A 111,996-nucleotide genomic window follows, 5' to 3' on the forward strand; every position below is an offset into this window, starting at 1 on the left:
GGGAGATGTTGGCGTCGCAGCGATGCGCGGACCGAGCATCCCTCCTCCCCTCGCGGCCTTTTCACCCCGGGGCTGCTCACCTGAGGCCCCCTCCGGGTCCGCGGCCTCCGGGTACAAAACGACCAGCAAGCACACTTCCTTCCAAGTGCGGGGTGGCCGACTCAGGTGTATTTACCCGCTTAGCCACCCGGTGCCAGGGGGCCCGTTGAAGTCACGTATTTGTAGGCAGTGACGGATGATGCCCGCCATAAAGGGGGGGAAAGAGAGATGAAAAAGTGATGTTATAGACATCTTTGGGTGATAGGGTTACCGTTTCCGTGCTCTTCTTTTCTGCTTTTCTGTAAACCTCTCCAAACATGTATCAGAAGCATGCATTTATTTTTATTTTTTTTATATTTTACTTTATTTTATTTTATTTTTTGGGATTTTGGAAGGAAATTGAGGGAGAGCGAAGAAGGAAACGATAATGAATTCCAGGGAAAGAACGAACTTTTCTAAAAGTTGACAAGCTTGAGTTTTTTTTTTTTTTTTTTAAATTTTAATCTGCCCAAGAGCATCTCCATGCACCTTATAGCAAACGCCTAAGGGTTTTATGACTCTTCGTGTAAGGTGTTTTTACACAAAGGACAGTGACTCACAAGGAGCTAGAATTAGATTAAGAATAATAGTCGAAAGAGAGTGGAGGAAGCATTGTTTCAATTGATACGTGTGGCGCCTGGTAACTCTGAAAAGAGGTGAGATTTGATTTTTTTCATGGCTTTTCTGACTAGATATGTTAGGCTCGAAAATAAGATTAATAGATAAGATATGCAAGGAGCCGGCTTCCTGCTTCTCCCTCCTCCTGTGTCTCTGCCTTTCCCTCTGCCTCTCTCTGTGTCTTTCATGAATAAATAACAAATGTTTAAAAATGAGTAAAGAGGAGCACCTGGTTGGCTCAGTGGTTGAGCATCTGCCTTTGGTTCAGGGCATGATCCCAGGTCTGGGGATGGAAACCTGCTTCCAGCTCCTGGCAGGGAGCCTGCTTCTCCCTCTGCCTCCGTCTCTGCCTCTTTCCGTGTGTCCCTCATGAAAAAATAAATAAAATCTTAAAAAAATGAATTAAGAATCTTTATTGTTTGTCCTCATCTGAAATTGTGCAAAAATGAAGGAGCATGACGTTTTATAGCACCTTACCTATCTCCCAGCAACCATCTCAGGAACATCACAGAAGCAAAGGCCTTGAGAATAGGTTGGTAAGGGAAAGAAAAAGTGTTTTCTTCTACCCTTCTAAAGTTTATTGGCCCTGGTGAATTAAATTTGCAAAAGACAGATTAAAAAGAGAAAACAAATAAAAAAAAACAGATTAACACAAAAGCACTCATGCACATGGAAGTACTTAATGATGAACGTGGGCTTATTACATCTTAACAAAATAATAATCAATCTGTAGAGGAGTGACAAGGCAAAGGAAAAGGACTGAGTTTCAAGAGCAGCAAGTTATGGAAAGGTAAATATATGGGAAACTAATGGAAGATAAGGGCCACTTAAGTTCCATATGTAGATTCCTCTGGTGCCAGCTGTGGGCTGATAGATATCTAGAGTTGTCTCTGGTAACTAACTTTTTTAAAAAAAGATTTTATTTTATTTATTTATTTAGAGAGTGAGGGCGTGAGCAGAGGGAAAGGGAGAAAGAGAGAGAATCTCAAGCAGATTCCATGCTGAGCTTTGAGCCAGACGTGGGGCTTGATCCCATGACCCTGAGATCATGACCTGAACTGAAGTCAAAAGTCAGAGGCTACAGGACTGAGCCACCCAGGCGCCCTCTGGCAATTAGCTCCCTATCCTTTCTGGTAGAGAGGGGGAGGAAGGGCGCCTTTACCAATTTATGTTCTGCTTTTGGGCAAATGGCGGGGAGAGCAGAGAGCTTTTCTTATATCTGCTGCGCCTAATTGCCTTCAGCTCAAAATACAGCCAGTTGACCCTGGAACAACTGTGGTGTTAGGGGCAGTGATCTCCCCACTGCCACTCAGTGGAACATCCATGTATAACCTTTCAATTCCCCAAAACCTAACTACCAATAGCCTACTGTTGATTAGAAGACTTACCCATATAACATCAATGGTTGATTAGCACATATTTTATATGTTGTATATGTTATATACTGTATTTAAAGAGAAGAGGAAATATCGAGAAAGTCATAAGGAAGAGAAAATCCATTTACAGTACTGTTTTTAATTTTTAGCAGTTTCAAATATTTTATTTTTATTTTTTATTTTTATTTTTTTTAATAATTATTCCTTTTTAAAAAAATTTTTTAAAATTTATTTATGATAGTCACACACAGAGAGAGAGAGAGGGGCAGAGACACAGGCAGAGAGAGAAGCAGGCTCCATGCACTGGGAGCCCGACGTGGGATTCGATCCCGGGTCTCCAGGATCGCGCCCTGGGCCAAAGGCAGGCACCAAACCACTGCGTCACCCAGGGATCCCTCAAATATTTTATTTTTAAGTTTTTATTTAAATCCCAATTAGTTAACATACAGTGTAATATTAGTTTCGGATGCACCATACAGTGATTCAACACTTCCATACATCACCGGGTGCTCATCAGGACAAGTGCCCTCCTTAACCCCCATCGCCTATTTCCTTAACCCCCATCACCTATTTCACCCATCCCCCTCCAACCTCCCCTCTGGTAACCACTGATTTGTTCTGTTTCTTGGCTTCTCTCTCTCTCTCTTTCTCTTTTTTCCCCTTTATCCGTTTATTTTGTTTCTTAAATTTCACATTATCAGTGCTGTTCTTATTGATAAAAATTCATGTGTAAATGGACTTGCCCGGTTCAAACCTGTGTCACAATGATAATCCTTATGCCAAAGTGGTATATTTTGGTGGGGCAAATTCTGCTACCCTTCAGGTTCTACTACTGCCCTCAAAACAGATGGTGAAGGAAAGTATTACTAAATATGGAAATGTATTTTAAATGATTATAGAAAGATAGGGACATATGGTCACCCCAAATACAAGCACATTATTTTTATTTCTAAATAGCTACAATAAATTAGGTAACTGTGGAGTTTGTTGAATGTCTTTTGGTGAGTGTTAGACTTAAAATATGTATATTTTTAGAAATAATTCATGTTATTAGGGAAAATCTACTCAGAGACCAGTGTTGTTAATATTTTAGCAGCTTCTTCCAGTCTTTTAAAATGCAGTTCAAGATCACACACACACACACACACACACACACACACACACACATATATATTTAGAATACAAAAGCATATTTTCTTTTAATACACATGCTTTGCTCACATATAGATTATATATAAGAAATAAAAGAAAATGGGAAAACATAAAGAAAAGACAAAATTCTCCATATATGTATGTATATTTCACACTCATGGTCATATCCATAAATAAAATAGAGCCATTTGGATGAGGTGAAAATGGACTTTGACATGGACTTCAGGAATATGGGCTTGAGTTGGCCACAGTGTGACCTTGGGTGAGATACTCAACTTCTCAGATTCAGTTTCCAAATCTGAAAGTTCTCACGGAGGTGACCACTGAATGATCTGTGCGAGAAGCAGAAGACCTTATATATGCAAAGTGTATAGTATAGTGCCCGACACACAATGCCTCTATTCTTTTTTTTCCTGAACCCTAACTCATTCTGTCTGAAGTTCAAAGTTTTCTCCACTAGATGGTGATGATAGAAAAATAAAGTGAATCTACCTTCCCAACTTTTCTAACCAAATTTAAACTTTCTTTTAAAATCAGCAAAATACAAATAAATTTAAACCGTATTATAAGGTTGCAGGAAATGAGACCCATTGTGAAGTAATAAAATCTAGGCTTAAATTTTCTCTTTAAATAAGCCATTGATTAATTGTTTTCACCTGGCCTTGGCAGTTTATTTTGAGCAATTTAACCATCTTCTATGTCCTCCTTCTCCAGAGTCAGTATGGGAATGATGTATTCAGTGGGTGGCTCAAATAAGCCCTCTATTCAGTAGCCACAAGTATTACTGCCTCCAGGTATCATCTTTCCTGCTCATGTTCATACCGAAGGTATGTTGGATATTTTGAGTCCAGTTAATCTCATCATGAAACATCCCTGACGTCTTTAGTCACCATCCTAGAAGCCCTATGATTATCTGTTCTCCTTCCTGCTTTGTGATTACTCTCCTTTATTTTTTTTTAAGATTTTATGTATTTATTCATGAGAGATACACACAGAGAGAAAGAGAGGCAGAGACACAGGCAGGGGGAGAAGCAGGCTCCACGCAGGGAGCCCGACGTGGGACTCAATCCCGGGGGATCATAACCTGAGCCAAAGGCAGATGCTCAACCACTGAGCCACCTAGGCATCCCATGATTCCTCTCCATTAACCTAATCTCATGTTCCTTTCTTTCCTGACATCCCCCCTAAATCTTCTGGAATCTATGCCACATTTTTAAACTAAGTTTATTCTCCTAAATTGTATACCTTTTCTTAATATTATGATAAGGTCTTTTGTTCTATTTTCCTACTGGTCTTATAGCTATAAAAGAAATACATTGATTTTTTTATTGATTTATTTCATCTTTGGCTCTTTTGAACACTTTTATTAGTTTTAAGTAGTTTTCTATTGATATGATAAGTAGTTTTCTAGTTCCTGATACAGAGCTTCAAAAACCCTCGGAATCTCCTGAGTGACAGGAGAGTTTTTATTATGCCAATTAGTTTGCCTCTGAGGGGTTCTTACATAGCTTCAGAAAGGTGGCTGGTCACCAGAAAGGCCACCCACATGATTAGAACTTGAGAATAACCTGGGGGGTGAGAGGGACATTGGAGATTGAGTTCAATCACATGGCTAGTGAGCTAATCAATGATGCCTATATAATGGAATTCCAGTAAAAACCCTGGACACCAAAGCCCAGTTGAGCTTCTTGGTTGGTGAACATGTTGATGGGCCAAGAGAGTAATGAGCCCTATCTCCACAGGAGAGGGCATGGAAGCTCTGCATCTGGTACCCTCCCAGACCTGGCTTTATGTGTATCCCTTACTAAAAAATTGTAATCATATGTAGAGTGCTTTCAATGAGTTACGTGATTTGTTTAGTGAATTATGAAAGCTTAGGGGGTCATGAGAACCCCTAGATTTGTATCTAGTTAGGCAGAGTGCGGCTGGCTCCTCAGGCTGGAGGATGGTGTGGGGCAGTCTTGTGGAGGATTTTCCCCTTAGCTTCTGCTACCTGGTTAGTTGCTGTCAGAATTGAACTGAATTACAGGACATCGAGTTGGTGTCAGAACAATACTCTTGCCTACTCCTTTGCAATACATTACTATTACTTTGTTTTCTTTTTGACTTGCATTAGCCAGTATAAGGTATTATTAAATTATTGGAGAAAGCAAGTCTCTTAATCTTCTAAAGTGAAATTTGAACTGGTATAGATAAAATTCTAATTCAATCCCCAATTAAAAAAAAACCTTCTATTAAAATAGGAGAAAGATGCCTCCTTAAGATATTTCTTTTTTTTTTTTTTGCCACAGATTAGCATGTTATGTTTAAAGGTAAAAATACTAAAGATATTCATCACATTTTCCCACATATACATCTTGCTTCCTCACCATAGAATTCCCTTCTAGCCTTTTGCTATGTCCGGGTTACTGGTTACTCTTCAGTTTGAATAAGTCCCATTACCTGCCCTGACCAGGCTGCTTTGGTGTCTTTTGCTATATGCTCTGGTGCATTTTGACACTTATCTATTCCTTATAATGGACACATTATAGGATCATAGTTGCACATTTACATGTCTATTTGCACTCTGCCTCTACTTCCATTATAGGCTAGAGTTTTTCACCTTGCATGCTCAGGACCAGGCCCCACGCCTGACATGTCGTGGACATTAGGAATGTGGTTGCATGGAATCCACGAATAAAAGCAATCAGGCAGGCTTAAAGTACAGACTTAACTCTTCTAAGGTTCACATTTGGAGCATTATGTTTCTTCTGTAAAAGTCATCTGAGTTTGAAGGTATGGAAAGGTTTGGTGAAGACTCTCTGCTGACATGGAGATGTTTAGACAACATCCCATGAAGAAAGAAGATACTTTTTTTTTTTTCCCTTCAGGTGAGAATAAGATGGTCACTTAGAGCAAAGGAGAATTACCACTGGGAAGAAAGACTGGGCTGCTTTTGGGAGACATGGATTTTTCACTGAAGATGGCAGAGAATGTGGAGGGTATGCCATGACATCTGGTTTCTTTCTTGCTAATCAAACTGCATTTGAAACCTTATGGTGAGAGGGCTGAAGACCAGAGGATGAACAGACTGTGAGAAACTGGATGTTCTGGCCATTAATGGTGCTGCTGTGGGAGCTAGAAAACCAGCAGCACTGTATTGGAGCAGGGGCCAGATTCCCCAGCTCTGCTGCAGCCCCCGAGGATGGACTGCTCGAGGAGCACGTATGGACAGCACCCACCCCACAGACTTTGGTGTTGGCACCATGGACTTCATGAGCAGTGCCCATAGCCAGGCTTTTTCAAGGAGGCTCTTGAGCATCGCCCTTTACTACATGCAGAGCCCTACAGGCGCAACGTGATGACTACAGCCAACAGAAGAGTTTGTAACGCATTTCAGCAACTCTCTGAGGAATTTCCAGAAATAAGTAGGGGATACACTGGGAGCTGCTAAATGGCTGGTTGGAAGAGTGAGGCTTTGCAAAGGAGAATCTCAGAGACTTTTCATAAGTCTTGGAAGACAAGAAGCAATTGGTATTCTTATGCATTGCTCGTGAGAGTATGAAATGATACAACATTTTGGAAAATCAGTTGGCAATTTTCTTAAAAAGTGAAACACACCCTTGCCACATAACCCAGCGATTCCACTCCTAAGGAATTTACCCAAGAGAATTAAAAAACATGTCTACAACGCATCCATGAAATGACTTGCATGCAAATGGTTATAACAGATATATTCATAATAGCCCCAAACTGGAAACACCCCAAAAGCCCATCAACGGGTGAATGGAAAAACAAATTTTGGTTTAGTCATGCAATGTGATTCTACTTCGTAAAAAATAAACTGCCAATACATACAGGAAGATAAATAAATCTCAGGAACATGATGTTGAATGAAAGAAACCAGATACAAAAGAATATCTGTGGTATGATTCCAATTAAATTCTAGCCTGGGCAAAGCTCATCTCTAGTGATAGAAATCACATAGGTGGCTCTCTGGGGCAGAAGGATGGGCATTATTGATGGTGACAGAGCATTAGGGATTTGGGGGGATAGTGATAGCAATATGGTGTTTATTGATTGAGGAGATGGTTACACAGTTATGTATATTTATAAAACATCACACTATACCCTTAAAATGAGTGAGGTTTATTAATGCAAATTTTATATGAACAATGTTGATTTTTAAAAATACAGTGAGATCCTATTTCATACCCATGCATATGATATTCAGATGACTGACAGTACCAAGTGTCGGTGAGGACGTAGAGCAACTGGAGCTCTCATATGTTGCTCTTACAATGCTGGTGGAAGCGTGAATGGTACAGACACTTTGAAAAATTTCTTGGTTTCTTATAAAATTAAACACACCTACCCTATGACCTAGCACTTGTACTCCTGAGAGTTCACCCAAAAGAGATGAAAATATGTCTACAAAAAAATTCGTAGAAGAATGTTTATAGAAGCTTTGTTCTTAGCAGCAAAAAACCCCAAAGCAAACCAAACCAAAAAGACACCTGGAAACAATGTAAATCAGTAGGTGAAGGGATAAACAAACTGGTGTATTTGCACAATGAAATACTACTTCGTAATGGGACAGAATGAGCTGCTGATATATGCAACAACATACAAGATTTTCATGAATATTACGTTGAGTGAAAGAAGCCAGAGACAGAACAGCACAGACTATGGTTTAATTAATAGGAAGTTCAAGAAAAGGTAAGCGCAGGAACATTATAGTGTTAGAAACTAGAAGGATGGGTGCACCTGGGCGGCTTAGTCGGTTCAGCATCTGATTCTGGATTTCTGCTCTGGTCATGATCTCAGGATTGTGAGATCAAGCACTACATCCAGCTCCACTTGGGATTCTCTCTCCCTCTCCCTCTGCCCCGTCACATCTAAAATAAAAAACTAAATCTTAAAAAAAAAAAAAGAAAATACTTGCATTTAATTTATTTTTAAATTCAATTAATTAGCATATAATGTGTTATTGGTTTCAGAGGTAGAGGTCAGCGACTCACCATTCCTATATAACACCCAGTTCTCATTATCATCTGCCCCCCCTTAATGTCCATCATCCAGGTATCCCCTCCCCACACCCCCTATTCCTTCCAGCAACGCTCTATGTGTTTCCTATGATTAAGAGTCTCTATGGTTTTTCTCCCTTTCTGATTTCATCTTGTTTTATTTTTTCCTGTCTTCCCCTATGATCCTCTGTTTTGTTTCTTAAATTCCATAGATGAGTGAGATGACATGATAATTGTGTTTCTCTGATTGACTTTAAAAAAAGGTAGTAGAAGGATGGTTGTCTCTGGGGTAGTTGACTGAAAGGAGGCATAATGGAAATGTTCTATATTCTGATTGTGATGCTGATTAATTGGGTATACACATTTCTCAAAACCCACAGAACTGTATAGTACTTTAATTTTTAAGAGGTTTTATTTATTTATTTGACAGAGAGAGAGAGAGAGAGAGAGAGCACACAAGCAGGGAGAGCAGCAAGCAGAGGGAGATGGAGAAGCAGGCAGGGGGCAGGATGCGGAGCTCCATCCCAGGACCCTGAGATCAGACGCTTAACAGACTGAACCACTCAGGCGCCCCCCATAGAACTGTTTAGTGTTTTAGATCTGTGCATTTCACTATAAGCAAATTTTATCTTCATTAAAAAAATTAGTGTGAGGGGCTTCCATTTTCAATAATGGCAGCTAGGAAATTCAGATCAACATCCCTACTGAAAACAACTAAACATGCTGAGTAAAATATTAAAAAAACTTTTTTAAGGTATCAAAGGCCTGATAAAATAGTAAGGCAAAACTTCAAGGAGAATTGAAATCCAGAGACAGGAGGGACCTGAATACAAAATTTCTCTTGCCCTGAGGGCTTTGGGCAATTCTTCCAAGTGTAGGCTTGGATCTTGGTGACTTCACGGGGTGAGGATGACCGTAGTCAAGCTTGAGGTCTCCCCACGCTGAGGGGCTACTACATCTTCCTCCATTAAGCTGGTACCCCGCAAAGGGCAATACTCTGATGGTGAGAGTGAACCAGAAGTAAATCCAACCCCACTACTCCTGTGAGACCGTGGGGAAGGTTGCCTTGGCGCTGAGCAAGACAGGGGAGACAATAATGTTACAAGTGACTATCTCTGAGCACTGTGCCTGTAGGCTCAGCCGTGTGTGATTTTCCATCTGGCTTTGCAGTTTCTCGAGTTGAGCCTCAAACTGAAAACTTATTAGGTCCTAAATTTCTGAGAAGTGCTCCCAGGGCTTGGCAGAGGGACAGGGAGACCTTCTCTAGAGAAAGAAACACATTTTGGATAACCTATGAGTCAAAGAAGATGTCAGAATGGAAATAAGAACACATTTTGACCTTAATGACACACGAATATTTCATTTCAAAACCTGAGAGATGTGCCCACAACAATACAGCTAAGTTTGTAGTCTTAAATGCATATATTATAACAGAAATACACCTGAAAAGACTTTTTTTTAAGAGAAAGTGTGGGCTAACGTTACTCAAGAATCACAGATGGAAAAATCTTAAAACTAAAATATTAACAAATCTCATTTAGTAATACATGAAAAGATAGTAGGGAATAACCAAGTTGAGTTATTCCAGAAATGCAAGGTTGATTTTACACTAGAAGATCCAATAATGTAATCAGTCATATTAATGGATTAAAGGAGAAAACCATGCAATCATCTCAAAAGACACACAAAAATAAAAGCACTCAATAAAATTTAACCTCCATTCATGATTTAAAAGCTCTTAGAAAACTAGGAGTCAAAGGGAATTCTCTTAATATGATAATGAGAATCCATGAAAAGTTTAGAGCAAATATTAATCTTCATGGTGAAATGGTAAAACATTTCCTTTTGAAATCAGGAACAGGAGCAGGATGTCTGTGAGCATGGTGTCACAGCTATGTTGACGGTTCATGCACAGCACTGATGTTACATGGTTTTTGAATGAGATTGGCCTTCTCCCTGTTTCCAGTCCCTAAAGCCCTTTATTTTTTTCCTCTGACTTTATTCACTACTGTCGAGCACAGTATTTAGATTATTAAAAAATTATTTTAAAATAATTAAAATTAATTAATTAATAGTAATAAGATGCACTAGAAAACTACATAGCAATAAGAAAAATGATAGTAAACTTAAAAAATGAGCAAAGTAATATGTGCTTAATAAAAGGCAAAGACAAAATGGTATATGAAAATGTTCTTGATCCTTCCATAGACAGAATAATGCAATATAAATTAAAAAAATGATATATTATTGTACATCCACTAGATCAGCAAAAAAATAAAATATTGTTAAAGATATGGAGCAATGGGAACATTCTTACAGTGCTGGCAGGAGTCTATGTTGGTGTATATGTTGAAAATATACATCTTGCATATACAATAATATCCATACAAGTCCAAACTGAAAATAGCCAGAATGTTTGTCAATAGTAAGGTGCCTGCATAAATTTTATAATATTTATAGAATGAAATACTGCACAACAATGAAAAATGACAAAGACAGCTATCAGTAATATGATGAATCAAAGACAACTTTAACTGAAAAAAAGATACAAAATAAAGCAAATGGTGTAAGTACATTTACACACAAATCTAAAACTGGCAAAACAAAACTGTATATTTGGTGTGTACATATAAATGGTAAAACTACAAATAAAAGAAATTATTATAAAAATTCAATTTAGTGGTTAATTCAATGGGGAGGACAAAGGAATGGGATTTGGGGGCACTAGCAATATTTTAGTGGCTTTATGAGTGTTTACTATTATTTCTTAGCTGTGCATACAGTTGTATGTCCTTTCCAAATGTGTATATTCCAATGAAAGAAAGATATATTTTAAGTTAACATGACTTCATTTTTCAGCCATAGGCTAGTGAGGCCCAGCATACAATAACAGCAAGTGACCTTGCACTATGGTTAAGAAAATTGAGATACTTTTTCCTCCTTAGCTTTTAAGCTTTAAGTTTTTCAAACAATATCTTTTATTTTTTATGAGATTTAGTAATACTAGCAATAATATTACCAATGATAACCAAAAAGACTAATATTTATCAAGTCCCTTTGATGCATCAACCATTTTTATTTCATTTCTTATACCTAAATGACCCTGTAAGTAAATGTAAATCATTTAACAGATGAAAAAAGCCTGGGCTCAGGAAAATGGAGCAACTTCCCTGACATCACGTAGCAAATAAATCTCAAACACAAGCCTAAGCTATTTCCAAAGCCTGTGTTTTACCCACTAAGGTTGTCTCCTTATTATGGCACTTATTATTGTAATGGATTTTTTTTTCAGATTATGAAGAAAATATGCGTTTTAGAAAAGTTGGTAATTCTTGAAAAGCACAAACCGTAATCCCCATCCCTACTCTAGAGTTAACCATTGTTAATCTTTGATATAGTCGCCCTATCCATTCTCCTGTGTATCTATGTGTATTACCATTCATCTATATATTTATACAGTATCTTTTTAAAGTCAAAATTGGAATCTTATTGCATATACTGTTTCCTCCTAACTGACTCATTCATCTTTTCTTGGGTTGTTAAACATTCTTCTACATGGGACTTCATAGAAGCCGAATATTCTTTCTTAGGGAAGTACCATAACTATTCAACCAGCTTATACTTAGGTTCTCTTTCAGGGTTTTAAATATAATAAATAATGTCATCATGGATGACTTCAAAGATAATATTTTGTGTACAACTCTATTTCAGGAGTGGGGGTGGGAGGCAAAAATTCTTAAGAATGTACTTGTGGGTCAAAGGGTGTGACTGAATTGCCTTCCAGAAAGATTAGAACAATTTATATTTATATTTTCAAAACAATTTATATACTTATATTCCAACCAGAAGTATATGAGAGTGTCCATCCCCCTCTGCCCACCCAGGCTTCATTTACACTGAGAATGTTTCTATATAATGCCACTTTATCATTTTGCCAGCTGCTGTGGTCCTTTCGCACCAAAAACAATTCAAATGAAAAATTCAACGATTTTGAGCATATAGCATAAAACCTAAGAACCTATTGTGAACCATTATATAACAGCCAAATTTATTTTCTAGCTTAAAATACAACTTTTACCTTTAATAGGAAATAACACATCCCTAAAAGTAGGTGAAGTTTTCACCCCACTCGCCATCAGCCACTAATACCCTCTCTACTGCAGTATTTTTCCCTATGGAAAATTTCTCTCCTGAACCTTACCCTCTTGGAAAGAGCAGGCCAACATTTGGTCAGAAGAGCATGACTTGGGCTTTGCACTTCTGTAATTTCATGCCTTGTTACTGTCATAAGCTTCTTCTAGCTCCTGAAATTCACTTCTAATTTGGAAGGTAGAAAAGCATTCCCAAGAATGTAAACACAAATATACCCTTCCTCCAATTCCAAAAACTAAGAAAATGATGATTCATGCTGCAGAATGGAATTTTTAGAAATTGGGCATGAACACTTTTAGACTTTCCTCCATTGTTTAGAACAGGTAGTCACATAGAAGCATGAATTTTACCTTGTAGCAAGCATTCTATTGTGTGTGTGTGTGTTTTTTTAATTTTACCATTAAATAATGGGAGGGAGATATGTATCTGGAAAGGGGGAAGAGGAAGAAAGAATCCTATGGTGGTGGGTTGGAATTAGAAATATGCAAATATGAACTCCTGATTTTTAAAAAAATTGTATTTCCTAGCTCTGTCCATGAAGGAACTAGAAGCCGTGACACCCCAGTAACAAAGAACCCTCTATGGCCCTTGTCTTAATTTCTAAATACTATTCTTCTCTGAAAGGAACCAGGGCTCCTTTCAGAAATGGCAGATTCTAGAAATAGGGCTGGAAAGGTACAATGTGTGTTTTGAACATCTTGTTATGCCAGAAGGTAGGAAGTACTCAAAAAATAATGGTGGCATGTCAAAAGTACACAGGTGGGTGCTCAGAAGTGCTCCTATGGACCAAATCTGGAGCAACTTGAATATCAACATGAATAATACAGGGAATGTATATTCATTTTAAAAAATTCACTAGTTCATGATGATACCTAAAAAGCAAAGGGGACCAGGATGGGGATGGGGAGCTCTTCTCTTAGAGATAAATACCATTTAGTAAACGTAGAAGAAATGATAGAATTAGAACATCACCTTTCAAGAATTGCTGTGATAAGAGTTGATTCGGGCAAAATCAGATACTAAAATCGTAGATTGTCGGGGAACGGGGTATCCATAAATTCTCAGAGCTGCTTATTCATTCCAAGGAGAAAAGGGGTAGCATTACATTGGAGAAAGATGGCAGATGCCACTTAGATCACCAAATGTCACGACTGATCACACGTGACATGCTACAAGCTACATGTACCGCCTCTTGGGTTGTTCTGAAAGGCAAACATCACTTCCATGGTTTTCATGCCCAAGTTTGCCCAGTTCCACACATGAAGAAACAAAGAGGCAATTCAAGTTGAGAGATATTTTGTGAAGAAATAGATCTGGAGTCTCCAACAATATTAATGTCATGAAGTGTTAAAAAAAAAAAAAAGACTGGGTGATTGTTCCCTGAATATATAAAAGAATATTTAAAAAGACACGCCAAGACGTGCTGTGTGATTTGTGATTGCATCCTGTTATGTGAGAAAGTGTCTTTATTTCCAGGAGACGTACGCTAACGTATTTAGGGATAAAGTTTCATGAGGTCTGTAACTTACTGTCAGAGAACAGAGATAGTAAACACAGAAAACACTAGCAGTTGGTGAATCTGCGTAAAGGGTATATGGATATTCATTGTTCTATATGTTTTCATTTTCTATGGGTTTTAAGTTTTAAGAAAAAAGTCAGAGGAGGGGCACCTGGGTGGCTCAGGCAACTGAGAGTGGGACTCTTGGTTTCGGCTCAGGTCAGGATCCCAGGGTCTTGAGATCAAGCCCCATGCAGGCTCTGCACTCAGCTGGGAGTCTGCTTGGGATTCTCTCTCTCTTCCTCTGCTCCTTCCCCCTTCCCTGACTCACATGCACAGGCTCTCTTTAAAATAAGTTTAAAAATTAAAAAAAAAAAAAGAAGTCAGAGGAAAGGAAAACTATTTAACAAAAATTATATGAAAGTCACATGAGCTTTGGAAATTTATTCACAAATAGTATTTACGTAGCAGTCTTTGTTTCTATTGAATATTCCCTGGATTGTTTAATCCACAGGACGTTACTCAGTGACATGCATTTACAGTTTATAAGAAAGTGAAAAAGGGTAGAGTTAGATGAGCAAGTTGTGAAATCATTACAGACATAATGAACTAAGACATTATTTAATATTTCTGAAGGAGATTGACTTTTAAATGGTCCCATCTACGTTTTTGTCTAGTGTTTTTTAAGCTCCCCTGTTTTTTTATTTTCATTTTTTTTATTGCACAGAATTTAGCTACTTACTCATTATCACTTGGAAATATTAAGGGCCTAATGTAAATACGTCTGGATGTTCTGTAGCATTATTATTTTCCTTGCTCTAAGAATCCAATCTCTGAGTAGAAAGTGAGATAGATTTCAGTTTTAAGTTGCCATTAATTTTTCTGTTAATAACAAAATCATGCATTACATGGTGTTCATACTAGAAGAGTGACAGTCTTGACTTTTCGCCACTCACTGTTCCCTACTCCTTTTCGTTGGCCCCAGGTGACCCAACAAGTCTGGGTATAATTTATATCTCTTTGGATCCCAGTCTTGGTCACCTGGAAAAACTGGCCGTAAATGTTCAGTAGTGCTTTGTTCTTTTGTTTTCTTTTAACAAGTTTACTTTTTGTTTGTCATATTATTAGGTTTTCTTTTTTTCTTAATTACCTTATTGAAGTATAATTTACACATGAAATTCACCCACTCTAAGTATATATACTCCAACAGTGTTTTAGGAAACCTAATGAGTCGCACAATTATCACCACAGAACAGTTTTTTAATTTCTATCACCCAATACAATTTTTAAAAATTTCAAAAATTTTATTTTTATTTAAGAAATTTTAACTTTAAATTCAATTAGCCAACATACAGTGCATCACTGGTTTCATATGTAGTGTTCAGTAATTTATCAGTTATGTATAACACCCAGGGCTCACCACGTCACCTGCCCTGCTTGATGCTCATCACCCAATTACCACATCCTCCTACCCCCCCAATAAGATTTTATTTATAGTTACTCCTGTTTCTGCTTTCAGCCCCAGGCAACCACTAATCTATTTTTTGTGTCTATAGATTTGCCTTTTCTGGACATTTCAAACAAATGGAACTATATGGTATGTGATCTTTATTTCTGGCTTTTTTCGCTTAGCACAATGTTTTCGTTTATCCAAATTGTACCAGGGACCAGTATTCCATTCCTTGTTATTATTGAGCAGTATTCCATTTGAACGGATGTATCACATTATCTCTTTCTTTTTGCCTAACAGAGATGGATATTTTGGTTGTTGCCAATTTTTGGCTACTGTGAATAATGCTGCTATGAACATCCATGCACAAAGCTCTGAGAGTTCATGTTTTCATTTCTCTTGGGTAGATACCTAGAAAAAAAATGTTAGATCACATGGGAAGTAATTTTTTAGGAAACTGTCAAACTGTTTTCCAAAACATCTCTACCATTTTACATTCCCACCAACATGTATGGTGAGGGATCCAGTCACTCCACATTCTTCCCATCAGTAACTCTTGTCTTTTAATTGTAGTTCTTCTAGTGGGCATAAAAGGCTATTTAATAGTGATTTTATTTCATTTTTAAAAAATTTTCTTTATTTATTTGACAGAGAGAGCACAAGCAGGGGGAGTGGCAGAGGGAGAGGGAGAAGCAGTTCTCCCCATTGAGCAGGGAGCCCAGTGTAGGACTAGATCCCAGGACCCTGGGATCACAACCTGAGCCCAAGGCAGATGCTTAACCAACTAGGCCACCCAGGTGTCCCTTCATTGTGATTGTAATTTGCATCCCCCTAGTGACTGATGTTGAACATTTTTTCTTGTGTTCTGTAACCATTTATTTATATATCTTCTTTCATGAGATGTCTTTCAAATCTGTTGTCCATTTTAAAAATTGGATTATTATCATATTGGGGATTTGTAAGAGTTGATTGTATATTCAGGATACAAATTCTTTTACCAAATGTGTGATTTCACAGTATTTTCCTTAGGTCTGTAGTTTGTCTTTTCATTTTCCTACACTGTCTTTTGAGGAGCAGATTTTGAATTTCAGTGAAGTGCAATTTATCAGTTTTTGCTTTTATGACTCATTCTCAGTGGTGGATTTTGAAAGGAAGAAAATTCAATAGTTATATGGATAACAGGGATGTCTTTCATTTGCATTTTGATTTTTGTGAAGATTTTTCCACTTTTATGTGTAAATGCTCAAGAGGCCATGTTGTTCTGGAAACATTCAGAATCCTATGTACAAATAGAAATTATAAGCACTATCCAGCCTGATTTGAATGCCAATCAGCACACAGTCATTGGCAAAGCATGGTTTACATGGCTTTTTTTTTTTTTGACAGTACAGTCTCTTGCTAGTTAATAAAAATGTCCCTTGAAAGAATTACAGTTCCCATGGCTCCATGGAATGTGGTTTTTCTGAGTTTGGTATTTTTTTATTAGGGTTTATAGTTCCAAAATATGAGGGATATCCAGGAAAAGTGTCACTGAGTCTGTTCATAGCCTCACTGTGAACTTCTCCAAGCATATGAGCATCTTTAAGACATTCCAATTATTTTATGGGTGTGGACTTAAGATGTTGAGGCGAGGCAGATAGATCATAATAGGCATGCATATGTTACCTGTTTTTTTTTGTTTTGTTTTGTTTTTTGATGATCAAATACTATACCAGGCTGCTTGTCCTCTGTGCTATCAGAAGTTGGAAATAGTGTGACATAGCAGAACTGGACACTGATTCTAATTTTAGAAGACAAGCAGCATGGATTGTTGAATCAATTTTTCTTTCTTATGATAGACACAATTAAAAGGCTTCTCTCTAGTAATTAATCAACAAATATCTATCAAATACATATTGCACATGGAACTATCTATATGTGATGACTTCCAAATTTATATCTCCAATCTGGACTTCTTCCCCAAAGTCTAGATTTCCATTTCACAATCTATTCAACTTGGATGTCCAATAGGCCTGCCAAAAACTGAGCTTCTGATTTTTCCCCACAAAAATTACCTCCCCCCACCCCTATATCCTTCTCCATCTTAGTTAATGTCAACTCTGTCCTTCAAATGCTCAGGAAAAAGCTGGAAAGTCATCCTTGTCTACCATCATCCTTTCACACCCCAGATCCAATCCATCACAAATTCTGGTGGCTCTAAATGGAATATGAAATGCTAGATGAGATTCTGACACAGAAAAGGGGAAAACTGACAAACTCTGAATGAAGCATGGAGTTTAGCATCAGCATTGGTTCATTAATTGTGATAGATGTTGGATGTTAACAATAGGGGAAACTGGGTATAGGGCATAAGGAAACTGCCTGTGCTCTTTTCACCTTTCCTGTAGATCTCAAACTATTCTAAAATAAAACAATTTGTTAAGGAAAAAAAAAAAAAGGAAAGGAGCAGATCTTGCTGCTTTCTAGTTCATTGGCACCTGTGGCTGGTTTCCACCCCCCTGAGGGGATGGAAGATCTGATCCTGTTGTTTGGATGGTCTGGATGGAAGTCATGGTCAAATCAGCAGAAGGCTATGCATGTTGTTTTCTTTGGGCAGGAGATTGGTCATTTCATCAGCTTATCACTTTTTTTTTCACAATTTAATTACTCCAAGCAAAATTGATAACCTCAAATCCGTTCTCTCTTTTTATAACAATTTTGTTAAATAATTTATCTTTAACAAATACCTAATTTTGTGTAGTTACTCTTCCTAAAGAGCCAAGCTCTCTAATCCTAGAAAAACACCTATAAATTTTCCTTTTTAAAGATTTTGCCATAATTCTTTATATGTTACTCAAAATGGAAATGTATTTTTATATTATATGGAACACATCGATCTGAATTAAGAATAAAAACTGTTTTTCTTTTGGCAAATAAAATAAATCTAGAGGCTGGTGTTGGCGGGGGGGAGGACAGGCATCAGCTAAGGAGCCAAAGAGGTGAAATTTCCAGGTCTCGAAGAATCGGGAGATTGTCTGTTACTAGCTCAGGCAGTTGAGGTTTGATGCCACTTTGTTAGGAGTCACGGATACACTCCTGTTAGGATCGTGTAGGTGGGTTATTTGCACTGGATTCTCCTTTCTTGACTTGTGACAGGCAACCAGGGGAAAACCACGGTGTTGTTTGTAAGGAGAGTTTACGAAAATTCATTCCTGTTTTTTGCAACTCCGCGGACGCTTGAGCCTTCGACCTTTCCTAGAGCTAGAAACTGTTGGAGATATTGCAGATAATTTTAAAGACTGAGAAAATGAAACCTTGCTAAGTGTTTTCCAAAGATCTGTCATATTCTAGATGTGTGTGTCCTAAGTGTCACATGGACAAACAAAGGTGGCTGTGGGATTCCCACACCCAGAATCCTCTTGGCTGGGAGTGACACTTAAATCATCACGAGTCTAAAAGGGGCAGGAGAACAAGGCATCTGATCGCCAAAGGCAAATGCTGCTCGGTAATTCTGAGAGCATTACCACACTGAGGAGAAGAAAAGGTGAAGGTGATATTTCATCCACTGTTCCCAGTACATCCTCTCCTTACCTGACCTCTGAAATGGAGCCATTGGCCTTGAAAAGCCTGGCGTCTAAAATTAATATTCTTCTCCATCTGACTAAGAAGGCAACAGCTGAGCAACATGAGATCAAGGATGATATTAGTTTAAACAGGGGCTCAAAGTGGCATTTGAGAGAGAGGATACTTCCTTTCGGAGTGGACACTTGTCTTTTCAGAAGAATTATACCGGCGGAGAGTAAAGACCTTTCCCAGAGAATTGTGTGGTCATTTTGAACTCTGCAAAACTTCCCTTATCTGCTGGAAATTACACTCTGCACCTGAAGTGGTCCAAACCCTAGGATGTCCTCCTATACGTGGTAATTATTTAAAAAAATTGTTATGACCTCTCACATCTCCTGTTTCTGTGCTGCCTTAAATAACAGGTTGTACCAAACTCCAGGTAGAGTTTAACAGTTTTATCATACCTTGGACCTGTTTTCTTTTTAACGTGTTAATTCTTTCATGAGATGTTGCAAAGTTATCATACCTTGGACCTGTTTTCTTTTTAACGTGTTAATTCTTACGTGGCTTCCTGCTCCAGCGTGAGTACCATCTGCAATTAGGAACTATCTACAAGTCATAGTTGGCTTTGGAAATAGCCTGCACCTGTCTCTTTATTTTAATAACGATTTTTTTTCAGGGCGCTTTGAAGAGATGCCAGTATTGATCTGTAAGGTATTGTAGAGAACTCTGGTTGGTACTACGTGCATTTCAGCGTGTTTGACGTAAGGTCTTTGTAAGGCTAAGAAGGATTTTGCAGAGCACTGGATTCTTAATAATTTGGAACCCAAGGTATATATGAGTTTTGCTATGTGAGTTGAGAGAATGAAAACTGAAGTTTTGTGGAGAGAATCGCAGATGGTTTTAAATTTGGGCAAAAGCTGAAAGGCAATTTTCAGAAAACCTCCAGCAGGGGGCCTCTGCAATCAGCTGTGGGAACCCTCGGCCGACTCCAATCCCTGTCTCTCCCCCAAGCCCCCACACCATCAGGTGTGTGGACACGTACTTACTTACGTGGCGATCTCTAGGATGGGAGCAGTATTATGCGTATTTCTTAATCTGTCATGAAAGTATTTCAAGGAAAGCACCACAATTTGAACTCCTTGATACCTAGCAGGTAATGACATTGCAAAGAAAGCTATCTGGGCATCTTATCTGTGCGAGGTGGCAGTGAGGAAATTTCTTTTTAAAAATAAACACCGAACATTTCTGGTGTAGGCAGAGAAGGGCTCTGGAAATGGGCCATCTGGTGCAGATCACGCCCCAGAGGAGGACAAAATTCCCCAGGGGGAAGCACGAGAGACCCCCTCATACAGGCACAAGCCCTTCCCACCGGGGATGGGAGGAGCAAAATCTGCAATCCCAATTAACCCCAATGAAATTTTGTTTTCTATATTTAAATTGGCCACTTGATCTAAATCTTACCTTATGCAACGAGGGCGACAGTCACCCAGTGAAGCTGGAGGTGGACTTTTACTGTTTGCTTCTGTAGGAAAAGGTGGGGGAAATAATCCTTTTTTTCTTTCAAAGTTCTGGCATTTGAAACTTGATCTTAACAATAGCATTTCTCTTCCCAATTTTGGATCTTCTCTCCAGGTCCAAATTTTCACTGGTCATTTTCTTCAAAAGTCAAGTATGTGAATGAGGGATGAGAACTTTGTTTCCTTTTTTTTTTTTTTTTTTTTTACAGTCAAGAGGAAGGCACGCTCAAAGCTCATGATTGCGTCTTAATTTACAAATCAGAGACGGAGGGAGATGAAAACCACACTCCAGACAGTAACTTAATTGGACTTACCACCAGGATGTTAAAAGTGAAGAGGCTGGAAGAAATGAACACATGTTACAACAGCAACAAACTGGAGAAAATGGCCTTTTTCCACTGCATGGAAAAGGTTGAGAAAGTGAAATGTTTTCTGGAAGAAAATTCTAGCGAACAGGATTCAAGATCCGGAAAGAATGAGGTAACTAGGGGCTAATTTGGTCTTGTGAAAATTATCAGTTCTACTTTATCTATTCTTACATGAATCAGTGAATGTAGCCCCTTAGCGGACTCGTCAAAGTCTATTTTTGTCACTTGTGTGAGGAATTAAGGAACGTGTCTTACAGATAAGACATTTTTCATTGTGTTTCACTGAGGATTACGTGTTGTAGACTATACAAGTGAGTTTGGTAAGAAATTGAGAGGCCTTTGAATATGCATCTCTACCAGCAGCCTGCTCCTCACTGTGGTTAGCGGCTTAGGCGTTATGAGAGGGAACTTCCAGAGACACACATTTCTTGAGAAGGATCATTCAAAAGGATGGATTTGGGTGTAAAACTCAGAGAAGCACTATCAGGGGTACAGTCGCTCTGCAGAAGAAGCTTCTAATTTCCTCAAGACTTGGAGCTCCTCATAGTGTAGGTGACATAGCTGTTGACCGTGACGGTCAGATAGGGGATCCCTTATGTCTGGATCCTCATCCGTGCGCCACGAGGCCCTGAGCCTGATTCTGGCTCCTTGATCTTTGGCAAATTACTAAGCTCAGCCAAGAGGCGGCCTCATCAGAATAATGGGACGATGGCCGTTGAGGAAGTTAGGCGTGATAATGTATATAAAGGACTTAGCACAGATCTGTCACCATGGTAAGCGTTCGAGAAATGTCATCCAGCCATGGTCTCCCCTCCTCTCTTGACTTTGTCAATTCCCACTCTTGGGTCCAGGGAAGCGCAGCTCCCGGCCCAGGGTTGGCCCCGCAGCCCTTATTCCAGCACATGCGACTGTTTCGAATGTCTGTCACCTTTCTCTAGACAGTGCTCTCCAGGGTCAATGCCTTGAATCCCTCGTCCTTGGATCTCAGTTGCTGTCCTGGTAGCTGGTGCAGAGGGGGTTCCCCCAAAGGTCTGTGGAACGGACAGAGCCGTACAAGTGAATTCTGCATCCTGGCTGCAGGCGAGGAATGAGTATTTTAAAAGATCAGAGCCAGTGAGTCTTCTCAGGCGGGATGGGGAAACGTCTCTCTTTGCCCGACCACTGTTCTGGAAAGCACAGCTTGGAGAGGAAGGGCATTTCTAACGGTGCCAGGCCGATGCCCCTGGGCCGCTGAGCATCCAGGGCCAAAGAGTCTCTGCAGTGTCAGGGAGTATGGAGTGATAGAACATGCCAGAGAGAAGAGGGAGTTGGGATGAAACTTAGGTTTTTTGGGACCTCTACTTTCCCTCTGAGTTGATGTCTTGTCCAGGATACACCAGAAAGAAATTTCCACAGGCCAAACGGAAGTCACGTATGAAGGACTTCCTTCCTAGGGCTGTTATAATGCAAATGAATTAACAGAAGGATTCCTTTTTCTGTTCATTAATTTCTGTAGGACAGAGAAGACAACTTTGGATAACTTTGAAATAACCAGCTCCTGGTAATGGTTTATACGGGTTTGATGATTTTTCCAGTACTCTTTTTCTCTGGCTTCTGTGAGACAGTTTTTAAAAGTTTACTTATTCATTCATTTAATATTTTATAAAGATTGTATTTGTTTATCTATGAGGGACCCAGAGAGGGAGGCAGATACCCAGGCAGAGGGAGAAGCAGGCTCCCTGTAGGGAGCCCGATGCGGGACTCGATACCGGGACCCTGGGGTCACGCCCTGAGCAGCCGCTCAACCACTGAGCCCCCCAGGGGCCCCTGTGATAAACTTTTCAGAAGTAGGAATTGTCTTTGAAGAATGAGGTGGTGCTAAGCTGGAGCAGAAACATTTTAGGAAGAAGCGTTTTTGTGATAAACTGCTCCAGAATATTAGAAATCAAATGATTCGGAAATTCAATATCTTAGATACTTTTGAGGACAAGAATGTTGCTCCTCAGAAAGCCGGAGAGAACATCCTTCGGGCGTAGTCTGAGGTCCTGCAGGTCACGTGGGTCTCCTGGCCTCGCTCCTGTGGCCGCTGATGCGTGGAAGATGGAAGGGAGTGACTGGTAGCTCCGTGTGTCCCATTCAGCTTCTTCTTGGGAAATGGCCAAAGGCCCAGAAGTGTCAGCAATAAATTTCCCTGTCTCTGTCGCTTGCCCTCTGGAGGACGGATGGGACCCAAAGGGGAGACACGGAGCTGTTCTTTCTGTGGCTGCCAGGTGCTGGAGGGCCCAGCTGGCCGGGTCAGTGGGTGCCGGGGTAGGCCGCAGGCCTTGGCGGGGGAGAAGGGCATCCCAGCAGCGCGGGTGGCGGCAGGGACGCACACAGAGCTAGACGGTCGGGACGTGTCTCCGTCTTCTGCTGGGGCCACAGGGAGTCTGGACAATATTAGTCCTTTGTCTCCAGGGAAGCATATAAAAAAAATACTGGCCATGATGTGCCCTAAGTGGAGAAAACATATTCTCCTTTCTCCTCCTTTTATCCCTTCTCTCTTTGAGAAGATTGGCATCGCTGGTCAGGCTAGAAAGCTTCACTGTGGTGCCTGGGAAATAGTTTACTCTGCGTTTCAGATACTCTAGTGACGTGGAAGCTTTGTTTTGAAGCTTTGAAGAGTAATTTCTTTCTAGAAGAGTCTTTACCCCCTTGTCCAGGCTGGTAAAGCTCAGACTCTTTTCTTTTCACGTTCTTACCTGGGTTTTCCTATGTCACTCGTTTTTCTTCCGTTAGGTTAATTTTAGCTATCTTCTTTCTTTTCCTCTACTTTTTGTTGAATTTCTTAAATGCCACACATTCCACTTTTCTCCTCTGTTTTCGCTCACCTCATTTTTCTACTTCCCTTTTTATTCTGTTTCCTAATGACTTTTCTCATTTTATTATAGTCTAAAGGGTGTTCAAATCCCCTAAATCGTGTAGAGTTCTAAAGCTTTTTACAGATATGCCATAATAAAACGGCCTAAACCCACATATTATGATGTTGAAATAAACTAAAACACAAGAAAATTAATCTGCTACATACAAGTGATGAGCTTACTAAGTACTCATAAACGATCAATGACTCTCATAACTATAATTAGTATCATTTTTATATCATCAAATCCAGGTTTTCCTCTTTCTTTTTCTTTTTTTAAAGATTTTATTTATTTATTCACGACACAGAGAGAGAGAGAGAGGCAGAGACCCAGGCAGAGGGAGAATCAGGCTCCATGCAGGGAGCCTGACGTGGGACTCGATCCCGGGTCTCCAGGATCACGCCCTGGGCTGAAGGCGGCGCTAAACCACAGAGCCACCCAGGCTGCCCGTCTTCTTTCTTTTTAAAAAATATTTAATTTATTTATTCCTGAGAGACACACAGAGAGAGGCAGAGACACAGGCAGAGGGAGAAGCAGGCTCCCCAATGTGGGACTCGATCCTGGGACCTCGGGGTCACGACCTGAGCCGAAGGCAGATGCTCAATCACTGAGCCACCTGAGCATCCCCCAGGTTTTCTTCTTTAGTTAGTTCTCCATTACCTGTATAAATAGCCCCCTGCCACACTTCTCTTAGATACAATTTACTGTTTAATACACACACACACACACACACACACACGCACTTTATTTGTTTAATAAAAGACAAAAGGGCCAGACAAGTGAAGTTCTACTCTCCCATTTGGTTGTTTTCTCCCCCCCTTTGTCCCCCTTCACTGATTATACACATACCTACTTTTTAATACCCGACCTCCTTGTCCTTTGGCTTCCCCCCACCTCCCTGTAGGACCCTGGTACCTAACCCCCACCTGAAAGGCATGGTCCCAACCAGGGGGTAAGGTGGTGCTGTCGGGGGAGAAATAAGGGCGGCCCCGACAGAGGCAGAGGGTTGGAATGCCTGCTGCCAATGCTCCAGAGACCAAACAAAACAAAATATTTATCGGCAGGATGTGAATAGGATAGAGTGGGTTGGGGCAAAGCGCGGCTCTCCCTGTTTTGATGGCAGTTGGTGTGCCCGACGGCAGATGGCATTTCCTGACTGACCGCCGTGACGCCGCACATCAGGGGTGCTCCTAATGAGTTGCTTAGAGATCAAAATAACGTGGCGAGGGGGGCAGTTCTGCGATGTTTAAAGTTGCATTTCGCACCCCCCCTCCCCCCGTCTCCGCTCCTCGCCCATAGGGCAGGAAAGAGCTCCCTGGCAGCGGCCCCCCTCCGGGCAGATGCCCCTTTCTGTGGTGCTAATCGTCCTTGAACCGGGGACAAGCGCATCTGAGTTGGTGTCAGTTGTCACCAGCGAGTGTCCCTCTGGCCCTACACCTGTTTCGGATCCGTCACACAGGCCCTCGGAGTTTTCCTTTAAAGAGGCCGAGGATGTGTTGATCGTGGAGCTGGAAGCCCACATCGCAGGGGCGGGCATGTGCCAGGCCCTGTGCTGGGTCGGGGGGCGAGGGGCACGTCAGCCCAGCCTCTTGCACAGCCGCTCCTGGAGATCGCACTGGCTGGAGTGTATCAGGAGCACGTGCCCGGCCCTGTGCTAAGTGGGGGGGGGGGGGGGGGGGGGCAGCAAGGGGCACGTCAGCCCAGCCTCTTGCACAGCCGCTCCTGGAGATCACGCTGCCTGGAACATGTCAAGCATGTGCCAGGCCCTGTGCTGGGTCGGGGGGCGAGGGGCACGTCAGCCCAGCCTCTTCTCCAGCTGAGATCGCACTTGGCACTCAGAAGAAAAGGCACCTGGCCCGCAGGTAGCATGTGCCTCGCCTCGCCTCCCTTCCTGCGACGTGTGTGCCAGTGCGGATGGCCCGGAGGTCACAGGCAGGCCGCTGCCCCAGAGGACACGCAGGTAGTGACCTCGCTGTTAACTAGGACATCCTCTAGCTGCGCTAGTCCCCCTTGCACGCTCGGTGTCCAGCAGGGAGCGGTGCCTGCCAAGGGGAGGAAGGCGCGGCCTCTTAACCGGTGCCGACACTCCCCGCCGAGGAGCGGGTGGCCCGAGGGACATGTGGCACATCTCAACATTCCAAACACTTGCCCCAACCTTCGGGGAACCCAAAGCAGCCCCTCCTGGTGCATGCGAAAGGCGGCCGTCCACTTCTGTCCTGGGGGCTGAACAACGTCAGCCTCTTTCCAACCCCTTCCTGCGTATACGACCTAATTATGAAGATGAAATGACACAAAAGCAAAACTTCCACGCTCCCCCACCCCCATCACATCTATGGCAAAAGCAGAATCCGAGGAGGGGCCGCCTCCCCCGGGGAGCCCTCCTGCCTGTGCGCCCCTCCCCTGGAGCCCTTGGCGGCTCAGCCTTTCACGTGATGCCGCAGCTATTCCAGGAATGGAATTCGGTGGGGGCGATAGTACAATTCCAAAGGAAGAGAAATAATGCAGATTCTCGGGATTTTAGCCCTTCCCAAGAGAGGGTGTTCATGTCTGGGTGAACAGTTCTCCCCACGGATTTCATTCTTTTCTCAATTAGCATAAGATATGTTATTTTCAAGGCGGTATAAAACCTTCTGGAAGGTGCTACAGACACCAGCCTGAATCACGTGAAGGGGATTTACAGCCGTGTGCTGTGCTTCAGCTTTATTACCGTCTCCTCCCCTCCAGGGGCTTTTAGGCTTTTCTCCCCCTACTGGAGCCCCTCTCTTGAAATCTTAACACCACGGATATACCATGTACCTGTGTACATATTACAGGTGTATCTGTGCTTTATATATAAAAAGAATGCACTGTTTTCACTCCCCCCCCTAAAGAACTAATTTTACCTCCTTGGGCGGTGATATTACCCTTATTGAGAACGTGCGCATTTCTCTAGGGGAGCTGGGCAGCATATCCGTGTCCCCGTAGGCAGATGCCTGCTTTATGTTTACTCAACAAGAAACCACCAGCTCAGCAGCAGCATCCTGGTGGTGCTGGAGGACGGAGAGCTCCAGGCTTTCACAATGGCCCTGAGCCTTTCCCTGGGAACCTGACTCAGAAAGTTAAGTCCACGTTCACAGGAGTCGCCAGACCTTGGGGTGGTTTATTATCTGATCTATCTTAGTTGAGGACAAGGTAAAAGAGATGGGAGAAAGATGGATAGACAGGAACGGACTTTTTTTTTTTTAAAGTAAGATCATAAAACATTCTAATCTCTTTAGGTCTGACCTCATGTCACCATTAGGTTTGTGTTTTCAGACTTGGTCACTGTTGTCTGAGCATTACTCATTTTTGGCTGCTTAACCGATCTCCTAGGGGAAATGCCACTAGGGCTTTCATCTTCTATACGGAAAAGAATGAGTTATTCCCTCAAGCTCTCAGAACGTAGCCCTCTAGTGTTTCCCAGAGACAAGGTCAATAAGATATATGGGCTAATTGGGAGTGTTGTGGGTATGTATTTCAAAAAGTCTTTGCAACTTTTTAACTGTTAAGAAAACGTCTCTTAAGTTAGATTTTGTATCCTATTACTTTTTCCCCCCATTGTTGATGGTTATTTAGAAATGTGGACAATCTGTTGTCTTAGAAATTCCTGCAAGTGCAGAAGTTTTAGGAACTGGCTTTTATAGGAGCATCAGAGAGTCCTAATTGTCCTATTAATGTACTCTGTATCCATAGAACATAAAAATGTCATGTTTGTAATACAGGCATAGGGATATCCATGGAACATAAAACAACTGAAAGATTTTTCCCAATACATTGGGTATAAATGTATATAAAATGCTCTACTTGTCCATGTAAAGTTCTGGGTGTCCTAGATCAAACACACAGATAAGTCATATTGTTTGTGTCATTTCAGGTCCTCAGGGTAATTAAAGCTTTACAATATGTGCTATAATATGAGAAAAATATCTCATTTTCTCTAGAAGTTAAAGCAATATAGTAAAAAAACATATAAATACTGCAAATCAAGTCTGTTTTCCTAAGTAGGAAAATGCTTGGCATACTTGATAGCGAAACTCACCTACATTATAGTTGTAAAAAGCATATTGAGCTATCTGTGTTTCCCAGAGTTGTTCACATACCACCTTCATGGCTTTTGCTGTATCTGCATGCTGCTTTAACCTCTTTAACCTCTATCAATATTTTCACATATCAAGTCATTTAAAAATTTTTTGCAAAAGCAACAATAGAGTGAAATCATGGTTTTGATATGCTTATTATAGATTTTTCAAATGCACAGTAATACACACACATACATTTTAAAAATGTTTTATTCATTTACAACCTAAAATCGCCCCAAATCCCTAACACTGAGGTGATCCCACTTCAGTCTCTAGACACCTAGACTCAGGAAGCTCTTTCAGGCTTTTTGCCTGTGCCACTTGATACTTTCAACTCTATTTCTCATTTTCTGCTCACTGTGTACTGAGACTGGGGAAGCTGATGATAAGCAGACAGCAGTGGAGAGAAGAGAAATCCAAAGTCTTCCCTCTAGGTAGCAGATACGTGGAAAATTGATAGTAGGTAAAGTCTATGCAGCTCTTCTTACATGCCTGGATCCGTGTTCTCCACTTTGCTGCTCTTGAAGTCCCATCAGAAGGCAGAACTGAGACAAAAGCACATGTTTAGACCCTTTGTTTTTGGAACTGACTTCAGCAAATAGAAGTGGTGGCCTGAGGAGTGTGAAATAGAGAAGGAAAGAGACCCAGCACCTCACATTGCTAAGCTGACTACTGTCAGGTAGGATGGCCTCAGAGCTGTCCACCCCTAGGACTGGGGGGCAGATAACACTGATTCACTGGCTCATCCCCACTGGTCAAGAGCTGTCCTATTGGGGGACTGACCCCCTGGCACTTTCAGTTGCATGTAGGTGATCGCTGGTTCCCAAGGGTGTCCCACATGCTTGAACCTCATTTACACCTTTGACCTCAGGAAGAGTGTCCGATTTGCTAGTCCATTGATTATGTAGGGATGATATGTGCTCATTATACTGCACACACCTGCAGTATAATCCACGGCTCATGGCTTCATCCACTCAGGGGTTCTGATGAGCCCAGGTAATTGTGGCATTTCCATAATGAATGGGACACTAAAGACCTGTGCCCTAGGAAGGAGGCTGTGACTCAAAGATTAGGAACCTAGAAACATAGTTCTTAAGGGGCCTTTGGTGGTCAGCTCATTCCAATCCTTCTTTGAAGGGAGGACTCAAAGTCCAAGAGAGGTAAACTGGACTTGCCTAAGATTCATTACATGGAGGGACTGATCATTCCTAAGGTCAGAATTACCCTTCCAGCCCTGTTTTCCATATTGCTCTTTGCATGTTCTGTTTTATTAGCACCAGCCCTTTTGGGGGAGGGGGTGGGCAGCACTTTGCATGATTGCTGTTAAGGTTCCCTGTTGGCCATTTCCCAGCAGGCACAGCACAGCACAGCAGGTATCCCAGGTCGGCTCCACCCAGAGCAGGGCAGCTTTTCGGGTCCTGCAGGTCTGCCTCAAAGGATGGCTGGCCAACAACCAGGCCCACTGGCATCTTGCCGTGGCACCACCTCTTTCTAGGCAGGAGCATCCTGTCTTCTTAACTTTCCTGTGCCTCAGGCTCTCCCTTTATGAACAATTCCCCCAAGGCTTCAACTCCGGAGCGGAGCGGGAATCTGAGCTGCAAGGAGCCCAGTAAGAAGGCTCAGACTGTGACAGAGCAGGTTTAATGCTCCCGTCAGTGGCCAGGTGGCAGAAAATTCTAAAGCAAGGCAACCACTAGGCTGGAATGAAGGGTGTGTGAGCCCAACCTCTGATTTGTCTATTAGACCTTTAGCTTCTAGTGTTGGCATCCCAAATGTAAGCAGTGGAAAAAAATGTAGATTTTTTTTTTCTGTTTTACTTTTTATATGGTTTGAGGCTTATCAGAACTAATTGGGGTGAGGGGTAAGTACAAAAATGAATTATAGAGACAAGATTTTAATTCATAACTGTATTTTCCTGTGTCCTTGAGAATGACTTTACCTTCTATGCAATATAAATGCTTTTATAATAGCATTTCCCCATATCCAGTCATTCAGTTCTTTTAAAAAAAGATTTATTTATTTATTTATTTATTTATTTATTTATTTATTTTAGAGAGGGAAAGTGCGAGCAGAAGGAGGGGCAAAGGGAAAGGGAGAGAGAGAGCCCTTAAGCAATCTCCCCACGGAGTGGGAAGCCCCATGCAGGGCTCTACCTCATGACCCCGAGTCATGACCTGAGCTGAAATCAAGTCGGATGCTGAACCGACGGAGCCCCCCAGGCACCCCAGCCATACGATTCTACGTTGGGTTTTGCTCTATGGAGTGTGAAGGGATACCCGTGGAGTTTTTAAGCTGCAGAGTTCTGAGGAAGCATAATAATCGACCTCTGCGAGCATTGTTCTATCACTCTAGTCCAGAGCATCTGTCATTCTAGGGTCCCACTTGTAGCTTGGACATCTTTGTCTCTAGCATATATTTGGTCTAGAGGATGGTTTCTGATTCTGAAAGGGGTTTTGAGCTCCCTTGGACACTGGAGGATAAGAGGGGAGGAACTAGCGGGAGCTGAATATTTTATTTGGAGCTTCTAAGTCTTCTAGAATCTGCTGGAGGCCTTTGCACTCATATCCCTTCAGTTCTCCAGAAAGTATCACAAGTGTGGCCTCAGAAAGTGCTCATCACCCATCCCAGCTGAAACCTTAAGGAAGGTCCCAGCAGCCCTGGGTGTTTTCCCAAACTGCCGGAGGAAGAGAAGCAAGGGGATGGAACAGGCAAGGGGAACGCTTGATGAACCTTCCCTGTTCAGCACTGTCTTTCATTGGAACATCAGCCACTAGGCCAGCAGTTCTTAAAGTGAAATCCTTGGAACCCCTAGGGGAACCCTAAGACTCTTTCAGAGGTCTGCAAGTCCAAAACTATTTTCATAGTAATTCAAATTCTTGGCCTTTCCACTGCATTGACATTTGCACTGATGATAAACAGGCAACGGTGGGCGAAACTGCTAGCACCTCAGCACAAAATAAGGCATTATTGTGTCCTGGTAATCATTGCATTTTTCACCAGCAGACAGTTGAAACTTTTGTTCTGCTTTTTTTTTTTTAAGATTTTATTTATTTATTCATGAGAGACACACAGAGAGAGGCAGAGACATAGGCAGAGGGAGAAGCAGGCTCCATGCAGGCAGCCTGATGTGGGACACGATCCCGGGTCCCCAGGATCACGCCCTGGGCCAAAGGTGGCGCTAAACCACTGAGCCCCCCCCCACCCACCCCCCCCTGCGCTGCCCTGTTCCGTTTTGTTTTTAAAAGAGCCAGTCTTCCTTAAAAAAATGTACTTGATGAAACAGGAATGTAAATGTATTTGATCAGCTTGTATCAAAGTTATTTAGATAGTTGTGCTTACGTTCTATATTAATCTACTCAATAAAGAATTACTGAGTTTCTATTGCAGGAGGACACTGGGACTGTCCCGTAGTTGTCGCAGACTACGACTCTGGTTTGGAGGGTAGATACTTGAAACCCAGGGACACAAGCAGTTTCACGCATTGATGTTCACCAATGTGTCGAAAAGAGGCAGAATCAGAAGAAACGTGATTCTTCATTTAAGGGTAAACACAGAATATGCATTTAGGTTGCAAACGGCTCTTTTCTGTTGAGTCTGAGCTCCACGTACTAGAGATGTTTAATGTTAGGATCTCCCTTTAGGCCACTTGGCAATCTGTAGTTATTTAGAAATTTAAAAAATGCATAATGACCTGTGTTAGGTCCCAATCTTCAAGAATAAGTATTAATATGTTAATATTAATTAATATTAATTAATATGACAACATAAGTAGGTTTCTACATTCTTAGGGCTGTGTTTGCATTTACCTGTTTAGGATTTAGGCTTTAACTTGGGTCTACTTATTTATTTATTTATTGAACAAGCCCGTGAGTGGCCCTCACTGTGTGCCAGACCCCGTTCTAAGCAATTTCCAAATAAGAACTCATTTAAACCTTGTAGGCAGCACCCTGATTGGGTCCACGGATAATAGTGACTGCTTAGTGGGCCCCACGCACCACGTTAAGAACTTTTCATACAGCATCTCAGTTAATCCTCAATGGTTCAAGGACTTTGTATAATTATTACCTCCATTTTATAGATGTGTAAACTGAGGTTTAATGACATCAGGTAGTTGCTCAGTTATAGTCGTATAACTAAAGGCCATGATATCTCTTCTGGGGTTAGCTTGCCCAATCACTTGAAAAAAGAGAATCACATTTATTTGAAGAAAATGGAGCTGGATTTTAATTTTTTTTGGATGAGACAGGAAATATTGGAAAGCAAATCATCCTTGATGAGTTTTCTAGGGACAGTCTTTTTTTTTTTTTTAAAGATTTTATTTATTTATTCATGAGAGACACACACAGAGAGAGGCAGAGACACAGGCAGAGGGAGATGCAGGCCCCATGCAGGGAGCCCAGTGCAGAACTGGATCCTGGGACTCCAGGATCACGCCCTGGGCTGAAGGCAGGCGCTAAACTGCTGAGCCACCCAGGGGTCCCCTCTAGGGACAGTGTGTATTCTCTCCACATTATCTGAAATATAATTTACATTCGGTGATTGTTTTGCTTGTTTTTCTATTGCTCTGTGCAAACCCAGCCAGAGTGGTTGGATAAAAAGTCGAGTTTCCTCTGCTCAACAGAGGCTGGCTCTTCTCTGGAAGTGCGATGCGACAGTGTCCTCTAGTGGGGAGAGCCTGCAAGCATCACTGCGGCAGTGCGGGGAGGTCACAGATCCTGCTCATTGTAGGAACCGTGTCTTGGGGCTGCAGTCCGGCATCTGCACGTGTAGGTCCATGCAACAGCAGAAGCCTGGAGAGAATATCCTGGAGCTAACGATCCTCTGCAACATATAGTAAGGCTGGAAAATGATAAGCTAAAGTAACTTCATTGTGATGATACAGCACACTGCACTGCACCCAAAATATATGTTAATTGGCTGTTAGGTTATTGATAAGGCTTCTGGTCAACAGTAGGCTATTGGTAACTAAGTTTTGGGGGAGCCAAAAGTCATACGTGGATTTTTGAGTGTGTCAGCGGCCCCGACCCCACGTTGTTCAAGGGTCAACTGTATCTGACGTGGAGAAGGATTTAGTAAGATGGGCTTGATAGAACATGAGAGAAGGGAGAGGGTGTTTATTTTGTTGGACACATATTATTCAATATGCCACAGGAGCCAGGCAATGTGTGGCTCAGTCGAACCTGGCACAGCTACAGCGGGCAAAGATTTACCAACTCTCAAATTATAGCAAGTACCACCAGGGTTATGACAAAAGAGGAAGGAGGCGCCACTGGTGTCCTGTCCAGCACCTTCATCTCTTGATATTTCGAATAGTGATGACTACCCCCGACTTGTCTAGCTGTTGGATGCCACCGGAGAAGCTGTGTTCCCTACCTCTCAATTCTCCGACCCTGTTCCCCGAGAACCATCCCTGGGGCCAAGCTCAGGGGGCCACACACAGTTGACCAACAGGGCTGTATCTCCCGGTGAAGTTACTGGGGGATGGAGGGAAGAATGGGAAGTCATCAGACATAATCCTTGACTCCGAAAGATAATGACCTCTAATTGAATCCTATTGGCCTATTTCCAATTATTCTACTTTAATCTCTGGGTTTGCATGATCATATCATCCTATGTGGGATGATTAATGCTATTCCCCAACATCAGATTGGAAATTCTCAATGCATGTTACAACATTAAAAGCTCTGAGAGGTCCCCCGTTAACACAGCACAGCCATTTCAACCAGGCCCATGGGATACATTCAGTAAATGAATGAAACATTATCTGAAACCTTATTAGCATTCTCATCTATCCTAAGAGCTTTCAAAATTCATCTGGCCACTGAACTCTTCTGTTTCCTGACTCGTATTCACATCTCAGGGTGCCATAGTATGTACCTTGGGGAATGCTGGTTTAGAGAGGATCCATTATTGACTCCGGTATCAAATAGACCCAAATTCAGATCCTCATGGGACCCCTTACCAGCTGTGTGACCTTAGTCATTTAACCTGAATGTCTGTCCCTGGTTCAGCATCATGGGTAGGAATGCCTACGTTGCAGAATAATTGAGAGGATTACGTTAGCTCATCCACCTGTTAGCAAGTAGCTTGGTGCCTGGCACATTCAATATCTGCTCCCACTTCTTTATGTTCACCATGCCTTCCCTCATTCTTCCTCCTCTTCTCTACCTTTAGAAATCCTTCCTGTCCTTCAAGGTCAGGTTCAAATCCCACCATAGTTGATTCTAATCTGACATCCCACCTCCTCCCCGCCCCCACCAAGCTTGCCTTGACTACATCATCCTTTACACCATTTAAATAACAGGTGTGTGGCAATTTTCGTGTCCTTTCTGGTAATAATTGTCTTATAGGTTGGGCCTTTGCTCCTAAAAAACTCGGGCTCCTTCCCTATGGGGATTATTCCCTAGATTTCTTCATTTCCTTCTTAGCAACTGGGTTATGCATGTCCATTTTCATTTGTGCTCTAGTTATCACCAACACATTTTAGGAACAATTTCATATTTTAAGCCTTAGATGTGAAGATAATTATTAATATATGTATGTCAAACATTTAAATGAAGTAGTGAGTAGAGTTCGACATAGAAGAATATTTGGAATGTTATTGGTGTTTGACATTTTCCCCGAAATTTCCGAGAGGATGTGCTTGAATGAAACTTTAATCATTTCGAGGCTGGCAGAGTCCATTTTGAGAGATCAGTGTGATCTGATATACTCCAGCATTCTTCATTTACCTCCGATCAGAGTGTCTGCAAAAAGAGAATACCAAGTTCTGGGTGCTCTCTGCCTCCTTCTGAAGAACAACGCAGTCTGCTTCCTCCTTCTTTCGAGTCAAAATCTGTCCACTCACTTGTACTCTGAAATGGCTCTAATAAAATTGAGTGAAAGTTGCTTATAATTATATCCAAAGGACATTGCATAGATTCTGAAGCCCCTTTTGGAGTTAATTATCCAATAAAAAGTAAGCCAATTTGAACACAGTTTTTATTTTTTTTTGTTGCTTTTATATAGTGTAATCCTTAATGGTTGCTGTTTACGTGCGATGAAGATGGTCATTTGCCAAAAACCAGAATCTTATTGTTCAAAGCGCCTGTGACTTGTCAGCATCTCCTGGGAACTTGTTAGAGATACAGACTCTTAGGTCCCACCCAGACCTACTAAAAAGGAATGTATTTTAATAAGGTCCCTGGATGATTCACATGCATATTGACGTCTGAGATGCACTAGAATATTCGTCATCTCCCACAATTGAAAAGTGAAGGGTTAACTAGTTTATAGCAAAAAATTTCTGAAAGAAAAATAAACATTTATTGTTGCCTTTATGAGTATATGCTTACCTAAGTAATATATATGTGTTTCACACGCATACACATGCATGTGTATTCAGGACATATACGTGTATGTGTGAATCCTCCAAGGGGTCTCTCCGGCTGCTTCTTGGGAACCAGGCAATATCCTTTCTTGAACATTTTATGAGAATATTTTCCTTGATAAAATAAATATGTCTAATAATAGTTCTTTCCATTAGATTTCCCAGGCAGACAAAATATGAAGCTTGCATTCTGGCCAGTGAGATTAGCTGGGTGAGAGAGCACGTGAAGTGCCAGGAATGGCCTGCTGCTTTCTCTGCGGAGGTCACTCTGGTCCTCTCAGAGACCGGCGTGGACATCAAGTTCCTTGCCCGTTCGGGAGGTTGTCGCCCTCTGATGGGACTCTGCGTCATGGAAATCCCTTGGTCTGTTCTCGTCGGCGAAGCAACAGGCAGTTTAATTGAAAGCCACATATGTGCTGAGTAAAGGACTCCTGTGAGAGTCTATCTGGCAACGGGTTCCTTCTGCAGGTGCTTTCTAGCACGTAGACGCGAGTCCTTGTGGTGTGGAGCAGCCGGACCCAGTGTGTTGCACCGTCGCTGGTTTTAGGGTGGCTGTCGGTTCAGAGGCTCTCAGGGTCACGTGGGAAGATCATTGGTGTCTGGAGTTAGTGGGTCCATCTGGCCTTTGCCACTCACGGTAGATGCGTGACCTTGACTCTGAGCACGTTATGTAACTCTCTGATGATTTGTTTATCTGGGATGAGAGGCGCTGTTCGAAGGCAGTAGTAGTTCCCAAACTGTCTCGAGGATGAGAATCACCTGGGGGCTTGGCGAACGTCCAGATCCCCATCCCCTGGGAAGCCCCAGAGGCTGTATCTCCATGAGGGGAGCTTGGGAATCTGTGTTCCTAATAACCCTCCGGGGGAATGATGAGAGGTGTGGTTAGCGCCGCTCTGGGGAAGTGCTCCCTTGCCTTCTTCTAACCCTAAACTTGTTCGTATCAGCAGGTGCCGGTTGGCAACTAAGAAGGTGATGTTGTGACTATAAAAAAACACTGAACTCCGGCCTCAGTACTCATCATCTCTACCTCTTACAGCTTAGTCTCGTGACCACTTGAGTTTCCTTCTCTACACAGGAAGGTGATAATAATACACACATATTAGATGATTTTTGTTCTGAGTCGATCTGCCTACCTGTCAGCTGATTCTATAGAGCTTCGTGGCCTTCCTAGTGTTTGTTTGGTCTCTGGGGATTATGAATTCATGGAAAATTGTGGGAAACTATAGTTTTTACATATATATTTCCATGTTCACCGTTAACTCTTCAATCTTTGTATCAGTTGCATCAAGACTAAGTAATGTTTTGCAGGATTAAAAATTTGATTCTCTCATACCCAGTGAGAGAAGAGAGAGGGCTGGCTTCTTCACAGTTGGGTAGAAGACCTAATAGGTAGTTAGGGTTGCAAAAGAGGATTCATCCGGAATGAAACCAACAGACCAAAAATAGTCTGAAAAGAAGATGTAATACAGGGACGCCTGGGTGGCTCAGTGGTTGAGCGTCTGCCTTTGGCTCAGGGTGTGACCCCGGGGTCCTGGGATCGAGTCCCACATTGGGCTCCTTGCAGGGAGCCTGCTTCTCCCTCCGCCTGTGTCTCTGCCTCTCTTTCTGTGTCTCTCATGACTTAATAAATAAAATCTTAAAAAAATGAAGATATAATACAAAGGTTTTAAGGAAGGATTGAGTTGAGAATCATTTTGCATGATGTGCAAGCAGGTAGGAGGGCCTGTCCCTGTCTAAATAATTATAATAAAGTAAGCCTTCCTTGAATGTATTTGAGACACTGAATGAAATCCAACTCCTGTGTTCTTAGCCCTAAACACATCCACAAATAGATTGAGAGAGCAGTTGAGGATAGAGGGTCAAGGAAGGTTGTAAATGAAAGAATGTTCGGGAGGAACAGCCAAGGTCAGGTGGAGTGAAGCCCAGACCTTCGGTGTGAGGTTACTCTATGTAGAAATGAAGCACCAGTGCAGTCCCTTTGGCCATTCTTGCAAAACCCTCTAAATTTTCAGTTTTATGGCATTAGCAATAAAGATTCCACTGACCTCCCAGAATGTTGATTCCACCCCGTCCTGAGACTCCAGCAGCTTTCAGGGTTCACTCCACATGGCCTGGCACAGAACGGCACTCCTAGGGTCACTGCGGAGCTGGCCAATAAACTCTGTCAAGACCAGGGTCCAGCTCAGATGGGTTCTGGCTGTGTGTGTGGGCCCAGGTGGGAATCACTGTCACCAGAAATGCAAGGAGTTGTACTGTTCTGCTCAGGCCAACTGGAAAAGATTTATGAAATGCTTTCTGAGTGCCCCAATACCTGCTAGGATATTCAGAGGAGGCCAAAGAAATGGGATTTACGGTGCCCATCGTGATTAGCTGATGGACTTATGTCAATTCCGATAGCTTGCTGAGTAGGTATTTGAAATATGGGGTTAATAATAGTGCTCTCATGCTGGCTGCCGTGCAGGATACGTACAGAATGTGTGTAAAACACTTAGCACTCCGCCTGATACACAGTGAACACTCCATAAATGGGAGCTCACATTAACATTATTGTTACTGTTACCCTAGAGGCTTATCATTTAGTCGAGGTTGAAATGTCTGATTATATGAATGAGGAAGCAAACGAGCTTGGGCAAATTCAAGCTTGGTCTTGGGGACTATGATTCTGCAAGCGCAGCCGGCAGGCCGGACCGGGCCGACCTCCTGCAGGACGGGCTTGCAGAGGAGCGTTTGGGGCTTTCTCTGCTCCCGCTTAGGTCTACGCAACCGGGGAGTCACCTGCAGGCCAGCGGTCAGATTGCCCGTCGACAGCCTGCCCACTGTGTAGGAGGGACCCGCCACGGCCATCCATCCTTATGACCCCTGTCTCCTTGCTGCTGCCTTCCCTTCTTTACCAAGCCCCTTAAAACTCGAACTCTGGAGCCGAATCGCCAAGTCCTTCTGGAATAAACGATAAACCAGATAAAACAGGCCTGTGACACTGGATTCACAGTTTAGTGTCGATTCATTTCGCCAGTGCTCCCTGGGCACCCCAGTCGGTGTGTGTCGGGTGGGTGGGGAGGGGTGTGGATGGAGCTGTGAGTAAGAGAAACCGTCTCCCCTCTGCCCCCTCAAGCTCACAGAGGAGTCAGGCCACCGAAGAGGGTGCTAGGGTTCGGAGAAGCACAGAGGCCGGGCGTCTCACTAACCTGGAGTAAGTCATCCACGCAGGCCTCTGGGAGCATGCGGAGCTCCAGGCTCCTCCGCAAGACGAGCAAGAAGGCAGGGCAGGGCAGTATACAGGAGGTGCTCAATAAAGGCGTGTCTCCTAAGTGAACTCAAGAAGGAGGCACAGCAGAGGGAGATGGAGCAGGGCCGAGCGCCCCTCCAGACCTGCCTACCCCAGGTCTGGAGAGAGGGGACCCTTGGAGTCGGCCCCGGTGTGGAGACACCGAAGGGCAGCCTGTTTCCATCCATTTGACAGGTCTGATTTCCTGCTAATATTCCTACCATTATTTTGTCACCCCTAAAAGTTAATTCTGGCAGTTTCAGGGCTCATTCCTGGGACTTCTTAGAAATGAAATTACACTTGGTGCCATTTCCCTTCCTTCTGAAATTACTATTGCTATATTTTTAGTATGTTTTAGGGGAGTAAAAAGCATTACTTACCTCTAGTTTTCCATATAACCACTTCTGATGACTACCCCTTTTAAATACTTTTTTTTTTTTTCCAGGCTATCCAGCCTGAATTAACTTTTCTTTAAGAAAAGGTCTTTCGTGGTTTATAAATTTTAATGCAAGATGCTAACTGCCAGGATATTTTTGGACCACAACCAGGGATTTAACCAGCCTCCCTTAACAGATGAAACGAGGCGAGCCTGTACTGCACCTGGACACAGTGGCTCTTTCATCGTTCACTTTCAAAGTCATGACACCTCCCGGTTTTAACCTCAGGACGTCAAGAATTTTCTTTTAAAACCTGTTTCCTGGAAATAGGTCTTTGCTGTGCTAGTGGATAATTTTTCACTTCATATTTTTTTAAGGTGCATAAATTCTATTTTTTTCCTCTTGCAAATAAAAAAAAAAATCCCCACCAGGGTATGGAGGGGCATAGTAAGAGTCTCCTCTGTATTAAATAGTACAGGCCATCCCTGTCCTGGATTTTTAAATATTTCATTAGCAACAAGGGATTCTTACACTGCCCTATTCATTCCCTGTTCCTCCTCAGACACTGGACTGATTATTTTGATTAAAAGTGCTGAGTAAGAGAATGTGGACTGAAAATTAGCCTCTTAAGCAAACGCCTGAGCCTTTAACCACGTGAGGACCTGCTCCTGTGGCTGTTTGGAGTTCTCGATTGAATGTTGCAATGAAGGAAAACTGGGTTTTTGAGACTTCTATCCACGTCTCCTCATCCTTTCTCCCTCTGTGCTGGGCAGTTCTCCTGGAACCGAGGGTCACTTCGAGCCAGGAGGGGACTTTTGTGCAACATTTTGAGAAGAGTTCCTTCTAGAACAGGTTTGCAGGGACGTTCTTCTGTGCGCGCTGCGGGCTGACGTTTTGGTCAGCCGACATCAGTTATGGGAGAGGAAAGAGGGGACACACCCCGGTTGCCTCCTAGAAGAGCAGCCACACACCCAATGTGGATGTGGACGTCTTGCTGGAGCGTAGCACTTGTTCTTGGTCTGCTCTTCGTTCATTCTGGTTTAGCTGCTAAGAGCTCATTCTTAAGAATGTTAACCATGCATTTGCGAAAGCCTCGTGTATTTCCTGGGGAGGCAGCGCTTTAGGGAGCAGGAAAGCTAGCATTTGCCAAATGTATCTCCATCTGGATGGAGGTAAAAAGCTGTCTTGAGCCCAGTGGTCCTGCTGGGAGAAATTGCTGGAGTAACCCTTCTGGGTTATGTAAATAAGAAAATCACAGAAACCACTGCCTCCAGGGTAGGTTCCAAAGGTTCCTTTGTAGTGTGTCAAAAACTCCCCTCCCAGTGGTCTTGGTGGGTGAATGCTGAAAAATGCCCCTGAGGAGGAGCCTCCTAGAAAGAAACAAAATGAGACCTTCGCTTTTCTCCCCAAAGTTATGAAAACACATCTGATGAACTGAAGTCTACAGTCTGGAAAGTATCCAGGGAGGCCTAAAGAGAAACTCCCCTTGGGGGCCGGGGGGGGCTGGCCCACTGCTGTAGGCAGGGGCTAGGGTAGGGTAGCCAAATAAAGTTCAAGACCCCCAGTGAAATTTGAAATTCAGATAAACAGCGCATCATTTTCTGTGAATGTTTATGTAATATATGAGACATACCCTAAAGTTACTCATTGCTTATCTGAAATTCAGATTTCTCTGCGCTTCCTGCAGTTTTATTTGCACCATAATTGGGTGTGGCCCTAAGTAAGGCTACACAGGACGCGGGGTGTGACTGTGGCAGTGAACCAAAGCCCTGGGCCCTCGGGACCCCAGGTGTGAATGCAGTTGGTGAATTGGAACAGAGGAGGGAGTGGGAGCACCCAGCACCCATGGTTCGACACAGGGACCAACAGTTGTCGTGCAGTGCCCTGAGACAGCCCAGTGGAGAGGCAGCAATAGAAGGTGGAGTTGCAGAAGCCGGAGCCCGTGGGCACTATGGACGAATGTTCTCCAGCTCTCCCTTGTTGGTGTTGGGTACGGATGGGTGGAGGAAGCCAGAGAGTCTGCTGACTGGGGGGGGGGGGGCGGGGGGGGCTTGACGAATTGATCTGAAGATCAAGAAATGTGATGTGAAGCCTGAGAAGGCTGCCAGTACAGAGGACTTCGGGTCACGGTGATAACCAGATCGGAGGAGAAAGCCCCCTCGGCCCCCAGCCTCAGCCTCCCCCCCCCACCCGGAGCCCCAGCCTGGCCAGGCATGATGGGAACGGGCCAGGCTAGTGGGGTTGGGGCAGTGAGGACAGTCACAGGTGGAAGGAAACGCGTTCTTGAGCAGGGCCCGGCCAGCACGTAGGTCAGACGGGAAGTGGCAAAAGGTAAGATGGAAAGGCAGGTGGGCCAAGGCACCTGCTACGAGAGCCTGACCCTCCCAGAGGCTGGGCATTATCACCCTCCTCTCTTTAAGCTCTTTCTTCAAACATCACATGAGTGGGTACATGAGAGAAGTGGCCCCTCCGAAGGGGTGAGGCACCAACCTCCCGTTGTGCAGGAAACAGCAAGTTTGCACTGTGCCAGCTGCGTCTTACCTGTGAAAAATACCTTCAAAGGAATAGTGAGAAGCAAAGGATGCTGCACCAGGATGGCCCCTGCTGTCTGACGCTTCCCTTACGGTGGGGGCTTTGCAGCGCCTGGGTCACCTTTACAAGTTGAGGTGCCAGCTCTGCTAATTACCACCCACGTGGCCTTGGAGTCAGTCGTTACTTCACTCTTCTGGGCCTTGGCTTGCTTGCATGTGGAATGGAAGAAAAATGAGCATTTACCGGGTTCAGGTGGCTTACATCAATCAGAGCGGTATTAGGCCGTTGTGAAATCCTTGGTAAAGCTCGCTAATAATAGGAATCATTATAAGATGCAGAAGACAAGAAAAGGTACAAACCAACCAGGTGACTTTTTTTTTTGTTTTTTTTGTTTTTTTTTTTAAATTTCTGAGCTCTGTTCCAGACCCATGAAATCAAAATTTCTGGTCTTTATGTTTAAGTACAACCCCTAGTGATTCTTAGGTATTCTAAACTTGGCAACATTGCCTTCTGTTTTCTATGGAAGAATGCCTGTCCTTGGGCAGCTTCCCACTCACCTATGGGGTAGGTTGTGTCCCTGAGACTCTGGAGGAGGAGGAGAGCTTTCTAGTGCCTTCCTGTCACCAGCTCTGGGGCAGCCTCTTCCCCTGGCATGCTCCTCACCCCTCTCAATTTTCATTTTACCCCCAAAGCCTTGTGGGTCTTTCCCTGTGTCTTGCTCCTACCTTGTGTCCAGACTCTTAGAGTAGTAGAATCCAAAGTTTTTGTGTCTGAGGCAGAACAGTGGATCTACTGTATTTTGTTTTAAAGGATTGTAGCAATTGATTTTGATTTAGCTGATGGAGCCAGTTCTTTAAGATTAATAAAGATTGCCAAGGAGACCAGAAACAGCCAATTCTCCCGGCCCTTGGGGTTCCACCCAACTGCATCTATACTCTCTGAAATTACACAGTGGACTTTACTAGGGCCACATTGTAGGTAACAGTATCTGACACATATTTATAATTCCAAAGTATTATATACCACAAAATTGGTCTTTCCTGCTGTAAGGTAATAATCCAGTTTTAAGATAATTTACGTAGAAATTTGTTTCAGCTTGAGTTATCATTTGGTTAATTATACAGTAAAGAAAAGCCACGGATGCGAGAGCTACTTTGGTCTGGGGTTCCTCTGGGCGACTCCTACTTTTCATGATGCTTTCTCATCTGTTATAATGGCCTTACAACTCTGGGCAGGGCTTTTGTGTCTTCTAAGTTGGAATGAGTAATTTTCTCAATGGCTAGGAGAGTGCACCAAGGATGGAATTTATTTAAGCAGACACCTAACACTGAGATCTGGTTTCACGAAAACCACTCACCTACAGTCTCCAAACACTTCAAACTATTTCCTGGCAAATGGCTATGGCTTTGTGTGCCCAGAGCTCCTTCCTTCCTCTCACCTCCTACAACTTCTCTGCTTTTTATTACATCTGTCTGTAACTTGAAACATGGTACCTTTTTTTTTTTTGGCAATTCTATAGTTGCAGAGTCTCAGCACCATTTTTGGACTTGAACAAGCATTATGCATTTCCTAAATACATTGGAGATGTGGATTATTTCTTAGCCTTTTAAAAAATGCTTTAATGCCCCTCAACTCCGTGAGACATCTGATAGTATGTACAACGGAAAAGGAGTGAGCCAAGAGAAAACAGCCCAATCAATGGCCCCTACTTGCTCCTTGGTAAACGCAGTGTCAGGGTCTTGGAGAGGAGACCAGGAACGCTGACCTTGGTATATAAGAATGGACCTTCCAAACACTGAGTTCATTCCATGTTGGAACATGATCATGAAGTCGTGAACTTGTAGAGCTGGACCACTATTTGTCAAGGAGGTTATAAATGGGGTTTGAATGAGACACATTCACATGCTTCACCAAACTGTAGGAGTCTTTGATTTTTTACTATATTAAAGCCTGACATGTGTTGAATTCTGATTTATATTCCCCTCGTATACACGAGGTTATTTTAAAAAGTGCTCTGCCGGTCAAGATTTAATTCAAAAGATGCTAACATTTTACTTAGCTACACAACATATTCTTACTTTTATTTTTTTTTAATTTTTATTTATTTATGATAGTCACACACACACACACACACACACAGAGGCAGAGACACAGGCAGAGGGAGAAGCAGGCTCCATGCACCGGGAGCCCGACGTGGGATTCGATCCCGGGCCTCCAGGATCACGTCCTGGGCCAAAGGCAGGCACTAAACCTCTGAGCCACCCAGGGATCCCCTATTCTTACTTTTATATATAGTTTTAGTAAGCTTGAGTTGTTTGTGTCGTGAATTTTAACTTAAAAAACTATGCTTCTTAATAGAATAAGAGGATTCTCCATGAGGATTTCCCTGTCAGTCTTAATCATCATCAAGATATAAACTGAATTTTCATTTGTGAGCTGCTATGCTACACATACAGTGCTTAGAAATTTGGACAGACCAGATTGTGTTCTCTGTGTTCACCCTATCATGATGAAATGGATTCCCTCAAGATCTCCAGTAAATAATGAACTGTGGAGCAGGTTCAAATGCCTTGGATTATTTAGCAACCGGCCATTAAGGCCTAAAGGACGAATTTCTGTAATGTGAGTTTACTTGACAAAAGAAAACAAAGCTTTTTTCTTTTCTCCATGATTTCTGTTATGGCTCTCAGTGACCCTTCTCACTTCCATTTCTTAGCACAGGGTGACTAAGACCTTTAGATGCCTTTCTGCTTGGTTTCTTCTCAGCTGGTTCAAAGTCAGAGCACCCTTTCACAGCTCCTGTAGATCTGAACCCCTGGGATTCCTGTTGTTTTCTCTTAACAAACCCCTAACCCAGAGCAAACCCCCCTGGACCCTCAGGAGCAGGAACATCAGAATGATGATGACCGAGCAGCCACAGGAATGTCCTTTACGTGTCTCGTTCTCCAGCCCAGGTGCTAGATGAGAAGGAGAAACATCATTCTTGGCTATAAGGGGATAAAAAGGGGGACAAGGTAATCTTTAAAATCAGAGAGCCGGTGTAAAGAATATCAGAAACAGTCAAAATAACTTTGTGTAGAAGAGCCCAGAAATAGCCAGGCTCCCCTGAGAGCTAACAACCTAATGAAAGGTGTCTGTCTAGCCAGATCTGCCTGGAGCCAGAGTTGCCCACAGCCCAACCACTTCCACCTGAGCCCTTCGTGAGGATACAAAACTTTATGAGGTGTTTTGACTAAGCCATGAATGAAGAGGAAATATGGAGAAGTGATTTTAAATGAAAGAACAAATGCAGACCCTAGGGTGTCAGTGAGAAAGAAAACCTTAAGATAGCCTAGTGTGAGGGCAGTAACCCAGTGTTATTGAGAGATCTTTGCATCTTTTGTACTTTCAAATATTTGAATGCTGAATTTCTTGAGCAAATTTATTTCACTGCGAGCTTTAATTTTTTATTTATTTATGATAGTCATACAGAGAGAAAGAGAGAGAGGCAGAGACACAGGCAGAGGGAGAAGCAGGCTCCATGCGCCGGGAGCCCGACGTGGGACTCGATCCCGGGTCTCCAGGATCGCGCCCTGGGCCAAAGGCAGGCGCCAAACCGCTGCGCCACCCAGGGATCCCCACTGCGAGCTTTAAAATACACTCTTTTGGATGCTCCATGGGGAAGAGAAAGCTTACATTGAAAATCTGGTCATCTTAATAATTATCAGACATCCTGTAACTTATTTTTTTTAATTAGAGAAGTAACAGTATGAGAAGTTGGTGTATCATTGAAAAAATGTGAATTATTAAATGTAAAAGTGAATTATTAAGGTGATGTAACAGGGTCTTAGATTGTCATGCTTAAATTGCAACAGCTCACTCATAATTAAGATATATAAAGGATTTCTATATAAAATCTTTATATTTTTATATGATTTTTAAAATATTCATTATACAGTCACATAATGTAAAGAGTCATAAAGTTCTATAAAGTTTTTGGTGAGAAACAGCAGTCCCTACCCTTATACCTCATATCCCCCTCATCAGAGGTAAGCACGTTCATTCGTTTTAGTTGTTTTTTTTGTTATTTACCTTCATATGTCTAAATAACATGTATATGTTGTTTTTCCACTTCATATTTAGCCTTCTTTAATTGAATGCTGTGGAAAGAAAAAGTCTCTTTCATCTCCCACTTCCACCACACACATACACACACCACACACACACACACACACACACACACACACACACCTTTTATGTCCTGCCTACTCCCTTCAGTTTCCCAACATAATTATACTTTTTCATTAAATAAATTTTCAGTATTTCAATAATTATGATTTTGAAAATTCCATTCATAGCTGAGAGCAATGTAGAGCTTCATTGTGTATTTTCATTTCTTGCTCAACCTTTTGTTTTCTCCAGAGTTATTGGTTGCCTTGATTTTAAAAATTTGTCTATTCAAGAAAAGTTTGTCATGAATTCAGAACCAAACTATTAATTGTCTAAATCTTTTCTACAAAACTTCAGATATATTAGATATACTATCAATTTTATATTCTTGAAGGAATTTCTCCTGGAGACTTCTTTTTTTTTTAATTTTTATTTATTTATGATAGTCACAGAGAGAGAAAGAGAGAGGCAGAGACACAGGCAGAGGGAGAAGCAGGCTCCATGCACTGGGAGCCTGACGTGGGATTCGATCCCGGGTCTCCAGGATCGCGCCCTGGGCCAAAGGCAGGCGCCAAACCGCTGCGCCACCCAGGGTTCCTCTCCTGGAGACTTCTAATCAATCTGAACTTTATTTCATTCTACACTGGTTGCCCTCTAGGCCTGAAGCACAGTTGGTATCCTAGGATTTCTATTCCCCATCAGTGTAGAGAAACCCTGTCTCCTATATTGTGTATCCTCTGGTAAATATCCTTTGTTTCTCTTTCTTGTTCTACTACTTTGTTTAGATAGGACCCATCTTCTAGTAGCTTCCCTGAGAAGTGATGGAGGGATGTAATTTTTTGAGATCTTACGTGTCTGAAATGAGTATTTTACAAATGCACTTGGATAATGGTTTATCTAGTGTATAATTCTAGATTGGAAATAATTTCTTTTCAGGATTTGGAAGGCATCGTAACTTGTCTTCTAGCTTTCATGTTGCTTTGGAAAAGTCCAAATAAGTTCAGAATTTGGATCCTTTGTATGTGGCATATATTTTCCTCTCTAGCAGCTGTGAGAGACCCTTTATTTGTCCCTAAAATTTGGAAATTTCATAATGATAGAACTTGTACATGTATTTCATCCATTGTGCATGATAGTTGCAGGGATCTTACATCTTTCAAGCTGGGAAACTTTCTTGGACAATCTTATATTCCCTTGTTATGGAGCTCCTATTATTTGAATGATGGATCTTCTAGTGTAGTCTTCTAAATTTCTTATCTTTTCTCTTCATTTTTATTTTCTGTATCTGGTTTCTCTGCTTTCAATGAGACTTCTTTATTATGGAAGTTTTCTTTAAATTTTCTTATCTACTATTATAGCCTTAATTTCTAAGAACTCTTTTAAATTCTCTGTTTCTTTTTTCATGAATCTTGTTTCTGTTACATAGATTTAATATATTCTCTTATTTCCCTGAGGATAGTGATGAGTTTTTTTAAAAAGTTGTCTTTTCTCCACATAAGCTCTGTTTCCTCCAATTGCTTTGTTGCGTTAGTTTTAAATCTGTGTTTTTCACGTTAGGGTAGGGATCTGAAAATTTGTCTGTATATTAGAATCACCTAGGAAATCTGAAAAAAATTCCAAACTCTAGGCCACATGCCAGACCAAATTACACTACAATTTTCAGGAATAGGACTTATAGAACAGTATATTTGAAGGTTTCCAGGTGATGTTATGGGGTTTTGTGGACAATTTAAGTTACTTCTCAATGTTTTCCTTTGTCCTCTTAAAATTCAGCTCTCTTGCATATGCCCAATTGATTACCACTTATCCATCTGCCTCCAGCTTCCAAAATTCCATACTGTTATCTCCTTTCTTGTTTTCTTTTTTCACTGTGCGTTTGTGTTCTTGTCATTTCACCAACCCAATACTAATATTTTAATGGGGTTTAAAGAAGGAGCAGAGTGTGGAGTTCTTGTCATTTCACCAACCCAATACTAATATTTTAATGGGGTTTAAAGAAGGAGCAGAGTGTGGAGTTAGGAAAGAACACATTGAGGAGGTAAGTTCTGAACCGGAAAGGTCCTATCGATACATGTACAAATATTTCAGCTGCGATTTCACTTCACTTAAATTGTTCAAAAAAGGGCTACTAGCTCAAAAAACAACCCAAATTTTCATTAAATGTGAAAGCACTGGCATCATAGTCAGTTACACAGTAAAACCTCATGTAGTCAAATTTGCTAACATCTAATTAGTGATAATGGACTTGGTTAAAGTTCACCTTTGTTCTACTTGGCAGGAGAGGATTTGATTAAGAAAAATTACCTTTGTTCTACTTGGCAGAGAGGGATTTGATTAAAAAAATTATTGTAAACAAGACCGTAGATTAGCAACCTAGGTAAGAGAGAAAATATTCAAGGGTATTATTAGAACTTATATGTCAAAAGACAAACTAGTTCTTCTGATTACAAATGCTGCTTGTTGATGTGGATCTGATATGGCATGTACCTGAACTGTACTTTATTAGCTATTACTTTGTATTACAGAACTAAAAGAACTGGATGAAATTTGCACTTCTTTTTAAACAAATGTCATACTTTTTTTATAGACTTCTCAGGTACCTGAACTTGGAATTGTTAAGAACTTGCTCTAATGAAAATAACAGAAAGACAAACTGTGAAATATAACATGTCATTTATAATTAATAAATCACTAAACACAGGCAAGAAATTCAAGGGCTATAAAATGCCATGCATTTTCACAGTCAATTAATACTAAATTATTTGGCACATTCGATTCTGTAGCCGGGTAGGAAAAATTACTATATTTAATTGCTTTCAAATTCACAATTTTTCCTGTGAAACTGTGGCCTTCTTTTCACACTCTCAAGAACTATTATAAAAGTTGGGGAAATTGAGTCTCAGCCCTCCAGTTCACAGTAGTGTTGCTTGTTTTGTTTCTTCTTAATACTATCCATTAGCCTTTGCTTCCCATCCTCTATTTTTTTCTTTCCTTTCTTTCCTCCTTTCCTTCTGCTGAAAGGAAACTCCCTTCTTTTCCTTCCTTCCTTCCTTCCTTCCTTCCTTCCTTCCTTCCTTCCTTCCTTCCTCCATCATTCCTCACTGATAAACATTCAATGTGCTAATCTTTATGCATAAAATTGACTGGAGTGTTTTCTCCCATGTGAATGGATATGACTCAAGGATATATAACCCAAGATCTAGCTGCATTTCCTGCCCCTTGAAGAGTCTTCTTTGTGAAGAGTGCTGGCTTTCCCTAAGAAGCCCCAAGACTTTTGCTCAAAATTAGCTTCCCATTTTTCCCTAATCCTTGCTAGAATGATCTGTCTGCATTAGCAGTCCGAAGTGATGCCAGTGGAATGGTAGAAAGAGAATGCCATCATGAATCTAGAGAACTGGCCTTACAAAGTCATGTAAGGATCTAATGAGATTAGTGACTTTCAACCTTATTAATGGAAAAGAAAAAAGTTCAGAGACTCCCTTATACTAGCAGCTATACTTCTGTTATTTCCTGTTGAGAAAATACACGACTGAAAGCTATTTTTATTCAGCAATTCTTTCAAGCAAGTCTGAATCTTACTAACCACACTAGTATAAACAAACATTGGAACAACAGCCACACATTCAGTTCGTGCTATTATTTAGCCACGATATCACTTAGGAATTGTATGTAGCTTCTAGACAGAGAGTTCTAGCTATCATGGATTAAATATATAAAGACTTAGACCCTCATAATAATGAAGCCCAGAGGTGTTGGTTTATAGCCAAGGTTTCTGAAATTCTCTGGCCTTTTTTTCATGGTCCCAGGGTGTTGCTGGACCTCCTGCCACAACATCTGCTTTTCTTAAGCTTGAAGAAGGAAGGGCAATGGAAGGGCAAAAAAATTTTTTCTTGACAGCTTTTTATTCCTTTATGCGTATATCTCCATGGCTACCCCATTTGCAAAGGAGGTTGAAGACTGTAGCACATTATATAATAGCACAGGTGTCTGCTAGAAGGGAAGATGGGAGGAGGATGTTGGATCGCAATCTATGACACAGTCAGGCTAAAGACAATGCTGGGGCTGCATCTGGAATCTTGGGCAACAAGAGGTTCTCAGTGTATGGGATGGAGACCACAGGGTAAACGTCCAGGAAGTCTTCCATCTCCAACGCTCTCGACACTCTGAGGCTGACATCTTGGCATGCCGAGTTTAAGGCATTTCTCAGAGGAGGCAACAGATAGTGAAAAAAGCATGAATGTGGAATGAGAAGACGTGGATATGAACCCTAACTATTGGCCAGGAACTTGGGCAAATTGCTTAACTTTTCAGATTAAACTGCTCAATTCTTCCTCTACAAGAAGGAAATCAGAATGTTTTCCCAGAGGCTCCTTGTGAGGATTGACCAAGACTTAGCACGGTTTCAAACACGTAGGTGCCCACTCAACGTGACTTTGAGTCAAGGAGTGCAAGGTCATGGTCTAAACTCGGATTTGGAGGCATCCAGGGGAATGTGACGTGCTGGACTCTGCCCTGAATCCCACTTAAAGGTTGCTGAGGCAGGCGCGTCACGAGGCCGCATCCCAATACCAAACAGTGTGTCACAAATTACTTGACCCCAGAAGCAGGTGTCAATTGGATTGCAGAGGTGTGAGGCCTGTTCCATCCTGCATGTCTGTGCTCTGGAGGTCTGTGTAGGTATCTGCTTTATATTTCAGGATTTTCATTTTTTATACTAGTTCATTTATAGATGTTTGATCAGGTGTGAACTTCTACCAAGAAGACTATAAAAAAGCAATTTAACAAGTGAGTCTGAAATGCCATATGAAGGGTCAGACTTTACACAAATTACGTACTGGACTTTAAAAATGAACAAAGTTGCTCTTTCTTTTTCATTTCCTTGAGACGCTCCTGGAAGGAAAGTTCAGGAGTTCGCACTGGGCTGCTGTTTCGGGCTGCTGTCCAGGCAGCCACATCTCCCTGCCCTTTCTCACACTGTTCTCGCTCCCTGAAATGTCCTTTCCTTTCTGTTCCCTGGCAAAAACCTACTCATCTTTTAGGGCCTGGCCCAAGAGCATCTGCACTTCAAGGCCTCTGATAGCCCAAGACCCAGGCAGAAGAAAGCCCTCTTTGCCCTGTGCTGGTATATTCCCTGTCTTACGTGTTTCCCATAATAACATTAGGAGTTCACTGAGCGCTTCCTAAGTGCCCGGCATTGTCCAAGTGCTTTACATATGTTCATTCATTTAATGCTCATAAAAACTTGATGAGGTAGGAACTATCATCCTATTGCAGAGGAAAATTGAGGCACAGAAAGTTTAAGTACCTTGCCCCAAATCACCCAGCTAGAAAATAGCCAACTCAGAATTTGAACCCAGGTTTTTAAACAATTGCAGCACATCCGTGATGATTGTTTAATAACGTACTTACCAATTTCCCTTACTAGATTATAGGGAATTTTCTGTCAGGGGCTTTGTCTGACATTTTATCTTGAATGAATGAATGTATATATACACATATTAGCCTAGGGTAGCAAATGCAAATTGTACAGTAAACTCTAAAGTGACAGAGATTACTATGTGGCCCAAATTCAAGCTTCTCTCTCCACAGTAAGCACTGTGAATCATTTCTTGTGATCTCTTTTAGAAGATTTTTTTTCTTTTAGAAGATTTTTAGCACATATCAGCATATATATAAAGGCTTTGCAAGATTTATCCCAATAGGATTCACACTTAAACACATTCTGTTCCTTGCTAGTATGTACAACCTATTTTCAGCTTAAAAAAGCAAAACAAAACAAAACCAAAGAAGAGATGATTCATGATATTTTGATTATGATGCCTTGAAGACTCCATTGACTTAGTGTCCATAAAAATCGCTGTCACTTAAAATAGTTGATCATAGCACAAATCCAATTTTTAAAATGTTCTAACCATGTGGTAGTAACCTCAAATCCTTTGGGGAAGAGGAAAAGAAATAAGGAAAGAGCTTAACCAATGCACTTATCAACAGTGCACACTCAGAATCTTTCATTTTTCTTATTCTTCTGCATTTACCAAGAAGTATTTACTGGAGTGTTTTTTATTTTTATTTTTTATTTTTTAATTTTTATTTATTTTTTATTTATTTATGATAGTCACACACACACACAGAGAGAGAGAGAGAGAGAGAGAGAGAGAGAGAGGCAGAGGGAGAAGCAGGCTCCATGCACCAGGAGCCCGACGTGGGATTCGATTCCGGGTCTCCAGGATCGCGCCCTGGGCCAAAGGCAGGCGCCAAACCGCTGCGCCACCCAGGGATCCCCTATTTTTATTTTTTTTTAAGAAAAAGAGCTGGGGAATGGAGAGCTTTGAGCACAGTGTGAAGGTTCTAAAATTCATGGTGGCAGCAATCTTGGGAGCCTGGGTGGTGGGTGTGTATAACAAACCATGGGCACGCATGGGCTCCTGCCTAGAACAGAAAAGGTTCCATAAATCTTGGATTTTCCAAAGAACTTTCGTTTCCCACACGCTCTGAAGTTTCCAAAAAAACTTTCGTTTCTTCTACTGTGCAAACATTTCATCTCCTTCTCTGGCAGGGAAAACACTTTTATTTTCCATATGGTGCAAATATGTACCTTTTTCAGAAATGGACAGAGAACAAGAATTTCTGTAAGGGTGAACCAGAGAAGAACAACATATTTATTTGTGATTTTGATTCTCACCTATGGACTGGACCCTCAAAGAGGGACTAGCTCCTTCTTGAAAGTCAGCAGGAAGCTTTGACCCAGATGCCCTTTAGGGATGCACTCCTTTTCCCCTTAGCAGAGAAAAATCTCCTGTGCCCAGGCCTTTAATGTAGCCAGGAAACCTTAACATGGCCCTTTTCTCTGTCCACAATTGTCAGCTTAGCCTACTTTCTCTCCAGAAAGTTCCCAAATAGCAAAATATGTATTAGCTTTCATGACTTAAAAAAATTATGGTAAAATATGACATAAAATAGAGCATCTTAACTATCTTTAAGTATACAGCTCTGTGACTTCTAAGTGCATTCACACTGTTGTACAACCATCACCATCATCCATCTCCAGAACTTTTTCATCTTTGTACCCATTGCACACTAACTCCCCCTTCCCTCCTCCTCCTGTCCCTGGTAACCACCCTTCTGTTTTCTGTTTCTATGAATTTGACTCTTCTAGGTATCTTGTGTATATGGAATCATACACTCTTTGTCCTTTAGTGATGGGCTTATTTCACTGAGCATCTTTTCAGGGTTCATGGGTATTGTGACCTGTGTCAGAACTTCCTTCCTTTTTAAGGCTGCATGTATGTACTACATTTTGTTTATCTATTCATCTGTCAGTGGATCCTTGAATTCTACCTTTTGGCTATTATGAATATGCTGTGAACATGAATATATAAATATCTTTTTTAGTCTTTGCTTTTAATTATTTTGGTATATACCCAGAAATGGAATTGCTTATGTTTATTTTTTGAGAACCTGCTATATTATTTTCTACAGTAGCTATACCATTTTACATTCCCACCAACAATGCCCAAGCATTCCAATTTCTCCGCATCCACCCCAACACTGTCTTTTGTATTTTTTTGTTTGTTTGTTTTTGTTCTTGTTTTTGATAGTAGCCATCCTGAGGGGTGGTATCTTATGGTAGTTTTGGCTTTTATTACTTTTCACTCAAAAAAAAATATCATTCTTCATTCTTGGTTCAGGTGGGAGTAGCCATGACTTATTTGTGTTTTGAAGAGGAATAAAAAACGCAAAGTTCTCTACTGAATAGTAGCTCAGGGCACATTAGCCAGCCTATCCTTGGGTCTAAATATGGAACACGACCTTTAAATGGTACTGGCTGGGAAACTCTGCACCACCTGGCTGTGCTGGTCCTTAGTGACCTCCTCAGGGGATTCCTGACAGTTAGAGCTTGTCCTGACTCTTGGGGTGGGGAACTCCCCTTCTCTAACATAATACCAGTGGCAGCTTTGTGCTCTTATGTAAAAGGGAGAGTGTTCTTCCAAGTGTCAGGGTCATGCATGGACACTCCTTCTATGTCAGCAGTGGTGACAGTCTAGATGTAGAGACAACACAGAAACTTCTCCTCTGGCAGCAGAGAGAGGATTCGGAGCTAACACTGTGCAGACACTTGAAACTGCTTGTTTGAGTTCGTGCTTTTGTTGCTTTTCTTTTTCCAAAAACACTTGTAATGGTATCTTAGCCTCTCAGTAATCTTTGGATCCAGTAATCTAGTAGAAAGTAAGCCCATTTGGCAGAGAAAAACATGGTCTTTGAGATATTAAATGCCTTCCTCAGGAGGACGCAGTTGGTAAGCAGAAATAGGATTATAACCCAGCACCCTGGCTGTAGACAAATAATCAATTTTGATGGCCATGATCCCACCTAGGAGCTAACATCTCATGGATTAGAGTAGCCTGCTTTCTTTGGGGCTTTTTATGACTTGAAGCAAGGTACTCTGCTGAGCAGTGGCAGACAGCTTGTATCGGGTCCTTTCGGCGTATAGTCTTGGTGTTCAAGGAGGAGGAGTCTGACTCCCCGCAGACAGGCATACCTCAGGGAGCCCTCCTTCACCTCAGTGGGTATCACTTCGTACTCGTGAAACCCATAGAAATTTGGTTTGGCTAATTCTATTTTAACTTAGAATTTAGAAACCACTGCTTATGACTTTCATGATCATTAATATCAACTTCTCAAAATATGAATGTCAGACTAATGAATATCCTAGGTTTTTGTTGTTACTCCACTTAGCACAAGTCAGAAATTGCTTGAAATTGTATATCACTGATGATGTTCTTTGAATAATTGGTGGCTTCCCACTGGATTTTAAATGGCCTGAAGCAGACACACAGGCCTGGGCAGAGCTCATCAGGCTATTTGCAAATATGCAAGCCACTGCATAAACGGTCCATCCTCTGGAATTTGCTAACTCGAGACCTACGTGTCAGAGAGAGCACATGGGTACTTATGAACACAGCAGGTGAACACCATTGATAGACAAAAGGGAACCAGCTGAGACTTATGGCTTCTCTCCACAGAGGTTATTCATCAGCTCAGGTGGCCCCTAATGAACATGAGCCCCAGAACATGATGAAGCTGTTGTTACTGAAAGGGTAGTATCAGCGGCTCGAGGGTTTTAGATTACGGTGAGTATTAGTGGGAACGTGATGATGGTTTCTTTAAATAAACCAGTTAACAGCAGTCCCTCTTCTGCTTTAAAACAAAAGATGAGAAAAACTTACTTCAAGTGGTGGACTCTGATACGTATTCTGATACGTATTCCCCTGCATCACTTATAACTTTTATTTTTATTATTTGTATTGGTACAGAAGCACCTTTTGTCGAGGGTACTATGATTGGAGGGAAGAGAGTTACTGTGAGAAACAAGTATCACTTGTATCTTGCTCTCGAGTGAAATCTTCAGAGCCCACGTTAAAATTACATACTTAAAATATACCTTATTTTTTTAACCAAATATACCCAACTTTAAGCATTACTGAAAAATGCTTTCAATTAGTGGATAATGTGACTTCCTGAATGCTTGTCTCAGATGCCACTTCAAACCATCCTTGCGCCTCATAGTGTCTCAGATAATACCACGTGTTGAAGCTTACTCATGCACAATCATGTTCATCCCACAGGGCTGACGCCCCATAGAATAACTCATGCGGAACAACCAGAAGATTTTCTTGTGTCAACTAAAACACTTTTTTGATACCAAAAAGGGACTCTCCTACTCCTTGTATCTCATCTGTACTGAGCCACTTGCAAGAGAACTTAGTGAAAGATGGAAGTGACTGGTAGTTGAGGATATTTAGTACAGAGTCTCATCTGGGAGTGAAGGTGGGGTTTTGCTAACATATGCAAACACTAACAAAAATCTGTAGCTCGCATTCATCAGAAACATGTCATGCTAAACTCATCCCTTTTTCTCCTGGGCTGGCGGATGTGGGAATGCCGCGATTTAGATTAACTTCTGCAACTGGGTTTCTTGCCGTGTCTCGTGGGAAATTCAGAGGCATGTAAAATGGATAACAGAAGAGCTGGCTGCAGTTGCAGGTAGTTAAATAACAATACTCAATGTGTGTTAGTGAACGGATCGGTAGGAACCAAGAGCCGCGGTCTTCAGCATGGGTGCTGCAGCGGCGTGCGGGGAGGATGACGCTTGCTAGTCCAGACTCGTGTGCAGGGTTGTGTGCAGGGCTGGGCAGAGTGCAGCAAACTGGCCACAAGTCCAGCTTATCTGCCCCACACAAGAAAACACACCTGGAGATGAGTTAGTGCAAGATGCAGTATTATGAAAATAAACGTACCGCTCAGATTTGGGAAATAAAAGGCTTGCAGATTTCCATACCTTGGACATTATTAGGAACAAATTATTTGTGATACCAGCTGTGATACTCTGGTACTCTAAAATACTCAGCCCTTTGTCCCTTGATCTCATCCTGTTCAACATTTTAAACACCAACTTTAAAAAATGCTGACAAGTGTGCTTTGAATATCCTAAGGAACTACTGGCTTGGGAGAGAGAGATGCTAACCACCGAAGCTGAAAGTAGCCGGCAGGCGTGAGGCATCATTTGGCACTGGGATTGGCTTTCATGCCAGAAAACCTATAGATGAAGAAGCTTTAAACCAATACTTAAAAGTTCATTCTTAAGAATGTACTTTTGAGAACTCTTTGTAAAGTTGTTTTCCTGTAAGTCTTGCTCTAAATGGACTTTTCTTATAAACAGAAATGTCAACACGACCTATCACTATTTAGGTAAATATTTTTTTAAAAAATTATTTCCTATTTTAATGGAATATATAATTCAAGTATGGAAAATTTTATTTTGCCTCTGGACTGTTCTTTGAGGACGGGGATAGTATCTTCTTTATTTCTATTGTCAAATCCTAGCACGTCTGCAACACACACTGATGAAGTTTGGAGAATGCAATCCTACTTAACCAAATCAGAAAGAGGAGTCTTTTTTTTTTTTTTTTTTTTAATTAATTTTTATTGGTGTTCAATTTACCAACATACAGAAAAACACCCAGTGCTCATCCCGTCAAGTGTCCACCTCAGTGCCCGTCACCCATTCCCCTCCAACACCCGCCCTCCTCCCCCTCCACCACCCCTAGTTCGTTTCCCCGAGTTAGGAGTCTTTATGTTCTGTCTCCCTTCCTGATATTTCCCAACATTTCTTCTCCCTTCCTTTATATTCCCTTTCACTATTATTCATATTCCCCAAATGAATGAGAACATACACTGTTTGTCCTTCTCCGACTGACTTATTTCACTCAGCATAATACCCTCCAGTTCCATCCACGTTGAAGCAAATGGTGGGTATTTGTCGTTTCTAATTGCTGAGTAATATTCCATTGTATACATAAACCACATCTTCTTTATCCATTCATCTTTCGATGGACACCGAGGCTCCTTCCACAGTTTGGCTATTGTGGCCATTGCTGATAGAAACATCGGGGTGCAGGTGTCCCGACGTTTCATTGCATCTGAATCTTTGGGGTAAATCCCCAACAGTGCAATTGCTGGGTCGTAGGGCAGGTCTATTTTTAACTCTTTGAGGAACCTCCACACAGATTTCCAGAGTGGCTGCACCAGTTCACATTCCCACCAACAGTGTAAGAGGGTTCCCTTTTCTCCGCATCCTCTCCAACATTTGTTGTTTCCTGCCTTGTTAATTTTCCCCATTCTCACTGGTGTGAGGTGGTATCTCATTGTGGTTTTGATTTGTATTTCCCTGATGGCAAGTGATGCAGAGCATTTTCTCATGTGCTTGTTGGCCATGTCCATGTCTTCCTCTGTGAGATTTCTCTTCATGTCTTTTGCCCATTTCATGATTGGGTTGTTTGTTTCTTTGGTGTTGAGTTTAATAAGTTCTTTATAGATTTTGGAAACTAGCCCTTTATCTGATACGTCATTTGCAAATATCTTCTCCCATTCTGTAGGTTGTCTTTTAGTTTTGTTGACTGTATCCTTTGCTGTGCAAAAGCTTCTTATCTTGATGAAGTCCCAATAGTTCATTTTTGCTTTTGTTTCTTTTGCCTTTGTGGATGTATCTTGCAAGAAATTACTGTGGCCAAGTTCAAAAAGGGTGTTGCCTGTGTTCTCCTCTAGGATTTTGATGGACTCTTGTCTCACATTTAGATCTCTCATCCATTTTGAGTTTATCTTTGTGTATGGTGAAAGAGAGTGGTCCAGTTTCATTCTTCTGCATGTGGATGTCCAATTTTCCCAGCACCATTTATTGAAGAGACTGTCTTTCTTCCAATGGATAGTCTTTCCTCCTTTATCGAATATTAGATGACCATACATTTCAGGGTCCATTTCTGGGTTCTCTATTCTGTTCCATTGATCTATGTGTCTGTTTTTGTGCCAGTACCACACTGTCTTGATGACCACAGCTTTGTAGTACAACCTGAAATCTGGCATTGTGATGCCCCCAGCTATGGTTTTCTTTTTTAAAATTCCCCTGGCTATACGGGGTCTTTTCTGATTCCACACAAATCTTAAAATAATTTGTTCTAACTCTCTGAAGAAAGTCCATGGTATTTTGATAGGGATTGCATTAAACGTGTAAATTGCCTTGGGTAACATTGACATTTTTACAATATTAATTCTGCCAATCCATGAGCATGGAATATTTTTCCATCTCTTTGTGTCTTCCTCAATTTCTTTCAGAAGTGTTCTATAGTTTTTAGGGTATAGATCTTTTACCTCTTTGGTTAGGTTTATTCCTAGGTATCTTATGCTTTTGGGTGCAATTGTAAATGGGATTGAGTCCTTAATTTCTCTTTCTTCAGTCTCATTGTTAGTGTATAGAAATGCCATTGATTTCTGGGCATTGATTTTGTATCCTGCCACGCTACCAAATTGCTGTATGAGTTCTAGCAATCTTGGGGTGGAGGCTTTTGGGTTTTCTATGTAGAGTATCATGTCATCGGCGAAGAGGGAGAGTTTGACTTCTTCTTTGCCAATTTGAATGCCTTTAATGTCTTTTTGTTGTCTGATTGCTGAGGCGAGGACTTCCAGAACTATGTTGAACAGCAGTGGTGAGAGTGGACATCCCTGTCTTGTTCCTGATCTTAGGGGAAAGGCTCCCAGTGCTTCCCCATTGAGAATGATATTTGCTGTGGGCTTTTCGTAGATGGCTTTTAAGATGTCGAGGAAAGTTCCCTCTATCCCAACACTCTGAAGGGTTTTGATCAGGAATGGATGCTGTATTTTGTCAAATGCTTTCTCTGCATCTAATGAGAGGATCATATGGTTCTTGGTTTTTCTCTTGCTGATATGATGAATCACATTGATGGTTTTACGAGTGTTGAACCAGCCTTGTGTCCCAGGGATAAATCCTACTTGGTCATGGTGAATAATTTTCTTAATGTGTTGTTGGATCCTATTGGCTAGTATCTTGTTGAGAATTTTTGCATCCATGTTCATCAGGGATATTGGTCTGTAATTCTCCTTTTTGGTGGGGTCTTTGTCTGGTTTCGGAATTAAGGTGATGCTGGCCTCGTAGAACGAATTTGGAAGTACTCCATCTCAGAAAGAGGAGTCTTGAATGTGGCAACAGAATCCACTTTCCACTAAGATGAACTTTGCAAATTTGAGGGTAGCACCCTAGCAAGCTAACCCTAGGGCAATTGTTTCCAACCCTGACTGCACATTAGAATCATATAGGTTGTCAGAGAAAATATACAAGGCACCAGTTAAAATAGAATCTCAAGTAAACAATGAATGATTTTTTTTTTTTTTGTATAAGAATATTGTATGGGCCATAGTTATATCAGGAAAATTATTTGTTTCTTTTATCTGAAATTTAAATTTAACTGGGCATCCATGCTTTCATTTGCTAAATTTGACAACTGTGAGCCTTGGGAAAATACCAAAGTGTGGGCCCCCCTCAGAGTTTTGAATACAATCGATCTGGAATGAAGACACCAGGATTGGTATTGTGCAGAGACTCCCCAGGTGATTCTATCATGCAGCTAGGGTCAGAGGGTCAGAGCTAGGGTCAGAGGGTCACTGCCTTATAATGCATGTTTTGACCTTGAACCTTGTTCCCGTGACTGTCAAGTGTAGGTTTTGCCTCCTTTCAAAGGTATATGCTTTAGCTTCCCAGAGGCCACCCTTAGTGAGCTGTGGATCCACGGGATTAGTGTAAAGTAAGAACCTCTAGGCAGCCTTGACCTCTTTGTCATTCCTTAGACAAGAGAGATTTTACTTTAGGGATTTCTCCTTGTTGAAATATTTGGGAAATGAAATGTCTCTGGGCAGATATTGGGATCCCTTTGGTATCTCAAACCATTGCATGAAACTTAAGTTGATCCTCGCTTCAATATAGTTCACAAATGTGTAGCTCACTCCTGTTGGCTCCCTGAATTCTCATAATGAGCCTCCTACACCTGAGTTCCTCCACCAAAGTACCCCATCTCCCAAGGATGTGCCAGACACTAGGATCAGGCTCTGTTGGTCCCTGTTTAAATCTTTGGTTGTGTGTGCAAGAGTTGAGTCTAGACCTCACACCTGGGCTATTTCCTAGAGGCTGGAGCTGCATCCTTGGGCCTGAACTCAGTACCCAGGGCCTTAATAACCATGGGCAGACTTTTCAAAAGGTAGAGCCTTCTTGATTGGAATTCAAAGCAATGTTTCTCTGGATTCCTTTTTGTTCTGCTGTGTTCACTTGTTGGATTCCTGTTGCCATTCATGTGCCCAAACACTGGATCTTGCCATAACCTTGGATCCTAAAGTGGGTGCACCTACTTCATGAACTATGCCCAATGGGAGGATGGGGAATTCTAGTGCAAGGCCCAGATCTGGCCCTGTCTTGTATTGTTGTCCATACTTCACTGGAAAATCTATGAATAAGACAAGTATCATTAGACTATTGAAAGAAATTGGAACAACAGGAAGGCAAACCAATGTTGGGTATAAAATGTTGAGCTTTGTTTTAGATATTCAGAGTTCAAAATTCTTATGGCATGTCCAGATGTTAAAATCTAGTGATCATTGGGATAAAGACAATTTTGAGATCATTCGTGTAGAATTTAGTTGAAAGGATTGGTGAATTCTCCTAAAGGAATAGATCTTAGCTCAGTGTTCATAGATGTCAAATATATTAGTAGACGAGAAGACTGGTAGAGTGTTGTGATGACCAAAGCAGGAAGAAATGTCACACAGCTATCAGTTTCTGATTATGTATGAATAATGAGTATGACTAATGGGATAAGGTCTAAGCCCAAGAAACTAAAGGATCTTCTAAGAGAAGAGGAACCATCAGAAATCTGATAGTTACATGGCTTACCAAGAGATGTTAAAGTTTTAAGATATTTTTAAAAGTGCCATATGAGAGTTGCTCATTTAGAAAGAAACCAGATAGTGTTTTCAAGGTTATGTGCTTCATAGGAAAATATGAGGTGTAGAAACCAGAGGTGTTAGAAGCCAGAAGAAGGTGAACCGAGGCCTTCCTATAATATAGACTTGAGCACTGAGGGAATCCATGCAGGGAGGAAACCAGAACTTGTAGTTATCTGCTGGAGTTCAAAGTAACCAGCCAAAAGATTAAGTGGACTGGAACATATAGTCCTGGGTATAAACAAAACAACAACCCTGGTGTGAAGCTGAGAGCTGCCGGAGGCCGTAAGTGTGACAGGAGAAGCCAATTTACCCCTGGGCTCCTTAAGGATAATGAGGCTAATGGCTTAAATCAAAGCAAATATACTTTTTGAGATTGGATAATTCCTTCTGTTTTGTTAGCAGAGGAAATGGAAAGGTGAGCTAGGATTTTTTTCCACAGCCAAGATTTATGACAATGAAACCTACATTATATGGCAAGTTCACGAAGTTGAACTTTGATAAGTAGAGGTCAAATCTTTCATATCCTCTGAAAAATGATCCAAAAAACCATTGAAGGGGAATGCACCAAAATATAATGTTTAAAGGCAAATTTTTAAAAATGGAGTTTCGTCAAACAATATCCATCATAAGCACATGCTTTTGTTATTTCTAAACACAAGTATATAAATATACTCACTGTCAACTTTTTCAGGTTTTAGTTTGGAGCTGGTGTCCTTTGATTAGAACTTGAACTTAGGGAACTTATTTTAACCTTACTAGTTATTAAAATAAACATTATTTAAGTATTAGATTGTGATTAATTCTATCAAAATTCTTAATTATAAATTTTAACACAGATATTAGATCATCTAGAGGGAAAGGTTTTGTACAGTCTGCAGACATTAATTTGGTCAAATCAGTATTGATGGGGCAATATTTAATAAAAATATAGATGATTATGAAATGTGTTTGAATGGTATGCTATTTCATTAAAAAATGTATCCATATTATATAATAAACTAGCCTTAGTTATTTAACCACTTGATAAAAAAACACAGATTTTAGGATTTTGAGTTGAGGATTTTTTGCAGCTGGAGTCTCCATTTTATAGAATGTGGATTTTCATAGGAGTTGTAATTCTCATCTGGTTAATTCTCTTTAAAATTCAAAAGAAAAACTGCATTTGACTTTGACATTTATTGTAACAATTTTTAGTGGAGAAAATTTTGAGGTGATTCTAATTATAAGTAGAATTCATAAAATGTACATAACACTATTATAACATCTACCTGGAACTTACTTATTTTTAAATAACACTACTTCTCTATTAGATAGGAAAAGTTGGTGCCAATATGAGTAATTTTGTGGGAGTGAAGAGAAAATGAACAACAGCAAAGTAATAGCATGTGAAGAACTTTTCATGTTCAGAATTGACCGATATTGCTAGTAAGTAATATATTTGTGTAAATGTATTCCACCAGTAATGAGGTCAGTTTGAGAAATATATTGCTTATAACTGAATTAAATCAAAATGAAAAATTTTACAGTGATTGTTAAATGCCAAATTGAACTGATCTCATTAAATGTGAAATTCAAGTATATTTAGACTATTGCCTAAATTTTAATACATGAACATAATGAGATATGACCAGAATAGTTGGAAAAAGTTACCTCTATTTTTTTTTTTCTTTTAGTAGTTTCTTGTTTCACAGTTTAGATTTATTTTCTGGAATCTGATGAGATAGCTTGGCACGCGAGTATGAAGTATATAGTATGTTTCAGTAAATGGAGGAGGAGGAGTACACCATATATTGGTCTATACTGTCTTATACAAGTATTTTGCTTGTTACTTTGAGAGAAGGGCAGCTGCATGTAGTAAACACAGATGGAGCACACTTTTATTGAAGTTCCTAACTGGAAACAGACTTTAATCCTGTTCTTGGAATACCCACAATCAAACTTTCCATCAGTGATTATGCCTTTTTTTTTTTTTTTTTTTTTTTTGCTGCAGAGACCAGCTAACTGTCACCTCATCACAGGCATGCATTTATTTGTTGTTATCTGGGTGTAGTTTATCATAGTCTCCTGGAAGGTAGAAGAGCAAGTCTGCAATTGTTTTCTGCTTCCTATGGAAATACAAGGCATGCGTGATAATGCTCGTCTGTCCCCTCATACAGAGTTCCAAGTGGGGCTCTTCACAAGCCAAGAGAAGTCAGCCAGCCACTCCCAAATCTCAGGGGATGTCTAGCCCAAGGCTACAGATTCTCTTCAGATAGTTACTGCAGATGCTAATAGACTTTTCTTAATCCTATCCATCATTATGTCTTATTTGAGAAGGATTTTTTTCCCCTCCAAGCAAAAATAGTCACTTCAAAGCTTACTTGACCTAATTATGTACTTCCCACAATAGTAACCCAGGACCAAAACGTATTTAAATGCTCATACTTATACCAATACATAACATAATCTATAGCTCTCTACTTCTTTTAAACATCATAGAAAACTGATATCTAATAACAAATGAAATGCTGAGAACTACGTGTACATCCAAAAACTGTATCGTGGTGGGCGGATTTTTAGTGAGAGGAAAGGAAGATTGAGAGTGTAAGCCACAATGTCCTATTACATTTTTAAGGTTGAAGATGAGGGAAACATCACCAGTAGTAGCAACAGCCTTCCCTCTAGCAGGTACATTTTATTTATTTATTTATTTATTTATTTATTTATTTATTTAAAAAAATATTTTATTTATTCATGAGAGACACAGAGGGAGAGAGAGGCAGAGATATAGGCAGAGGGAGAAGCAGGCTCCACGGAGGGAGCCCGATGTGGGACTGGATCCCAGGATTCCGGGATCACACCCTGAGCCGAAGGCAGACTCTTAACCACTGAGCCAGCCACCCAGGCATCCCCAGCAGGTACATTTTAAATGTTATTAAAATCTCCTATAATTAGATGAAACTGGGAAGAATCTCACTTCTCATCTCCAGTTGAACTGATTGGGCTGCATGCTGTCAGTCTTTTAAAAGAGAAAGGTAAGTGATTCAGCCAGCAAAATCTGGTTTATTTGGGACGAGCAGAGGAATTCCAATTCGGGACAGGCAAACTATGCAAACGACAGGCAAGTCTAGAAAACGAAGGAGGAAAGGGCATTTTATAGAGAAAAGGAGGAAGTTAGGAGGGGTTGTTTTGAACAAAAGTTCACTGGAGGAAGAGGAGTTTGAAGTGGTGGCAGCTTCTTATTGGTTGCAGGCATTTGAAGTCTTGGTGGTGTTTCATTGGCTGCAGGTAAGGGCATCTTGATATCGCCAGGTATTGAAATCTTCCTTCCTCTTGCTGGATTTACAAGCTGCAACAAGCGTCACAAGCATGAGAACTCCCCCTTCATGGTCTCCAACTCCAGTTTTGAGTTTGGTTTCCTTAACACATTTTCATATTTCCTCCTTTTGATAAGATCGTTCTTCAAAAGCATTGCTGATCAAGAGTTGGATCATCTATTCCTTATTGAAACATTTTTATTTCTTGGTGTCAGGAAGGACTTTTTCTGGGTGTCATGTCCCATGCTGGAGGGAAAGTGTACAGACTGGAAAACACTGAGGCCACATTTGGGTAACAAACAAGGGTGGGGACGGAGAGCTTCCAGGCATTTCCCACTAAAGTTTACATCTTATCAAGGTTGTAAGTGTTTGGAGATCATCATGAAGCATTGAGTCAGCATCACCCTACTGGGTACGCTGTTTTTACAAAGGTTCAACTGGCAATAGGCACAAAGCTTTAAAAATGTTTACACAAAATAAGATGAGGAGCAGAATGATGGCCCCATCGTGTATTAGAGTCCTAAATCAGCAGCCCAAACCAGCTAAGATCAAAGGACCATAGATCATCAGGTGGAATTTTTTGTGGCCAATGTGCATCTTCCCTAATATCATGTAATTGGGTTTCTATTTCTCTGGAGGGATTTGTCCATGTGAATAGGTACAATTAGTTGCTTTGGGAGTTACGATGGGGAGAAGTCAAAGCAAGGTACAGGAGAACCTGGTTGTGGAGGTTTGACTCAGTGAGAACGATCTGGAGGGGTGCAAGAGTTACTAGGGGTCACAGTGGAGACGAAGGGAAAATTGCTTTTGGGAAGGCTAAAGGGTCACGTTTGTCACAGCTGGATCAGGGTTTCCAATGACAGATCCAATAATCGGAAAGGCTTCCTTTTGAGATGGATTGGGAAATGCAAGTAACAGCATCGTCTCTCCAGGACCAAGAAGGAGAAAACAAGGTGAGAAAAAGCAGAAAGGAGAGAACAAAGAGGCCTGATCCTGTCATATTGGGAAAGCTGTCTGCTTCAGGTACCAGAAATTTTTATTTTGAGATCAGTTCCTGATCAGTTCCTTCAATTTGGTGTTTAAGGTCCAGTCAAGGTTTGAGGTTTTCTTTAGATGAGCCAGGAATCAACTCCTTGCACAGTGTGGTGACACAAGGACTGGTTACTAACACTTGATAGGAGACTTTCCAGCATGGTTGAGGAGAGTCTTTCTGGATATGTGCTTTCCAATAAGTGAAATTCCTAGTTTGATGTCTTTGTCTCCTGGGAGTGTGCTGTGAAAAGGTCGCTCTCCTAGAGTATGACTATTTTCAAGGGGTGTAATTAGACTTTTGCAACAGTAATGGATATCGCCTTTACTATATGCAGGTCAGAAGAGGGAGACGCTAGATGCTGAGACACCCAGTAATTTTCTCTAATGGTGAGAGTTTACAAGTTCTAAAGGGGATGGATCTGAGATTTAGAAGGGCCAATGGCAATGCTTTTGGTCAAGGTATTTGGAGGGTCTCCATAAATTTTTCCAATTGAGTTCAGTTCCTTTGACTAGCTTTGAAGACTGGGATGATAGTCTTCAAAGGATGAAGGATGAGGATGATAAACACAGTGAAAATGCTATCGAACTTGCTAAATGGCACAGATGTGCTAGAACATTTCACCAACAGAGTATGGGTTCTTCATTTGCTGTGGAGCTCAAGAGGAGTTCCCCGAGTAGGGATGGTTTTATTCCAGTAGGATTTTACCTACTGAAGAGAGATAGTAGCTTATCTACATGGAAAGGCTTTAGCCTAGTGGGAAAAACATACAAATCATTACCAAGACATACTTGATGCCATGAGGTAGGGGTCGCTGATAAAATCCATTTGCTAAAATTCAAATGGCCCATTAGGCAATTTAAAGTGCCAGGAACAGTGTGGACAGGTTTCCCTGGATAGTATTTTAGGCAAGCGGGGAAAGCAGTGTAGGTACTTTTTGCAGTCTTGTTGCTGCTTCTCCACCAGTATTGATTTATAAACATCATTTTATCTATAGACCAATGGTTTAATGCATGCACAGTGGTCAATAGTGGGAGCTTTAGAATTTCTGGTAGGACCAGGTTTGTATTTGGTCCAAACCTGAGATTTCTCTTCTTATCATACTAACAATCGTTTGATTGCCAATATTGCTTTATTGTTGGATGTCCATAGTCAATTTCTCTAAATTATCATCTGGAAGTGAGTTCCTTTGGACCATGGCAAATCAGAGATTTGACTTCTAGACCCTGTGAGGGTAGCATTTTTAAATGGAAATTCAGTGAGATGATTTTCTTTAGCTTCCAGAGAGTCAAGGCTTATAATGCCCCAGGATTTTAATAATAACGAAAGCAGCAGGTAAGAGTATGGCATCCAATAATTCCTGACTGTAAGGGCTGCTTTTAATTTTATCTCCACTGGAAGTAAGGAAACCACATTGTTTCCATAACATTCCAAAACTGCGAGCCACTCCAAAGGTATATATACTGTCGGTGTAAATGTTGGCAGTTTCGCCTTTGGCTAGAATATGGGCCTGTATGTGCTTATAGCTCCTTGTTGAGCTGAAGTACCCAAGGGCAAGGGTGCCGCTTCAATTTATTTCATCGTTCACCTAAGAATTCTTATTGAACAATGAAAAGTCACTGTTATCCAAAAGAGTTTCCTTTAAGTTATTACGGAGGTCACAAGGGGATCTGTCAGTATTAAGCAGTTGTGGGCAGTTTCATCAGTAGAGGAGGGGAGGAGAGTAGCAGGGCTAAGGTTATCAACGAAAAAAGTGATAGAAAGGACAGTTCCCAGTAGAATTTCACAGGAAGCGAGATGGCTTATTGAGAGATACTAAGTATGATGAGAGGTAAGAGGAGCTGCGACAGTACAGAAGTGGGTAAAGGGGAGCCCAAGTAAATTTCCTCAGTCAAGGTTTTACCCCCAAAAGACAGTAAGTAACAGGTGGAGCTCTGAAGCCTGGAAGGTATCCCCAGGCTGTGGCATCTAGTTGTTGCAGGATCCTATGGGTTGGTTGTAATCCTCATGATTTTGGTTGAGAATCCCAAGGGCATTCCCTTCTTTTTCATATGCAAAAAGGAAGAAAGGGAGCTGATAATTTGGATGTTCAAGGGCAAAGGGCTTTATTAAACTTTCTTTTAATATTGGAAAGTCATGTCATCTGGATCTTCCTAGATGACAGGGACAGGTTTAACAGTCTTTAACAACATGTATAAAGGTTGGGGCTATACAGAGAGGTTTGGGATACAGTCTGCCAGTTCAAGAAAACCTCACAGTTGACATTAGGTTTGGGACTTTGGGAAGCTCAGGATGCCATGAAAACTGTCTGGATCCAAATGCAGTCCTTGTTCTGAGATCAGATGTCCTAAATATTGAACTTGAGTTTGAACAAATTGTAATATTTCCTTAGAGGTGTTATATCCCTTTTTGGCTAGGAGTTTTAGCACATGGATGCTATCGTCTCGTGAGGAGGCTTGGAAAGGGGAGCGAAGTAGTAAGTCATCCACATGTTGTATTAAAGTGGAGCCTCCAGGGAATTTAGTATCATCTGGGTCAGCCTTTAATGTTTGTGAGCTTTCCATGAAACCGTGGCATTACTGTCTCTAGCATCGCTGTCCTTCCCAAGTAAAAGCAAGAAGATATTGACTCCTTTTATCTACTAGAATACTAAAGAAAATGCTACATAAATCAAGAAAAAAATTTGCTCTCAGTAATGTTGAAAGTAAACAAAGTGTGAGGGTTGGGAACAATAGAATGGTGGGGGATGACGATATTGTTTATGGCTTGGAAGTTCTGGACAAGCCACTATCTGTGGCCACTTGGTTTCTTCACAGGTAAAATAGGAGTGACACAAGGATTGGTACAGGGCATAATGGGGACCCTGGCCCTAAATATTTAATTTTGGCTTAATGCCTTGAACGGCTTCTTTACTTACAGGTGCTGATTAATTAAGGAGAGAGGTTCTGGGGGATCTTTTTGGGTCTTAATAGGAGGTGCATTGTGGATTCTGCTATTACTAGTTGAGGTTTTACCCATAAGGAGAGTAGTAGCTGATCCAAAGGGGACAAATGATTACTATCCTTGGAATTAGCTTTAGGGGTCATCAGAGACACAGCAAATGAAAGATGTTGAGGGTCATGCGATTTACCTAGTTGGCTATTTTGGTTGATGCTGTGAAATTCTAGAATTATTTCCCCTTTTCAGGAGAAAGAACTTCCAGCATGATGTTTTTCTAAGAAAATGGCCCAATATATTAATCAGAGTGGAGGAACTAAGGTGAAAAGGGTGGGTATATCTTTTTTTTTTTTTTTTTTACGATTTTATTTACTTATTCACGAGAGACACAGAGAGAGGGGCAGAGACACAGGCAGAGGGAGAAGCAGGCTCCATGCAGGGAGCCCGATGTGGGACTCAATCCTGAGACCCTGGGATCATGACCTGAGTCAAAGGCAGACGCTCAACCGCTGAGCCACCCAGACGTCCCAGTGGGTATATCTTAAAGGGCCTAAGCAAAAGGGGATCATTAGACATAGGCACCTGTTGAGGTTTATTAAAGACCTTCACTCTTTGTTTTCGTGCTCTGAGGCAGGGGCTCTTCGATGGTAGAGGGGCTGAGCACTAGAGTGTAGTTCTGGTGTCAGGACAGAGATCCGCTTCCAGTCTGGAGAGGGGTTTCTCTGAGTTCATTCCAAGTACAGAGAACAGTGGAGGAGAGTGGGGGGAGATTGGAAGGAGTGGTTCGGAACAAAATTTGGCGGGAATGAGAATTCATAGTTGTGGTGGCTTCTCATTGGCTGTAGGTGATGGAAGCGGAGGGGACCTCTTCCTGGTTGCAGGTGAGGGCAGTTATGGGGTTGAGAGGAAATCTCCCTTTTTCCTGCTGGCCTAAGCCAGCTGCAGGGAGTAGCATGTGCGCGACCACCCTCCCGGCATCGCTTCCCGCCTCTAACTGTGAGTTAGGTTTCCTTCGCCCGTTTCACAACGCTCTTTAAGGTCTCTCCGAATTCAAAATGGATTTTGTGATTTAGTAAGTTTTCTATTTCTTTGTCTTATTTTGAACCCTTAGAATATTGTGGGTGTTTTGTTGTGAGTTCTGTGGTTGGGAATTCAAAAGTTGGGTATCTAACCCCCTGGATTGTGAGGCAAACTCCTTCCATTATCTTCATTTCTTTCTAAAACCTAATTTAAATTTGTGATGCTAAATCTAAGGTGATTTTTCAGATTCCTTCCTGTTCTGTCGTGAGCTGACATGGGAAATAAACAGCTGATTTCCACAACAACAAAGGGCTACCTTTTGCTTTGTTTTGCCCTTGTTTATTGAAGTAGCGGTCTCTTGCCTTTGAGAATAAGAATGTTGTTCCTATCTGAGTCAGCAAATGAAGCTCCCTGTTTAAGCAGGAGGCAGGTGCACTGGCATAGCTGCTTAAGACCGCGAATTTGAAAAGGAACCCAACTGGCATGTTTTACAAACCCATCCCCACATCACGGGTTGCTGCCTCTGAGCAGGGCTTGAGAAGACCGTAGAGGAGCTGGGAGACAACTCCCATCCCTCTCCCTTGTCCTGGTAGCAAGGGGCGAACAAGGAAACTTTGTTGATGGAAACCCCAGGAGAACTCCCTCAGAGGTGGCAGGGCCTCATGTGGTTGAAGCAAAGCCCTCACCTGCGGAGAAACGGAGACAGAAATAAATAGCACAAACCAAACAAACGCTACTTTTTTTCTATGATCTGCCATAAAGATGCTTTTACTTAGGCTTTACTTAGGTAAATCATCACCACAAATAGGTGCCAACAGTGAAGACACTTGGAAAAGGACCCAAGCAGCAGTTTCTTGCCAGCATGGAAAGCTTCAGTGTGCTCTTAAACTGCGCCAAGCTTTAGTCTCGATTCTGTGGCATCACAGACCTCGAGAGCCGAAGAGACATTAGAGTAATTGATATGATGTGTTAATCACCATTAGAAACACTGTAAAGGGCTTTGGCAGTAAAATGCAAAGGCATTTATTTAGCACTTATTTTAATGTTGAGTTAGGCGCTAAACAAAGAAGTTCCATCAGACATGTCAGAGGAAATAGGTACAGCTTGCTCTTGTCTTCGGGCAAAACTAAGTTCCAAAATCATAACAAAATGAAATGTGGCAATAACAGTATCTGACCTCTTCTCATTTCTATCCTCAAAAGTATCTATTAAGCATCTCTTGGAGCACCTGGCCGGCTTGGTCACTGAAGCATGTGACTCTTAGTCTCAGAGTTGGGAGTTTGAGTCCCAGGTTGGGTGCAGAGATTACATAAAAATAATAAAATCTTTTTTTTTTAAAGATTTATTTATTTATTTATTCATGATAGAGAGAGAGAGAGAGAGACAGAGAGAGAGAGGCAGAGACACAGGCAGAGGGAGAAGCAGGTTCCATGTTGGGAGCCTGGCGCGGGACTCAATCCCGGGACTCCAGGGATAGCGCCCTGGGCCAAAGGCAGGCGCCAAACCGCTGAGCCACCCAGGGATCCCCAAATAATAAAATCTTTTAAAATAATATTCATTAAATGTCTCTCTGTGCTGATGTGTTATGTGTTAAAAGAAGTTATGGTTGACGTAATAGATCTTAAATATATGCATCAATCAAATGAGTGTTTATAGCATATGTTCTGATTTTATTAGGGATAAGACATTTGTTGAGAAGGTGGTAAATGATAAATTGCCTCAATAACCCACACTGAGGGTGGAGTCTCAGATCTTAATTGTTGACACAAGCCTTAAAAATTCCTGCAAAGGTCTGAGAAGACCATGAGCTTTCTCCTCGAGGTTCAGGCCAACAAATTGCTCTACACAAAAGCGGGGGTTTCTAGGTGCCAGAGGAGCCTGAGGGGGAGACAGCGAAGCCTGATACCAGGGAGGATATAATAAAGGGCATGCTACAGCACCCCTTCTGGAAATTTTATACAGCTGGTTGAGATGCTCAGTAAATATTGCCCGGCATCAGCCCCACTCCTGCTTCCTAATCAATCGGTTTATCAATTAGTGTTTCTCTGCCATGTGCGGAGTGCAATGCTAGAGATATCAGGATATCTAGGTAAAGTCAAGCATGCCAACCCAATATGATACACTCATGATGGGTCATCAACAATAAGGATGGAGGAAAGACAGACTCTTCTTTGGTAGAAGGATGTGGGGCTGGAGTGTTTCAAGGAAGAATTCACAAAGGGAAACCTCATGAGGTAGGGCCTTGAAAAATGAGTAAGAATTTCATACATTTTCTGAAAGTATGATCCTTGGAAACAGAACCACCTCCAAAGCTTGTGAAAAATGTTCTTGGGCTCCAGCCCAGACCTACTGATTAAGAATCTCTGGGGCAGGAGATTTATAAACTTCCGACCACTGTCTCAAGGTCTAAGGTGGGCAGAGATATTGCTGATAGGAACTCTCCTACCTCCTCTTTACTCATCAGTCACTGCTTTTCCTGAGGGTTAAGGCACACTTTCCAATTTCTCTCATAATTAACCTTAAGGAGCAGCACAGATAGTATTAAAAGCTTTTATTCCAATATTAAAAATTACCCGACCATGAGCCTACTGTTGTGGCCAGGTGCACTCATATTATATTCACATTTGCTGCTGCAGAACCGAACTTTGTGGCTGGGGGTCCGCAGTCACTCACCTTTCAGAACAGACTGCACTGGAATGAGGACCTGGAGGCCCCTGCCATAGCAGAAATTAGCCCTCAAGCTATTGGATTTTATGCGGGCTCTGAGGGTGGTTAGGTCAGGAGTTGAGAGCGGGACTCTTGGAGGTCTCAGGACATCCACTGTTTACCAACCAGAATGGAAGTATTTTCCCATTTCCTATTTTAATAACTGGCATAGTACTGGGACTGTACCAGCTGAATATTCTCCTGTATGTCCATAATAAAACAAAAGAATGAGATAAAAACATGAGGACTTCAGTAAGGTGTTGGAATGTTCTCCAAAAATTGAGGGTTTAAGAATATCTTTGGAGTGAAAGTACAGACAACTAGAAGGTATCAGGGGTTATGTACTATCTGTGTGCTTTGAAATTTTTATTTCATAAGAACTGGGCTAAATAAAATTACATGTTTCTCTTAAGGGGTCGACAGTCACCTTACAGCGACCAAGTTTCAGCACTTGTATTAATAATCCTAACTGTATTCTTCACCTTTGGGGACGGATCAGAATATGTTCCTGATTCTCTTGAGTTTACTGCTGGCACAGTTTCACTGAATCTTAGTTCAGGTGTTTGTAACAAAACACCACAGACCAGGTGGCTTACAGAGCAATTTCTTTCTCACAGTTCTGGAGGCTGGAGGTCTGAAATCAGGTGCCAGCGTGCTCTGGTTCTGCTGGGAACCTTTTCCTGTCTGGCAGACAGTTGCATGATCGCTCTCTCCTCCCCTGGCAGGGAGGCTGGGGAAGGCCCTAGTCTCATCCTCTTCTAGTCAAGACACTAATTTCATCACAGGGACTCTACCCTCATGACATCACCTATACCTAATTACCACTTTCAAGGCCCCACCTTCTGATACTATCGTGTTGGAAGTTAGGATTTCACTATATGAATTTGGGCAGCACGTAAACATTCAGCCCGTAACAGAAACTTTACAACTTAATGTTGCTTTCCTCTGAGGCCTGAGTTTGGTAGAGACCCCAGAGATTAGCGGAAACCTCTAGGCACATGATATCAAGTCTCGCCTACCCTTCTGAGTCCCTGCCAGGACTCCTTGGGTCCGTGTCAACATTCTGGACATTCTTCAAAGCTCACTGATATTCTTCGCAGTTCTGGACTTCCCCTGGCCACTGCCCTCAAGGCCAGCAGACACCCAGACGAGCTGAGCGTTTGTTGGCTCCTTCCTTCTTTCTCCACATCCTCCCTCTGAGCTTAACCAAGGGTGACAATGGCTCTTTGTGGATGGAGGCCAGGTTGAAATAAATACAAGTGGCTGTGACAAATATTTTGTGAAATATTTCTTTGCCCAAGTCACTGTGGATGTCATCTGGGTCAGGGCTTCCCATATTTTAATGTGCATGGGACTCACCCTGGGAATGGTTGACACGTAGATCCTGATTGGATGAGTGGAGGGAGGGGCTGAGAGTCTCTAGTAACAAGCTCCCCGTGGCTGTTGTCCGTGGACCGAACTGAGTAGAAGGGACTGGACAAGTAGTCATGACTGATTCGTTTCTATCTACTGAGCGTGAGTTATGTACTCCAAATTTGGAGACTTTTAAGAACTTTGCAGCTTCTCATTGCTTTTCAGAGATAGCTTTTGAAAGCTACTCTGTAGTGTGCCTGCAAAATTTGCTGTGCAGGGCAAGATAAGGAAAGGCAAACCTTGAGGAGGTTAAATATTTTGCTCGGTGAACCCAAGTTCAGATCTCCGAACTTCCCTACCAACCCGTGGGATCACACATCGCCCCACCTGAGGAAACATGGAGCTCCCCAGGAGCCCCTGCCAGCAGACGCCACTTCCAGGAGCCAGCCTGCGGGGAGGGCCTGCACCAAAATGCCGATTGCTTACTTGGAGGGGGAGACAGGAGATGGAGCGATAAAAGCAAACCTAAAATAAAAATTAAAAAGCACACTGAGAACACTATGTGAAATGAATGCTTGTAAAACTGTCTGCGGCAGGAAGAAATAGAAGAGTTTTATTAGGTGATGAAAAAACACTGTAAACTTCATGTGAAAACATTCCAAGGTTGGGGCTTGTGTAGTAGAAAAGAAGAATCTTACTAAGTAAGACTCATTTTAATCAAATGAACGTCAGGGAGCTGTAATCCCATTTTTACATGCGTCTGAAGCTGGTTATTCCGTGCTATCTCCCAGACACACACACGCTGTGGCGCTTTCCCGGGGATCCTGCTGCACAGCCTTGGAAGGGCTCAGGTGCTTGCCTTTCTGGTGGTGGAGTCCCGAGAAGGCCGAGCACGACTATTTATGGCTTTCAGGGGTACCTCTGGGTAAAGGGCTGTAAGTAATTCTATGTCCTGTGAAGTGGTGTTTCTCCACTTAACCCACGTCCTCCCTTCTGCTCACCTCCGTTTTGGTGGAGGAAAGAAATCACTTTCATACTAAACTCTGACCAGGAAGCGAGGAAGAGGATGTCAGGTGCGGTTGGAAATGCTGGCTTTTTTGCATTGGCCTGCGCTCCTCGGATGCCCCTGAGATCACTCCTGGAGGCGAGGTTTCTGTGGTCTCCGGGCCTGTCTACCTGAGACTCATTTCCACACACGGGCCTCTGGGTGGCCGGCGCGGAAGAGGCAGTGGTTCGCTGGATAATCCATCGGGAGAGGATCAAAGACCCTTGCTGGTGGGTGGGAGGAACTCGGGATTAGGAGAAACACCGCATCTCCAGTGCTATGACCATCATTCAGAACTGTGGCACAGCAGCCTGGGTGGTAAGAAGGAGTAGGGGGTGGAAAAAACAACAACACCCCAGAATGAGGGGGGCTGGAGCAGACAGGGCCAGCGGCTGCCGGTCCTTGCGGTACAGTGGAGTCACTGGGGTGTGCATGTGTGTGGTGGTGGAGCTGGGGCCGGGGAGGGGATTAGAGAAAAAGAGTGTGCAGCCCCACCCCCTCATTAGGGGTGGGACCCATGTGTCATATATTTTCAAATGCGCCCCAGTTTTGACCTTGTTAGAGCAAAGGGGGGTTTGGGCCTAGAAGGTGAGAGATGGCATGTGTGGCCAACCAAAATCATGTGGGTAGTATGAGTGGGAAAAATGAGGAGTTATGAGTCAGAGGGCTCAGCATTTTCTGTGTTAAGATAGGAGCGGTGGGGGCATCTGGTGGCTCAGCTGTTGAGCGCCTGCCTTGGGACCAGGGCGTGACCCCGGGGTCCTGGGATCAAGTCCCGCATGGGGCTCCCCGCAGGGAGCCTGCTCCTCCCTCTGCCTGTGTCTCTGTGTCTCTCTCTGTGTCTCTCATGAATAAATAAATAAATAGTCTTAAAAAAAAAAGGGAGAGGTTATGATGAGAAGAAAATTAAAAAATATGAATCCATTTCTAAGATGTTTTGGGTAAGCTTATCCATCGGGCGTAAGATGAGGAAAAAACACAATCTATATATGATCAAAGTACCTGATGTGACTAAGTATTTAAGTGAAGATTCTTAACTTGTTCTAACTGGTTCTTCTAAAGTCGACAAAGGCAGCCTGGATAGAAGAATGGAGGCGAGCCAATGTTTTCTGACATCCGTAGCTTTCATCCACAGCCCGGCCTGCGAGTCGGCAGGGCCGATACCAGGGTCCCCGTCCCTGGCCCGCTGGGACACCGCCTCAGGACTGAGCACATGGCCTGGGTGGTCTTGGCTGTAACAAGGAAGTTATTGGAACAAGAAAACCTGAAAGTACATTTAAATTAAGGCAAGTCTGTGGCCAATAAGGAATAACCGGATACAGTGCATCTGACAAGTGGGGTTCCCCATCCAGTCTTCTCCTGCTAGACGAGACGGTTAAGTGTGTGCACACTCTTTCTTTAGTTAGTCCTGCTCAATACGTCTTAAAATCGAATAAAAGTCAAATTACCCATGTATCTTCCTAGGACAGATGGTCCCGGTAGACTTTCTTAAACCAGCCTTTGATTTCAGGTCCTCTGCTGGACATCTCTGCTTGAGGAATTCTCTGTACTCGCTTTCTGAATGAAGCGCACTGTCCCTGTAATAGTAGACGCATCAAAAGACCTTAATTTTCCTGGCAGGATTATTTTCTCAGGTGACTGTTTGATTATCCTTGATGCTCTCAGCAGCACGGGGAGGGTCTGCTTACTGAGTTCTGAGGCCAAAGTTGACACTTTCCCTTCCTGGATTTGCTCAGTCGGATCCTGTCCTGCCTTGTTCCACACCAGTCCCCACGGACCATGAAACAGGTTACGCTTTGTGAACATTCTTTTTATCACCCAGGGACTTTAAGGAGTCTCCTCACTTAATGCAAGAATTTGCGTGTGCCCTGAAGATGAAAAGAAATAGATTTATTTTACAAATGATTTCTAAAATTAGCTTCTATAGTCAAGCAAGGAGATGTAGTTTTGATATTCTGAAAATTCCTCTTTTCGTATTTCTTTTAGGCTCTATTTTTTTTTTCCTCTCCCTCATGACAGCCTAATCAAAGTTTAGCAGAGTCATTATAAATTGTTGCAGCTATGTTTTTGGGTTTCTAGGCATTAGGTTAAAATGACCAGAAAGTGTTCATCTTGGCATCTCCACAAACCGTGATCTGAAAAGCCTTCAGCTCAGGGCATGCGGTTAGTACAGTCGTGTTCCTTTGTGACGTTAAGAAAACAGATTTCTGTAGGAACCATCATCCCCAAATGCAGGTGCAGTTAAGTGAGCATCAGGAACAGGGATGCATTTCAGACGATGCTGGGGCAGTCGGGCTTTTATTAAAAATGTCAGCATGAGAGCGCCAGTTCTGCAGGCACTTCTCTTTCCTTTACTGCACGTGGGTGCACCAAGCATATTCAGAACCTGACCCACCACCATGTGGTCCTGGGAAAACAAAGTGGAAGAGGAGGGTCCCTATCCCAGTGGGGGAAAAGGCATGTCAAGGGACCATACACTGCACTGTGGGCGTCCAGAGGAGGCAGTAGCTGTTTTGCCTTTCTGTTCTTTTAAAGCTTAAATCTACTTTAAGATGGGTTTTTAAAGTTGATTTTTATTGAATGGAAATGAACCTGCTAATTAGAATGATTCTTCTCTAAAACAAGTAGTTCAAAAAAATCACAATGTAAGAAATGGTGTTATTTGGAAGAATAGTCTCCAAATTATTTTGATTTTGCATTGCTGTCAGTAAAATGTATTTAAGCAAATCCCAATGTTTATTCAGAAATTATGTACATTGGGGATCCCTGGGTGGCACAGCGGTTTGGTGCCTGCCTTTGGCCCAGGGCGCGATCCTGGAGACCCGGGATTGAATCCCACGTCGGGCTCCTGGTGCATGGAGCCTGCTTCTCCCTCTGCCTGTGTCTCTGCCTCTCTCTCTCTCTCTCTCTGTGTGACTATCATAAATAAAATAAAAATTAAAAAAAAGAAATTATGTACATTGATAAGCAATACATGTATATTTCTTTTTATAAATAAATTTAGTATATTACAGATACTTATAAATTATATGTGTGTCCAATTTTATTCACAGGTGTTTTAAAACATATGTAAAAATATAAACTTTAAAGGAATAGAAAACAAATAAAAATGAGTTCTAACATTTCCTTTATACAACCTGAAGACTACTTTGGACACACTCGGACACACTCCCCACTTGAGACACTGCTCTAGAAAACTGTACAGAGTGGAGACAGCAGAACTGTGTTTGAATACTTGGCCTTTTGGGACCCCTTTCTACTGTACGCCATTCAGAATGCATCAATAGATTATTATAAAAGCAATGAGTAAATGGTTACAATGGTTACATTTATATGAGCAAATATAGAAGTATTTATTAAGTCAAGGAGTAATGAGTGACTTTGAATGAAACGAAGCTCTCGGGTTCATCTGGGTCACCAGTATGAATTTAGCAAAGGAGCATAATCTGACATGATTTTTATCTGTTAACAGAGAGTGATAGTAATCCTTCCAGAAACATCTTGCTTAACAGTCCTGTCACGTCCACTCTCATCAATTGAAAACATGTTCATTTTTGGACAAGATATATCTATGGGTTTGCACTTCCTATTTTAGCAACTTCTACAGATAATTTGGAAACACACAGTAAAAACTCTTCACACTGAGGTTGCTGTCCAGAAACAGGAAAGGAGAAAGACAGCTTCTGTTTCTTGGAAACTCCGTTCAAAGTTCCTCTAGATGTCAGTATTACATAGAGAAATGAAAATACAATAGCCTGTGGCAATGAATAAAGACCTCCTGACATTATTTAAGTGGTAAAACATATGTGATGCATTATTGACGAAGAAAAAAGTCTCATTTGGAAGCTGGTTTCTTATGTTCCTCAGAATTGACAGCATCTCCTGTTGGTCAGCTCAGACTGCTCTACCTGAAGAATGTCAGCACAGCTTGGGGACATTTGCCACTGACACCTAGATGACCTTAGAGGCAAACGCTCATCAATTTGGCACTTCATGGAGTACCAGATTCTCAGTTTTACCTATTTTGATGAACTGAAATTGATTGATACGTACCAGTTTTCATTTTTAGGGCCACCAATGTTCATGCTATCCAGAATGAATCCAGAAGCACCATGTCTATCCACCAGGAGTTTTCACTTCAAAAGAGAAACACTGAAAGACAAAATTATGCAACATCTTAAACACAATTTGTTAAACTCTTGTATTTGACTAATTTGAACTTTTTTTCAAAATTGGATTTAATTATCTCTATCTCTTGCCTCTCTTCCATGTTAATGCTAATTGTTTGACTGGTAAAATATTTATTGCTTCACTCTACTGATTTATTTCCATTTTATACTCTTCTTTCTTCATCTTCTTGTGGTACTGGCTGTGTGATAGATAATCAATAAATACTAACCTAATACTTTGCCTATAATCTATTTTTTTTTCGTGAGTGACAGTACAAGGTATTAGTTAAGAGCACAGAATGAAGTAGATGACTGATTAATAATCCTGGCCAAACCATTTCTGAATTGTTTAACCCTTAGAAATTACCTGATTTCATTATAAAATGTGGCTAATAGTATGTATCCCAAAGAATTGCTGTGAGGATCAACTCAGTTAATAATATGTTTAGAAATGTTCCTGGTATGTAGACAGTGCTTCGTGTATATTAGCCATCATCATCATTGACATCATCACCACCACCATCATCATCATCATCATCACCACCATCATCACTATATCCTGGTCTCTGGGCCAAGTGCCAGGGATTCAAAGATGAATCAGTCTTTCTGCCTATTTAAGCAAGGCCTACAAGCTAGGGGAAAATTGACAGGAGAAACGTTTCAAGTGTTGCAAGTGATGCTGGGGTGGGCACACATGCTGAGTGCTGTGCACAGGGGAGCGAGCAACTGGCTTTGCCCGAAGAAGTTGAAGAACATTTGTCTTGCACTTTCACTTAAAAGAGGAAGTTGCAGGGCCACCTGGGTGGCTCGGTCAGTTGAGTGTCTGCCTTGGGTTCAGGTCACGATCCCAGGGTCCTGGGACAGAGCCTCACTTTGGCTCCCTGCTCGGTGGGGAGCCTGCTTCTGCCTCTCCTGCTCCTCCTGCTTGTGCTCTCTTTCTCTCTCTCTCTCTTTCAAATAAATAAATAAAATCTTGAAAAAAAAAAAAAGAGGAAGTGACAAACTCTGAGGCTGTAATCTCTAATTTTGGTTTTCCCCAGATTTACTAAACATACCTTTGTGTTTCAAAGTTTCAAAGTCTCTATCTGAAAAATGGAAATGCTCTGAACCTATGGGACTGCCTCTGGGATTATTTAAAAGTACATTAGCAGTTTGTCTTGATGCCCTGAGCCACACTGACGTGGCGTTTCATGCTTAAAAGTCACCCTAAGGCAAATTTTGCTCTCTTTCCAAAGAAAAGAAGACTGATTCTTTGGACATCCATACAATTTCGTGCATTTATAACGCGTAACTTCAGAATTTGTGATAACTTGGGTGGATTGGGCTAATGTTTATCTTTTATGTGGTATTTAAGAAAAGTTGGCTAAGCAAATTCAGAAAAGCCAGACTGTGAGAAGGATGTTTATCTGCCTAGGAAAAGGGCCATCTGTTCTAAGCCATGTGAAAACTCATTTATAAAAGCTTACTTTAGGCTCTTACTTTCTGGTTTACAAAACCTATTCACATATATCCTCTCATTTTCATCTGATTTATATGTGAACCATATCGAGACAATATAAACAAAGGTCAGAAGTGACATATACATTATCAATATCCTTTAATCATGAAGATGGGCTTTCTTTTATAAACAATGCTAGAGTTTAATAGAATTTCTTTTAGAGTCGTGAGTTCATTTGTTTTCAAATATTGTAGTCTATACAGTTTCATTAATTCAGACTGTCCTGCCCTCTAACTTACTATTAATTTTAGTGGGTTTTTTTTTTTCTGTTTTTGAATCATGAAATACAGTGGCTTTCAATCTGGGATGATTTTTACTCCCCAGGGGACATTTATCAATGTCTGAAGTCATTTTTGGATATTACAACTCTGAGGGAAGATACCATCATCATCTGGTAGGTAGAGGACAGAGACGCTGCTAAACATTCTATGGTGCTCGTGACATTTTCCACCACAAAGAATTATCCACCCCATGTATCAGTAGTGCTGAGGTTGAGAAACCCTGATGTAATTACTAAGTGACTTCAATTATTCAATTGTGTATCCATAGGCTAAGGAGAAGACATGGTCACATCATGGCCCGAAGGAAACAGCACCTGTCAAAGGCAAAAGGACATCCACTCTCACAGGTAACATCTTTAGGAGACTAGATATTTATGCTTAGAAAAAGCTCTGGTGTAAAAGTACCGTTATGATTGTTCTTATTCAGAGGGAGTTACGTGTTCATAAAGCCATGTGTCGGGAGAAGTGCTGTGTGGATATCTTTATTTGATCGACTTTGGGTCCTACTAGTTACAAACTAGGAAATCTTTGGGAACCCAAATGTCAGCCAGTTGGTCACATTCACTTCTACTTTGTTTTTCAAAATCTTATATCTTCTGATAAAGAGAAACCTGAATAGAAATGCCATGATATGAAGTGGAAATTATACTGATCACATGCGTCCTCCATTAAAATATTTTGTGGCTTTTAGAGAGATCTTCCCAGAAGAACCAGCCCTCCTCTGAGAAAGAAAAAGTTAATAAACTCAACGAGAAAAATTCTGAGAAGACCAATGCCTCTCTAATTCAGAGAAGTTTTGCCACATTTCATACAGAAAGACCACAAGACGAGATAGAAGATTTTGCTCTAAAAGCTTCCATAGAGCCGAGAGGAAATGTAGACACAAGAGACATTTTGAGCACAGAGAGACTGAACAGACAAGAAGATAAGAGTCCTGGAGATGATACACAGGCCACTGTGGATAAAAATGAATGTCTAGTGTTCAAAGGAGAGAAATATGGACTTCATTCTAAAGAAGATACTAGTGAAAGCAAAGTTGAAACGAAAGAAGGACCAGCGAATGAAACAGTGTTGGACAAGTGTTCAAATAAAAAGCAGTGTGTTGATAAAACTAACAGTGATCAATCCTGTGGAAGGTAGGGTTTGAAGCATCACACACCTACAATTGATTTTTTTGGTAGATCTATGCGCCATTGCAACTTAAGGCCATACCAAAAGGAGGGCTGAAGTGAATTTTTAAAGCAGCAATTTAGAAACCAGTTTCCCAGCTGGTGTGGGCCTGCTCTCTTGCCATTACTTTTTCTTCTTGCCCATGACATTCTCGGGCATTTTTACTGTTTTCTTCTACCAACTGGTCGACAAAGATAATGATTATTATCAATCAATATTTTTAAAAGATTAAGTAAAAAGTTCTTATTTTTAGCAATATAGAGCACATCCTTCCTAAGATCAAGCATTGAATAATAGGACCAGATTTATCTGTAAGTTAAGAGACTAATTTTGAAAAAGTTTGCCCATCTGATTATACATGATTAGTTGGCTATTTTCCTAGAATATTGTGAGGGTTGAGTAAGAAGTAGATTATTTAAGGACTCTTCTTCAACTGCAAAGTTTCACATATAAATTCAGGTAATTATGTAGCCCATCACAATCAATTAATTACTCTATGTCGTTAAGGGGCACAGACTCCATTTGGAACAGAATATCCACATATCTGTGTGTTTCTTAGGGAATTAAGATATAATTTTTATTTCATTTATTTTAATAATGTATTTGAAACCTAATCATGGAGAAGTCTAATGTTTTAAGAATTAAACATAAAGACTAATTTTATTAAGAAAGTCCATCACTGCAAAGATGTGCTTAGTAAGGTAGGGGAGCTGTTAAAAAACTGAAATTAGTTCAATTCATATGGACTAAATTTAAGGTTTACTCTTCCCGCTGGTAATATTCAGAGAGATGACTGCTTCCTCTAGTATACTTTAATTTAGTAATCTCTCTCCTCTATAAGAAAAGGAAGTGAAACGAATGAAGACCGAATTAGCTAGGTATTCATAAAATGACTGCTTTTGTAAAGGGTCAGTGAAATAACTTGGAGTCGCAAAGGTCGACAGGAAGAGTCCTGGGAGTCCTACTTATCTGCACCTGTTCTTGTGCTGCGTTGTTTGATGGGGAAATCAGGCTTCTTTCTTTCTTTTTTTTTTTTTTTTAATCCCAAATGCTGAAACAGCCCAACTCTGTCATAAAGCTTCACCAGAACACCATGTTAAGGAAGCTTTATTTAGGTCTAAGACTTCTGACCATCTGAAGGCCATCTCCTTGAAATGCTGAGACCTGCAGCTGGATTTTATTTTCCAGGTGTATCAGCAATGTAGAAGCCATTTCTGCATCACGAACCCCGGAAACCCCAGAAATAGCACCCATTTTCCAGAGTGCTGAGCAAGCGGAGCACACTGGCAGCAGCAAGAGGAGGGTGATGGACGAGTGCTTCGCCAAAGAGGACAACAAAAAAAGCAGAATAGATGTAGCGAGTCCAGGTGAAGGACACGCATTTAGGACACAGGAAACCAGACAAGCCCGAGGAGGCTTCCAAGGCAAACCCCTGGAGTCCGCTGGAAGTAAGACCTCCAGGCAGCAAGATCTGGTGACCCCATTGGGTAGGAAATGCTTTTGTTTCAGGCTTTTAAAGCTTTTTAACCTTTTCCAGTAAGCATTTCCAACTAAATCTCCCTTAGCCTAACAGCCTGAGGAGACATAATGCCACACTGATGCCATTTGTGTATATAATTCAATCACCTTTATTTTTTTCTTTTTTGGTTTGAAGAAATGAATGCCACCAAGAGAATTCTTTCATGACTTCTTTAGTTTTCAGCATATTTATGGTGAGAGAGATGAATGTCTATATCAAATCAGATTTCTGGAGACTTCTATTATCTGAGTTCTTAAAAATATTAACACTTGGCAGAGTGCCTAGCACAAGATAAGTGCTCAAGAATTACACGTTGAATACATTTAAAGTTCCTAAAGCAAAGTTATTATCTACTCACCTCCCCTTGTACCCCTGTATGCATGTAAGAATCTGCATGCAGTAATACTTAAATATGGAATAAATGAGGAAATGAATAGACCCACAGAGAACAAACCATGGAAAAGTGAAAAGAATGGTGGAAGAGCATTACTGAGTATGTGTTTTAGAGCCAATCGTGACGTGGACTAGAGTTTAAACACTTAGACCGAAGGGTGGGAAGTGGGAGAAATTTGAGAGCTGTAGAATATGTACTTAGCCAGTTTTACTGGTTTCACTTCCAGCCAGGAAAAATTTATCTTTTTTGTCTTAAATGTGTCTTAAATAAAAGCTAAAATATTTTGGAAATTAATGTAGAATAATACCAAGCCTTTCAATGACATGAAGAAACTCTATCTTTCTCTCTTCCCTTTAATTAAAATATTGGACCTTATCAGTGGTGCTTTTTTTAGAAAAAAAAGTGAACCGAGCAATTTCTCATCTTTGAACTTAAATGGTTTCAGGCTTGGGAGGATTATCTATATGGACTGTATTGGGTTTGGAGATTTTAAACTATTGTGACATTTCTAAAAGTTGTCCTAAAGATGGTGTAAACCATAGTTTCGTGGTCCTGACATTCTTTCTGAAAGATGGCAAGGTGTCACCTTCCTGAATTACAGACCATAATATGAAATAAAAACATATATTCCCTGGATTGTTAGGAATAAAATAGATGGCGCATTTTATTTTATTCTGAGACCTAGTGCTGGTGCCAAAAAAAGAGGTCTGACTGCTTAACAAATGGCCTTTCTCTTCCTCTCACCATCTAGATGATGTCCCAACTCCTCCTGCCCCATTTAATCACCGTATCGTGACAGCCAAACAAGCAGCCGTCAACAGTTTTTATACCGTGAGCAGAACGGAAATATTAGGAGGGTAAGTCATGCTCAATTTTAATATGCTTTCAACAAAATAAGAGAGTTTTCAAAGAGACGGATTTTGAGGATTTCATAAATGTTTGCTGGTCTTGACCCGAGAACCAGAAACATCATAAACAAACATTTTAAGAGATTTTAACCATTTCTGAAAATCACCACTGATGTCAGAAAGGTTGATGTGGTGACAGTGACTAAAGTCCACATTTATTATCTGCTTTACTTCCCATGTTGTAATGTCTGAAATTGGGAGAAGCCCCAGTGAGTCACCAGTGAGAAGGTTTCGAAGCTGTCCAAAACTTGAAAACAGAGACACAAAATGTAGAAATGAGTGAACACTGTATTTCTTGTGGCACGTATTAAATCTTTTATCTCATTGTTGTTGGTTTTACATTTATGTTGTTACTATATTAATTACTATTATCCATTTCGATTGTCTCCCTCGCTGAAGAATTTGAATTTTTTTTGAAGGACGTCTAAATGCAGACTCTCTCCCTGAAGAAGGAAGAGCACAGTCCATCAGGGGCCAAGTGTATTACTGGGGGATATTCCTTCCTCTTTTACACCAGTCACGGTCCCCCTTTGCGATCTCCTAATGTAAAGGCTAAATTATAAAGTTTGCTACTGTCAGCATCTCTATGTGAAATAGGAAAAGGAAGCAGAACATTTATACTGATATACACAAAATTTACTTACCAACAGGTGGAAAATATGCGTAGCTGCTAGAAACAGTACGTGTTTCTGCATTTGATCGTTGGGGGTGTGGTTGGTATTTATGAAATCCCTCTTCCTCTCCCTGCTCCACGTTTCTTTTGCCACGAGGAGCCACCTGGATGCTTTGCTCCTCAGTCTGCTGGTTATAGGGACTGCGAGGAAGGGCAGAGGCACAACCAGGAGCTCCGACACGTGAAGAGGTGCCATGGGAGTCTTCCCACGAGCTGCACCCGGTAGCTCACTCGAGTCTTCAGGGACCTCAGGGGCAAGCCGGCCACAGTTTGTCTGTAGGAGAGTGTTATCTGCAGAAGGCACTTTGGGACAATTCCCAGGGCATGCTCTTTCTTTCTTTCTTTCTTTCTTTCTTTCTTTCTTTCTTTCTTTCTTTCTTTCTTTCTTTCTTCTTTCTTTTTCTTCTTTCTTTCTTTCTTTCTTTCTTTCTTTCTTTCTTTCTTTCTTTTCTTTTCTTTCTTCTTTCTTTCATTTTAGAACAAGAGAGAGCAGAGGCAAGGGCAGAAGGAGAGAGAGAGAGAAGGGAAGCAGACTCCCCACTGAGCGGGGAGCCCGACGAGGGGCTCGATCTCAGGACTCTGAGATCATGACCTGAGCTGAAATGGAGAGTGAGACGCTTAACCCACTGAGCCACCCAGGTGCCCCCAGGGCATTTTCTTCATCCACAGCCACGTGTGAGGTGCCTGGGGCTGTGTTCAAGTGCTCCAGGAGAGACTACACCTGGAAGGGTAGTTGGAATTACAGTCATCCCGTGGCTTGTGTTTACAGTAACATTCTCCAAGCCCCATCTGTCTTGCCTAGTGGAGTAGGCTGTGGTGGCAGTCACCACCCCGCCTCTGGCAGCTGCTGCCACCATCCTCACGTCTGCAGTCCTCCAAGATTGTGGTGGGCCTTTGGGTCACAATGTCATTCAGGAAGCTTCCCCTTTGTCCCCCGCATGACAGCCACATTGCGCAAGCAGGCACCTGCATTCTATCTTACTAAATCAGGAATCAAAGCAAGGAGTCAAATTTTAAGCTCGTTCATGAGTGTGCACTTCTATATGTGATTACATTTGTAAGAAGCTGTCCTATAAGGTGAATATAAATGTATATCCAATTTTAGGAGGGTAAAATCTCATGGGTGATTATGTAATATGTATTTTTATTATACGTATCTATATGTGATATTGTTATTACTTTATTTATATGCAGTTTCCAAAAATAATTTTACATGCCTGACCTATAGCCTGTACTGTTCATAGGCTCACAAAGCCCAGCCTATTACCTTCAAGTGGATTCAGAAAGATTTTGTTTTTTTCTATAACAGAAGTTCCCACATTTTAGGGTGCATATGAATCACCAAGGAACGTCATGAAAATGCAGATTCTGGGACCTCACCTTGCATTTGTGCCTCAGCAGGTCTGGGGTAGGGCCAGGAAACCCCTCAGTGGATTCTGATGCCTGTGACTGATAGACCACACTTTGACATCATTTTAGAAATTTATTGGCTGCATTCACAGGTTAACCCAAAAAGAGAAATGCCCCGGGACAACCGTGTCTTCCACTTGGCTTCCCCTCACGCTGTGCCACATGCTCTTCTTTGGCAGGGGGCGCTTTGGCCAGGTTCACAAGTGTGAGGAGAAAGCAACAGGTCTGAAGCTGGCAGCCAAGATCATCAAGACCAGAGGCACAAAGGATAAGGTAAAAGCCGTGCAATGTGGATCTCTCCTTGCCATCATCTTCTCTTCACTAAAGCATCTTTTCATCTTCTTAGGATGAAGTGAAGAACGAGATCAACATCATGAACCAGCTGGATCACGTGAACCTCATCCAGCTTTACGATGCCTTTGAGTCTAAGAATGACATTGTCCTGGTCATGGAGTAGTACGTGTTTTCCTCTGCCCCCATCCCCTCCCCTGCACAGCTGCACGCACGCATCTGGAGCGCCCCACGGCATCCGTGACTATGTGGCTGCCGCTCTATCCTGCTTCAGAAATTGCTGGATCCCTGTTTGGTGCACCCCTGATTCTGATTGGCGTGTGTCAGACAACTGCATCAGTTTCAGAAGGAAAAGCACACAGGAAAACACATCTCCATGTGTGATGTCACTGAGAAGTAGAATGACAGCATAGGTGTAGCTTTGTATCTAAGCTACATGTCAAACAGCCAACCTCAATACTACTCGGGTTAACCTGAAGGGAAGTGGTTCTTGAACCACATTTTCTTTTCGACCTAATCACTGATACAAAGTTCACATCAAATTCTTAATAATTAGGGCTAAGAAACTTCCATTTAAATTCACTTTTATAAAAAATTAACAAGTATCTAATAAGAGAGTAGTTCTAACTAACACTGAATCAGTGTTGTGCTTCAGTTCATTCTTTCCTCCACTTGGGGTTTTGTTGATCATTGTGCAATAGGAATTTTGGGTAATAAAATGTCCAGCATCAGAAGCACATAGGAGCACGTTAACACCGAAAGTAGCCCGAGGAGACCCTGTTTGGCCTTTGCTTGGTATTTGGGATTCCTCTCTCTACCTCTGTAGGATCCTCTTTATCTTCCATATATGTCAGGAGATGGCAGATGTGGGTTCACTCCAGCCACTGGATGACAGGCACCTTGAGGCTGCCCAGTTGTGAAGTTGATGGTAATTAAAATAAGGGCCTTCAGCACAAGCATCATCTGGCGGAGATAGCGACGGGGCTGGAGAGGTCACTGTGTCTACACACCTGTTGGAAGAGTTAGGGGAGTTTGATCAGCCAGCTGCTTGCTCCAAGAAATAGCTGTGTTCCTGAAGGAGTCACACTCAGGGCTTCACGCCTCTTCTCTCTGCAGTGTGGATGGAGGGGAGCTGTTCGATCGCATCATCGATGACAACTACAATCTGACCGAGTTTGACACCATCCTCTTCATCAAGCAGATATGTGAGGGCATAAGACACATGCATCAGATGTACATTCTCCATTTGGATCTGAAGGTAGGGTGTGTTCTGTTTGGTATGAGACCCTTGCCACCTCCCCCTCCTATGGATCAGTGGGCCCTGTCCGGTACCCCATGCCAGCTTGGGAAATGTATGCTGTTATGAGGTACATATTTGGGAATTAATAAAAACCTGGATTCTGATCGTCCTCTCCCCATCCCCAGCAATGTCACCCCCTAATATTTGCACACCTCCATTTTCAGGGACTGCTGTTCGGATTCTTCTAACTTGCCTGTGTTAAAGGAATCCACATTTAGGGAGATGCTTTCCCTAAAGGATTAGAAATAGAACTACCACCACCACCACTCCCACCATCACGGCATCCTTGTTGCATCCCTTTCATTTTTAGAATAAATAGGTGGGAGGATTTTAGCTAACTCAGAAGTCCCTAGTGGTAGCCAAATTTTCCAGCTCTCCAAGTATCCTTAGCAGTCTCAAAGTCTTTTAGGAGGTGCTGGACTTCAGGGATTTGTTTTTCTGTGGGCATGCTAGAGCACCAAATAGAGACCTATAGCAGAATGGGATACAGGGCAGCCAGAAGGGTGGTGCTAACATGCTCAGGAGCCCAGAAGGGTGGTGCGGGTGGGGTGAGCACCACTTTGGACATGGTGGAGAGCCTCTGGAATAGTGGAGAGCCAAACCACCTGCCTTTCTTCTCTTATGTAATGACTCCTCCCGTTTGATCTCTCCCCCATTATGAAGTCCTAGAATTTGACTGTACATAGTTAGAACCAGTGAAAGACCCAGGCTCAATAACTCTGATCAGGTCTAATAGTGGGGCTAAGTATCATAAATTGCCCCTTCTTGTGTGGCACAATCATTTTCTCATTTCTCCGTTTGCACAGCATGACCGTGAGATAAAATATATATTCTATATAACATACCACCGACTGCAAGTCATCGGGGATTGTAGAGCTAAATAAATTTAACTTCCTTAAATGGGTTTCCACGGTTCTCTCTTCTTATAACTTAACTTGCCTCACTGTCCTGATTTATGGGCACTACCCCTCCCATTCACGGGGCAGGAGGAAGTAGTATATAAAAGACAGTCAGAGGTTGAAAATCATTAGCCAAGCCCTTGGCTTCGAACTGAGTTTGATACTGTGTATTGCCATGGAGCGTTTTCGCTGAGTGTATATATTCCACAGATAGCCCTACAGGGATTTGATTGGCAACTAAAACTAGGACCTGACCTACCGTAAGTCAAATAACTCTGTATGTGGCTTCATAGCATTGATTGAGGACTTGCAATGGGCAATTTTAGTTATGGCTTGTAGGCAAAGATAATAGTAAAGGCGACAGCTGGATGGGTCATTAAGGACCACTCATCCCTTGCAGAAAGCTCCGTGGAAGGAAAATGGCCAAAAATATTAAGAGTGCTTGTCACCATGGAGGGGAGATTATAGGTGACTTAAAAATGAAAAATGGCCTCCTTTACATTTTTCTGTGTTTTGCAAATCTTAGTCAATGAATATGCTTTCATTTCATGGTTAGAAAAAATTTTTTTGACTTTTTCAAGTGCCCTCAAAGCTGTGAACACATTTTTATGTCATAGTATCCTTTGACAATTGGACAGCTTTATACATGATTAATCAGTTATCTAAGCACAAAACCAAATGTTCTTACAGAGCATCCACTTGTTTATAAACAGCTTTTACTCATAGACATCAGTTTTAGAGATGTTTTAGAAAAGGGCTTCGAAAGACGTTATGCCAACCAAATGGACCCCTGAGTGTTGATAAGGAGACACTACATCATTTCTTTCAGGGCTTTTTAGTTTCTGATCTCATTTGAACCTCCTCTCTACCCGGACAGGCAGGGGAGGGGCAGCTGTGACCCCACCTAAATGGGACACGGGGTCCTGGGATTCAGCAATCAACAAATGCACCCCAGCTCTCAGGGATGAATTGGGACTAGAGCTTGAGAGTTCCAAGCAATTCTTCAAAAACTTGATTTCTCTTTTTTTATGGTTGACCTAGGCTTTCAATCAAATTCCCTATTTCTCTCGGACCTCATTTTTTCCGACCTAACAGACACAGGCACACCTGTAAGATGTTCTACAAACGCTGAGTTGCATTGCTCTACTACTGTCTACGCTTCTCCCTCTTCCACTTCCCCCAAGACTGTTGGCTTGACGGAGCTGAGCCTTACCTGAGTTAAACTCCAAGGGAACACTTAGTCAAGGGTTTGGGCACTGGAAACACACTCAGCGAAACTTTGGAATTGCTGAGCACGAAGAATGAACGAGGAGGATGTCTTCCCTTTACACAGGACTTTCCCATAGCCTAAGCGCAAAGGGAAAATCTGGAGGTCACGAGTATCCACATTATATTGTGTACTCAGTGTGGCTGTTCAAATGAATCAGGCCATTTCTCCTGGAGCTCATAAATCCTCGGGAAAGATATTCCTCCAAGAAAGGGAAATTCATACTTAATAATTTTAGGGGGGGGGGCAGACGTCAAGTCCGAGACCGCCTCCACCGGTCCGTTTGGAAGGCCCTGAAGCAGCCTCCTTGTCTTTCTTCCCTCGGAGAGGCCTCTGCCTGAACTCACGCATTATGGTAAACTGGAGAACCAGAGAGAGGGACAGGCAGGGTAATGCAAGGTTGGCAGGGTACCCACAACCTCATCCACCACAAAATTAAAGGAGAAAATACCCACACAGACAAGCCAGACCCAAAGTGAAAGGCCTGATATGTTTTTCCTGAGCATCGTTGTATTTTTAGTTGTGGTTCGAGGACAATTTGAGTGAATGATGGTTGTTTTCATTGCTAATGTGTCTCTTTCTCCTGGCAGCCTGAGAATATCCTGTGTGTGAATCGGGATGCTAAGCAAATAAAAATTATTGATTTTGGATTGGCCAGAAGGTATGTGTGTTTGGGCATAGGTATATGAACGGAGGCAGGGAGCAGGATGGTGCCCTTTCTTTGCAAAGATAAATCTGATACACCTCTTTGGCTTCAGACTCTCATTTAGAACTAACTTGACAAAAATTATATCCCGGCCTTACCTTGCTGACTTCGGAATTGGAATGTTTAGAGGCTTCTACAAGTGTATCCAATAAAACATCAGAAAACTTAAAATCTAATACAGTGAGGTTATGAAATTTGGAGACATTAGCTTAGAATTTCTAAGTTTGTCTTAGTCTTGTATATTTGTTCTGTTTGTAAAGAGAAGATTTGCTTTAAAAAAATGAAGAGTGTCAACAAGGTTGCTAAGTGTTCCGTAAGCTTCTTACGTGAACAGAGTTTATATGTGGGCCTCAGCACATATAATATTAGTGGAGAATTTGAAAGGATGCAAATTATTGCATTTCATTTACTCATTAATATGGGTATATTCAAGCCATCGACATGGCAAGGGTTGTGTCAGTTTTCCTTTCATTGTGTTCTGCAATTCAGTGTTTCTAGTTATTCTCACTGGCTTCCTCCACCACTGTTCCAGATTATTAAGGTTTTATAGTATGAATTGTGACTCTTAAACTCCTGACTCCTTCACAAGTTTTTAACTTGTGACTAAATACGCGATTTCCTCTAAAGCCTGTGTATTTAAAATTTCCTGTGTGGCTGAAGTTATTTCTGTCTTATAGACTGCATCTTTGCAGTTTCTACGATGGTTGCTTTTTGACTGACCCTTTCCATCTCTCCACTTTGTTCCTTGAATTTCAGATACAAACCGAGAGAGAAGCTGAAGGTGAACTTTGGAACTCCAGAATTCCTTGCCCCTGAAGTCGTGAACTATGATTTTGTTTCCTTTCCCACTGACATGTGGAGTGTGGGCGTCATTGCCTATATGCTGTAAGCAGATCTCAGTCTCTCTGACACTTGCAGATAGGAAAAATAGCCCAATTGTAGGTCTTTTAAAAAATAAATAATGTCCTGCCATATTGAGTCACTTTCTAGGCTCTGTGAATCCTGTGGGTGAAAGACATAAATTCTTCCCCTTGCATCAGCAGAAAAAGTAAATGTATGTCTATTTGTAATCCCTCCAACTCTTAGGACTCCACTTAATACCCTAAAAGTAATTAGAAAGCAACTTGTGTCCTATCTCCTAAATGACTACTGCTAGCCTTACTCCTCAAGGGTGACACGTTGGTGTTTGCCATCTGAATGTGGGGCAGACTTTAGCAGCGGTAAACGCTTTAAAAAGGAAGTTGTGCTATCCTTAGAGATTCATATTTCAGTGTGGCTGCTCACCCCAGAGCTGCAGGTGTTTAATTAGGGGCCGGGGTGGGGGAGTGCGGCATTTTCTTGATTGCAAAAATACATTGGAAAATTATGTTTAATTATCAGGTTATTCGCCTTCTCTCAGTTTTAAACGACAAACCAAGAAAAAGCAACCTATTTGTAAAGGGTTTGAAGCTATTTAAACAAGACTCACTCTGGATCCTGTGTCTTACAGGCTTAGTGGTTTGTCCCCCTTCCTGGGTGATAATGATGCTGAGACCCTGAACAACATCCTGGCCTGCAGGTGGGACTTAGAGGATGAAGAGTTTCAGGACATCTCGGAGGAGGCCAGGGAGTTTATCTCTAAGCTTCTGATTAAGGAGAAGAGGTAACCCAAGTTTGTTCTGGGCTCTGGAATAAGGAGAGAAATGGGGGAGCATAGGCTACCACAATTCATGTAAATCATTCCCGAATTCCGTTAGTGACATCTCCACTGTCCATGCAAAGTTGGAAGGCGTTTGATGCTCTTGACTTTGTTTATGGAGATCAGGGATTGGTTTGGTCATGAGACTTGAAAGGGGCTATAAAATCTTCCCTTCCTTCTGTCTTTTGCAATAAGGCTCCAGCAATTAGGGCCTCTTGCTGGGCCTCAAAATGAAGGGTGTGGGATAAGTTATTTCCATAACCCCTTTCACATCTCCGAAGCACATATCCGTCTCTGTGTAGCTGGACACTTAACTATCATGTCACTTGAGAACCAACAGTGGGCCAGACTATGCCACATGCTTCATAGGCCTGGCTTTTAGTCCCCATCCATTTCCAGAAGGTGGGGATTATCATTACTATTTTATGGATGAGATTCTAAATAGTATGCCCAAGGTCATACGGCTGGTCAATGCAGAACTGAGAGTCGAACATGTCAACCTTCCCCTCAGGCTGCACATTTAACTCTTCCATATTACATGGCCTTCTACTTTTTAATGTGTAAAACCACATTGATTCAAAATTCAGCAGATGTGGGCACCTGGGTGGCTCAGTCTGTTCAGTGTCTGCCTTCAGCTCAGGGTTCTGGGATCAAGCCCTGCATCGGGCTCCCTGCTCAGTGCAGTCTGCTTCTCCCTCTCCCTCTCCCCTGCCTGTGCCGTCTCTCCCAAATAAATAAATAAAATCTTAAAAAATTTTTTTCAGCAGATGAAGAAGAATGACCTTGAAACATAGGGCGCTTACACTTTAGAATTACAGGCAGGGGCAAAAACACTGTTTCAGATGGTTTTATATCTAAAACATAAGAATGGTAAATACCATTTAGGATTTTCAATACTTGCTTCATTGTTTTATCATCTTTATGGTTTTTAAGTTATTAACAAACATGACCTTGAATAGATAGGAGGGTGTACTTGGAAGTTGGGGGTTAAAGAAGCAGCGTGAGGCTAGAGCAGTGCCTGACACAACGGAGGTGCTTTATCTACAATTGCCAAGAAACGTGTCTGGGGCATCGAGAACAGTTGTGTAAAGTCCAATCCCTGCCTTTAGGGAACCCATGATCTAGGGGAAGAGATAGATATTTATTAAAAAGATATAATGCAATGCAGTTAATGCAGATAGAATTTATTGAAAAGGGTCAGTCAGGACTGGGTCCTAGGAGGTAAGGAGGACTTAGCCAGGCTGGGGGTGTCAGCCTGAGGAGGGGGCACTGCACAGACATGGGTTTGATCTTTAATGGGAAGTCACAACAGCTGATGTTACTATTATGATTATTATTTGTATGTCACTGAACACCAGGCAGTGAACAGATGGAAAAATGTCAATTCTATCAAATCTTTGGTGGGTGAGCTCTACATTTACTGAGAATCTATCTGACAAATAAACTTTTATGTGTTATGTGATTGAATTAAATGAGGAAACAGGGGCTGAGAGCAGTGAAGCAGTTGCAGAGCACAAGGCAGAGTCAGAACCATGCCTGTTGGCCTCCAGTGCCAGGCCCTGCCCTTTCCTTTGGTCTGGGTGACACCTTCGGAGGGGTAGTTACACATTTGGGCAGAGTGACACCTGCCTGAGTATTCAAATCAATAGTTGGCTGAAACTAAGGTCAACACCTGACACCACTCTCATAGAATGTATTTCTGGACACAAAATAAATATGAAATTGCATTAAAAATTTAATTATTAGTACTATGTTATTGCTAACTTTTTAATAGTCAACTTTCAGAAGTTTGCATTACTATAGGGCAGAAATAATAATTTTTTGGCACTGTCAGCTATTGAAATGCTACTAGGGGTCCAATACGGAACAAAATGGCACTTCCATCTGAGGTTGTTGAGGTCACGAGTTTTTAAAAAATTATACCTGCCTGTTTAAAATCTCACTAATGGTGATGTTGTCACCAAGTTCTTAAACCTTCCTTCATGGATTAAAGAGTTATCGTCTCTTTGAGTCTCATACTTAAATATTTGGTATCTGATGAAGCAATTTTACTGAAGCAATCTGCAAACAGAAATTCCATGACTGTTGGAAACTACTTTCTTGATACTGTTTCAGAAATAGATTCCAGATTGTTGTGCTCACTTAGAGTTTTTATTTTGAAAGGTTATTTGGTTTAATGTGATAAACGTTAGCACTCAAGATAAGTTTACAAAACTTGAAATTAGAATATTATATAATCTTTATAATTCTCCTGTTATTTTTTAAATTGTATAAACATTTGCCGGCTCAAAAGGATATAGTTGTTTTGTAAAGGTGTCTAATGTACTCTCTCTCCATACTTATATTAACTCTTCATCTATTTAAGTCTTCAAAAAAATTTTTTTTAAAGATTTATTAATTTAATTTGAGAGAGAATGAGCGGGAGAAGCAGAGGGAGAGGGAAAGAGAATCCCAAACAGACTCTATGTTTGTGTGTTGCAGACCCTGATGTGGGGCTTGATCTCATGACCCTGAGATCATGACCTGCGCCAAAACCAGGAGTTGGGTGCTTAACCAACTGAGCCACCCAGACGCCCCCAGAATTTCTCAATTGAAAAGTTAGTGATACATATTATTCAAGCATTTTAATATATAAATCACTTTTGTGATTATCAAGAATCATTGCAGCATTTTGCTCTTGCGAGAGTAAGTAAACATTTATTTTCCCACTGATGGACAGAGGTTCAATTCATGAAGCTCAAACATTGCATGAAAGAAATGGTTACTTGTATTGGAAAGTAGATGTTCAATTAGGAACAAGAATTTTGAATTACTTGCCTCACTTGTCTTACTGCTGTTGTTACCCCGACTTGATTTGGTGGTAACCTACAACTGTCCAAGATAGTTCTAGAAAAGATAGCATTGCCTGTGAACTTGACATTTGGCCATCTGGTCTCCTAAAGACAATGGGCAGAGCTGAGGTGAATGACAGATTCAGGCCTCCTTGGTGTGTCTTGGCTAACAGCTTTCTGAATTTCCCTTTAGTTGGAGAATAAGTGCAAGCGAAGCTCTCAAGCATCCTTGGCTGTCAGACCACAAGCTCCACTCCAGACTCACCACACAGGTAACCAAGGCCTGTTGCTTTTCCTTTCCTTTCCTAGCTGACCTTAGTCTTTTGATGATAAGAGACTAGAAGCTTCTTAGCCTCATAGGGGGTCCTGTCTACTTCCATCTCTCACAGTCTTCAATCTTGTGCTAGTGCTAGTGTTGAATTGCTTAAAATGCTTTTTTGTGTGTGGGTTTTTAAAAAATAAATGCTTCGTATGTTGTTTAGGAGATATTATTTTCAGCATAACTATTTATTATATTATTCAATCATTGTACCCATTATAAAATAAATTACATCCCCGTACTACACACACACACACACACACACACACACACACACACACATCGTAGTCTAGGATACATAAATATACAACATTTTGGTGAACATAGGTTACCTTACATTCAGGATAAATATGCCTTCTTAAAACAGAACTCAGAATTTTTTTAAAAAAGATTTTATTTTTTTTATTCACGAGAGACACACACACAGAGAGGCAGAGACACAGGCAGAGGGAGAAGCAGGCTCCATGCATGGAGCCCGACGTGGAACTTGATCCCAGGACTCCGGGGTCACAACCTGAGCCGAAGGCAGATGCTCAACCACTGAGCCACTCAGGCACCCCCAGAACTCAGAATTTTAACCGTTATGCTTACCTCCAGTCCAGTCTGGGCACCAAAAAACTGTAATACTCAGGTTGATCCAGATCATAATATAAATATATGTGAAGGACACTATTACCAAAGACTGAATGAAGATGCCCTGAGTACTTGTGGTTTTTTTTTTTTTTTTAATCGTTTTTTTTTTCAAGTTTCTATTTAAATTCAAGTTACTTAACATACAGCGTAGTCTTAGCTTCGGGTGCAGGACTTAGTAGTTCATCACTTTCATGCAATACCCAGTGCTCAGCACAAGCACCCCCCTTCCTGCCCCACCCCGCCCGCCTCCCTGGATCAGCCCTCAGTTTGTTGTCTATCACTAAGTCTGTTTCCTGGTTTGCCTCCCTCTCTCTCTCTCTTTCTCTCTCTTTGTTTTCCCTTTTTTCCTGAGTCCTTGTTGACAAAAATGAAGCCCACACTCTGTGTTAACTTTGTACAATAAAATCCCTAATCTACTTTTATTGTTTTAATTGCCACTTGTGCCTGGCAGCCCATCTGTCCCTTCGGCACAGATTCCTTTCCTAAGCTTCAGATCCGCACACCTCCTGTGTACCTGACATCTCCATTTGGACCTCTGCAGTCCTAAACCGGACTGAACGCATCTTCCCCACCTCCCCTCGTCCCCCACCATCCTCCCAGAACAGCCCCCACTAAGCAGCCTAAACCAGGCACCCCCCCAACTCCCCCAGCTTTGTTGTTTCCTCCCTCCCTTCAATCCTCCCATCTCATGTGTAAAGTATCTCCAAGTTCTGTGCATTATTTTCCCTAATTACTTCTAGAATCTCTCTAACCTTCTCCATCCCCTTCGTTGTCCTGGCACATGACACCTCTCCTCTGAATTACTACAACAGCCTCCTCCAGACTTTCTCTACCCACCTCCGTATGAATTATCCAAATAATTCAGAACCAAAGTGTAACATTTAAGTAACTCAACTAAACATTTAGGATGTTTAACTGGCCAAGAGGTATAGAGCGGCAGTGAGTAACCTCTGCCTTTGGGCCTCATTGGGAAAGGTCTGACTTGAGCATCAGGTAAGACGCCTGCCCTGGAGTCGTGTGCATTTGATACACTTTCATTTCCTCCGTCTCTACTCCGCATCCTCCCTACTCCCCGGGGTTTTGGAATGGAGCTTTTTCACTGACCAACAAACCTTGGAATGACTATGCTTCAGGTACTCATTTTTTCCACATCCAGTTTTTATTGAAATTAACTTTACTTCTAAATTCAGCATCAGTACTAAGTTTTATTTGTGTCTGAATATACCTTTCCTTGATAATTGGTACTGATGTCAAGTAAAAATAGACTTTTTACCTAGTTGGTACCTCACCCAGACTACATAAACTGCTTATTAGGGTTACCAACCTATTTTGGGCCAATTTTCCACCAATGTATTTTTATCCAAGCTTATTGGTATCCAAATACACTTTGACGTGGTAGGACAATATGGAAACCACGGCAGATAAATAATGACATTATACAGTTTAAAAGGGCTTAAAATATTTTTTAAACCACATAACAACAACAAAAATCACCTTTTTGTTATTCCATCCAACTGTTGGTACCTGGGAGAAAAGATATTTCAGGAATGATGAGGATTTGAAAAAAAATAAATTCCATTGTAGAAATCTAGTTAGTTATCGTTAAAGTTATAATTGTATGGGACTAGGCCAGGCACTGGTCTAACTGCTTTACAAAAATTAATTTTTTTAATCCCCATACCAGTTTTCTGAAACGGGTACTGTTATTTTCCTCCTGTAGATGAGGAAACAGAGGACAGGGCTAAGTATTTGTACAGGATCCCACCAGGTGAGGTGATGGAGCTAGCATCCCAGTGTAGACAGGCAGGCTCTGGAGTCTGAGCAAAGCTTCGCCGCTCCGCTATCCTGCTGGATAATGGGCTTCTGGGCCAAGGGGACCTGATGATGTTTCCAGAACTCTTTATGGACTGTACAATTTTGGTGTTACTGAATGCCAGTATTCAGGCTTAATGTATTTTATTTTTAAAGCAAATATTAAGACTAGATTTTTCCTGAAGATTCATTTTTGGCATAATTTTGGTTCTGATATGTCCCATAAAATCAGAATTTAAATTTATGTTCAAAATTTTAGTCTTATCCCCAGCTATTTACTATTTAAATCTAACTTCTGTTTTAAAAGTCTTTCCTAGACTTTTACTTATCTCTTTTAATTATTTCATGCTTAAAAGCACTTAGCATTTCTTAACCACTAAGCCTGCCTATAATCAGTCAGTAAATTTAAGAAGGATTTTTTTCCCCCAGGAGTTAAAGCCCTGTAGCTCTCTGCCTTCTGTATTATGTTCTTACATTTCCAACCGTCCATACATAACCCATCTTCCATCAGAAACAGCTCTCAGCTGGAGTGGAACAAAGCATTCCCAAATTACCAATCTGTTAGAACTCATCAAGCACCTACTGCAGACTTAATAAATGCTTTGGGCCTGGAGGAAGGAAAACTGAACAACTCTGACATTGTTTCTTTTCTGCCAGAACTAATAAGCCTCTACCTTTCCTTCCCGTTTCCAGAATTATGACCTTAGCGCATGCCCTTTTTCCAATTTACTGAACTAATAAAATACCTTAGGATCTGATATTACACCTCTGCCCATCTCTTCTCTAATTCACCAAATCATTACTTCATTCGTAATGACTCTGATCGTAGTACTTCCTCACCAAAAATCCTTCCAGTGTTCCCCATCATGCACACCGAACAAACACAGCCAGTGTCCCAGGCGTGCCCCGACACGCCCTGATCCCGGTGTCTAGTCCTGTCTCCGCTACTGCTTCCAGACCAGCCCAAATCCTAGCAAGTGCGTGAGACCTACTTTAAATCCCACCTCCCTTAGGATGGTCCTTCCCAATCCCCAAAGTGGAGGGGCTTTCTCCATCTTCTTGAACCTCTCCTGCGGCACTTACATAACTCAAAAACTTTTGGAAGAAGCAAAAGTTGTATCTGATTCATCTTTGTCCTCACCTGATCTCAGTCTTGATTCTTGTGTTTTGTCAACATGAATGTTTGTGGAAGTGAGTTTTGGCAAAACACACATATGTAAAAATGAGGTGTCATCAGATGCCAAGCTCTCGAACTCTGAGAGGAAAGTTAGTGATGATATAAGAAAGTGGGGGAATGCTTGAGCTGGATCCTAAAGGTGGGTCAATGTATCTGTCAGGTGGTCATGTACAATGTAGGCTTCTAGAACATTCTCTAAGAGCATTTTCTATTCAGTAGCAAGTTATTAACTCTTCAGGTGTTCTCATATCAGAAATTAGGAATGAAATGATAAAAAAAAAAGTTCTAATCCTTCTCCATATGTCTTCTGATTTCCCCAGAGGAAGAAGAATTGCTGCTCGAATGCAAAGGACCTTGTGACCAAATAGTCCATGGAAGGCACCCATTTGAAAGGTTTGTCTTGGGTCTTTTCCTAAGGAGATGTTTGTGCAAGCCTTTAAAGATCAAGAAATAAGTTAAATGTGTGTTGCACTGACCATGTGGGATGCAGGGTGGTGTTTCCGGTGAGAGGGAGGGCCTTGATTTTAGACTGCTCTGTGTGCAACCTGGATCTGCCATTTTCTAGCAGAAAAACCTGTTTCCTGATGATTTGTGGGTTGGGGATAGTCTTACTTCCTACGCTCGTTGAGTGGCTCCACAAGATAATCCAAACTAAGCCTGGAGACCAGGGCCTGGCACATAGGAGGTACTCAATAATTAGCTCAGTTGGTGCCAATAATTGAACAGGACAGTTTATGGTAGTCCTCATAGTTGTGTGGGATCAGAGGAAGTATTCATTGTTTTTGTTTTTTTATTGATGGGAAACCAATCTCAGGGACTCACAGACTAAATAACTCCCTCAAAGCTATGCCGCTAATATCAGGTATCTCTGATTTTTAAAGCCCAAGCTTATTTTTCTTCCCTGAGCTGCCTCCTGGTATTGGCCCACTCTTGGACCTGGAGGAGCCACCACTTCATACAAAGCCTCTACCCTGCTTAGAATTTTGTCAGAATTCTTAAGACAATAGTTCTACACATGAATACCTTTGATTGTATCAATAAACTGGCTTAATTTATGCCCTAAAGGAGAAGCCTAAGGCAGTGTATTTATTACAGAGGACTTTTAGAAATCCCAACATCTATGTCCCAATTGGGGGCTCATTTAACCTCCAGCAAGTCAGTTCTCTAATTTGGGGAAGTAAGTCCACAGCCATTGTTGCAACTCAATTTTAACAGATGTGTAAGACGTATGAGTCTGTTGTTCTTGCTGCCCACTGGTCTTACTCTTTTATTCTGATTGGTATTTATTCTGGTCCCAAGGTTTTTGTTTGTCTGTTTGCCTATATATTCTTGTAAGAATCTTGCCTTGAATCTCTCGTAGAATAAGATCAACCAGAAATATATCAATAAATCATAGCAAAAGTCACAGACCAGAGTTAGGCAAGTATTCAGCCTTTGGTGTACAGGTCACTTCTCTAGAAATCTATGAAACAGAAAGCCTTGGGTTTCCTACTTACCAAGACCATTCTCATGTGTCAGTGATAGCAAGGACACTGGCTTTGGAGAAAGTTGAGGAAGAAAGCTTTAGGTCTTGTGACAATGTGGAGAAGGAAAGGACTCTCCATGCTCCCCGGCCTGGGTCGTCGGGCTGGCTGAGGTGCAGCCTGGCCTTCACTGTGAGTGGTGGGCACCAGAGTCCACGGGCAGCTCTCCCTCCCAGTTTCATCCACAGTGACCACAAACCTCGAGGGTTCGCCACAAACTACATTCCCACCATGAGCACTGGAGTCACTTTGGAGGCCCAGTAGGAATGAATTCATTGGGTGACAGGAGGTCACATTGCAAGGCAGGCCTGTGGCCGGGGTCTGGCAGGAAAAGAGTGAGGAGGGAATGACAGTGGGAGGCAGTGGTGGAGTCCTTCCATGTCATGTTGGAGCCTTGAGCCCAACGCAATGGAGGACAGTGGCAGCCCAAGCAGTGACAGTTATGCAGAGGACAAAGATACGGGAGCTGGTCACACTGGCGCGGTTAGACACCATTTTTGTTGCAATTGCTTGATGAGACCTTTCTGTGAGCATGGTCGGGCCTGTCTCCTGATGGTCACTTGGGCTGGCTGCCTTCCTCTCCTGGGTCCCTCCAGCTCCAGTTAGCCACAGAAATTCACCTTGGTTGCCCTGCAGGCCGGGGAAGAGTTGTTTTAGGCATCCATGGGCTGTGGGTCTTTCCTAGTTTACTTTTTCACTTTTTTTTTTTCCAAATTAAAATGTAAGTTTAAGATATTAACTCTGAGAGTAGCCTCATTTGGGAAGAATTTCTTTTAAATCATTTTTTTATAGTATTTCCTGCCAGGATAAGATGGGGTTTTTGGCAAGCTCTGTTATGAGTAAAACCAACTTTGTGATAATATTGATTTTTAAAATCTGGTGGTTGAAGATTATTCCTGCGGAAAAAAAAATGACTTCCAGGCCCTATGAATAAGGCAGGATCCACAATGTAAATTGAGGCATATAAATCTCCTACAATTTGTTAGAGGTTTTTTGATGCGCTGAGGAAACACTCTAAAAACCGACCTGGTGGCATTTCATTTTGTGCTTCTGTTGCATCTTTTGCCAACCTGTGAAATATGAATTTAGGCTTCCTCCTCAGATCCATGGGAGTGACGTAGGGCAGCAAGCCGCATGCGGGCCTGTGCCACACGTGGTCCTAAAGCAAATAAAAACATTCCCATGCAAGATCTTCGGTGTCCGTGTCACTTTGATGCGGGGTCAGGCGGACAGGATGGACGGCGCGGTGGGGAGCTCTCGGAGCTGGCCGTGCTTCCCATGAAACAAAGCGGCCTTGTCCTTCGATGTTGCAAATAGTGCAAAAATATCTTGCATAAACTTAAAAAAACACACACACACAAAACCCAACTTTGGTAAGCAGTGGAATCCTGCAAGGGGTTTCTCTCTTTTTTTTTTTTTCCCTCCCTCTCTCACATGCACACATGCATTATAAAAAATCATGTGTGGTTTTCCTAAGGGGCACAACCAACTAATTACAATTTTAAAAGCCCTGCTGAATTAACAAGAGTCATATTTTGTTTGCTTTGCAGGAAAACTGCTGCGGTTGCTGCTGCTTTGGGAAGATTTTTGGAAAAATCAGCAGTTCTGATGCCTTGACCCCAATGATGACGGGTGGCTATGGGGGTGGGGGAGCCGCTGCACTTGAACTCCGAGCGCCTGCTTAAGGCCGATGCCTAGTGTCGTGTCCCAGGGATGCAGACAAGCCCTGGAACCCTTTCCTCACATCCCTACACCCCGTGATAGTCCGCATTTGGGAAGATGTTTCCCTGACATCTTGAGTTTCCAATGTTTTTGATTTTAGTCACTGGGATGAGGGACGCATTATTCTTGCTCATCCTCAGCTACTAGAGCAATCGGACTGAAGATGTCTTTGAGGCATTTAAACCTGGAGGAGGCTACATTTAGAGGCAGAACACTGCTTTCGGTCCTTAAACTATGCCTTTCAAAGGGGTGACCATTTGCCAGAAGAAAATTCTGTCTTTTGCACCCTTGAACACTTGGTTTCTCGGACTTCATTATTTTGATTGGGTCTGAAATCAGGTGAATCCAACTGATAAATAATTTGCTTTCTGCAACTCAAGCTGTTTTTGAATCCCGAGGCAAGAGGCATCAGGCATCCTACCTTCCACTTATTCTGAACTTTTCTCCCAGTTCATCGTTTCTTTGAGCAGCGAGTCTACTTTCAAATGAGTGACGTGCACTTCACAAGGCAGCCCCGCTTTCTTCTGATTGAACGTTCACGCGCAAGAAGTGCACTAGTTTTCACGAGTGGAGCAAGAGGTGTCTGCTGACGGTTAGTCCTAGAATTACGACCTTTGGGACGATGGTAACAGTCCCGAGGGCTTGGCCCGAGCCGCGATGTCAACGAGGGATGGGTCATGAGCATCCTAAGGCAGGGAGGCCCTTCGCCTCCGGTGTTGAAATGGCTTTGGAAATAGCGCTCAGGTTTCCGGGTCAACTCCAACATTTTTGAAGACCAACCATCTCACCTCTGCAGAGTCTCGCATGGCTCAGTGGTTGTGAAGAGAGAACATTCAGGAACCCGGAGGTGAGGAGGACACTCCTGCTTACCCCTTGGATATGAGGATGACTTCTAGTTGGAAGCTTCTTCGTGTTCCTGAGCTCATGTGCCATTTCATTACAGATTTCTAATAATGGAGATGGGTCCTACCGTATGTAGCACAGAGAGGCACAGGGCGTCTCAAGAGTGAAACGTGTGTGTCCTTTCTTTATGAAGAAGGGGCCGTGCAAAGCCACACTAAACTCCTGTCACACCTCGAGCACCACACTCACCATTCAGCTTCTTTAGCTTTCCTCCTATTTCCCGTTTCCAAATAACTCCTGTGTTGAGATTAACTGTAAGAATGTCTTTATTTTTGGCTGTAAATGACTCGAGGCTGGGACAGTCACAGTAGCAGTGACAGGTAAGGAGAATGCCTTCATGGCCGTATTAGTGAGGGCAGTTTTAATTGGCATGGCTTTTCTCCATTATTGCTCAGACCCGCCTAGTGGATCCTTCTGGCATGCCCGTGAAGAACTGTATGTGCAATGTTCTTATTCTCATGTGCAAGGTAAAGGGGAAGTAGAGACAGAAGAAAATGTGTAATTTAGTTCAGACCACATGCCAATTTAGTGGTCATGCTAGCTATAAAACTGACCCCTTTCTAGCTTTGCTCTTACATTATGATGCATTTCTTTTTTCCTTTGGCCTATGCATTTATCCAAGGTTGGTTTTCTCCTGTTCCTGTTATGTGACTATGCTTAAAATGTTTAATTTGGTTTCCTTAAAAAAAACACACACACATATAAACACACACACACACACACACACACACACACACACACACACAACAAAGCCCTGTGACTGAAGGGTTCTGTTACTGTGCTATCTTTAGCTGATGGTATTCATCGAGTCTGGAAAAATACAAGCCAGTGCATGCATTAATACTCAGACCGCAGAGAGCTGGCATTCACTCAAATGCTAAATAAGACGCAAGGGTCTGATTTGAAACCCCTCATGGAAGGGCGTTTTCTATCCTGCGGTGTGGAATCTCTACCAGATAGAGCAGGAGGTCTTTTGCATCAGCTCCCATTCTGACTCACGTTGGCAGAGAAACGTTTACCAGACCCCAACACACATGGGAGAGGCAGCTTAGGCCGATGAAGGAATGATAGCTTTGTCAGATTAATCCACTAATCACCCTGCAGTCAGTGGGTGTGATTTCTTTTTAAAACAGGTTTAGAAAGGAGACTCTACTTTCAAAACGGATCTCCTTTGAATTTGGAGTTAAATTTCCACATTTGGATGGGGAGGCATCCCCATGCCAGCAGGGCGCCTTTTATGTGAGAGCTGAGGATAGTTTGCATTGCAGAGTTGATTATTACAGTCTAGAGTTACAGCGAAATGGGAGCATTTCGGTCTCCTGCTCATCCTGTTCCCTCCCTCCACACCCATGTGGGGCTGCTCCAGCGAAGACTGCTAACTTGGTCGATTGCCACTCTGATGGGAAAGAGGGCTTTGCACAGCGGAGGAATCCAGCCAGATGCAAGCATGGACCAGAGAAGCCGAGTCTGGCTAGACGAGGGCTATTGTGATCAACTTTTCCAGGAAGTCATCAGGACTGGAGAGCCTGCATTGCTCCTCCACCCTCCAAATGGGCCTTATGGCTTCACGTCGCTTGCATTAGGAGTAGCCCTTTCTTTAGAAAAAGGTGGAAATTCAGCACTGATGTGGCACGTCCCACTGCCTGCAGAGAGATAAACCCCACGAGGGAGTCAAGAAAAACCATGCCCCCATTTGTAATTTGTAAGATACCAACACTTCCCCAGAACCTGTTGCTATTTAGCAATCAAGGAGAAGAGAGCTCATGCCCCCGTCGGTGACATGGAAACGTCTGCAAAGGATTCTCACCTGAATTAACCTTGGGGAAAGATTTCTAGGTTGAAACTGGGTAATTCTCATGTTCGTTTTTAGTCTGCCTTGATATATTTTGCTTTCTTTCCTCGAAAATGTAAATAGGCATGCTGCTTTGCTGTGGCCTGCTTTGACATGAATGTGTTTTGGAAGATGAGTGAATTACTACATTTTCACCGTTTTTAAGGATATTAGCATAGCAAAACTTTTTCGTGTTTTAGAAATCAAAATACGTATTTGATATTAGGGAAATGAGGGTCTTATTCTTTATTTCATTCCTTTCTTCTTCCTTCTGCTCCCACTACCCATACTCTAGACATGAGGCAAATGGTGTTGGGATGCATACATGTGTTTGTTCAGTTTGGATGACAGGCCAGCCGAAGGAACCTCATTTGGGAAGTCCATCTGTGCGAGTGTGCCAAGAGGGTGAGGCAGGTGTCTGTTCCCTGGCCACTTCAGCGTGGGTGCAGGCTGTGCCTTCACTGTGGCTCACTTCTCAACAGCCATGATGCTGCCTATTTTGCTTTTTTATTTATCTTTTTTATTTTTTATTTTTATTTATTTATTTTTGCGTCTTTCTCTTTTTCTTCTGTTAGAATTAAAGTCCATCTTCTTATCCATCACAGTGCTCCCCTAAAGCCTTTTTGGGATAAAAATGCTATTTCCAAAAGGCAAATTGCTTGCTGTCCTAAAGGAAGCTTGAAGCTGGACTATTAGACTATTAGGTGCTTGCGTCCTGGACGAAGGCGCCCTCCTTGCCTAGCATGAGGTCAACAGTTTCTCCCCGTAGAAGAAGTTCTACATACGTCTCGGAGCTTCATTTAGTCAGGTGTGCTTTGCATAAGTGATCTTTATGTGGGTAGTTTCACCTTCCATGAAGGCTTATAACTCAACAACCACTTATTCAAAAGAGCAGAAAACATCTAATACCTGAGTGTTCCTACCTTGAATTGTATGTGTTTTGTAGTTGTCCCAGCTGATAGATGTCAGTGAGTCCTTTTGATGAGGTTTAGGGGTGTAGATAAGAAATAAAAATGGATTCATAATATGGTGATTGCATATGTCATGTATATTTTTTATTTCTGAACATAGTTTCATTCAGCTGTATTTCTTTGCCTTATGGAGATGTATAACAGTCACATATGTGTATTATACTGAAGAATAAACACGGACCTTATTTATCCTTTGGTTAATGAGTTAAATTATTCAAAGAAGTGGACTTGGTAAATACAAACTTACAAACTCTGTCCTTTATGCTAAGCTCTGATGTGGTAAAGTCCTGTGACATTTAGAATCCAATACCTTAAAAGCATGATGCCACGCTACTTGTTTGGGACTCCGGAAGCAGTCGCGTACTGCGTGGCCTCAAGGTGGAAAAGCAACACTCCCACTTGAAGACAATGGTGGTTGCAACATAGCCCCACAGATTTAGGATTTATTTCCCTATTAATGGAAAATATTACTGAGATATATGTAAAGTATTTAAAATATTTAGTGCCAGAACAGTGCTTAGTAAATCATCAAGACAATTAGCAATTCAATCCCTTTACTGTGTCTTAATGAATATTATTCAGACAGGTGTCTGTAAGGTGTCGGCTTCAGAAAATCTGCTACTGAACTATTTCAGAATATGATGGCCCCTACATACAAAGCAATCCTGTCCCTTTCTTGGGAACTCCAGTTGTTCCCCACTTGGATCTCTAGGTGAGGCATTCTGACTTCTGCCCTAAAGTGAGGAAACCTCATGGGTCACCTGTGATACTGTGATATTTGAAGAACTATATATTTGGTCTCATCCCTGGTTCCTGGCACAGAGCTCCTAAAACCCTTGGAATTTCCTGAGCGACAGGGGTGAGGGGGGGTATCTTTCGTTGTTCGAGATCAGCCCCTTCCAACCATACCTGAGCTTACGCCACTGGGGTGACCCTTGGAGGACAGGGTTGGTTGCCAGAAGAACCAACCACGTGATTAGAGGCTTGGAACTTTCAGCCTCACCCCTCCACCTCTAGGGAGGGGAAAGGAGCCGGGGATTGAGTTAATCACCCATGGCCAGCGATTATATCTATCATGCCTACGTAATGGAACCTCTATAAAAACCCAACACAAAGAGATTTGAAGAATTTCTGGGCTGGTGAACAAGAATACATCCATGTGCCAGGAGAGTGGCTTACCCCAAACTCCACAGAGAGAGAAGTTCCTGGGCTTAGGATGCTTCTAGACCTTGCCCTATGTACTTTCTCATCTGGCTGTTCATTTGTATCCTTTATGATGCCTTTTATAATGAAGTAGTAATAGTGAGCAAAGTTTTTCCCTGGATTCCATGAGCCTTGGTAGCAAATTATTGAGCCTTAGAAAGGAGTCATGGGAAGGCTCGATTTGCAGTTGCGCCAGAAGCGTGGGTGACCTCGGGCCCCACTACTCGTGACTGGTGTCTGAAGTAGGGGTGGTCTTGTAGGACTGAGCTGTTAACCTGTGAGGTCTGTGCGAACTCCAAGCGGTTCATGCCAGAATTGTTTAATTTGAGGGGAAAATCCACACATTCGGTATCAGAAATGTTATGAGAAACAGTTTTCCTTTACCCTCTGCTGTTGGCACAATATAGGTCCCAGTGGACAGCTCCACCCTTTTACAGAAATAAATCTTCAATGCCAGAGTTTCAGGGCCTGGGACTCAAGACACAGGAACCAACCATCTTCCCACCCTTCTCCTTGCTCTGTCCTGAAGTAAAGTGAATGGGGCGACAGAGGGAGGGCACCAAAACCCACTTCATCACTTGCTGTGACCACTCCTTGCTCTGAAAGGGGACACCAACCCCACCTCATGACCCACGCCCATCAGGAAGATGCTCGTCCTTCAGTAACATATTTCTACTGCTCCTCATATGGGGCTTCTCCCAGAGCTTGTAGTTTATGTTCCCCAGACGTGGCTGTGGGTACAAATAGGGTCTTAGAAAAGGTACTAATGCGTATTTAGCTAGCTCAGGGCCACAACTGCAGAGCTGAGGGCCTCTGAGCCCCCTCCAATATCACCCAGTTATTTTTAGAGGTTTCCCCAGTATCCTTACAGGAGTCGAGGAGCCAGCGCATCAGGGAGAGTAGCTTCTCCTGGCAGGACACCACGTGAGGGCACCTCCCTCCTGCTGCTCCAGCCTACCCTGGCACAGGGCCGCCTCCCGGCTTCCCTCAAGAGGCCAGCACCCGAGGACGTATTTTCTGGAGGCCCCATCACACTAACACGGCGTGCACAACGTCATGGGAATGTGCACAGAGAACGCTCACTGCCCTGTCGGCCTCATTCTTTGTGCTGGGACAGACCTAAGTCACCACAGCTATTGGGGTCTTCTTGGGAGCAGTTACAAGCTTCCAAGAGGTGGAGAGAAGTGAAGGCAGGAGCCTCCTCCCCCCGTGAGCCAACTGCTAGGTGCTTCCTCAGCCTTGCTCCTACCCAGGGAAGTCTGAGAATTCAAAGGCCCCCTTTCCTCTGGGCGCTCTCTTTGCCCATTTTAGTTCAAGCTGGTGGTGCACCTGGCGACATAAATCTTTTAAAGACTTTACAGGTTGCCTGTGAATTTTATTGGGATTGACTCTATTAGAAAAGACCACCCCAGAGATCTCTTTGAGATACACTCTTCTCTGCCTTGGACTTCAGCCAAGGCCTACTGAGGGGCAATGCCCTCCAGCTTCTGAGAAGCCCTATTATTTGACCGGATGATTCTCTGATGTACTCTCTTGGATATTTCGGAGGTCTTCCCAAAGAATTTGAAACTCTTGGCTTCATGATTGGACCGTGTTTTCTTCAGAGTGTCCTGGGTTTGATCTTTACCTGGTAGTCATCTCTTCTCTTTTCTTTTTTCAGATTTTATTTCTTTAGGTGATCTCTCCACCCAACATGGGGCTTGAACTCACAAACCTGAGATCACGAGTCCCACAGTCCTCTGAGCCAGCCAGGCGCCCCAGCCATTTCTTAGTTGTATTAACATTCGCTGTTTGGAGAGGCTGCAATTCTCACTCCGTCTTTGTTCAGGAGTCCTTCCTTTAGTTTACCTCTTTTTTTCTCACACTCTATGAAAAGCAGCAAGAAGAAACCAAGAAGTGCTTTCAACAGTATCTTGAAATCTTGGCCAGGTCACACAGGTCACTCAGTGTTTTCTACTTCCCTCACTCTATCAAGTGACCGTGTAGTGAAATTTCTGCCACTATATAGCAAAGATCATTTCCCTCCAGTTTCAGATAACATTTTCTTCACTCTCCTCTTCAAACCATCACTCAAAACTGCCGCAGAGGTCATTAGGATTTCATGAAACACCTTCCGGGCTCTTCAAGCTTTCAAATGAACAATCTCCCCAGAGTCTTCCCGGCTTTTCCCCACAGCCTGTTTCCTCTCAGGTGTTTGTTATTCCTGCCCCATAGCATCTGAGGGCGCCCACACAATAGGCTTGCTTATAATTCTGCAGCTTCATACACCCTCTTCTCTCTGTCCCAAATGTCTGCCTCTAACGTTGACGACCTGATAAACACCCCCAATCCCACCACCCTTCCCCTTCCAGGGCAAAGTCCTTCTCACATCCTCTATGTTTCCCGTGGGGATTGTCACATTATTTTCCAACCTCTGCTTTTCTGGTCTGGCTTCCCTCCTCCTGAAAGCTCCTTGAGTGTAGGACTTGAGTCTTATTTTTGGTATAGTCATTCTTTTCTCACCAAGTTTCAACAGAGATACCCTTTGAGTTCATGAATCCTTATTTTGCTGGATTTGGGAGGAGAACATTTCAACGATATTAGCAAGACTTCTTGAATAAACTCTTAAAAATATTTATAATATTTTTCTTTTGGCTTAGACCCCTTTTTGTTTTCCTTCCATGTGTCATCAAGTGATTCATGGCAAAAGTATAGAATATTATGAATAAGTAAGAGTTTATTTTCCATGTGTATTCATAATTTAAAAAATATTTCCTCCATACATATGCGTAAAAATATGCCAATTTGGGAGAAAACAATTCAACAAGGATATTCATAATTCTTGCTAATTAATGTCTGAACTTTATCCCCCTCAATTACTTCACACACCTGTTCACTGTAAATTTCCTGAGTGATTTTTATACCAAGTTAATGTTGCCCAGAACTTGGACACATACCTGAGGTTTTTCTGCATTTTAATTATTTTCTAATTAATTTTAATATTCTGAATAATTTCGAACTTACCCATATGTTTAATAAAATTGGACTTCACATTTTAAAAATTATGAAGATTTCCCAAGGTTTCAAAAGACAATTAATGGTCTGCTTTTCATAAATACTTTAAAATACTTAAAAAAAATTCTTTCACCAAAAAGCTTCGTATTTGTTGTATCTCTTATCATTCAAAGTTGGCAGCTTTTGTTGCACAAAGTGCCTCACATCTTTCTAAAGTAAAACATGGTTTTGCTCCTCTGCCAAGCCTACCTTCTAAGTTGCCTGTAGTCAGAGCCCACGGTTGTGGTCAGTTTTTTCTACAATAGCTTTCATTTTCCTTATGTCCGTCTCAGCAGTCTTTTTGCTCCAGCTTACAAATTTGGTTAACAATCAGATGTTTCCTAAAACATCAAATATTTGGTTAAGGTCCTTTACAATATTAAGACATTACTAGTTGCGTAAAGAGGAACAAATCAGATAATAATTGTTTCTAATGTGGCAACCTACTGGGACTTGTAATTTTCTAAATAATAGCCTTTAAAGTATAAGATAAGAGGAGATCTTGTTCATATTGGCAAAATGAGGTTTCTATTTTCTCATTGTAAGCTGTAAACAGTATTTACTGTTTAGCCTTTGTATGGTAGTTTATACAGCATATAACTTCATAGTCATTTTTATTAGTTATTGGTAGTTATTATGTGGTATTGGTATCCCACAGAGACAGCCAGGGAAATAAATACTAGGCTTAGACGGGTCTACACAGCACATGGACTTTCCGACTTTAAAAATAGTCTATCGTGTTTTGTAGGAGCGTATATACACATATACACATATCCTCAGACTTATGAGCAGATGTTCAATTGTCAAAACAATGCAAAAATCAAATTAAGATCAAACAGAAACTCACGTAGTCAATATAAACATAACTTAGAAGACCAAACTCCTAGGCCGATATTTGCCTATTCACCATTTCCAGTTCCTCTTCGAAAAAACCAAAATGGGCAGATACGATGATAACCACCTGGAGACGGTGGGCTACATAAAGTAATGAGGCACTGAGGATACTTACTTTCGAAACGTGCTAAACCATACATTTAAGTGACTGTTGTACTCAAAACAGTCATCTTCTATAGCTATGCATTATTCCAATCTTTTTTTTTTTTTTCTTTTACTTCATGTGTGTTTGGAATTCCTTTTCAGGAATTGCTCATTGTCCTGTTTGGAAAATGCTTCCATCAGATCAGTATCTTTCTTTAGACCAATAGTGGATTGTTGACCCCCCCAACTCACTTTATTTACTGATGTGGCTCCAAATGACTTCTGTTTTCAAATATTTTGTAAAACCTTTAAATTTAAATAATTGCTGGGCTCCTGGGTGGTTCAGTTGGTTAAGTGTCTGCCTCCAGCTCAGGTCATGCTCCCAGGGTCCTGGGATCGAGCCCCACATTGGGCTCCCTGTTCAGAGGCTCCCTCCCCCTGCTCATGCTCTCTCGCTCTCACTCTCTTGCTCTCGAATAAATAAATAATTTAAAAAATGAATTGCTATCATTGAAATTTTTTTTTTTAAAAAAAACATAATGGATACCCTAAAAATTATTCCTTAAAAGTTCTAAAATGGTTTTGAGATATGTTTGGTACAATTAAATAGGTATAACTCTCAACTCCATGATGGTGATCACACTCATCTCTAACATAAATGTTAACAGGTATATCAATTGGGTATAAGCAACTGCTTTCCCGGCATCTCCTAAGTTTTGATATGTTGTGTCATGAT

General features: G+C 41.9%; 1 protein-coding gene across 6 annotated transcripts; it reads left to right on the forward strand.

Annotated features, from left to right (window-relative positions):
• The first annotated feature begins 18,768 nt into the window (after window positions 1–18,768).
• On the forward strand, window positions 18,769–106,235 carry MYLK4 (myosin light chain kinase family member 4). Of its 6 annotated transcripts, none has more exons than XM_072729236.1 (15): window positions 18,769–19,229; window positions 20,603–20,873; window positions 80,378–80,456; window positions 80,801–81,245; window positions 82,468–82,766; window positions 83,944–84,049; window positions 86,363–86,456; window positions 86,530–86,639; window positions 87,591–87,732; window positions 90,531–90,601; window positions 91,403–91,531; window positions 92,136–92,288; window positions 95,349–95,427; window positions 99,417–99,489; window positions 102,170–106,235. In XM_072729236.1, exons 1-14 carry the CDS (start codon window positions 19,213–19,215, stop codon window positions 99,462–99,464), a joined length of 2,043 nt encoding a protein of 680 aa, XP_072585337.1. In that variant the 5' UTR covers window positions 18,769–19,212; the 3' UTR covers window positions 99,465–99,489; window positions 102,170–106,235. The 6 variants fall into 6 exon arrangements, with proteins under 6 accessions (XP_072585337.1, XP_072585341.1, XP_072585338.1 ...); XM_072729237.1 differs by having other exon boundaries at window positions 19,037–19,229; window positions 82,468–82,727; XM_072729238.1 differs by lacking the exon at window positions 18,769–19,229 and adding an exon at window positions 20,336–20,410.
• The last annotated feature ends 5,761 nt before the right edge of the window (window positions 106,236–111,996 follow it).

The sequence above is a fragment of the Vulpes vulpes genome, chromosome 12 (genome assembly GCF_048418805.1).
Source record: "Vulpes vulpes isolate BD-2025 chromosome 12, VulVul3, whole genome shotgun sequence".
NCBI lineage: Eukaryota > Metazoa > Chordata > Mammalia > Carnivora > Canidae > Vulpes > Vulpes vulpes.

Bases quoted from the DNA above. Each gene is read 5' to 3' on its own strand.
- MYLK4 (XM_072729236.1), top strand. The intron at 82,767-83,943 runs GTAGGAAATGCT...CTCACCATCTAG, and splicing joins AGATCTGGTGACCCCATTGG to ATGATGTCCCAACTCCTCCT. The intron at 87,733-90,530 runs GTAGGGTGTGTT...TTCTCCTGGCAG, and splicing joins TTCTCCATTTGGATCTGAAG to CCTGAGAATATCCTGTGTGT.